The following is a 144,179-nucleotide window of genomic DNA, read 5'->3' as shown; positions in this document are numbered from 1 at the left end:
CTGATAGATCCTGCCCTTTTCATGCACGATCTCAAAGTCAAGCGACTCCCCAAACTGTATCTCTGGGCCAAGTCCCTCCTCTGACCTCAGGATCTGTATTTATAACTTCCTAGGGGGACGTCGAGACAAACCTGGGCAAAACGGCGCTGTGTCCGGATGGTGATATGCAGAACACACAGGGCTGGTGGGAGGAATCAACTGTCTGACCATTTTCTACAGAAAAGCCACACAGAGTAAACCCGCTCAGCATGAGTCCAGGAAGAAGCTTCTGGGCCTTTTCTCTAAAGGCAGAAACCACTGATCTGTCACAGGAGACTTTCTTCACACAAAATCCATAGTTGTTTTCATTTTATCTGTTTTTGTTTTGGTTCGAGCCCTCTGTTACATTTGCATTATTAAAATTCCCTCCTTGGGCTGACACTTGTCTCTTCAGTCTGTCTTTTGTGGTCTTCCCTGACCCCAGCAGGTGACGGAACATGTGGACAATGGCACTGAGGTAGGAAGGTATTCAGGTGGGTTCGGGAATATCTCCAATGGCCTGCTCCTCAGTGGGGTGACCAGCGTGTCCCAGTGTGCCCTGAACTTCCCCGGGGTTAGAACTAAAAGCCCTGTGCCCTGGGAAACCCCCAGTGTGGGGCAAACCAGGATGGTTGGTCTCCCCATCTTACCGGAAGGAGAATTTTAAAAGGGCGTGGCTGTGGCCTACATGTAAATTGATGTAAAAAGCCAAGAGGCCTTTGCCTCGAGTTCCTTTACTTTAAAACGAGGAGACCTTCTATAGCCCAGAACCCCCTGGAGGGTGTGTGCAACACACAGATGCTGAGCCCACCCAGAGTTGGCGATTCAGTAGGCCTGCGTTCCTCACTGGTTCCCGGTGATGCTGACGCTCTGGTCCCGGGACCACTCTTTGAGAACCGCTGCCCCACAGTCAGTGGGCCTCGTCTGCAGAGAGTGCAGGATCCCTTCAACTGTGATGATGCCGGAACCATCTTGCCACTAAGCCTGACCTTGTACATGCCCATTGAGCTTTTTCATTTTTGCTAAAGTCTTTATTGTTCAGAGAGAGAGGGAGTGAGTGATAGCCCGGCGACCCGGCCACCATTGATTAATGAGCCCCCTGCTGCCCCGGTGCCTTCGGGACACTCTGGCATGCAGCTTTTGCCCTCAGCGCCCTGCACTGGGGAGACAGAAATAAGAGGTCTCTTTAGAAAGCCTGGAAGGGCCGAGGCTGGAGAGGTTGAGCAGAGCTACAGATCACTGCAGAAATACCAACCTGACCCTCTCCAACCCACAACAAAACCTTTTCTTGAGTGATTAGCCCCAGAGAAAGGTGATTTGTTAAAACCCTGGGTTCATGCTTTTGTGTCCTGGGCCTAGGACATCTGGCAGAAGCCAGAGAGCTCTCTGATACCGGGCTTGAGCCGGCATTCTCATCCACTGGACTGTGCATCATTGAAACACTGGCTACTCATTCTCATGCTAATCCGTGAACTCAGAGAGCAGATGTGAAACATTTGGTTCTGTTCTTGCTCACTTGTAAAGAACTAATGCAACTTTTTTAAAGGGAAGGGCAGAATTGGGCTGGGAGAGGGGTGAAGGTGAAGGGGGGAGGGAGAAAAGGAGGAAAATGGGGTGAATTCCAGAAAGAAATAGAAGTTTACTTGAATGACTTCCTCTCTTGGTGGGCCAAAGCACAGCAGTTTGTGTGAACTTCATCCAAACCAATATAAGGCAGGAAATGCAAATTAATACTAGAGGAGTAGCGGGCTACGTTCGACTTGCAATACAGGCAGTATTCATGTAATGCAAAGATGGAAAGACATAGAAGGTTCTCTCCAGTGAAGTCCCATGAGTCTTTTGCCCTTTGCTCTGTGCAAAGGCTTTGTCTCTGGAGGTGAGAAAACTTTATTCTAACCCCCTAGGACTTGCTTGACAAGTTCATGGCACATTTTAATTATTTTATATTCAGAATGCCATTCCAAAATCGAGAATAGTTTAAGTGGAAGCTGGTAGTTGCTCAAAGAAATATATCTATTTTTCTCTTTGTGTTTCTTTTTTCTTATTGATAGAAAACTATGTATAAGTTTATAGACAGGAACAGATAAATGACTTCTAATGCTGTCAGACATTTAATACTGTCATTCCTGTGTGGTTCATCTGATTAAAGTGCCTATATCATTGATGAAATTGTAAATCTGTTAATGACAACATTGATTCAGTGGAATATCTACATATGTTTCCCCCACTGTCATCAGGAAAATTCTTAGGGAGGGAGACTTATGATACATTTGCTGATGGCATACTGTCCCTCTTGCCCAGGATTTGTGGTCTATTTAATGCATGCCACAGATACAGGCTGACATCTGCAGAGCATGCCTACTTGAAATTGTTTACAACTCTCACCCGAATGTCCTCTGTGTTCCTCTGTGTTCCAGCTAGCATCACTCACTTTAACAGTTCTGCTGTGTCAATAACCTCTGCATGCTAAGTGGACACACTGTCACCTTCCATCCTTGCTCTTTTCCAGAAGCCTCTTAAATGAGCTCTACCCAAGCTTCCCTAGTGATAAGAATGACCTGGGGTGCTTGCTAAACATACAACTTCCTGGGCTCTCCCCTAGAGACTCTTATTCAATAGATATGGGCGGCAGTGGTTCCAGCATCCCTATCAAATATCCCAGGTGAGTTTGATCAACAACTGCAAAAAATCTAGGTCACATTGACCAAAAGAGTGTGCCTGTGTAGCCTATGGGGCAACGGGATGTAATATAGACACCCAGCGGCATGCCCTCTGCTCCAGCCATTTCTCCAGCTGCCGTCCATCTACCTTTGCAGGCCAGGTGTTTGGGAGGCCACCCCTGACCTTTGGTACACTGGGATGCCTGCTCTCACATTGCTGCCATTGCCTGCAGTATTTGGCTGTGTGTCTCCAGATAGCTAGCACACACTGCTCTCTCCTGTAAGTGCTTCCTCCTTATCTCCATTCCTTGCTTGGGAGGAGAGGCTTGGGGACATTTAGTGACTGCCTACCAATCCTCTAGGGGAAAGTGCTCCCCGAACAGTGTCTTGGCATTCTGGTAAAATTGTTGCTTTTCATTTTGCCACCCAGAGACCCTGAAGAAAGGGTGGTTTAATCTCAACATGGCACTGCCCTGGCAGCCACCGTCCCATGACTGCTCATGTGGAGCTCACACTTGAGTCCTTCTTCCTTCACGGTGACTTTCTCTCAGTAGCCTTTCTCCCGCCCATACCTGTAAACTAGATAAACACACACACACACACACACACACACAAACGTGTGTACACACAACATGCAAAACTAGATATACGAACACATGAACATGTACACACATGTGCACATATGCACATACACATGACCTTGTATGGAAAATGTTGCGACTCTGTTAGCTGCCTATGTGCGTGAAGCCTTAACTTCCCCACTTTGGAATGCTGAGCCATTCTTTTGGAGTCTGTGTTATCTGGCTGGCTGTCCTCAAGCTTTATGCTCAGATAAACTCTATACATAATCATACTTTCCAAATCTAATTACTCAAGGTTGACAATATAAATATAAAATACTTTCTTGGTTTCTAAAAAAATATAAAATCTTTACATAGCTTATCTGTGAGAAAAAAAGAGCTTTATTAGCTATATAACACTTTATTTAAAATAGTTTTCCTTGAGACTTTACAGATATTGCTCCACTGTCTGTGAGCATTTATGGTGGTGGGCAGTCTGAGGCTGATTTTTCATCATGTTTAGATAGCCTTTCCTTTCTACCTGATTCTTCCAGGTACTCTCTTTTTATCAATTTTGTCTGGTACCTGTTTACTCCTTTTAATCTGAATCAATGTGCTTTGGTGTTTTTTTTTTTTTTTTTTTTTTTTGCCTTGTTCAGCTCAAGAAAGTTCTCCTGTGTTCTCAATCTATTCTTGTCTTGGTTACATTTGTTCAGGAGGAGACCTCAAGAGCACCAAAGATTTGCATATTCAGTCTTCATTCTCTGCTCTCCATTTCTATCATCTTCTTTCTCATGTTTTTAATTATCTTTCTTTTTCTTGCCATCCTGGAACAATTTCTCTAATTCACTCTTCATTTTCTAACTCTATCTTCTTGAGAATAAATTTTGCTTTTCCTGTTTCTAATACATTTTAATGTTATTATCACCTTTTTATTATCTCATCAAGCTTCTCATTTCATTTCTGTTTTGTCTTTCAAAGTCTCCCATTTAAATCCCTGTTTGTTATCTTGTCTTCTCATTCCTATCTCTTGTTTCAGAGAGCCAGTTATTTTATTTTATTTTGTTGAGAGCTAAGCAAATGTACTCTAAAATATACCAAAGAATACCATTTTGAAAATTTTACTTTCCTTCACGTATAATGTCCGTAAATTTATATTTCCTTTTACTCATCCATGCATGATGATTCTTCTATCTAGAAATTATATTTGATTTTCAATAGATTGTGTTGGTTCTTCTTGAATTCCTTTGAGTTTTACCTGTATGCTTGATTAGTTTCAATGACACATCATCCTCATAAGCAATAAATATGAAGAGTATAAAGAGATCTTGTAACATAAAGAGAAAAAAGATAAACAAAACAGATTTAAACTTAGTTTTCTTATCTATTTAAAGGAGATAACAGCACTTAGGTTACATGAAATGTTGGAAGATTAGACGCCTAAGATGTTTGACGTACTACCTGGGAAATACTTAACAAACATAGCTCTTGTTATTATCAATAGGGAATCTAGTCTTTGTCCAGAATATTAAACTGGTGTGGAAAAAGTATGTGGCTATTGATATCTTATATATGTAAGAACAGCATTCGTGGATAGAACCCCACTTCCTATCACATCGCTGTACAAGTACAGACACAGCCAGAGAATCCTTCATTTTTGTTTTTCACCTTGAAAAAGGTCTGGACAACCGAACTCCCAATTACTTCCTTTAAAAAAACTCCTTAATTTCCTCTAAATCTTATGCTTCTGGACAGGAATTGTGTTGATTCAGCCGAAGTTAGGCAAGTGCTAGCAAGTCAATGGTGACAACCGGGCTGAATAAAAACGTCCCGTTCACTTGAGGAGACCAGAGGGCCGTCTCTGCCTTCTCCTGGCAGACAGGCTCACCAGGCATCTTCACTGTTTGCCTTGTCTGAATCCCAGTCATTTGTACAGATTATTTTTCCATATCAATATCATTTCACTTAGAGAAGACTATATTTTATTGTTTTCTGAGTCTTTAGCATTTCAAAAATATTTTTAAAGTTTCTATTTCAAAAAATTGTACACATAGACACATTGATAATTTTTTCTCTCTCTTTCTCTTTCTCTCCAAACTAATATTTTAGAAATTCACAGCTTCTCTATGCTTCCCAGATATAACTTTCTCTTCATACTTTCTTCACCATAAGAATCTGCTCCTCCTTTTTTTAAGGGTCCAGCATATTGACTTTGAATTATCTTTTCTCTCCAAATATGTGTAGAAAATGTCATTGCAAAGGATAGAAAGATCTCTAAATTTCCAAGGCATTTTTTATGAAAAACCTTTTCAGCTTAGCAATATTATAATTTGTCCCTAATTATTCCTTTCCTTATTTGAAGACGGGCACACACAAGTAAAACAGGAAGTAGAAAGAAAAGGAAGATAGAGTAAAAAACTAACCAAGTTGAGTCATTCCAACATTAATTATTACTTTTTTGCAGGCTTGTAGTAGCAGTATAGAAATATGAAGTGCTTAGGGGCATGCGGGGTTCAAATCCTGACCAACCACCACATAACTTAATCTCCTTGTGCCTCAGTTTCCTCATCTTAAGATAGGAATGATAATTATTTTATAGGGCTGTTAACAAATATCCAAAAGGTTGATATGTGTAAAGAAATTAGAACAGCATTGTATAAATGTTAGCTACTCTTTTTATTTAACCCCTCAGTTCCCTATCTGTAAAGTGGGGATGTTAGATTAGATCTAATATATCCAAGTTTATTTGTCCAATGGACATATGATCAGGATTTCATCTGTGTAAAAGTTCCAAGGTTTTTCTAAATGACAACTTTACCAAATTAAGAGTGTCTACACTTAGTGATGGAGTATTAGATTATGACTCAACCATGATTCAAATGTACATGGAGGTATAATTTATACCTATTTCCTTCTGTCCATAATCTTTCATTATGTCAATTTGGTGATATAAATTTAAGGAATTAAACTTCAGCAGCTCAAAATTGTGTGAGTAATGACATCACACTCCAATTATAATTGCTACTTGATCCAAGCATTCTAACAGGACACCGTTAAGCAACAGAAGCTGTGGGCTGGTGGCAAACGCTTGCTGCCCCGTGAAGACGTGTGTAGGAGCCAAAATGATCAAGAACATTTGCTAAAAAATCTTCTGGGCTACACCTTTGGCTCTTGGACAGCTGCAAGTGCAGTAGAGTGAAAAGAGTGCAGACAAGAAGCCTGAGACATCTGAACCCAGTCCAGCGTTTCTAAGGTCCTGAGGCAGGCTGAAAGATTTAGAGTTGGTGCAGATAAAGCAACCAGCACATAGCTAATGTAATAGACATTTTAGGTTACATTACGTTAGTGGTAGTGGTATGGGTTAAAGTTAACATGTGACAGTGGATAATAATGAATAACAATGCAAGGCAGAAATCATGAAGATCTGGGCTTTTGAGTTAGACAACCTTACATATGTATTCACTGTTGCCATTTTCTGGGTGGCTGACTTTCGAAAAGTTAATTTAAATATCTAACGCTCAGTTTTATCTTCTGCAAATTAGGAATAATACTTAGAGGGATTATGGTGGAAAAAGTATTAGAAATAACACATATAGTATGATTAGCTGAATGTGTGACACAGTAAATGCTCAACAGAAGGAGATGGCCCTTCCCTGGTTATTCTAGTTTATGTTTTTTCTTCCCCTCAATCCCCTGCATATTAAATGTCCATTTATTTTCTTCATAGTGTTCATTCAACATTTGAACTTATTTATTTCTTGTCTTGTTTTATATCTTTCTTCAGACCACCTCTTTGGTGGCAGCCAGAATTGTCCCTCTTGTTCTTAACTCTGTTCTCAGCATCTTGCACATGGAAGGAATATAATAGGATGTTGGCTAAATAAACAAAAAATTTATCATTATTATTATTGATTTGGATACCTGGGCCTAAAAGAATCTCTTCTGCTTTTCATATATTTTAATTATTTTTCACATTAAAATGATTTTTCAACATTTCCACAAAGATTCTTGTCCTAAGTATGTTACTCTCTAGCAAAATGTTTACATGCCCTTTTGCCAAAGGTTTGACAATTCAAAACTCATATATTATGCTGCAATGAGGTCTTATTAGCATAACATAGGTCTTGACCTTCTTACGCATCTGCACTTTAGTAAGAGTGATCTGCACGTAATAACTGCGTACTGATGAGAAAGGGATTCATGCAAATGGAGTTAATCATGGTGAGAGCTAGATTAGGGATCAAATAGATAAGCATTGTTTCCAAGAGAGTATTAGCCCAATCATTATAAGAACCAAGAATTTTAAGGGAAAGGCTTCCTAAAAGTCTCCTGACCTCTCCTGACTTCACTGCACTCAACAGGAGGGAAGAAGATCAGGGGAAGTAGAAAATGAGGACCAGAAAGAAATGGAAGAGATTCCAACTTTAAATTTGTTCCCTGAGAAATGAAACAAAACTATTCATTTCTGATTATGTTATGCTCCATATTTCTATAACATCACATTAAGTTTGGTGATATGTGTTGCCATGTTTTTAAAGTTTATAATTAGAATAATAATTACTAACAGACTCTGCTTAAAGTGGTTTATGTAAATTATCTTCTTTGGCATTATTAATAAGATGTCCATTTTAGAGGGGAGGAGGCTCATCATCACACGCTCAGGGTCTCACAGGCACTGCATGAGCCTGCTGTGATTTGAACACAGGTGAGCCCACAGGTGTAACTACTACTGCAGGGGGTCTCAAGCTGTGGTCCAGCAGGCCTGGCCAACACTTGTTAGGAACGCAAATTCTCTGCCTCTCCTTAGACTTCCTGAGTTTGCCACTCTGGGGCAGGGGCAGCAATTTGTATTTTATGTGATTCTAAGGCAGACTGACCTTTGAGAACCACTGTGATGTTGTCCTCTCCTTTGAATGGTTGTAATTAAAATGTATCTTTGCTAATTATTCACCAATAACTTGAATTTCTTTTACTATGCTCTCAAATCAGTGTCCACATTTGAATCAAACTCAGCCCAGTATGTATAAATCACTGAGTTAATATCTTTGGCATGTTAAAAAATAAAGTATTCCGGTATTAGTAACAACATATGTAAAGAAAAGTAGTATTTCCCCTCATTAGTGGCAATTAGGCTCTCAATAGAATTCCTAGAAAGATGTTGGAATTGGAATTGTATGGATTTTAATGGCATAGCTCAGGCAAATATTTAACTGTGATACTGGAAATGGGAAATTAAGCCTTCAATTATGCATGAAAATAGACAAAGATGCAATTATACAGATTCCCAGATTGGCTTACATAGTCTAGGCACACAACCAGCTTAGCGATTTTTCTCTGGAGGGCAGGGCAGGCCCATCTCTGTCTTAAGTAGAAAATATTTGAGTTAAACAGAAACCAGGATCCAGAAATCACTATCAGGTATTTAATAAGATACATGAAAACACATATCCATACAAAGTCTTGTACGTGAATGTTCATAGCAACCTATTTGCCCCAAACTGGGAACAACCTAAATGTCCATAGCAGGTGCATGGATAAACAAACTGTAGTGTATCCACACAATGGAATTCAGCTCAGCAATGAAAACAAGCAAACTATTGATACACACAACAAATCTGAAAGGAATTATGCTGAAACAAATCAGACTATAGAGGTCACATAATGTATCATTCTATTTACACAACATTCTAGATAGTGCAAAGTAGTGTATAGAGATAGAATGCAGATCATGCCTAGGGACCAGGTGGGACATCTTGATTGTGATTATGGATGCACATACTGTGTGTGTGTGTTTGTGTGTGTGTATATATGTGTGTGTGTGTGTGTGTGTGAAAAGCTATCAACTGTACATTTTAAATATGTACATTTTATTGAATGTCAATCATACCTCAATAAAGCTTATAAAAATTTCCATTTAAATAGCCACATGTGCATAGTGGCTACAGCCTGGATAGAAGAAAATGATGACTCACATTTAGTTGTGGTGACTTACAACACCCACGTAGATGATTCATCTCAAATCCTGGTTTCTCTGTTGTTTGACCTCCTCATTTCTAACAACTCTTTCCTTCCCCCATCTCTGCCACCCACCTCCACACTCATACCTAGACTAGTGCTTTACAAACTGCAAGCCACAACTCATGAATATGGCTTGAATTTAATATAGTAAGTTGCAACCCACAATTTTTAATAAAACAGAATAGACTAGAAAATTCCAGAGTATGTGTGATATCATCTTGGTATATCTCAGTAGTAAGGATCAGTACTGTTTTGTGAAATTTAATCAATTATGTGTGTACATGTATATATGTGTATGTGTGTATATCTATATATAGACCGAGAGAGAGAGATGCATGTATACATGTATTAGATTACAAAATAAGATTTCATTGTACTGTAGGTCAAGGTCAAAAAGTTTTAAGCTTACCGCCTTAGATCTTATCATTACCCTTAACTGCACTATATCCAAAAGCGTAATCAACATATCCTATTTTATAGTCACTGATCTCATACAAGAACATCAGGTTTTCCATTTTTCACTGTTGGATACCCACTAGTGCCTTCTCTTTGCTCCCACTCAGCTTAGATTCCATAGTCTTTCATCAATATCTCCCTTGCATCCTCCTTAAACTCTCTTTTTTTCTTTCACTTCATAGTATTTGTTTAAAAATATTCTACCTTAGGTGGTCCCAAATCTTGATCAATTTCAGCCTACGCTGAGACATCTGAACACAGCTCAAGAAATGCAATGGTGATGATTCATTGTACTTAAAAGTTCATGACCACAAATACCAGGTGGGTTGTCTGCACTATATTTGCTGGTAAATTCACTCTGACTGTATTACAGAACACAATTTCACACCTTCTCTCCCTGCCCCCAAGCCGCCTCACCAATCCCATCACGCTGCTGTGAAAAAACAGAAATGAGCAGTGAAACATTGGCATGGAAAAAGGGCACTGAAGATCCTGATGAGATACTGAGGCAGGATAGCTCAGTGGGCATGAACAATAGAAGGTGTGGATGGTAAAAATGTGAGGTACCTGAAAGAATTCCATACCTCATCCTGCTACCACCAAATGTCACAGATTCCCCTGTACCTGTGCCCACGTGCTTTTGCCTTAACTTCTGCTTATGCCCAAGCCCCTTTTCTCCAGCTGAGTCCCAGAGCTTCTTACTTCTCACCAACCCAAGGACTTAGTTCCTGTGATTATCTCTCTCCCTTATGGACTGAGTCATTCTCATCAACATAAAATATATTTCACTTTTCAGAAAATCTCCCCCACCTTCCCCTCCAGTTCCCAGCCCATTTTCTCTGCTCTCCCTTGTTTGCCAAACCCTTCTCAGAGGTCACCTAAATGATTTTCCTCTCAGTTAGATCATTTCTGTGCTATACGTGTATGTTTCCCATCTGAAGAAGATGAAACCCTCTCCACCTAGACCTTGCCAATCTAATGGCACTGTTCTTGTCAAGCTCAAGAATAAACTGCATCTTGCCAAACTCCGGCCAATTTTCACTTCTAATTCTACTTGGTCAACAGCACCATTTGACCCAGCTGACATAATTGAACCTTCTTGATCAATTCTTCCCCCACCTCCAACCAAGCTTATTATTCTCCAACCCCACCGTCCTCTTCTTCTTGTTTCTTTCCTGGCTCCATGCTGTGGTTCGAATGTGTCCCCTCTAAAATTCAGGTGTTGCCAATGTGATAGAATAAGAGGTGGCCCTTTAAGAGGTAATTAGGCCATAAGGGCTCCCCCCTCATAAATGCGGTTAAGACTCCTATAAAAGAGACTTAGCACAGACCTTGGCTTGCCCGATTGCTCCTCTCACCTTCTGTCACCTGAGAACACAGTGTTCTTCCCCTTTGGAAGCTGCAGGATTCAAGGCACCATTGTGAGAGCAAAGACCAGACCCTCACCATACCCTGAAGTGCCTTTATCTTGGTCGTCCCAGACTCCAGAATTATGAGAAAATAAATTTTCATTCTTTATAAAATACCCAGTATCTGGTATTTTGCTATAGCAGCACAGACAGACTAGGACACTTCTCTTTCATTTCGTAATTGCTATGTGGGAATATCCCAGGTCGCAGACCTTGTTCCTCTCCACTTTTCTATTTATAGTCTCTTATACTCTCTCCTCAGGACAAGACTAAATTTATTTTCTATGGTTTAAAATGCATTCAGTAAACTGGTGGGTCCCACACTTATAGCTCTAATCCAGTATCTCCTCTGAGCTCCAGATTTACATATGGCTATTTGACATCTCCACCTGAATGTCTAATAAGCATCTCAAACTACATATGACCAAATCTCTAGGTTTGATTCCTGCTCCGGAGCCATTCTACTCTGAACCGTCCATCCATTAGCCATTCTGAGCCATCTGCATTCCCCTAAATATTCATGCAAATGGCACAATCATTCTCTGACTGTTTAGGCCAAAGATCTAGGAGCCATTCTCAATTCCTACCTTTCTCTTATGCCCCATATTGACTCCATCAGCAGGTGGATGATGGAGTCATTCACTGTCTCTACCTCTAAAATACATTGCAAATATCCCTCTTATTGGCACTTTTGTCAATAACAGCCTAGTTCAAGAGAGCATTTCTCTCCTGGAAAACTGCAGTAGTCTCTCCACTGCTATTTTTTTGTATTTTGTTCCTCTATAGTTTATTCTCCATACATCACTAATCTCTTGAATAAATAAATCATATTACCTTACTCTTATTCAAAATTCCTCAGGGTTTTCCCATCTCAACTAGAAAGATGTCTATACTTCTTTCTCTCTCTTAAATGACCCTAAATGATCTAGCCCATATCTCTCCAATGTCATAAGTGTTCAATGAATAAATGAATGAGTGAAGTGATAAATAAATGAACAGATAAGTAAACAAAAAACAAATAATAAATAAAGGCAACAGAGTTTAATAATTGTGAGCATAGGTTCTGGTATTAGATTATATGTGGTCATATTTTTGAATTCATTAATGAATGGTATGGGATCTGGCGGATTTAACTCTCTAGGGAATGTTTTGATTCTAAGTGATAGAAAATCATCTCAACTATCCTCAACCAAAAGAGAGAATTTGCTGGTCTATGTTACCAGGAAATTCAAGGGATGATTCTGGCTTCAGGTACATTTTGTTGTAGATGCTCAGATGGCATCATTAGAAATTTATCTTATTTTCTCCATAAATCACCTCAGGTACCCCTGTGTTTTTCCTCAGTCCCAGACAAACTCTATCCACAATGAGGCAAAGATCTCTCTGTTTCCATTTTGTTTTATAGCTAATGATTCCATGAGAAAAAGTATCTTTTTTTCTGAGAGTTCTAGCAAAACCCTAATGGAGGACTTAAATTGACTGGGTTTGGGTCACTTGCCTAGTCCCAAACCCATCACTGTGACCAACGAATGTCCTCCTACTCAGGCTGGATCCGTGCTGCCCAGACCCCATGGACTAAGAATGGAGGCATGCTTCCCAAAGGGATACTTAAGCACCCTTACATGTAAAATGGAACAAAAAACTTTCTACTCCTTAGGGTGTAGATGATGATGAAATGGGATACTGTGTATAATAAGTTTCATAGCACAATTCCTGGCACATAGCAAGCAATCTGTTAGTTAGATACAAACAGCACACAGAAAAACATTTGGATGTGGAAAAAGTCTACTCAAATACAAACTTACAGTTCTAAACACTTTGAGGTTTCTTGTAGGAGCAAAGTGGCTGACCAGAGACACTAGCTGCCAGAGTGTCTCAGTAAGAAGGAGAAGTTTTAGATGAAAGAGAAAAAAATGAACAAACAGACAAACTGAAATCAGGTATGGGTCTGAGGGAAGGGTATCAGAACCTTCAGGAGACTCCATGGGAAGAAGCTGCAGAGCAGAACAGGAAGGAGCAAGGTATCAGCAGAGATCAAGCCCTGAGAGGCTTGGAGTCCAGTGACAAGGGTAGGTGGAGCAGTTTGTTTCTCCCTCCCTTGCATCTCTGACAGTTGACAGGTTCCTGAGCTGCTGAAGAGACTTTCTGCCCACATGAGCCCAGAGGCTACTGCCACCAATGAGCTGGGAGCTTCTTGTGGACAGAGCACCAGGCTCCCAGGCCCCCTGGGGTACCTCCTGTCTCCACAGACCCGAGCTGGGATGGCAGGCACCATGTTGCTTGTCTACACACCATGTGCCTATGTCCTCCCCAGGGGGATTCAACTCCTCGGGTTTCATCTTGCTTGCTCTCACACAGACATTTCCCAACTCTGTCCCTGCAGGAACCACAGGGATCCAGTGAGTCCCGGGTGATCTGTGTGACTCCATTTCCAGGACATTCTGGGCTGGCGGCCTCCAAGAGTGAGGGATAGACATAACCAGAGAGATTTCCTCCATCCAGACTGTTTTCCTCCCTTTCCCTTCCCCTACCCGCGACCGCTGAGAGAGACAATTGAGCCATCACACCAAAGCTTCCACAGAGAGTGGGGCTCAGACCCTTCCTCTTGGAGTCCAGCAGCAGATTGAGGGATGCTTGGACCATGAGCTCCCTGCCCACCAGCCCTCCCTGGTGCTGCTTGCTCAGCACCTCCATCAAACAGGGCATGCCTCGAGGCGGAGAGACATCAAACCAGCTTGGGCACCCTATGGGCAACTTAGGATCAGCACGCTTCTCCATGGCATGGTTAGGGATTAATCTTCAGTGACCTGGGGATGGACCCCCAGGCCAGATCCTGTACCCCAAGGTCTCCATCACGTACCTCATGGCAAGGAGGGGAGACTTGTGAATTCATCTTGGAAGGCAAGGGAGCAAGGAAGCCAGCATGGGCAGATTGGGGGGAGAGTGCTGAGGGGGTGCTAGCTACAGCATGCTCACACCCCTTCCCCAACAGGAGACCTGCACTCTAAGTTCGGGCTGGGATCCTGGGCAGAGAACCTCCTGGCCCACATCACAGTCATGAGGGAGCTCGGTTGGCTTGAACTCCTGCCTACTAGCAGATGCTGAGAGGGAAACCATGGAACAGAGGAGGGCAGAGAGGAGTGAGGCCCCCTCCTGACTGCTGGATTGTGAATCTCAGATGGCCCTGCCTCCACAAACAGACTTGCTGGTTGTGTGAGGCCTCTTCAGCCCCTCCCTGGTAGCTTTACCCAGAAGCTGCCAGCAGACCTTTAACCCTTGCTGAAACAGATCCCTTGCCAGCTTTTGTGAAGCCTGAGGGCAAGCTCACCCAACCCAGCCCTGCCCGGCCTTACTCTCCCACCTGTCTCTGCTGTGGCAGAGAATAAGGATTCACCTGAAGTTCTAGGGCCCCACTGACCACCTGAGGAATTTAAATGCTTCTCCTCAGGGACTGGAGCCAGTCATAGAACCCCAAAACAACACTGTAGCTTGTTCCTTCTGGTAAGTGACTCCTACTGACAGGAAGGTCAATTTGTAAACCCTTTACAGCATTTACTGACTCAATCATACAGGGTGTGGTTGAGCCTCATCCACAAGTACCACCAGTTGTCTCAGAGATTATGCTGGGCATGCCATTACAACTCACACTGTTAAGAAGACCACAGGGCTAGGGAAAGAGAAAGTATTTCAAAGACCTCTATCCTCCATCAAAGAGAAACAGGGAATCTGCCCACTGATATAGCTCACCACTCCTATAGCCTACAAACAACTAGCAACTGAGAAAACCACTACATTAAGGATATCTATAACCAAGGCATCCATACAGAACCTAGATTGCCACCACAGCACCCACAAGCAAAGTCAAAGGTTCTTATGCAACATACGCTACAAACACACCAATATGAGTGAGGCAAGAGGAAAAAGCCCTATCTAAACAAAAGTAAATCCAAAAATAAGAAGCAACAACTGCTCCAGATGAGACGGAATCAGCAAAAGAACTCCAGAAGTATGAAGAATCAGAGCAAAAGGTCACCCACAAAGGGAACACTGGCTCTCTAGCAATGGAAATCAACCAAAATCAGAATATTGAAATGACAAAGAATTGAAAATATGGATTATAAGTAAAGTTAATGAAATACAAGAGAAAATGGAAAACCAACAAAAAGAAACTACCAAAAAAATAAGAAATGAATGAAAAACTCACTAAAGAAATTGAATTATTAAAAAAAATCAAATTGAACTTCTGGAAAGGAAAAATTCATTCAAGGAAATACAAAACACAGTGGAAAAGTCTTAAGACTAGAGTAGACCAAGCATAAGAAAAAAATCTCAGAGCTTGAAGACAATGCCTTCAGATTAAACAATCAGTCAAGGATAAAGGACAGAGAATAAAGAGGAAGGAATGAAGCCTACAAGAAATATGGGATTATGTAAAGAGGCGAAACATAGGAACTGTAGGCATCCCTGAAGATGAAGAAGGAAACAGACAAGGATTGGAAAACCTATCTGAGGGATTAATTGAGGAAAACTTCCCTGGTCTTGCTAGAAATTTAGATACCCAAGTATAAGAAGCTCAACAAACACCTCAGAAATTCATCACAAAGAAGCAAACACCATGGCACACAGTCATCAGACTAGCCAAAGTTAATACTAAGGAGGAACTCCTGTGATCCCTAAGGCAAAAACATCAGGTAACTTACAAATGAAAATGCATCAGGCTAACTGCAGACTACTCAACTGAGACTTTACAAGCCAGAAGGGTTTGGGGGCCCATCTTTAGTCTTCTTAAACAGAATAATTGCCAGCCTAGAATTTTGTATCCTGCAAAACTAAGTTTCTTATATAAGGGAGAAATAAAGACTTTTTCAGACAAGCAAACAATGAGGAAATTTGTCAAGAACAGACCTACTATGCAGGAAGTAATCAGATCTGCATTACACATTGACCAGCATAATAGAAACCCATGAGTGTAAAATCACCCAAAAGCTAAAGTTCAGAGCCCATATAAAATAATGGCTCAAGAGGTAAAACAAAGCAATGTGGTTCTACCCAACAGCATGAACAGAAATTCATCTCACTTATCAATTCTTAAAATAAATGTGAATGTCTTGATTTCCTCACTCAAGAGACGTAGGCTGGCTCAATGGATAAAGAAATACAAGACAAGACATGCTGTATCCAGGAAACATATATAACTCACAAGGATTCATTCAGACACAAGGTGAAGGGATAGAAAAAAATATTCCATGCAAATAGAAATCAAAAGAAAGAAGGTATAGCTATTCTCATATCGGATATCATAGACTTCAAATCAACAATAGTAAAAAAAGACAAAGATTGTCATTACATAATGTAAAGGGAGCAATTCATCAAGAAGACATAAAAATCCTAAATATTTATGTACCCAACACAAGTATGCCCAGATTAATAAAGCAAACCCTACTAGATCTTAACAAAGTGATAAACAGCAACATCATAATTGCTGGGAACTACAAAACCCCACAGACAGAACTGGACAGATTCTCCAAGCAGAAAATAAACAAAAGAAACACTTAAATGGGACTCTACAGCAAATGCGCCTACAAGATATTTACAGAACATTGTACCCAAAAACTACTGAATATACTTTCTTCTCATCAGCACATGGAACATTCTTTAAGATTGATCACATCTTAGGCCACAAAACATACCTCAACAATTAAAAAAAAATAGAAATTGTACCATGTATTTTCTTGGACCATAGTGGAATAAAATAAAAAATCAACTCCAACAGAAACACTCAATTCTACCAAAATCATGGAAATTAAACAATCCATGCTGAATGATTGTTGGATCAAGGAGGAAATTAAGGTAGAAATCAAAAGATTCCTTGAACTAGATGACAAAGGGACACAAATTATGAAAACCTGTGGGATTCAGCAAAAGCAGCCCTAGGGGGAAAATTGATACCCTTAAATGCCTACATCAAAAAGATAGAAAGATCACAAATCAACAATCTAATGAATTGTCTCAAGGAACTAGAAAAGAAAGAGCAAACTAATCCCAAACCCAACAGAAGAAAATAAATAACTAAGGTAAGAGCATAACTAAATGAAATTGAAAGCAAACAAACAAAAATACAGAAGACTAATGACACAAAGAGTTGGTTCTTTGACAAGATAAACAAAATTGATAGACCTCTCACGAGATTAACCAGAAATAGAAAAAAGGACCAAAATAAGTTCAATCAAAAATGAAAAAGGAGACATTGCAACTGATACCACAGAAATACAAAATATCATTGGTGAGAACTATAAAAGTCTCTATGCACATAAACTTGAAAACTGAGGAAATAGACAAATTCCCAGAAACACACAACCTCCCAAGGCTCAATCAGGAAGATATAGAACTCCTGAAGAGACCAATTATGACTGAGAAAACTGAAGCAGCAAAATATCTTCCAACAAAAAAATGTCCTGGACCAGACGGTTTAACAGCTGAATTTTTCAGACCTACAAAGAATAATTGGTACCTACACTGCATAAATTATCTCATAACATTGAGAAGGAGGGAACCCTCCCCAACTCATTCTGTGAAGCCAGTATCACCTTGATACCAAAGCCAGGAAAGGGCACAACAAAAGAAGAATACTATAGATCAATATCCCTTATGAATATAGATGTGAAAATCCTTAGTAAAATTCTAGCAAACAGAATTCAGCAGCACATCAAAAAAATAATCCACCCTGACAAAGTAGGCTTCATTCCAGGGATGCAAGGATGGTTCAACATACGTAAATCCATTAATGTGATTCATCACATAGACCAAAGCAAAAACAAAGATCATATGAATATCTCAATAAATGCAGAAAAAGCATTTTAAAAAATTTAGGATGCTTTTATGATAAAAACGCTTAACAAAATAAGGACACATGGAATATACCTCAAAATTATAGAAGCCATATATGACAAACCCACAGGCAACATCATTCTAAATGGGGAAAAGTTGAAAGCATTCCCACTCAGAACTGGAACAATAAAAGAATCCCCACTGTCACCACTTCTGTTCAACATGGTGCTGGAAGTCCTAGCCAGAGCGATCAGGCAAGATAAAGAAATTAATAGTATCCAAATGGGGAAAGAGAAGGTCAAACTATTACTCTTTGCTTATGATATAATGATATATCTAGAAAATCCCACAGATTCCACAGATTCTGCCAAGAGCCTCCTGGAACTGATAAATAAATTCAATAAAGTTTCAGACTACCAAATTAATGTACACAAATCAGTAGCATTCCTACACACCAAAAATAGTCAATCTGAGAATCAGATCAAAGATGCAATACCTTTGAAAATAGCTACAAAGACAATAAAATACCTAGGAATATATTTAACCACAGTTCTCTCTACAAAGAGAACTGTGAATCACTGAGGAAGGAAATTGCAGATCCTGTAAACAAATGGAAAAACATATCATGCTCATGGATTGGCAGTATCAACATTGTTAAAATGTCCATACTACCCAAAGTGATTTATAGATTCAATGCAATCCCCATCAAAATACTACTGTCATTTTTTTTACAGATCTAGAAAAAAATCATTCTATGCTTCATCTGGAACCAGAAAAGAGCCAGAATAGCCAAAGCAACCTTAAGCAAAATGAACAAATCTGGAGGCATCACTTCACCAGACTTTAAGCTATACTGCAAGGCTATATTAATAAAAACAACATGTTACTGGCACAGAAATAGAGACATAGACCAATGGAACAGAACAAAGAACCCAAATATAAAACCATCCACATATTGCCATCTGATCTTTGACAAAGTAGACAGCAATATAACTGGGGAAAAGAATCCCTACTCAATAAATGGTGTTGGAAAAATTGGGTAGCCACATGTGGAAGATTGAAACAGGATCAAATATCTCACCACTCACAAAAATTAGCTCAAGAAGGATGACACTCTTAAACCTAAGACATGAAATCGTAAGAATTCTAGAAGAAAATGTAGGAAAAATTCTTATAGATATTGGCCCAGACAAAGAATTTATTAAGAAGACTCAAAGGGCAATCACAAAAATAACAATAATAAATAAATGGGACTTGAATAAATTAAAAAGCTTCTGTACAGCCAAGGAAACAATCAAACAGTACAAGTAAACAACCTACAGAATGGGAGAAAATATTTGCACGCTATACATCCGATAAAGGGCTAATAACCCGAATCTACAAAGAACTCGAAGAAATCAGCAAGAAAATATCAAACAGCACCAGTAAAAAGTGGGCAAAAGCCATGAACAGAAACTTTTCAAAAGAAGATAGACTAATAGGCCAATAAACATATGAAAAAATGCTCAACATCTCTAATCATCAGGGAAATGCAAATCAAAACCACAATAAGGTATCATCTAACTCCAGTGAGAATGGCCTTTATCAAAAGTCCCAAAACAATAGATGCTGGCATGGATGCAGAGAGAAAGGAACATTTATATATACCCTGTTGGTGGGACTGCAAACTAGTACAACCTCTATGGAAAATAGTATGGCGATTTCTCAAAGAACTAAAAGTAGACCTACCATTTGATCCAGTAATCCCACTACTGGGTATTTACCTAAAGGGAAAAAAAAAGTCATTTTATCAAAAAGACACTTGCACTCGAATGTTTACTGTAGCAGGAATCACAATTTAAAAAGTGTGGAATCAACCTACCTGCCCATCAGTTCACAAGTAGATTAATAAATGTGATATCTGTACGTCATGGAGTACTATTCAACCATAAAAACTGAATGAATACTTTTTGCAGCAATCTGGATGTAACTGGAAACCATCCTCCTAAGTAAACTATCACAAGAATGGAAAAGCAAACACTACATGTACTCACTATTAAACTGGAACTAACTGATCAGCATTCATGTGCACAAATGGAAGTAAAACTCAATGGAAATTATGCAGGTGGGAGGAGGAAGGAGTGGATGGGAGAAATCGTACCTAACAGGTACAATGTACCGTGGGGAGTTAGCTACGCTCCCAGCAAGGAATCGGGTCCCTCAGGCAGGGGTTGTCACAAAGGATAAGGAAATAAGAGAAAATAGAAATAAAACAATACACAGAGACCAAAGTACAGTTTATAAAGTATAGATTTACTAAAAGAGAAAAAAGGGGGTATTCAGGGGTCCCCACAATATTCCCATAAATTATGTGGGCCAGGAATGAAGTTTCACATCAGTATTTACAGGTATAGTCATCAGTTTCCAGGGGTAACAGGTTTACATAATAACAGGTAGTTTGCTTTAGGTTAAAAGGCTTCTATAGATCCCTTAGTTAACTCTATCTATGTGAGCAAACAGTTACAAAATCTTTCTAAGACAAACTTTAAAGTTCTAAGATAAAGCAATCACTTAGCAGAAAAGTTAAACAGAGATGTAGTGGCTCCATATTTCTTTATCTAGTTATTATGGATTGAGACAGGCAGTCAGGAGTCAAGCAAGAGCTGTCCCTTGGGCTAATTGTTTTTAGCCACAGGTGTCTGCCTCTAGGGCGGGCACTCTTTGATCAGCTCCCATCCCATGGCTCCATGCAAACCTGCTTTGTCGTTCAAAACAGGTGAAAGTCACAGGTTTGAGACTGCAGTGTCACCTTGGAAAGCAGCTGCCACTGACCTGTGAGACGCCTTCCTGAGGCGAGGCAGCTTTTGATAGGTGAACTAACATGTTCACATATTCCTTCAGGGCAAAGCCCTGCAAAACTCCTGAGATCATTTCTGTCTCTAATATAGCCATATTAACCTATGGAGCAACAATGTACACTCTCTGGGTGATGGGCACACTTATAACTTTGACTCAAGCAATACAAAAGCAATCCATGTTACCAAAACATTTGCACCCCCATAATATTCTGAGATTAAAAAAAAGAAAAAATAATAAATATAAATAAATGCAAATAATCCTAAACATTTCCATCACTGAATAAGAAAAAAAGAAAATAAATAAAATATGATCTCTATTCTTGCTCAAGATCAAAACAGCACAATAAAATACATTTAAGGAAAGACAAAAAAAAGAAAAAAGTTACAAGCAAAAATATCAATGTATTGGAAAGTATGAAATGATAATTATATTTTTAAGTTGCTTATTTGAACAAAAATAAATAAATATGCATAATTCTAGCAAGCTTTATAAAAAAGGTAAAAAAACAAATGTACTAAATAAGAATTGGAATAATGATATAAAGAGATACAATATTTTAAAAACTATAATTGAATATCATATACTACTTGATGAATGTACTGATTTCAGGATGCTTTTAATGTTTATTAAATAATCATTACACAAATGAAATATTACTATATTCTCTTAGAAAGAAGTCAAACAATTAAGTATAGCAAAACAAGAACACTGCCTTTCCAATATCTTTTCCCTCCTCCTCTCCCTGTTAAACATAATCAATGTTGGGAGTGGTTGATCATTTGTTTTCCTAATTCATGTGTTTACATGTGTATTTTTGTCTTCCATGTCATATGTGAGAAATCTGCGTGTAAAATTATTCTTTGTATACTACTCTGGAACTAGCTTTTTCACTTAAGCAATTGAATTGATGATAAACCCAGTGATGACATATGGGTCTAACTTATCCAACTTTACACCTGCAGAGTGTGCCCCAGTAAGGTTGCCTTTTAAATTATTTAATCACTTCTCTATTGATGGATATTTAAGATGTCAGCAATTTTGCTATTGCAAACAACGTGGAAATTGAGCATCTCCATATAGACATCTTTGAACACAAGTGCAAGTATTTCTTTAGCATAAATTCCTGGAAGAATTTATTATTTCTATTTTGATAGAGGGTAGAAAATTGCCTTCCTGAAAGTCAACACAAATATACTTTATCCGTAACTTTTAGATGTTCTATTTTCTACTTGTTTTTGAAAACATTTTCTATCACCTATGTTTGTATTCTGCCAGTTTGGAGGGCCACCCAGTAATTCATTTTATATACTTTATTGTCCCCAGCAGCAACTTCTACTACTCCCTGGCCAGAAGAGTCAAAAGATAAAGATGCTCCTTTAGTTTTTCTCTCTCCACACTTTAAGATATTAGTAAAGATTCTTAGGATTATGTTAATTCCCCAGAACAGTTTCTGGGGCCTGAAGGCAGGCACAGGAGTGGAATCAACCCTTATCCCCCGATCTAGTCTAATTAAGACAGGTTTCCACTCTCTTCATTTTAATTGATGGATTTTTGAATGGGAGTGAGATAAATTGTTTTTTCATGGTCACTCATTTATTCATTGGGAAAGAGAACTTCTGTGAATAAATCCCAGTCTTAAGGCTGTTGTTTACATGATTCTTTTCTAGGAATGCAATATTCTCTTGATCCTCACTGATATTAATTTCCCTTATTGAAAGTGGTTTTGCTACCCTTATTCCCTCTGTTAGCTATTTCATCTCCAGGTGTTATTTCTTCTTTTAATCCAATTATGTACTGACCTTTTTTGGTGGTCCAAATTAGGTGGAACCAAATATTTACTGATGTTTAACTGTTTCCTAGCCCACAAAACCCAGCAACTTCATACGGTTCAGCCTAATGTTTGGCGAATCTCATAAGAATCCTGTTTTCCTGCCTATGCTTTTTTTATGTGGTTTGGTCACTGTGGTAGGGGGCTGGATTTCTTGCCAGGTTGATCCCATGTGGACCAGGTCCTCTGAGGGCTTGTCCACTACCGGGCCACACAAATGAGCAGCGAGGTGGGAGGGGCCAGGAGAGCTAGAGCATCATTTCCCATTTCATCCCCCTCATCAATGGCCCCTGCACTTTTTGAACCAATCTGTTGACTACAGTGTTGGAACCACATGGCCCACCCTCATATCTGAAATGGTTTTCTCCTACATTATTTAGGTGGAAGTTGGCTCCATATACCTAATCTATTCTTCCTTCTGGCTTTGATGCATTCTGCAATGTTTCTAGCCCACTTGTTACTATTTTTCCTTCTTTTCCCCATAAGGTAATAGACTCACTTTGAGTGAAGGACTGTGCTCAGTTTACCATCTTGTTCTGACTTCTCATCAATGATTATTAAGGAATAATTACTGATTTAAGAAATGGTAGAAAATACAAATAAAACAACCATGAAAAAAAATTTTAATTATCAATGAGTATCCTCCCTCATTTAAGGCTTTAGACCTTAACTGATTTGTGGATAATTTTTATATTACCCTCAAGAAATATATAATTCCTAAGTGATTTATATCCCTCCATGGAAAACAGAAAAAATATAACAACAAGAGAAACAGAAAAAAAATCAGAAAATTTTCATGTCATTTTAGAAATCTGGCTTAATCATTATAACATACTTGACAAAACATTGAATACAGCAAAAAGCCTGGCCCTTTGAATGAATATACATGCATGCACACCAAATAAAATACAAACAACAATAAAATAAAATAAGAATAGTACCCATTACCAAGTGGGTGAACACTGAGTATACTTCAACATTAAAGCAAATTGACATATCAAAATGTTACTATAATAGATTGCAGAAAACAAAAAAGCAAGCATCTCAGTAGTTGTAAAGGGCATTAAACAAAATCCAACAAGTATTTATAATAAACATGTATTTTTTAATATTAGAAATAAAGTTATCCAATTCCTTAATAAGATGAAGAATCCACAGTGGAAAAAGAACAAATGTCATACTTAAAGGTCAAACTATGGAAGCATCTCCATTAGTAGCATTAAATAAGAATGATATGTATTATTTTACTATGACTTTGTATTATTCTTATAATTCTAACCAAGGAAACATGGCAAGAAAATGAATGATTTAGACTTTTTGGAAGAATATTTAAAATTTTCATCATCTATGGATTAGATGATTGTCTACTAAAAATCATAAACTAATAAAGTACCTGGTAAAGATGGCAGTTATAGAATATATACAAAAATCATGAAAAATATCATGGGGGAAAAGATTCATTCACAAAGCAGTCATATATCTAAACCATTTTGGAATAACTATAGCAAGCAATGCAAGGATTTTATGAAAATAAATTTTTTCTCTGTGATGAAATAGAGTGTAACTGAATAAGGATAAAATGGCATACCATGTTCTTGGAAGGGATTATATTATATTATATTATAAATATTTGAGCTATCCCTAGTCAAGCAACCTATAAATATAATGAAAATTCAACAAAAATGTAAATAGCATGTTTTAGGGGTGATTGATCTCATAAACCTAAAATTTCTGGGAAAACAAATATCTGAGAATTGTCAAGACATTTTGAAATGATGGTATCATAGTTCAGGCTTAAATAACAAACATTTATTTCTCACAGTTCTGGAGGTTGGAATTCTGAGATCAGGGTGCTAGCATGGTTGGGGTCTGGTGAGGGCTCCCTTCCTTGTTTACAGATGGCCTCCTTCTTGCCGTGTCTTCACATTTGTGGAGACAAAGATCATCTCTCTCAGTTCTCTTCTGATAAAGGCACTAATCCCATTTGTGAGGCCTCTACCCTTATGACCTCCCAAGGACCCCACCTCCAAATACCAACACATTGGGGATTAGAGCTTCAACATATGAGTGTTGGGGAGACACATTCAGTCCACAGCAAGTGGTTCAGGGTTTGAAGTCATAAGGTGACCGTGTTTAAAACTATGATAATAATATGTGCTTCTGATGGAAGTGACAGATTAATGGAACAAAATGAAATGTCTCAGGCATGTGTCAAATTAAATATAAGATAAACATATCATTTTAAGTCAGCAAGGAAAGAATAGGTATTAGAAAAATTAATTCATTATTTGGGAAAAAAAAAAAGATTGTCACCCTATAACAAATAGAGAAATTGATTAGTTAAAAACAAATCGAATTGATTAGTTAAAAACAAATCAGAATCTCTCTTTCTCAGTAACTCTCTCTAATCCCACTCTTTTTCTTAGGATATTTAGCACATTAGTTTGAATTTCCCTATCTATGAACAAAACCTAATCATATACAAGCAAAGTAGGAATTATTTTTTGCGAAACAACATAGCCATGTCTAAAAATGTTATTTTGTCCCATGTAAATGGGTCTTAAAAAGTCACATTCTTATACAGGCTAAGGTTTGAGGTATTCTAATTTCTTTAAAAGAGTGAGGCCTGTGTCAGAGGTCAAGCTATAAAAAGCTTAGAGGTGAGCTCAGGCTTTTAGTGTTTAATTAGTAAAGTTAAGCATTGTCTTTGCAGCCCCACTGATATTATTCCAACAGTTAAAGGGCAGGACACTAAAAAGAAGAGGCGATCAAGTGGATTAAAGGATAAAATGCTCCTTTTTATTGGAAATAAAAGATACCTTCAGAGAAGTAACACTGGAAAAATCAATTTCTCTCTCCAAGAATTATGAGTCTGCAAGAAAATCAACTACAGGTTTTTCCTAGGAAATGACAAAAGTTAGAATGAGCAGAAGCTCCAAGAGAAGAAAGCTTTTTGGGAGTTTTAACATCTCAAGATGTTTCTATTAGTTCTACAAGTATGAACAATGTTTCTATTAGTCCTACAAGTATGAACAAGATAGAACAAGGAACTGCAGATTAAGTCTGGAAAGTGTGCTTTACTGAAGTATGAGATAAAGTAAGAGAACTTTTTAAGAATAAGTTGTGTAACTCGGAGATGCCCAGCCTAATGGTTAAGATCACTGGCTTTGGAGTCAGAGGTGCATGAGAGCCTGGTCGTGCCACTTACTAGCTGTGCAACTTTGGCCATGTTAACTCATCTTCCTTGAGCCTCAATGTCTGCATCTATCAAATGGGCGTAATAAAACCTACTCTCGGGGATCCATGTGAGAACTGAGTGAGATAATATTAAATAGTTGCAACGTACTCAACTGTGTGGTACATAAGAAGAGCTCAAAAATATTAGCTGTTATTATTAAGCTAATTGCGTCAATACACATATGTAGCAGGTTGAATTGTGTCCTCCTAAAAGATATGGTCAAGTCCTATGCATTGTTAGTACCTGTGGATATAATCTTATTTGGAAATAGAGTCTTTGCAAATTTAGATGTCCATTAAGATGAGGTCATACTGGATTAAGATGAGCCCTAAATCCAATCACTGGTGTCCTTATGAGAAGATACAGACACAGACACACACACAGGGAGGATGACCATATGCAGAAATTGGAGAGATGCATCTCTGAGCCAAGGAACATTAAGGGATGCCAGCAGCCACCAGAAGCTAGGCAGCTAGGAAGCAGCAATGAAAGAGCCTTCCCTAGAGCCTTCGGTGGGAGCGTGGCCCTGTCAACACCTCGATTGCTAACTTTTAGCCTCCAGAACTATGTGAAAATAAATTTCTGTTGTTTTTAGCCACCCAGCTTGTGGTAATTTGTTACGGCAGCCCTAGGAAACAAATGCAGTACTTAATCTTGCACTTTTAGCTGCTTAATATTTAATAATATGCCTGAAACAACTATATTATTGAATAGAAAGTAATAATTAGAACTAAAAATGTGCGTTTATTTTACTGCTGTACTGCATGTGTGCACAGAGGGGAGTGAAACTCAGTGGAAATCAAGCAGGGGGAGGGGGAGGAGGGAGGTCAAAAACCTACTTAAGGGTACAATGAACACTATTTGGGGGATGGGCACACCCATATTGGGGACTCAAGCATTACAAAAGCGATCCATGTAATCTAAAATATATGTATCCCCTTAATATTTTGAAATAAAAAAAAAAGAAAACTGAAAATGCCAAAAAAATCCACAGTAGAAAAAAATATCATTTTCAAATCAAGTTAAACTTTCGTTAAAATTAAGTGAGGAAAAGGAAAACAAATAAACCAATGCAATCATTCTGAACCAGAAGTCCTAGTACAGGTTTAAAAGAACTGGTAGACAACGAAAGAGAGGAGATGGGCACCAGTTCCTTGGGGTTGACAGGGTTTGGATCAGCGCAAGAGGAAGCAGAGAAAGGGGATGTTGCAAATAACACCATAGGAGCCCGAGCCCACGTCTGACCTGGAATAGAAACCCTGTGAGGGACAGAAAACAAAAGTTTTCCTCTTGGTAGCCACTGTCTACTTCCTTTCCAGTTACCCAGCTGTGCACCAAAGGTTTTTGTGATTTTGCAGGTAATGCAACATTTTCCATCATCTCTAAAATTTTATTTATTTTCTACCATGTGCTTTATGCGCCTTATGAACTAACTTGCTCAAGGATAGATTTGCTGAAGCGGAATATTGAATAACCTGGAGGAGCACCTGCAGTGATCATTCTAATTCCAGTTAATACTCATGCTCAGCTGTATTTGCCATTTTTTCCTACTTAAAGAAAATCAATTACCAGCAGGGAAAATGAGATGGCCCTAAGAGGACAATCAATTCAAATCTCTTGCAGTAAATATGAAGCTATTTGTGTCGATGTGTATCTGTGCACACCGTGTGATGTGTTGATGCCTTCACTAGACATTATGGAGAACAATGAAAGGGAGATTATTTTGGTGTAGAAAAGATCTCTCATCTTGAAAGCACCTCAATTCTTAAAAGCCTTGTGAATATTTAATAACTTGGTTAAATAAAAACTGTTTAGACTGTCAGAGATCAAACCATCCAAACTTTAAAACCATATTTAATTTTGACCTAGTCAATAATGCATTAAAAAACTAGCAGTAATTAGTCTTTTACTTTTATTGCTTAAACATATGACTGAAAAATCTATATGGTTGTGTAGGAAATAATAATTAGAACTAAAAAGAAAAATAAAAATCATTTGTTGAAAGAGGTGGTATCAATGGGTGTTTTAAGGCATGCCTTCTAAGTTCTCATTAGTAAACTCAGTTAGGAAACCACTTCGGTGAGTGCCACAGACAAAATCTGAGGCTGGGCAATGGGGTGTGCAAAAAATAACTTACTTGTGATTTTTGAAAACCAAACTGAATTTTCATTTTGCATGCCCATTTTTTTTGGTCCATTCTGGATAATCTCAGAGTCTGTGCCCCCCACTCCCCCATCATGGCTTTTATCAATTCCTCAATTCCTACCCCTAAGACAATGCCAAGACATCGTAGGGAATCTGGCCTTTGGCCACTGTCATCCATCCACAGGCATCTTGGGTCCCTGGTCACCAGTCTGTACTGGTCACAGCTATGCTGGCTACAGACCTGGTTTCTGCAGACCAGACTACTTCTCAGTTTTTTCTGTGCCTTCTTCCACGCCTTTGAAGCTTCCAGGAACCCCTGGAAAGTTGATGCAGGTGCTTCCTGCTGAGGATCACTGCAGCTGTTCTCTTTTTCTGCTCTCATGCCACTGGGGTGGGAGATCTCCTTGAGGCTTGCCCCTTCCCTGACCCTCCCTGGGGGTCAAAGCACAGAACTCTCAGATTCCCTTAGGCTATCTAGGGGTCCCTGTCCTTCCTCCAGCACCTGCTACACTTGTGGCTTAGGAGTGGTTCCTGCTCAGAAATCAGCAACATTTCACTCTCTTATTTTCTCCCTAACTTACCTACCTCTCCTACAACACAGGGATTTTCTTTGTTCTATTATTTCTCAAGGGGTCCACCTTACCCAAGGGATAACATTTTAACTAAGGTCCTGAGAAATGGTAATTTTCATAAATTATTGATTTTCATGAATTATTGATTTCGCCAAAAATAAGTCTCCTCTAGAGACGGGGAACCCAGGAAACTTACTCAGACTCCTCATACTTTTCAGATCTAATTTATATGCCCCACATTTTTCTAAAGTTCACCTACAAATTCTACTTAATTTTTTTTTATCTTCTATGGAAAGCATATGACACCTTTAAAATTAAAAAAAAAAGACCAATATGGTAATAAATAAAATTATAGATTCAGTTTCTTTTCAGAAAACGAACTGAGAAGAGAACAAATAAAATAAGCACATCATGCTCATTGAATCAACTTTCAGCACTACATTACAGTATTTAAAAATGTCACATTTTCCAAGTAAGAGTTCTTCCAATTTTAAAACCCTGGATGGTCTATTTAAAAATGTCTCTTGAGTCTTTTGCATGTTCATTCATTTCTGGATAAGGTGTATTTTAAAACCTACACCCATTTTTTACAGATGTCACAGGATATGAAAGAATTCACTCAAGATGGAAGCAAGAAGCATGAGGATATTTCAGTGTAATTATCAACCTTTTCAATTATTTTTGGCCAAATCAATAGACAAGGCCTGTCTGGAAAGTATCCAGCCATTGTTAATAGGTAATTTTCATATTACGTGGCTGGATACTTTCTGGACAGCCTTTGTATTTATGAAAATTACCATTTGTCAGGATCTTAGTGAAGACCCTAAGTCTTGGGAAGAGTGAGCCCCTTGAGAAATAATAGAACAAAAAGGATCCCAGATACTTGGTGAAATATGTCCCCAACCTGGTCTCAAAGAAAACCAGGTTCTCCCTGCCTGCCGTGAGTTCAGAGGACTTTCATGCTCTGAGGCTCCCGACGGCAGCAAGCCTCGCCAAGCTTAGGGTTGTGTTTCCTGACGTGTGCTCCCCAGAACAATGCCTGCTACCAGGCAGGACCTGGGCAAAAGGAGTCTGGGATCCTGAAAGCTTGGAAAACATCAAATTGCGCAAAATTTAACTAACATCTTTATTGCAATGAACTGTAATATGCTAATATTGATCTAGAGTGTTCAAGAGGAAATATGGTTTCCCAAATTTATTTAATCACAGGATACTTTTTTGTGGAACATTTCCCAGGATGAAGGTTATACCTGTCATTTCCTATATTGGAAATGACAAGAAAAATCTGAGCATCCTCTCAGAGAAAGGCCTGCTGGGAAAATCCCTGATGCTCGCTGCAATGCCCAGCCTTCGGTGACTATCACTCCCTGTGCAGTCTTCCTTCCTCACCATCCTTACTGTCCAAATTGCAATTGCTCACTAATATTGATAAGAACATTTCATATAATTGTCTTGTAATAAATTTCATATTTGTTCATTTTGTGTGTCAATCTTGAACAAGCACATTGATCTTCTCCATCTGCAAAAATCTTACTCCTACAAGGAAGGCCCTTCTTAAATTTCACTTCCACTGGGAACTTTTGGTGATCTTTATTTTATTGGAACTCCCAATAACTCAATGTTTAGCATTTTTAACCATCATCTCACCTAAGATTGAGAAAACAATTCTGCCCCAACATCATGAGATTAGTAAGAATTGTAGGTAATTTATAAAGCAATCAAAATAGTCACTGTGACTTCATGCAAGGCCTGTTTTATCCCTTAGTGAGAGGGGACTTGTGACAAAAATTGTAGCTTCGATTCTGAAAGAGACTTGACCCAGCCTCTGTCCCTCCTTGGCCTCTTGTTTGCTGCCCACTCAAGTCCACTGTCCTGTAATACCCCCGAGTCAGTTGAGAGCAGGGTACCAGCACGCCAGACTGCAGACAGACAGACGGTAAAACCACCCCGCACACAAACACAAGGCCAGTGGTGGAAAGACCGATTGAACGGCAGTGCTTGGAATGGCTTTCAGCTTTTGCCTTTCTTTCACCTGCTTTATCTACCCCATCACAGAGTTTTATGTTTCTTTCTTTGGAAGATATTTTAGATATTTTTGTTTCTATTTGTACCCTCTGCTGACGTCCTAGTTTGGGCTGGTATGAGTTCATGGCTGGCACCTAACTATGGCTTCTCCACTGGGTTGTCAGTTGTAAGGCTTTCCAACCTATCCAGCATACAGTTCTTAAAGTAATTTTCTAAAATGCTGTCTTCATTATTCCTGGGACTGAGAAAAAGAAATCAGGTACTTGAATTTGAAGTTTAAAGGTCCTGGGCCCTAATCTTTTTGTTTGGTCTCTTTATTTTTGTTTCTTTTGATTTCAAATAAATCCCAGTTTTTGGGACCAGGTAGCTTTCTATCCCAAGCAGGGATGAATCATTCTGCTATTTTCCTAATATTGCTGTGATTGAAATATTAGGAAGAGAAATATCAGAGAAGCAAATGGCTTCCACTCCTGAATAATAAAGCTTTTAAAAACTACATTGGAATGATGTGCATGTATGATCCAAAGTAAGAGGTGTATTTGTTGTATATGAGTAATCAATTAGATGTCAAAAGCAAACACTCCTGTTTTATAGTCAATACTTTAGTAATGTGTTAAACTCCTTATAAGGTAGATAAAAAGACAGTTTCAATGTCAGAATTAGCTAACTCTGTATGAGCTAGGCCCTCTGGAGCCAGGCTAGGGAGACCCAGTTCAGGCCTGGCTGTTGTGCTGCGGGCAGGAGAACAGGTGCAGTCAGATAGGTGAGAGCAGGTGGCTCGTGGTTCAGTGTCAGCTGGTGAGCAGAAGCAGCGCAGGCTGGGGTCGTTAATAACATTGCTGGTGGGGATGTCTGGCCAGGCCATCAAGGAAGCTTGTAGGGTGGAATGGAAAACCAAATCTCATGAATAGAGAGGGAGCATGATACTGGAACATCCCAATGAATGCTGAAAACAATAACGGCACAACAGAATTTATCAGTGCATGTAAATATAAGCTCCAGGGCAGAAACGAAGCCAGGGTCTCAGACCAAATTTCTCAGAATCTCTCTCTCTCCCTTGCTGGCCTCTGCATTCCTGTGTTGATTCTATCACAGAGGACAGCACAGCCACCAGCAGCTCACGCTTCTATCCTGCCCGCCTGGTAAGCCCAGGGAAAAGGACACATCTTTTCTAGTAGTGGAAGCAAAGTCCTGGAATTGAACCTTTGGGCCTGGCTAGATTTAGTTGCATCTTCTAAACCAAACTCTGTGGACAGGAAGATGGGCTACTTTGAGGTGTAAATCCAAGGGATAAGGCTGCTTTTATTGAGATTTTGTGGCTTGAGTCTAGGGAGGAGCGTTTGCCCAGAGGAAGATCTGGTTGCTATTATTGTTAGAGGAAGGGCGAAGATTAGAGACCTGCTGTGTCCTGGCTCCCTGTTTCTAGTCTGCCTCTCAACGCACACAGCTGAAAGCACCTCTTCCCCTGGCCTTGCACACAGGGGTGGACTCCATCAGGAGAGCGTGAGAGCCCCTGTGAGTCCCCTGGACACCACTGTGCAAGTTAGATCAAGGTGCTGCATCTTCAAAACGGTTTACTGCCATCCAACAGAACATCGCCATCTAAGTTACAAATCTGCAATGACTACCGCATGAAGGACTTCCCTGGGATTAATTACGGTGGGCACAGCCTGCACAACCTAACTGTGGCCCTGAGTTTGGTACTACTGTGTTCCCTGCATGCCAGGTGAACAGGAGCGATTTTGCAAGTCTCCTCAGTCATTTCTTGACTGCAGTCTTTCTTCTTTTGGCTGGGGCGCGGGGGTCTTCAGTACGGTTTCTGGCAGCAAAATCCTGATATGAGTTTTAAGAGAGAGAACAGAGGGAAGCAGAAATGTTGGGTGAGAATGCTCCAAGAAAAGGAACATGACTTCTCACCTGGTAACCTCATTCTCAGGAATGGGGTGTAAACCACAGAAAACACAAGGAGTGTGCAGGTCAGGAAACAAGAGACTACAGTGTAGTGCAGACGCCCCGGGCAGGCCCCCGAGGCTGCAAAAACCAAACATCTGCTTCTGCTAAGTTAACAGATAAAGGAAACACTTTCTCAGAGTTAAAATAAGATTACATGAAAATTTGGTTATAGTTAATCATTCAACAAATATTTACTGACTGCCTCTTGGGATTGCCACACTGGTATTTATCCCCATGACTCAAAATATCATGTCCTCCCCAATTCCTCAAGACCCATTTTGCAAACTACTACTTCCACCAGATCTCCCTCCTGATTTGTAGCTAATAATCGATTGCGACCTTTGCTATTCTAATAGGAATTGTTCACTCGGCTGAATCCTGCTCTCCTGCCCTGACACTGTGTCGGAGAAAGCTCCCTAAAAAACGCCATGTGGCCTTCTCAGTCTCACAGATGTCCCACAACAGTTCAGACTCTCAAGAAAATCATACAAGGTCCTCAGATCCAACTCCTGATTTCTTCTCTATCCTTATTTTCCTGCCACTTCCAGCTCCTTTCAGTGCCTCCCCCAGGCCAATCACATGCTTCATTCCCACTGAAACACAAGTCCTTTACAGCGCAACACGCCCCTCCAGTCCCTCAGCCTTTCTACACCATGCACTCTCCAGCTGGTCTGTAATCCCCAGCTCTCTCCCCGAATTTTTAGTTCACTGAAGACATCTTTGCTGGGCATCTCCTTGCGTCGGGTACTATGCTACACGTTCCAGGTGTGCTGATGAGCAATGGTGCTGGGCCCTGGGAGTGCCTGTGTCGGAACCACACATCTGTATAACGAGGAACTCTCAGTCTGTAAGGAAAAGCGCTGGGTACTCAGAGACTCTGTACCAGAAGACTCTGTCAAACCAGAGGCAGGAGATGGACGGGGAGACATCCTTGAGGATAAGCATCTTATCGAGCTGATGGGGGGATGGGGGAATACTGTATTCTTGGTAGAAACACTAAGTGCCTTGAGCCAGGAAGGAGCAGACAAATCTGGGAACTGAAAATGAGTCTGATGAGTGTGGAGCATGAAGTCTGGTAGTTTACTGAATAAAATGCGATTTAAGGGATGTATGCGTGTTCCATCTCACTGAGATCATAAATTCCTACACTTGATGTTTCCCTACATGTGGGGCATACTCTCTTTGCTCTCCCAGGTCCATTTTACCTCCTGCTCCTGCCAGAGGGGGTGGAGGGCTGGCCTGGATTTATATTTATCAGTGGGCTCCCAAGCTATCTGGCTGGTGTGCTTAGTGGGGTCTCCTGGCAGGAGACGGAGGCAGGGAGGAGACTGAGGGGCAGACAGGAAAGGAATGGGGAAGGGGAGAGCCATGATGGCGCTTCTCAGATGTGCTGGCCTTCTGGGGAAGGGGAGGTAACATATCTCCAGTGAAGCACTCTGAATTTTTTGAGGAGGACTATCCCTGAGTCCACACACATCACTTATGCTCATTAGCACAGGTGGCCAAAGGATGGTCTCCATAATCTCCACACTGCTAGAAAGACCCAGTCTTCTTTCTAAAGAATCTATCTCTACATCTATCTATTCATCTATCACTCTCTTATATAGCTATATCCACACACACCCATATATATATAATGTAAATATACATATTAATATTATATAAACTTAAAGGAAACTAACCAGTATATTAATCATGGTTATCTCTGGGCAATGAAATTTTGAGTGTGATTTGTTTTATTCTTTATACATTACTGTCCATCAAGATTTTTTGGAAATGAGCATGATTTATTAAAACTTGGGCAGGTGGGATGAAGTCATCTTTAAAAATATACCTTACTTTAAAATATGACAAAGCAGACAAAAACATACACTGGGGAAAAGAATCCTTATTCAATAAATGGCGCTGGGAAAACTGGATAGCCATATGTAGAAGACTGAAATAGGACCCCAGTTTTCACCTCTCACAAAAATCAAATCACAGTGGATAACAGACTTAAACCTATGGCATGAAACTATAAGAATTCTAGAAGAAAATGTTGGAAAAACTCTTACAGACATGGGCCTAAGCAAAGAATTTGTGAAGAAGACCCAAAAGGTAATCACAGCTACAACAAAAATAAATAAATAGGACCTGATCAAATTATAAAGCTTCTGTAGAGCCAGGGAAACTATCATGAGAACAAACAGACAACCTACAGAATGGGAGAAAATATTCACATGCTACACATTGATAAAGGGGCTAATAACTAGAATCTATATAGAACTCAGGAAAATCAGCAAGAGAAAAATCAAACAACCCCATTAAAAAGTGGGCAAAGGACATGAACAGAAATTTTTCCAAAGAAGACAGACTAATGGCCAACAAACAAATGAAAAAATGCTCAGCATCTCTAATCATAAGGGAAATGCAAATCAAAACCACAATGAGATATCATTTAACTCCAGTGAGAATGGCCTTTATCAAAAAGTCCCAAAACAACAAATGTTGGCATGGATGTGGAGAGATAGGAACACTCACAAACTGCTGATGCGACTGCAAACTAGTGCAACCTCTGTGGAAAGCAATATGGAGATAGCTCAAAGAGCTACAAGTAGAACTACCATTTGATCCAGCAATCCCATTACTGGGCATCTACCCAAAGAAAAAAAAACACATTCTATAAAAAAGACATCTGCAGTAGAATGTTCATAGCAGCACAATTCACAATTGCAAAGATGTGGACACACCCCAAGTGCCCATCAATACATGAGTGGGTTAACAAAACGTGGTATATGTATACCATGGAGTTCTACTCAGCCACAAAAAACAATGGTGATATAGCACCTTTCGTATTATCCTGGATGGAGCTGGAGCCCATTCTACTAAGTGAAGTATCACAAGAATAGAAAAACAAGCACTACATATACTCGCCATCAAATTGGTGTGAACTGATCAATAATTAAGTGCACATATAATAGTAACATTCATCAGGTATTTGGCAGGTGGGGGGCAGAGAAGAGGATGGATATATACACCCCTAACGGCTGTGGTGCGCACCGTCTGGGGGATGGACACATTTGAAGCTCTGATTCCAGTGGGACAAAGGCAATATTGCTAACCTAAACATTTGTATCCCCGTAATACATCGAAATTAAAAAAATTTAAAAAATATATAAAACCTCTGTGGTAGGGTATGAGAGAAGAAAAGCAATCCTGTGTGTAGTACAGTAACAGGTTTCTAAGGTCCAGGACTGGGAAGGAGTGGACAGCCAGATGCCTAGAGGACACGGTGGCATCTCAAGCCTGGACACCACACTAAGGAGTGAGAAGGGTGCAGAGAGGGAAGCTGACAGTCACTGAACTTAGACCTCGGCCATTTTACCAGTGAGCTCAAGACCAGCTTCTGGGATAGCAAGGAGAAAGCCTGGAGCTTTTCCAAGGCAGAGCCTGGCTGTTTCTAAGAAGTGGATATATGCTTTAACATGGCATGACAGTTCATTTTAGGTGTCAACTTGACTGGATTAGGGAGTACCTAGAGAAAGCGTTATTTTGGGTTGTATTTGTGAGGGTGTTTCCAGAGGAGATTAGTGGGTGGGTTTGAGTGGACTAAGGAGAGAAGATCCGCCCTCAATGTGGGCTGGGACCATCCAGTCTGCTGGGGCCTGTATAGAACAAAAACAGAGGAAAGGTGCATGTGCCTTCGCTATCTCCTGGAGCTGGGATACTTTCTCCTTCTTCTGTCCTTGGACACAACAACTCCAGGCTCTCTGGATTTTGGACTCTAAGGACTTATATCGGTGCCCTGGGTTCTGAGGGCTTTGGACTCTGGCTCAGCCACACTGCCAACATCCCAGAGCTTCCAGCTTCCACACGGCCTGTCCTGGGACTTCTCAGGCCCCATAGTTGTGTGAGCCACTTCCCCTAATCAATCTCCTGCCATCTATCTATCTATCTATATATCTATCTTATCGGTTCTCTCTCTCTCTGGAGAGCCCTGCCTAATACAGGTGGAATGACAAACAGAAAGGGAATAACAAGAAGAAACTGTGCAATAAGATCTACCGTGCTTTCTGGTATGTACTGTTTTCCTTCAAATTGCCATAATAATTATTAGCTCCAACTTGTTTCTGTTCTAATGAATGTGTCTGAATGGATGAGGAAAAGCATTTTCTAAGAGGTCGTGTAGTATGACTGAACCTAATGTTATCATGAGACTTTGATCATTCTTCCTGATTTTTGTCATGATTAGACATAATGCCACATGGAACATTTCTGTCCCTGACTTCTTCCCTAAGAGGTTGGCTGGGGCAGGCTGTGTCTCACCACTCAAGCTGCTTCTCTCCAGGGCCGCTTTTCTGTGACCTTTTCCTGCTAGGTTTTAATAACCTCTCCTTTCCCTCATTCTTTCAGACGCAAGGTGGCAACAGCTCCAATGTTACCAGCTCAGGGTCATGGCGCTACATTTGGCTTTTGTCTATCTTACTCCTTTAGAAACAGGTCTTTTTAAAATAAATCCTTCATGAATTATCCTAATTTGAATGCGCCAATTCCTGCTGAGACCCTGACAGATACGTCCTTCTCATCAAAACACCATCCCAGTGTGCTGTGAAGTATGGTAACCACTAGGCCACATGTGGGCATTGAACATTGGACATGTGGCTCCAAAAGACTTGGTATGAAAAGAAAGAACATAAATGACCTCAACCATTTTTATATTGACTACATGTTAAAATCACATTTTACATGTATTATGAAAAAATAATTTTACCTGTTTCTTTTTACCTTTTTTCAAGGTACTGAAACTTGCTAGAAATTTAAAATTACTATGTGGCTTGTACTGGTGGCTTACATTTTCCTTCTAATGTGCAGAGCTGCCCTAGCTAGATATTGTGTGATTGTGAGCACCACGTCTCCTACAAAGCATGAGTCTTTAATACCCACGTTAAAGGAAATACCTATGTCCAGAATGTGAATGAACAAACACACGTTATGTGGAACTAGAAGGGAACTTGGAGCCCATCATTTTCCAGTTGAGGAAATCGAGGCATGTTTGCAAGCATTTGTGGGACAGCAGGCTTTCAGAATAACTTTAAAAAGGTCTTTGTTTCGTTTTCCTTCTGCAAAATCAGACCGAATACTTAGAGAAAAGTTTTAAAAGACATTAAAGCTTAAGTGAGTATTAAACCTCAACTGGTTTGTCAATATCCAATTTTAGGACACAAAGGAACTTTAAAGCTTGGCAGGACTTGCTGTTTATCCTTGTAAAAGTCCAGTGCTTTATGGCATCAGAAGCTAAAAAGCTCTTCACTGGTTGTAGAATCAGTTGGGATGGTAGTTCATAAACATAAAACCAAATGCAGCAGTGAGTATTCATCCAGGAGGGTACAAATTCAGCAGTTCCATGCAAGTACAGAGTTAGAACCATGAGGTCCCCTTTGGAAGCTGAGAGAGTACCTCACTCACTTCGACTTCCAGGGTCAAAGCGCAGGAAGGCAGGCGGGTGGAAAGCTGAAGTCCCACCGCGGGGCAGCAGGAACTCCTGGTGAGTTTCCTGCAACATGGACATTATGGCCCCGTGGGATCTTGTCAGCACCCACAGTGGGCCCTTCAGAAAGCTGCCTCCACAACTTGCTGGGGTTGGTAGGAAGCAGCCAGGCGACCAACCACAGTACACGGCGTCCTGGGGAGGCCAGGAAGCCAAGAAATAAGGAACAAATAGGACTGGAACAAAAAACCACCTCATGCAGGTTCCACGGGCCACCTCCCTCCATTAAACAGCAGGGCTGCTTGTATCCCTTCCTGACCCGCTCCCCCGGGGAGCGCGCCAAGAGGATATAGGGTCAGGGGAGGCAAGAGAAGGAGGAAATCGCTGTTTGTGAAAGGACATTTAACCCCTTTGCGAGCGCGAGCACATACACACACACACACATACACACACAACATTAAGAAAAAAGACACTTCATCAAAAACTGGACATAGGGACTTCGACTCGGAGCTGATTTTTTTTTTAATCCTAATTTCGGCCTTTGATTTATTTATTGGCTCTTTTCCTAGGGGATTGTTCCTTTCTAGGCCCCGGGGGACTCTGGATCATCCTTAAACAAATCCAAGGGAAAACAACTAAAAGAAAAAAAACTACTGATGGAGGGAGGAAGGGCTTTGGTCGAGGGCTTGCAGCGGGCAGCTGAGTAGGTAGAAGCGCGAGCTGCCGCAGAGGAATTCGGTTTGCTCCACACAAATGGGGGCGTGGCGTGCAGCGCCGTGCTGGGAACTGCTGCAAACAAAACTTCCAAAGGTTCGGGGACGAGGAGGAGGTTCAAAGCCGTGGAAAGGGGTGGGGTGGGGTGGGATGTGGCAGCAGTGGCGGGAGGGACGCAGAGCGTGGGGAACCTGGAGAGGGTCAGGCCTGCGAAGGGGTGGCTGCGTTGGAGAGGTTTGGGGGCCCCCAATCGAGCGAGTTGCTTGTAGGGTGGAAGTCAGGCCCCCAGGGATCCGGCCGGCCTTGGCTGTCAGTCAGGCAACCCCCGAGCGGCCGCAGGCCCCTGCTCCGCTCTAAGGGGGCGAGGCTGCCTGGAGGGAGGGAGAACAGTGGGGAAGGGGCGTCGCCCCTGGCGCCCCCGCCCTCTCCAGTGCCACTGAGCCGCCTCTGCGGAGCCCGCGCCACCTTTTCTCCATCCCACCCCGCCCGCTGGCCCGGCCCCTGCGCCGCGGGTCCGCGCCCCGCCGCGCTCGTCCGGGGGCTGGTCCGGCCCGGGGCCGTTGACGTCACCGCCAAGTTTGCTGCCCTCCGCACCCCACGTGTGGCGGCGGCGGCGGCGGCCCGGGCGGCAGCGGGGGAGCGCCCGCGAGCACAGTGGCCGCGGCCGCTGACAGGTCCCGCGCAGCCCGGCCGCGCCACGCCGCTCACAGGTGGGGTCCAAGAGCGGGTTGGAGCAGCCGGGCGCGCGGAAAGGGCGGACGGCTCGGCGCCGGCCTTCTGGTTCCCGCTTGGGCAGAGGGACTCGGGGGGATCTCGCTCCGGGGCCAAAAGGACCTGAGCCCGCGCCGAGAGGGAGCGTCCAGGCAGGCAAGGGGACCAGAGGAAGCTGGGGCTGGAGTGCACTGTCGCTCGCCACTGTCTGGAGCGCCCGGAGCTCAGCGGCCCCGCAGCCGCGCGTCCCCTGAGCTGGCCCGAGCGAGGGATGCACGATCGCACGGCGGAGATCCGCGCCTAGAGGCCGCTCGGAGCCGGGGCTAAGACGCACGCCTTCGCCGCCGCCGCCAGGACCCCCATTCCGGCAACACTCGGGGAACCGGGGCGCCGAGCAATGCCCCAAGCCTCAGGACTTGGGCGCGTCTAAGACGATGGTTTCTTAAGCACGGCACCGCGTCCCCCTTCCCGCCCCCTTGACTGGAGCAGAGACCTTGAGCGGGGCTCCCGGGGCTCCGTCCCCGCGAGGAGCCCCGGCCGCCTTCTCCAGGGGCAGCTCGCACGGCGGCACGGGCGCACGGGCGATGTGGTCTCCGGGCAGCGCGCAGGCCCGCCTGGGGGATATTATGGCACCTGGCGGAGTCCCAGCCTAGCATGGCCCGCGTTCTGCCCGACGTCGCCTCCGGCTAGGATGGCCCCTCCGGGCCCGGCCGGCGCCCACCCCACCTCGGCCGAGCCGCTGTCCCGCAACATCTTCCGGAAGTTCCTGCTGATGCTCTGCTCCCTGCTCACCTCCCTTTACGTCTTCTACTGCCTGGCCGAGCGCTGCCAGACCCTGTCGGGCCCCGTCGTGGGGCTGTCCGGCAGCGGCGACGAGGCGGGGGCCCCAGGTCGCGGCGTCCTGGCCGGAGGCCCGCGGGAGCTCGCCGTGTGGCCCGCGCCGGCACAGGGAAAGCGCCTCCTGCAACCGCAGCAGTGGCGGAGGCGCCGGCCGCCCGCGCCGCGCGACGACGGCGACGAAGCGGCCTGGGAAGAGGAGACCCCTGGCCTGGCCGGGGGTCCCGGTGGCTCCGGGGCCGGAAGCAGCGTGGCCGAGGCCCCGCCAGGGACCCTGGCGCTGCTCCTGGACGAAGGCAGCAAGCAGCTGCCGCAGGCCATCATCATCGGCGTGAAGAAGGGCGGCACGCGGGCGCTGCTGGAGTTCCTGCGCGTGCACCCCGACGTGCGCGCCGTGGGCGCGGAGCCCCACTTCTTCGACCGCAGCTACGACAAGGGCCTCGCCTGGTACCGGTGAGCAGGCGCGGGCCGGGCGCGGTCAGGGAGAGCGCGGGGTGCTGGGGCGGGGGAGGGGGAGACCCGGGGGAGCCCTTGTTGACCCCCAGTTGGCCTCCCTCCCCACTTCATGCGGAAGGCAAAGGGTCATCCGTAGCTGTCCTTAATTAAGTTCAGTGGTCTCTTTCTCCACTGTGTCTTCTCCTTCCCGAGGGAAGGGGTGTTAAGGGAGGGAGTTGGAGGGAAATTTTGGCCTTAATGATTTTTTTTTAGTTCTTGGGATTCTCTTTCCACTCAATAGCCAGTCTCATCTCTTTCTCCTGCTCTGCGAAAGTACTCATGTATTTAGCTAAAGAAGAAAGAAAAGTTTCTCCTAAATTAGAAACCTGTTCATCAATTAGTAGAAGGCTTCCCAAGGAAACTTGTTTTTATTTATTCTTTGTCTTTAGGGCAGTTCCTTGTGGCTAACACAGTCTTTGCTATTACCTTGATCCTTTGCCAGATAGTTGTCCTAGGTGGGAAGTAACAGAGAGACTTAGTAAAAGTGTCAAGAACCAGGGAGTCTATGTAGTTTGGGAAATACATGCCCAGCAAGGGCCAGTAACCGTGTTTTAAAGAACGCTTCCTTGGTAATAAATTTTGTTTAGGGCGAGGTATGAGTTTTGTAGAGTGCTTTTAATATTTATAGGGAAAAGTAACTTTTGTTTCTGGACTGGCCGAAACCTTTCTAAAGATCTTCAAACAATTCTCTTTACAAATATGGTAGCCAATTAAAAAAAAAGAAAAAGGAAAAAAATACATTGTGAAAATCCTGTGAATACACTTTAGGAAACAAGTCTTGTTTAGGACTTAATCTTAAATTTGCCAGTCTCCTCAAATTCAGACCACCTTTAATAATAGAATCAGATAAACTAATAAGCCCTAGTGCCACTTGGATTTTGTTTGCCATAAAATATTGGCTTTTCTTCTTTCCTCCAAGTACAAGGAAAAACCATGTTGCTAGAATTTTCCATTTTATTGAGTTTATCTTGTTCATAAAATATGCATTCTCCCTGTTATTTTAACTGAAACAATGTTACAAAAGTTACAGCACAATTTAGATATATTTCAAAAGCCCACTAAATTAGCCATTTATCCCCAAAACAGAAATGGACATGACTTGACAAGCTTATTTACTTGAGGGGTGAAGCTCACCCTTAGATTGATTTCAGGAGCCGAATTTACAGTAAATCAACTCATGAGAAAAGGTTTGGTCCTAAAAATCACATTCAAACATTAAACACTTTTAAAACAGTAACTTTCCATTTGTTGGAAAGAAAAACAAACAACCTTCCCTTAATATAGATTATATATCATTTAAAATCATCAGCCACTTAAAATATCCCCTTGTGTTTCTGTCATTTATGTTGTATCCTCTGGGAAGTTCTTATAAAAATGACCTGTTGAATCTGGAAACAACAGGTCCTTCTTTTTAGTACAAAGGCAGCTCTGTTTTTTCCATCAAGGACATAAGAAAGAAGTGATTAAAGACCCCTAAAACTCTTATCTATAGCAGTTTGCATTGAATTCAGCCTCGTACCGTGCTATAAGCGAACACATTTCAAACTGACTGTCTGAAACATCTAAGACTGTGTTGGGCTCTGAGGTGCTATTAAATATGGTGAAATATTTAGTACTAAAACCCTTTATTTTCCTTTTGCCATACAAACTTTACTTCCACAAAGTAGGATTGTTTTTTCTTATTCCAGAAATGAGTATTTGAGGGCACAAGTATATCTACAGACCTGGATCTTATTTTCCATGGACCTTTCTGAACTCCTGTTAGAGAAGGAAGGTTTCAAGGTAACTAGAAACATGAGTATTAAAAAAGAAAAGAAAAGAAAAAAGAGCCATAAAGTTTTAGGCCACTCTCCTTTGGAACTGGGTGCATGCTGTAAAGTAAATCTATCCTGGGATTGTTTACTCCAGCAGAAGAGTTCTGTAAAGCAATTTATGGTGGTTACAAAAATAACTGCACAGTTGACTTCATGGTTTGGTGAATTTAATTTTCTAAGTGTTGGAGCAATGTCTTTGTTTTACCGTTTGCCATGGTTTTTTATTGGATGCATAAATTTAAGTTTAACTCAATTACATAGAAAACTTATTTAAAAAAATCCAACCTATAGAGCCTGGATTATGTGATTATTTAGTGAAATTTCCGCATAAGTTCTCTTTCATCTTGGCTCTAAACTTAGAGTTTGATGTTTGTGAAAAAGATTGAAGACTTAACTATGAAAAAAGAAAATGTCCCACACAGGATGCCACTTAACTAGTAAGTGCATTTCAGCTACTTACATTTAACTAATATTTTAGAACAGGGGATTTGGTTAGACCTTTCTGAGTCAGCCCAAACTTTGCAATATAGGATTTCTGTCATATACTTACGACCACACAAGCATACACACACACACACACACACACACATACACACACACACACACACGCGCACACTCAAACAAATAACATTCCAATATTTGGACCCTGAAGTGAATTATAGAAGAGACAAATCTGTGTAATATTTTTAGATGCACATTTATGGGAGAATCCTGAGATGTCTAGCCTAGTTTTTTGCCAGTGAAATCTGTTAGCCCTAATAGTTTACTGTGGTACTGCCCCCTACTGTTGTCACAAAGGGAGAAATCTGTTGCTATTAAGAAGTTTGAAGACCTCTTGGAGAATGAGTTTGTGAGCTAGAAACGCCTGTTGCTGAGATGTTTTGAGAAACTTCTCTCACTGGGAAGAAAAAAAATATGTTATAAAATGCGTCCCAAGGGTAAAGTAATAAACACTTTCTCGGAACAAATTTGTAGTAAAGGCTAAGAAAATGAATTTGTTATTCCAAATCTCTAAAAAGGAAATTATTTGTATTGATTTAAAATGTTCTGATGGGCTTCCTCTAAAATAAATGAAAGGCAATTTTTTATATGCCAAGAGAGGTTTCTTAAAGATAATTTTGGACACTTCAGTGGAGTTTTTTGCATATGAAACTCCACCCTGATGGAGTTTAAAAAACATTCCTCATTACTTAATTTAGCAGACATGGTATCAGTACAACAAATGTCTGTGGCTCGCGTGTCACGGGGAAGCAATCCTTCGCAATGAGTCGTGTCCATTTCCATTGTATGTGTGGTAGGTTCATAAAAGAGAGTGGAAAACAGTGTCATTAGCTTCAAAATGTTGAGATCTTTACCTGAAGTCAAACCCAAATGTCTCTACTATAGCTCAAGAGCAGGTGAGCTCAGAATTTAATAAGAGGGCCCTCCTCTCTGCTCATTTATATTTGCAAGAACAAAAAGTTATGTCTTTTTTTTTCTCCTAACACAAAAGGTATCTATTTATAAAGTATTTACAGATATGTATACATATACACATATATAGTATGTATGTATATAAATGTTTGGTTTCTGTAACACTTTAGTCTCTCATTTTGGCACAAGATAGGAAATACTTATTAGCGTGTCTATTTCTATATTTTAATTCGTTTTTTTTAACAAGTCTGGACAATTTCAGCAAAGAAGAATATTGCTAGAATCATTTCACTCTGTAGATCAAAAGATGACTCATCTCAGAATTTAGGAGTTAGTGCTCCCCTGACTTCATCAAAATTTCAAATTTTCTGGCCTCTAATGATCATGGTCTTGTTTTTCAAGTCCACCAGAGAGGCAGTCTGAACAGAGGCCCTTTCGGGTCCTATGAGGAGAAATCGGCATTTGGGAGCAGCTGGGAGCAGCTGCAGAGTACCTCCATGTGCAGTTTCCCACCCTCCTGTGCTGCTCGAGCCCCTTCTGCATGAAGAGTTTGAAATGAAATTTGAGCCAAGGGAGCTGCAGAGTTTGGCCACCCATGCAAGGTCATCTGGACTGGAGGCCAAAGGCTCTCTGTCCTTAGGGCGAAGCAAAGAGCACTGAGAAGGGATGAGGGGCAGGAGGAGAATGGGAAGATGTTGCTTTGGGCTCTGAGTCTAGAGTACATGTCTACAAGGGGAGAGGGTATAACTTCTTTCATCATATAGTTCCCAGGAGCTCTCAGTGCCTGGACACTCCCCACCTAGTGAGAGGTTGGGAGCCCCAAATGCTGTCATTCTGTCTGCTGAATATCTGAACTCTGGGCCCGCCCCTGGTAGACAACACCAGCAATGCAAGTCAGCCAGCCCAGGCCCTGTGTGCATGTGTGTGTGTGTCCTCAGACATATGCATGTGTGTGCAAGAGCCGACACCCAGTAGGTGGGGAAAGTGATGGAATTTAAAAGAGGAAGGTTATTAAGTGGTTGGAGAACTTCTGAGCAATGTTGGACATTTTGGGTATAGAACAGGCTTTGGGACTATTGAGATCATAGTCCAGTCATTAAACATCAGCAACAACACTTTTGATAGAGCCTGGAATTGGAATGCCTTGTGTGAGTGAGTATTCCATTATAGGGATGAGATTTATCATGTGCTGATATACTTCGTGTGAAATGCATACACATTGGGTGAAAATCCATCACAACATTGTAATCTCCTGCCCTCCCCTTAAAATGCAAGCACTCCGGCCAAGATATTTGTCTCATATAAATAAGTCTGTTGATCGGCCAGGAAAGAAGAAGTGCCAAATCTGTGTTTTGGAGGGGTCATGGGAATGAAGTAAGCCTGTGCAGTTAATGACCACAGGGGCTGACCTTACATAGACCAGATGCTCACGTCAGGAGGAGAGGGTTGCAGAGAAAACAAATCTCCCTGATATAAACAAGAACAACAAAAGGCCTTGTATCTCTACAGCTGCTGTCCCAAATCCCCGGTCCAGGGACCAGTACCACTCTGTGGCCTGTTACGAACTGGGCCACAAAGCAGGAGGTGAACAGTGGGTGAGCAAGAAAAGCTTCATCTGTATTTACAGCTGCTCCCCATCACTCGCATCACTGCCTGAGCTCCACCTCCTGCCAGATCAGCGGTGGCATTAGATTCTCGTGGGAGCGAGAACCCTACTATAAACTGCATGTGCAAAGGATCTAGGTTGCTCCCTCCTTATGAGAATCTAATGCCTGATGATCTCAGGTGGAGCCGAGGCAATGATGCTAGTGCTGGGGAGTGGCTGCAAATACAGATTATCATTAGCAGAGAGGCTTGCATAATTATTTCATTATATAGTACAATGTAATAATAATAGAAATAAAGTTCACAATAAATGTAGTGCACTTGAATCATCCCAAAACCACCTCCCCCTGCCCCGCCCCCTGCCAGTCCATGGAAGAATTGTTTTCCATGAAAGTGGTCCCTGGTGCCAAAAAGGTTGGGGACTGTTGCTCTACAGGACACATTTGAACAATTGCAAATGCAATGACCACCAGTCAAATTGCTGGGCCCAGTGGGGAACTTGATATTCTTAGCTCTTTTCCTTAGGGAGAGATCGTCCTTCACCAAGTAATAGTAACTTGGCTGTTAAAAAGCTTCATTTCTTAGTATATGTTTTTTAATGATATTAGACCACAAGCTTTTAGGAAATTTGTTTCTGCATTAAGTGATGAGTTACAATTGTGAAAATAAGATTTCTTTTTAAATATATGCCTTTAATATGTAATCAGAGGAAGTTGCACCAAGGTACTATTTTTGTTCCCTAGTCTTTGCATTTATAAGGATGTCTTAAAAATTCTTATCAGCACTTTAAAACCTTTGCTAATTTGATACAGTTTAAAAATCTCTATGGGGGATACTGATACAGTTAATAAATAAACTTACATGAAGCCAATATTTAGAAATTAAAGCAATGCTGAGTTCACTGAATGGAAGCATCTCTCTAATTTCTTGCCTCCAATGATGCAACCCTCGGATTTTTGTATTACTCATGTGGTCATGACTACTTGTGTACCTAAAAATTAAATTTATCCTAAGATTACTTCAGGGTTGTATTGCAGAAGTTCAGATTTAGCATGTTCTAGAAGTTCTCTGATGACAGTAAATGTGCAAAGGGAAAGGGAAAATATTTATTAAGAATGAAGCTTAGTACTTGCCGTTAGAAATGAGAGAGACATTCTTGCAAAGGTTTCAACACAAAATTCTATTCATTGACTGTTGAGAGCAGCCCACTTTGACTGCGACATGTAGCGCCACCTAGTGGGAGGAGGAGTCAGCAAGGAACCCCAAAGGGAGAACTTTGAAAACCTTATCATGATCAGGGCATATTTGCAGTCTCAGTTACAAAAAGAAACAACAGCAGCAACAAAAACTCGTGTTTAGGTAGCACTTACAGCAAGTGTGATCTGCCTAGCACAGAGGAGCTGCACTTTGCCTCTTTTAGGCAGGAATATTTCACTTCTTTTAGGCAAAAAGAGCTTACTCTTTGGAGAGAAATAAAAGAGACTTGACTTCACAATAAACCTGAAAACCGAGATATATATGATTAGGGGATTTATATTAGAAATGCTTATGACTGAAGGGAATACCATATGCCCCAGATTACTTTTGTTAGTGTGTTTTGCCTCCGTTTTTGAAAGCCAGCTTCAAATAAATACTTCCAGATGATTTTATTTCAACATCAGTAATGCAGCCTCATTCGTCCCTCTGTGTGGTGCAGGCTCTGGAGGAGGGTCCTGCGATGCCTCCCAGGCAGCACACAGAAGCCTGCTTAACCCTTCCGGCACATGAGACACTCTGTTGAAGATCCTGCCCACGGCACAAGGGACAGCTTTGCAGGAAAGTGTTTTCAGAGTTCTAACAGGAGAGGCATTTCTGCGACTGGGGACTAGAGCTGGAGGGCGGGGTGGTGGTCAGGCTAAAAGGAAGTCAGGAAGACAGGGAGGGACAAATGGGAACGTTATAGTGGAGAAACTCGGCAGGCACTGCCTTTAACCGAGTGATCAAGGTTAACATCCCCTTGTTATCACGTTGAGATCGTGTTTCCCTGATGAAATGCAGTGAGGATGACTTCACATCTTCCTAAATCCGTAACCCCAGTCTGACCATGAGAAAACATTGGACAAACCCCAGTGAGGGACATTCTGCAAAATACCTGACCCGTATCCTTCAACAGTGTCAAGATCACACAAAACCAAGTAAGACTGATAAACTGTCCCACATGGCAGGAGACAAAGATGAGTCATTACTAATGAGTAAATACGAGGGTGCACTTGATTGGTTCCTGGGACAAGAAAAGGGCATTTCTGGGAAAACTGGAAAAATGGGAATAATGTGTGTAGGTTAGTTAATAGCATTTTACCGAGGCTGATTTCCTGGTTTTGATCATTGTACCATGCTACGGTTAAGTAAGATGATAACCTTAGAGGAGTCTTGGTGAAGGGTGTATGGGAATTCTTTGTACTATTTTGTTTTGCAATATTTAAAATTATTCTAAAACCAAAAGTAAAAACGAAGAAGGCAGGAGGAGCCTAACAGGGGTCAAAGGATGAGGGCTCCAACTGAAACATTCCATCCGCGCCAATTCCCTTTTATTCCATGTTTCTTCTTTCCTTTCCTTTGGAAGGCCCCCGGATGGGCCTGCCAGCCTTCCCTGCCCGGCCAGCACCTGTTGCTTCCTGACATACTGATCTTTCCCCCAGCTTGTTTCATAACAACGTTGGCTCACGGCTCCCTCCTACTCTCTTGGTCCTGAACCAAGCACAGAGACAGTTTTGTTTTTCTTTCTTTCTCTTTTCTATGGCTGGTAAACATAAAGTGAACAAGGTGTAAAAGGTCCCCACCGCTGACTTAATCCTTCTGGTGGTAGACAGCAAAAACTTCGATGTAAATGATGAGCCTTTGAGAACACAAAGAACTGAAGTAGGGGTCAGGGAAAATCAGACTTGGCCATATGTGTTGTTTTGATTTGTTTTTGCCACAGACATAGGAGGAGCAGGTGTCAGAGGTGGGAAAGCTGCTTATAGGGTAAAGAGATGGTGCCAGGGCTGTGGACGCTCCTTATGGTTAAGATGACAATGCAGCCCTTATTTTCCAGGCCAGCTTAAATATTCTATCTTCTCACTTGACCTGGGGCTTTAACCTATGATTGACACATGGTGGCTTATGAGACCAGTGCAGGAGCAGACCTGGAACAGTCACTGCATTCCAGGAGGAGGAAGGAGGAGAGAAAGTCCAACCCCCAGAGCCCTCAAGGGCAGTGACGGGGGCCATTCCCTCACTGTGGGCTTATCCTGCTGGGACTGGTCGTCCTGGACTGCTGGTGTCACCAGATTCAGAGTTCCCGCTTAGGTGGCATGCTGTCATTTTCTGCTGTTTTGAAACACACAGTTGTGTATCTGGGCTTCTGGTTGAGCAGGGTAATGAAAGTCTCCCTCAAAACATTTCCTTTGATATTTTTAACAACTGTAAAAATAATTTTGTCCACATTACATTCTTATTTAAGCAAAACAAAACAACATGCTCCATCTAGAAACTCCAAGAGGCTAACAATATTTCCTTTTAATCATTAATTCATTTATCTTTATTGGATCTGTTTAATACACTTTTTTCACAAGGGACAGGCTGCGAATACTTATGTAGATTAAAAAGATTTCTGTGACTTAATACCATCCTTTACTGTTGTTCAGCATTTTTCCATTTTAGCAGATATACACTTTGCTTCATGCATTTTGAACCCTCTTAAAAGTAGCAAAATATTTGTGCCCTACAACGTATCTTTGCTGAAATCTGTCATCTCAGACGTAAGGTGATATTAGCTAAATTTGTTGAGCCCTCTGCTGCACGTCCTCTCAATGATGTTATCAATATGATTAATATTTTTAAGCAGTTCCTATCATTTTCTTCATTTTATAGATCAGGAAACAGAGGCTCAGAACGAGGAAGTAACTGGCCCCAGGTCACAGAGTAGAACTGTTGCTGAACCCAGGTTCAACCCCCAGCGTGCCAGCGTGTCACTGCCGGGGTGTTCTGGGTCCTCTCTGACAGCATTGCCCAGTGTGGTTCCCGTGTACGGAGAGCCATTAGTGTCGCAAAGGCGGTGGGGACCGAAAGACTGCCCCACGTGGTGGAGTGACTTGGACATGTTTGCTTCTGATCCTGAACTTTTTGTTAGAAAATCGGGCAACACATCAAAATATGGTTAAAAAAGCGAATTTTTAAAAGTATTTAAATATCCATGTTAGTCTGTTGGCCTGTGACGGAATACCTAAAGCCATCTGTGTTTTGTCGAGAAGAAATCTCATCACATAACTCATCCTATGGAGCATATCAGAAATCTTGGGCCATTCAATTGATTTTTTTTCCTCCACTTATTAAAAAATAACAATAACCACTAAAAACACTTTTAAGTAGACCAAATAAGCAACTTTCCTCCTTCTAAACTCTGTTGCTTGAGGAAGCCAAAATATTGTCAGCAATGTAATCGGAAAGCTGCTTGCTGCTCCTGGAATTGGGTCAAGGTGAGTGGGTGGCTACTGTCCAGCCCTCTGCACCTAGGGACCCCCAGTTGGGCACTCTGCTGGCACCTTGCTGAGTCACTGCCTGAGTCTCTTTTTCACTCTTTTCTATATTTTCACCTTTGGAACCACACATTTTTTTATTCCTTAGATATGTTAATATCTCCAGTCAGAGCACAGCAGGGCATGGTTGCCCCCAGCACTATTCTATCTTCATTATTATTGTTATTAATCATGTTCATCCAATCGATTTCCTGCCAGCTGGTCATTGTTAGCACCAAGCCCTTACTGCAGTGGTCAGGCCATTAGCCACATGAGACATGACTGTTGATTTGAACTTCCTTTAGCTCCAGTGAAATAAAAACATAGAGGATGTTGGAGGAGGTAGAAGGTATATTAAAGACAGAGATTGTCTTTTGCATAGGAAGAAATGGATGTGCCTTGCCAAGGGTAAACTAAAAGAGAAGAACTCGAGGCTTCTAGTTCAAGGGGTACAATTCTGAAGAATGCAATTGGGAAGCAGTTGCATGCCCCAAAATACATTGCAACAATGACAAAAATATTCCTTGAATAGAACCAGTTACAGCATTATTATTTTTTTCTCCTCTCAGAGCTGGTGAATTAAAGCACTGAATTGAGTTGAATCAGTGGTCAACTCATCTTTAAATTTCTGTTTTTCATCTCAGATGTTTTCCCCAATATTGTGATGCTTATAGATTTGGGGACACAGCTAGCATGATGGGTCTTTGGATCCTCCAGAGTAATTTGTGTTTTATGGTCGTTGCCTGCTTGTAAAAGATTAGTAGGAGAAATCCGAGTACAGACAGGAAAAAGTTTGCTTTTTCTCTCTTGAGTGTTCAGAGTAGGAAGTAATCAATCAAATTATGGGAATAAAATTCCTTTTCCTTTTTTCAGAGTTCTTACTTGGATTAGATCTCTCCTTTCACTAGGAAATATCAAAGTTGCCAAGCTAGTTTGAATGACAAAGTCAAAAATGATGTGTTTGTTACGGTCATAAATCTTTGCAGATTCTCATTAAGTTCAGGTATTTAACAAACAGAACTGGATTAAGCTGCAACTAAAGTTACATTCCCAGAGCTAACCGCTCCCTTCATCCCCTTCCTTAACTGAAGCCATGTTTGCTCTAACTGGATGTTTCGAAAAGTTCTGGCGGGAGGGAAATGTACGGAGGTGCAGCAATTTCATTTCACAAACAAAGCTTTTCACAAAGTAAACAAAAACTTGCATCTGTTTTTTTTATTTTTAAATTTCCTGGTGGACTCTAATTATACTTGTAGCTTCTTTTATCCAAAATGTTGTGGGTTTGCTTTTTTTTTTTTTTTTAAGAAATAAAGGCCACTTGTTTTCTTACTAATGAGGTCCTACTCTTTCTTCTTGGTGTAGGAGGCTGTAGGATGACAACAGTATCTGTTTAAAAAGAAAAGAAAGCTCTCTCCAAGGCCAGAGGGTCTACTAGAATGCCCTGCCAGGGTTTAATGGTGGAAAGAAAACAAACTGGATCTGTTTTATATTTATATGGAGGGGGGTCACGGGGAGCTAACACTTTGCGGTGAAAATTCTTGGGATTTTCAGGTGCATTTGCCCTGTGGCAAAGGGTGGCCAGTTTGAGGGCAAGACTTGGAGAAACTACTTCAATTGTTAATAGAAGTAGGAGAGTGGACTCTTATTGCCATGTCGTCTGCCTTTTTTCAAAAGAAACTTGAAATATTGATTTGCTTCAACATGTTGGAAAATAATTCACATATTAAAAAGCAAAACCCAAATGAAAACAAAACAAAATTCCTCATGGATGGAGCAAATTAGTCTCACCTGAAGTGAATGGCAGCTGGTCCACACCTATGGGGTCGGGTGAAGACCAGAGTTAGACAATAAATGGCTGGCATGGACCAAGGGTTTTTCAAACTGTGAATCATGAGACCTGAATGTATGATAAAATCAATCATTTTTAAAAATGGAACTATACATAAAATGGACTATAATAGGATAAAATGGGAGTGGATCACATGTAGTAAACAAGACAAGTACTATCTTGACAGACTCGGTTCTCTTTGTTATTTGCATATATAGATGAGTGTGTGCAGGAAGGGTTGGATATAAAATGTATTTGTTATAGTGGATCTTAAGAGAAAAAAAGTTTGGAAAACACTGACAAGTGTACATGGAAGTCCTGTTTGAAAAGATTAAAATCAGTGTGTTTCAGGGTCTCTTGAGAAACTAAGTATGAGCATTCTGTGCTACGGATTCTAAACTTTAGTCCTTCTACCCTTATATGCCCAGGGTCAGAACTGCACTTACCTAGTACATAGTAGATTCACTATGAGTTTAATACAAAAAAAATTAAGTATCCTTTAGGCCAGAAGTCACAATTTTTTTCTGGAAAGGGACAGATAGTAAATAATTTAGCTTTTATGGGCTGTAGGATCTCTGCCACAACTTCCAGTGCTGCTTTTGTGGCAGGGAAGTGACATAGACGACATGGAAATGATGGGTGTGGCTGTGTTCCAATAAACGTTTGTTGACCAAAACTACAAAACTGTAGTTTGCAGACTTCTGGGCTGAACTAAAGGATTCAAATATCTCATGTGCTCTTCCATTATTTACTTCTTACTCTCAGTTGAGCACACACAACCAACATTTATGGGAATGTGAGGAAGGCATAATGTATGTAGGTGATTAACTTCCCATTCAAGATCCAGCTGAGAAATGACAGACGTCCCCGTGGCTGGGTGAGAAACAGGTCAGGATCACCCATCTTGGGACTGCATGGCAGGGACCTATAGTTTTGAAATACATAGAGTTGTTCAGGATAATGACATTTTTCTAGAAATGTAATTATTTGCTCAACTACAAACATTATATGTTTTTTTCTTTCTTTTCTTTTCCTTTCCTTTTTTTTCTTTCTTTTCTTTCTTTCTTTCTTTCTCTCTTTCTTTCTCTCTTTCTTTCTCTCTTTTTCCTTCCTTCCTTCCTTCCTTCCTTCCTTCCTTCCTTCCTTCCTTCCTTCCTTCCTTCCTCTCTCTCTCTCTCTCTCTCTCTCTCTCTCTCTCTCTCTCTCTTCCTTCCTTCCTTTCTTTCTTTCTTTCTTTCTTTCTTTCTTTCTTTCTTTCTTTCTTTCTTTCTTTCTTTCTTTCTTTCTTTGTCTTTCTTGTCTTTCTTTCTTTCTCTTTCCTTTCTTGACACAGTCTCACTCTGTTGTCCAGGCTAGAGTGCCGTGGCATCAGCCGAGCTCACAGCAACCTCAAACTCCTGGGCTCAAGCAATCCTCCTGCCTCAGCCTCCCAAGTAGCTAGGACTGCAGGTGCATGCCACCATGCCTGGCTAATTTTTTTTCTATTTTTAGTAGAGACGGGAGTCTCACTTTGCTCAGGCTGGTCATCTCCTGACCTCAAGCGATCCTCCTGCCTCGGCCTTCCAGAATGGTAGGATTACAGGCATGAGCCACTACAAACGGTCTCAACTACAAACATTATATGTTGAAAGACATGTCATATCACCAATCAAAGTAGTGCTCAGCTAATTTTTTTTAAAGCTTAATAATCTGTTTTGATGTTTCCTTGACTTTCAATTTGAGTGCATTTAGTTTATAAATCTTCCCCTGCTTTCCCTTTTCCCTGTTGGATGCCAGGGCATTCCATGAAGCATTTGGAAGTAGTAGGGACACAGTGAGGTCATACTCACTGTCACCTGACCTTTGGATGGGGAAACCATCCTACAGTGTGGTTCCATCCAACATTCTGTCTGTGCGAGTGAGGAGTGAGACATCAAGTTGGGAACAAAGGTTGGGGAAACATTTTTGAAGATTACCAAATGGCATGTGTAAGGAGTTTGGACTCTATTCTAGGTCAGCACAGAAATGTAATGGGAACCATATATGTAATTTTCAACTTTCTATTATGTTATTAAGTATGAAATGTCTAATTTCCTTAAGTTTTAAGTTTGACAGTTGATATCTCTGACATTTCACTTTGACACTTCTTGTTTTATTTTTATTGTGAAGGTGCATCCTCAGTCTTGCAAATGCATGTTTTGGCTTGTGATTATCTTTCCAATTATTTTTAGAGCAATTGTTGTGAAACCATGGATAAGTCAAAAAGTCATGTTATTTTTGTATGTGAGTTCCATCGTGGAACCAGTGCAGTGCAGACAGCTCAAAATATCAGCGAAGTATTTGGGAAGGATGTGGCTAATGAATGCACAGTCCATCCATGGTTTGAGAAATTCTGTTCTGATGATTTTAATCTTGAAAATGAGCCACGTGGGCAACGTCAGACCAAGATGGATAATGATGAGCTGAAAGCTATAATGGAAGCGAATCCATCTCAACCTACACATGAATTAGCGGCAAGGTTTGACGTTACTATTCCAACAATGCTGGACCATTTGAAACAAATGGGCAAGGTAAAGAAGCTGGGTGGAGGGTTCTGCATGACTTAAACGAGCATCTGAAGAGAAATTGTCTTGAAGCTTGCCTTTCTTTGCTGTCACGACATAAAGGGGAACCATTTCTACACTGTACTGTTATGTGTGATGGAAAATGGATTCTTTTTGACAATCACAAGTGTTCAGCACAATGGTTGAATAAAGAGGAAGTGCCAAAACATGGTCCAAAACTGAATATTCATCAAAAAGAGCTAATGGTGTGTGTTTGGTGGTCCCGCACTGGTATTATCCTCTTCAGCTTAATGAAAACTGGTCATTTGATACAGTGGGTGTCTACTGCAACCAGTTGGATGAAATGATGAGGAAGCTTGCAATTAAGCAGCCAAGATTGGTCAACAGAGACAGGCCAGTCCTCTTGCAAGACAATGCTCAACCACATGTTGCACAAACAATGCTGCTCAAACTACAGAGGCTGGACTTGGAAACGCTCTGTCATCTACTGTATTCATCAGACCTTGCACCAACTGACTACCACTTCTTCCAGGCTTTGGACCACTTCTCACAAGGAAAAATATTCAATTCTCAACAAGCTGTGGGAAACTCCTTTCACGATTTCATGGCCACTCGCTCTCCAGGCTAGTTTGTTGCTGACATAAGCAACTTAAGATGGCAAAGCTGTGTTGATGGTTTAGGTGCATACTTTGATTAATTGTACTGCTTCTTGTTTGAGATATAATAAACTATGCATTTCATTTGAAATCAGACATTTCATATTTAATGACCTAAGTTAAAAACATAAAAATAAAGAGGCTAAATTAATTTTAATGATCTTACAATTTAAGCCAATGTATCTAAAATATTATAATTTCACCATGTAACCAAAGTAAAGCATTATTCATGAGACAGCTTGCATTTTTCATACTAAGTCTTCAAAATCTAGTATGCATTTCACTTATAGCACATCTCAGTTTGGATTAGCTACATTTCAGGAACTCAGTTGCCTGTGAGGCCGGTGGCTACCCTGTTGGCCACCTGCAGCTCTTGAGGCAGGATTGAAGGAGCGGGTATTGAAGGCTTTCCATGGAGGGCTGGTTTCAGAGACTTCCTCTGATTCCACTTTAGAAGCCTAATCCTGGGTGGCATGTGGATGCATACTCAGTAGAAGTCTGTTGAAGAATCTTGGGGACAGATGATGGAAGCTTGAACTAGATCAGTGCAGTGTACATGGGAAGAGGGGGAAGATTTGCTGGACATTTTGGTAGTAGGAATTATAACACTGTTTCGAATGCTAGGGGTGAGGGAAGGGGGAGAAATTGGAAAATATTTTAGTAACTCTACCTGTGATAAGGAACACAGGAGGAGGAATAACAGGTGTCAAGGGGAACAACTTTGTTTTAGGCATGTAGAGTGGAAAGTGCTCTGGGTAAGTTGGAGCATACAAGTAAGGTCAGACTTGAGAGCCATCCCTGGGATGTGATTGTTGAGGCTGTGCCAGTCGTTAGCATAACTGAGACGGAGAGAGTTTCTGTGGCCCATGCCATGCATGCAGAAGTGTTTAGAAGGAACTGAACTGATGTCTACAATTTACTTTGAAATGCATTACAAAGAAGATGGATTAATGGATGGATGGATAGAAGGATAGATAGATGGATAGATATGTGACAATGAAAGTATAGGAAGATGTATAGTCAAAAGATAGCTGGTGGGGTAAATGGGTGTTTGTTGTACAGTTCTTTCAAACTTTTGCTATATTTAAAATTTTCATAATATTTTTAAAATGTTGGTAGTGGGAGACAGGGTGCTTTCAAGGTCAGTGGTATCAAATGCCATGGGAAGGTTGAATAAAGGTTTGAGAGTGTTTGCTTTATCAATTAAGAAGTCACTGGTGACCTTGAGACCAGGTGGGCTTTTGTGGTGTGACAGAAGCCAGACAGCATGGGTTTGCGAGTAAGCGGATATGCGTCAGAAGGCACAAGAAGTGTGATGAACTTCCCCATGTGTCTGTCTCATGCTGCCGCCCTTTCTTGCCTGCACTGGAGTCGACCGGTGGGGTCTTCACACTGGCTTTGTGATCATTGTGGCCAGCCATCCGTGTGAATACACCTTCACAAGATGAAAGGAGGGTTTTAGACTGTGTTTAGTGTGTTTCTGTCCTGGTTACAGCACTTGTGTCCTGGTTTCTGTGCCGATGTGGGTCCTTATGCACAGCGACTTGATCGACAGCTTCTTCATAGGAGGGTTTTAGCCAGGTCAGTTGGCCTTCTGTCCTTCCTTCCTTCCTTCCTTCCGTCCTTCCTTCTGTCCTCTGTCCTTCCTTCCTTACTCCTTTATTTATTCATTTATTTATTTTTGAAATTGCAGATTATGCTTTTTGGATGGATGCTTGTGGTTTCAAGCATTAATTATGAAACACACGTAGTCATGTTGCATCTGATATGCCAATTTAATTTCCTTGAACATTTTGGTAAAAGCGTGGTGGCTTTTTTTCAAGGCAGTACTGTATGTACCAGGCTCTTCTAAACACCATGCAAGTGTGAAAAGAAAGACAAACTTACTGTAAGAATCTCCATCTTTTTGAACACTCACTTGAAAGTTCTATGAGAGAATGAAGAAATGTCAATACTTTATGTTTTCTCTCACCAACATTGAAATTCTTTTAAAAAGTTTTAACCATTGGCTATTCTTCCATCAGTGACGTATTCTTATTTCTTTGCTGGGAATACCAGACATCAGATACAGTTCAGACATTTCTTGCCATGCTCCTGATACTTTCTCTTCTCCAGAAATTTTAGTGATGGTGAGAAAGCATGAAAAACAAAACAAAATCCCTGAGAATGGAGAAACCAAAGTAATTTATTCCTTCATTCTCCGACTCACAAGTTTATTGCTCATGGCAAAAAACTAAAACACTGTTGTAGTGTTCAATTTCTCATTTAGTTAACGGCAACTATTTCTCTTCAACTCATAGAGGCTCATTGAGAAAGGTCTTGGAGGACATACCAAGCAGAATGTTGCTTAAAATAAGTGGAGTTGCTGTATGTAAAGTTCAGCAACTGTCTTCATGGCATTTCTTTAAACTTAATATTGGACTGTTGCAAATAATTAATTCGTTAATTCTTTCCAGTCATCTCAAAAATCTAAGGGGGGGCCTTTGGCAGCATGGTGACAGGTTAAGAAGGATTTATCTGGAGAGGATGAGGGAGAAGGGAAGAGGGGTGAGTATGGGAAGCCCAGAAAACTGAAGAACCAAAAAAACTAGGGGCTTAAGTTTAAACCAGTAAGTGCATGAAATCTTTACTTTTCTAATATTCTGATTAAAATAAAGCCAGCTTCCACGTGACTGTCTGCATACATGTGACAGAATTGTAGAATATTTCATTGCATGACCAGAAGTTCCACATAATTGCAGCAGAGGAGAAAGTAGAAAACTATTAATAGAAGGGGATGAGAAAAGAGAAAGTACCATTGATCAAAGGCTCCAGAGACCCACCAATAAAAGGGCAAAGAGGCTGACATGAAGGGGAGTGTGATTTGAAAGCAGTTTCAGATTTTCTTAGTGGTCAACCTGGATATTTTCAAGGGATAGCTTTGGAGACTTACTTCTGAGTCCTGAAATTCACAGATGCTGAAATGTGTGTGCCTGCTTCTCGGAGTCTGTGGCTCTCTATGGCAGTGGATTTCCAGTGAATTTCCTCATCCTCTCAACTTACTGCCTTTGCACTTTCCATCATAATTTTGTTCCTGTGGCCTTCTTTTGCAAAGATGCATTTTTGCCTATTTCTGGAGAATGAATGGCTATACCATCTTCACAGGAATTCAAACGATCTGTCTCTGGAAAATTGACTAATGACTGAATCTCTTGAACTGTGCCAGCTACTTACATATTGTCAAAGCGCAAGTATGAACCTGTGCATGTCAGAGGTTGCTCTATATGACAGCATTAGCTCAAAAATAAGCATTCGGAAAGACATGACAGTAGTTCAAATATGTTTTCTAATAGATTATTGATTTCTCAAGGGAAGAAAGCATGACAGTCATTAATCAAGTAATATAATGAATGAGAAAGCAGCACTACGCAAATGTAAAAAGGTGATTATTATGAAATGCTTAGACAATGGACATTAAATATTTCATTCCATGTGCAACTCCTTGGTTGTTTAGCCAACTACATCAATGGACAGATTATGTTTTGGCTCTATTCTTACAGGCATGTTTCCCCTTCATTTATAAAAAAACAAATAAAAACAGTTCATTCAAACAGCTATCTGCATATATTGATTTGGACATCTGACTTATGTATACCTATTATCATGGTATGCTAGCATGGTTGTAAAGCTTTGGGAAAAATCATTGCCCTTCAAAACAGGAAGTTCTTAAAAATCAAATAGTAATTGGATATTTAAGCAGCTTCAGTACATTGATTTGGACATCTGACTTTTATGTATGTCTATGATCAGGATATTGTAGAATATGCTAGCTCAGTTTTGAAAGCTCAGGCAAAATCATTTTCCTTGAAAACAGAAAGTTCTTTTTCTTCCTCCCTAAGGCCTCTAAAAATTTGAACTGTTGAACTCAGGTTTGAGTGATGATATACTACACTTTGCCAAACCAGTTGTTTCCCCTTTTACAACATCCATCAGAAAAAAAAACGGAAGGACACTTCCTTTCATTTGTTCATTTGGACAAACTGTTTCCCAGGAAATCCCTTTTTGTGTGTGTCTGTTTATTTAAGTCAAGGTAATTTTAAAATGAGAAGAAAACTTCACACTGTTCTCAGGTGACATTTAGGAAATAAAAAGATATGTATCTGTGGGTTATATTCCATTGGCACGGAAATGCCCAGACTGTAGCTAAAATAAATAGATGCCTTCCATAATCATAAGGAAGTAATTTAACAACGTATGTTCATATAAAAATGGTAGAAACGAGAGATGTTTCACATGTTTTCAGGGTTTTTTAGAGAGAACCACAGCAAAATATAAAGTGTGTTTTAAACATTTCTTTGAAAATTTGGAATATTTAGACTCAGAGTAGTGTGACTGAATTTACTTTTAATATATTCAGTTCCTTTTGAAATTCATGGAGTTTGTACTAAATCTTGATCTTCTGGGAACTGAGCTTATTTACCCTTATCTAAAAATAAAATGCTTTATTATTAAGAAAAAAGTACACTATCATAAAATCTCATTATTAGCATAGGAAATGACCTTGGGGTCATTTAGCCCAATACTTATCTGATAGACCAAAGTTTATTAAAACAGTTCCATAGCAATTTTAGTCATCAAATGATGTTTTTAAAATAAGTTCTCAAAATACTGATATAACAGAACTTATTCAAATAGTAAAATATTTGGTCTATTTCTTGTTTTACCTGCTTGTTGCCGAGCAGATTCACACCTACTTATTCTTCATGTGTATGACTGATTATTTAAGACAGTGTAGAGTATGTAGACAGCTTTAGAAATATTGTTTTATTAGCACATATTAAAGTTTATTAGGAAGGCTCTGCTGTTATGTATATGTCTCATATATAAATATATATGATGTACATATAAATTCAGTCAGTTCTGCTATAACACTCATAGTGAAACATGAATTTGTTCCGATGAGAGTAATATATTGGGAAACCACTTGAACATAATGTGAATTTTGCATTTGCTTATGTGCGTTTTCTTCCACAAGGAACGCTAGACGAATACAGAAAACTGCTCCCAGCCGCACCTCGCAGGAATACACAGGCCCACACGTGCACGTGCGGCAGCCGCCCACCGGCCCTCGGCTCGCTGTGTGCTCTTGGTCACACCCATCTCCCTCTGTGTGGTACAATGTGATGGTTTGATGATCCACTTTTAGAAAACCTTCTACTCCCCACTTCCCAGTAATTCATGAGCTGCAACCTGCCGCTGCCCACTGCCACGAGAAAGTCGGAGGGCTTTTGCACAGTAAAATGTCATTTGATTGTGCTATTTCTAGATTTCTTAACCATTTAACATGTGTAAAACTGTGCTGTCGTTGTTAGGTTCTTACTTTTTTTTTCAGTGTGCCGCTGACGTTTGTGGGTGCTGTGACCTAACCCCATTTCCCCCAGGCCCTGTGGCTTTTTTACCTGTGCAGTTTTATGTGGCATAGTGATTTTACTACTGCGTGTGTTGCATTATAGCGCAACACTCTGTATATGCTCTCCTATTACAGAAAATGTAGCAAATGCAAAAAAAAAAAAAAAAAGACAAGCCTTGCAACAAGTTTGCTGTGTTTCCTGCCAGGCATTTTATTATGTATCACAAATTTGTTTTGTTTTGTTTTTATCCTCATTAGGATCACACCATATGTATAATTTCTTATGATTTAGGAGTGCAGCCTAAACATTTTTAAACCATATTTTAGGCCTTTTATAAATATTGTAATGATTTTTTCTAATTCCTCTTCTGTGACTATATCATAATTTACTTATGTCACCTTTAGTTACTTTTCTTTTAGGGGCTTTTATAAATGGTACTTTTGATGGAAATCTTTGTAATGCTGTTTCTAATACTGAACATGAGTTGCTTAGAATGTATTTCCAGAAATAGAATCATAAGGTCAGATGGCTACACACATTTGATACAGATTGCCAAACCGATTTACAGAATGGCTGTGTGCGTTTACACTCTCAGCAGTACATACAGGTAGAACTGGGAGAGAGATTCCATGTCTTTATGGTGCTGAAACAACAAAGATGAGGAATTTCATTTGAATGGAAAAATGTGTCGTATTATAAGAATGTTTAGACTTCTTTAAAAAAAAAGAGATACACAGTGCTAGGCATCTGAAAAACATATAACTGTGTGATATGGTCAAAAATATTCAGTTTATCTAATAATAAGATGTTTTTCTTGGTATTTTGATATCAGACAGGTACACATTGCTTGTATATTTTGTGTATTTAATGACAATGACAAATTTGAATATCTTTAATAGTGAAAAATCAATTTCTATTTTTAATATATGAAATAATTCAAATTCAAATAATTGTCATATTTGAAAATAATTGTTTGTACTGACATGGTTTCCATAATTCCTCTTACTCTGGTAGAACTTTATTATCAGGGTGCATCTGGTGTCACACTAAGAACCTAATTGCCATTCATTCATTTCCTCACTGAGTGGAGTGTTACCTAGCCCCCTTCCTGCGTCAAGCCCTGTGCTAGGTACTGGGTGTGCACAGGAGGAGAGACCAGCCCAGGCCTGGGTTGGCTTGAACACATCTTCAAATACCACTGTGGAAACCCTGACTTTCAAAAAGATTTCGTTTGAAGAGTGCATGGGGTTCTGTTATCTTGATGTGCCATAAGTCACTTAAGCCATCTTCATTGTTCAGTGTTTAACTCGATTCCAGTATTTCACTGTGACAAATAAAACTGCAGTGGACTCCTTGTAACTAAATCTGTAGTGCTCATCCATGATTATTTTCTTAGGATAACTTCTCAGAAGAAAACCAGTTGAGTAAAATGGTATTTACAGTTTTTAAGGATTTTGACAACTATTGCAAAATCACCCTTTGGAAAAGTTGTATCAAATACTCCCTCTAGTAGTGTAACACTTTGATTGGATTCTGGGTTAACAGCTATTCTAAGAAGCCTTTTACCATATACCTCTCCCCCCGCACAAAACAAAAGCTGTTATCAGAATTTCTTGGCTTCCTTAAAATAGTCATGAGACATAACAGCTGGTGCCTCAACTTTATGCAAATGGTAGTCGTGTTGATTTGGCAAGAAAGTACTTTCTAGTAGGGATAGTCCTGGCTTTTTCATTAGCTAATGAACTTATACAAGGCACTTGATCTCTCTGCCACTGAGTTATTTTCATCTCCTAGATACAAAATGTGAAATTGAGTGATTTCTATCCATTCCCTCTAAGCCTAGTTGTACTGTTCTCTATGTATTATTCTGTCCTGGGCTATCTAAATGCTGACTAAGGAAAGTGTGTAGACATTCCTGTCATTAAGAATGTCTTGGATCTCTTAGTCTTCCTCTGAGCCAGGAGGGGGCAGTTAGCTTTGCTGGTTTCCTCACTAGACCTAAATGCTTTTCAGAGGGGAAGACACTGGGGAAGGCAGAGAAAGCAACCCCATGGACACACTGGAAACTGAGAACCATCCAGGCCAGGCACAACCAAGGGGGAGAAACCTTAGTTCCACGAATTAACAGCATGCTGGCTGGGCCGTCCTACCAAACAAATGCCTGTCCTGCTGTCCAGTGCTAGACATTAAAATTGTCATTAATTGCACCAACTAGGCATGGATGCGGAGAGACAGGAACACTCATACACTGCTGGTGGGACTGAAAACTAGTGCAACCTCTGTGGAAAGCAATATGGAGATACCTTAAACAGATACGGGTAGACCTACCATTTGATCCAGCAATCCCATTTTTAAGCATCTACCCAAAAGAACAAAAGACATTCTATAAAAAAGACATCAACAGCACAATTCACAATTGCAAAGATGTGGAAACAACCCAAGTGCCCATCAGTACATGAGTGGATTGATAAGATCTGGTATATGTGTACCATGGAGTACTACTCAGCTATAAGAAATAATGGAGATATAGAATCTCTTATGTTCTCCTGGATAGAGTTGGAACCCGTTCTACTAAGTGAAGTATCCCAAGAATGAAAAAATAAGCACCACATGTACTCACCATCAAATTGGTTTCACTGATCGTCACCTAAGAGCACATTCAGGAATAACATTAATCAGGTGTCGGGCAGATATGGGAGGGGAGAGGATGGGTGTATACATACATAATGAGTGCAATGCGCACTGTCTAGGGGATGGACACGCTTGAAGCTCTGACTCGGGGCGGGGGGGAAGGGCAATATACATAACCTAAACTTTTGTACCCCCACAATATGCTGAAATAATAAATAAATAAATAAATAAATAAATAAAATTGCACCAACTAGTTTAATAGTTGGCAAAAAACCCATTAAGATAGTTGCTCACTCTAGGAATAATGAACTAATTCTTAGGATCTCTCAAGCTGGGGAGATGTTAATTAAAATTGGCTGCCTCAGATGTTAGGTGCTACTAAAAGTTTTTAGATATCCTCAGTACTGCTGCGGTGGTTTTAGAGATATGTTCACAAATTCTTTGATGTTCTTTCCTTCAAGAGATGGAGCTTAATTCTTTTCTTGAGTGTGGGCTAGGAGCTAGTCACTCTTGCAACAAATAGAAAATAGAGGAAGTGATGGACTGTACCCTCCAGGCTTGGCTTATAAAGAGACTGTGCATTCCTTCTTGGGTGTGCTCTCTGTCTTGGGTGACTTGAAATGGGGACATTAGCTGCCATGTTCGTGAGCAGCCCCGTGGAGAGGCCCACCCGGCAAGGAACTGGAGTCTCCTCCAGTGGCCATGCGAGGTAGCCTGAAATGGCTCTACCAGCCGAGTCAGGCATCCGTCTGCCTACAGCTCCAGCTGATGACTGTGACCTCAAGAAAATCGTGGGGCCAGAACCACCTATTTCAGCAGCTCCAGGGGTTCTGATCCTCAGCAACTTTGCGAGATAATAAATGTTTATTATTTTAAGTTATTAAAGTCTCGACTCACTTGCTATGCAGCAACTGTTCACACAGCCTCCATGACCATTTACCAAGGCAGAGCTTCTCAAATCTAACAGTGCATCGGGATCTCATGAAGAGCTTATTAAAACACAAATTCTGGGCCTCAGCCTCAGAAATGGTGATTCAGTAGGGTCATTGTAGGGCCTGAGCATTTGCATATCTAACAAGCTTCCCAGTGATGCTGCTGCTGCCGGCTTGGGGACCATCCTTGGAGTGGTAAGGCCTTTATCTGCCTCCTGGAAAACCTTGCTGTGAAAATGCCATCCACAGCAGGGTAGAGATTTTCCATGGCACTGTCCTGGGACATTTTTACTGCTTTCCCACTCTAACTGGAGCCTCTGTTTTCTCCCTAGCACCGAAGGGAATGAAGCTGAATACCTAACAGTGGATACTTTCAAGGCTTCTCAACCTGCTGGGCTTTTGGTAGGAGTTCTAGCAACTAGTCCACTTTCAGTTCATGTTCTGCCAATACCGTTTCCCTCTCTTCTCAGCTTCTGTTGGCAGACACCTTGCTAACCTTTGGCATGGTCCTGTGCTGTCTGGGAGTCTCTTAGACAAATGTAGAGGGAGCTAATAATCCTGAATGACCCTTAGAATAAGCTATAAGCTGAAATGGTTTTCCATTCTTCCCTGACACAAGTCACCACAATTAGAAGAGACAGAGGGCAAAAACTTCCTGGTTAGGACTAGGAATTGACTGGCTGTAGATCCACGCACTGTGGTTTCTTCATCATATATGCCTCCTCCTTCATCTGACCAGTGTGCTTCATGTATGATGAATTATGAATTTGGCAAATTATGAAATAAAAATGGAGGCTGAGAGTTTCATTCCTTACTGGCTTCAAGCATCCATTACCCAACTTTTTTGAACCTTTAAAATATATGTTTTCTCCCTTTAATGCAAGAGTGTACAATTTGATGGAGGCATCAGGAAGGAATCTCAGTGCAGGGTTTCATGTGTAATGCCAGGTGAGGGGTGTAGATGGTAAACATCAGCAAATTTCAGAACTGAGGGAAAAGAAGGGGTCTTCATGTGCTGGGCCTTTGCGGGAGCCTCCTGAAGGAGATGGGATTACGCACAATGGAGAGGAATTAGGTAAACAGAGGGACATGGGGGAAATTCCAGGCTGGGGCAACTGGGAAGTAGTGGGGGGGCATATTTGGGTGCTATTACAGGTGGTGGTAAGAGGATTAATTGACTGGAGCAGATGTTTTGTCTACAAGCGGTAATTCAAGATAAGATCAGAAAGAAAAGTCAGAACCTTATGGTTGGGGACCCTGGAAGTCAGTTTAAAAGTTTTAGAATTATTTTCTATGGACATAGGGAAAGTTTTTGAGCAGGGTGATGATTCATCATGTTTTAGAAAGATTGATAGGACCCTGGGTATAGACTGAATTAATTAGGGAGATGTTGGGTGTGGGGGCAGAGAGTGCTGGAGATGAGAACTGCACCATCTCCTTGTGTCCTCCTGTGGCAGAGAAAACAGAGAAGGAAGCACAGTCTCTTGTGTCCCCGAAAGGGCACTAATCCCATCGTAGGGGCTTCACCCTCATGACCTCATCTAAACCTACTCACCTCTCAAAGGCCCCACCTCCTAATTCCATCACACTGGGGACTTGAGTTTCAACGTATGAATTTGGCAGGGGGACACAGGCACTTGGGGACATGCTGGGTTCAAGGGTAGTGGGTACTGGAGGTGGGAACTCCACCAAGGAGACCTCTGGGCTGGAGGTGATGAAGACCTGGACCAGGAAGGATTGGAGAGGAAGAGTCATCAGATTTTGGTGGCTGGTTGGTTTGGGAGAATAAAAAGGAACCAAAATGACTCTTCCCAAGTTTTCAGCATGGTGGCTTGGAAATAGGAAACATTGAGGGAGTATGGCTAAGGGGTGTGGTTCTAGGTGGACACAGAGGTCAGGCAGGGAGTCTTTGAGTTCTAGGTAAACCCTCCTGACAGAGATGTGACCCTGCAAATGCAGACTAAGTGTTCTGCTTAAAAGTGAGAGGAGAAACAGTGGATGGCTTGAGGTAAGAGACGGAAGGCAGGAAGCCTGGGAAGAAGCCTTCCTGGGGGCACCAGACTATAGAAGGAGACTTTAAAATGCATTCAGGGAGGATGGGTGAGACACAAGGCCACTGCGATGCATGGAGGTCAGGGCAGTGGTCTTCTTAAATGTCTACAGGAGGGAGGCTAGGGAGAACCAAGAACACCAAAAATTAAACAGGTTTGGCAATTAGGAGATCAGGATGAGCATCCGATGGGTGTTAAGTATTTTGAGTAAAATCAATGCATAAGGGGAAAAACTTTAGTGGAGTTGGTCGTAACCTTTATCCGAGCCCTTGTGAACTACAGGACTGCACGTGAAAATCCCTTTCTGCCGGTGGGGACCAGGTTGTTAAATAAGCAGGGTCTTATGGTGGAAAAGGGCCTTCATTTTTCTCCTATTCAATAGTACGGTTTTCACTTATTCTTTTTATGTCTCCCATATCCCTAACAGGATGGTTAGTGCCTTGAGTCTGTGTTTGCTCAATTTTTTATTTTCCTGTGGTTTCTGGCACAGTGCCTTGCACATGGTAAGAAACTCAGAAAATAGCTGTTGAATTCCCTGTCTCCTTAATCCTGTAAAATAAGTATGTGGGTCTGAAGATCGGGCAGGTGAAATGACCGCAGCAAATTAAAACACAGCCAGGACCTCCCCTCCAGGGAGCCCGGCCTCTGTGAACAGAAGCCGGAGGTTTAGTGACAGCCAATTGAATGGTGAGCCCTGTATCGACCTCAGGATCGAATCCGGATATCAGCTCTCACATCCCCTCTGCTAGCTTCCCTGATGCCTTTCTTCAGGGGTATCCTTAGCACCCCAGCTTTTTCTAGGCCTCCATTTAAAATTTCTGAATGCATTGGCTTCCTAGGCCTTCTAGGAAGGTCTCACAGAAAGTGGGTCCAAGTGGTCATTTCCTGGGAAGGAAAGGACTTGGGACGCTGTGGTCTGGGGAGGCAGAGGACCTACTTCTGCTCCCGAACCTGCCATGCGATGACTCAATTTGGAATAAGTCAGTTCCCCTCCTTATGACTCAGTTTTGTCTTCTTGAAAATGGGTTTGACTCAGTGCTTTCTGACCATATTTGGTCATCGTTAGAGAAATGTTCCTAAGCAATTCATAGAGGTCAAAAAGACATGGTAAGGGGTGAGATGAAGAGAAATGGGAAACAAAATCCTCCATCCAACAGCATTTTGTTGCTTAGAAAACTGTTTTCCTGTGGAGTCTCTCTCTCTCTGTTGTTTTGTTAAACATTATTTTATTACAAAAAATTTCAATATATAGCAAAGCTAAAATAATTTTACACATCTATCTCCTGCCTAGATTCTATTCTTAACTTTTCACTGTGCTTGTTTTATCACATATCTTTCTGTCTACTTATCCTCTATCCAGTGCAGATTCTCTTTTGTTTTTCTGACCCCTCTGGGCACATGACTGTCCTCAGACACCAGAGGCCTGTAGGGAAGTCAGGGAAAGTTGTCACTCAGCCATCGGGGCAGAGTGGAGTTGGCCAGCTGGTAACCCATGCCATCTAGGATGCCCCGGAGTGAGATGTTCTTCCTGCACCCTTCAGACAGGAGAGCATTTGCTAAAATAATGTATCAACTGAATGACATAAAATGTTAAAACAGGAAGACTGAGTTAAAAAAAAAAAAATACACACAGAAGCTGTAGTTCCAAATAAGCGATGTCCACAAAGCAGTCTCCAGCAGCAGTTATATTCCAGCATTGCCATCACACAAAGTATTTTGGGGGGATTTTTCTTTTGGAATTCCCCTGGGAATTGTACAGCTCACAAGAGCACACTGGCTTCATTGCTTCTGGGGAGGCCATGCACTGATTAGACTCATTATCACCACTTCTCAGAGATTTCTTCCTGCCTTTAACTCCAGCTGTGGCTCCAGTTCTCACTACCCAGGACCTTGTGTGGGCTGAAGTAGCAAATGTGAATTCCTTGGGTTGACAGACCCCTGAGAACACAGGCTGTGGTAACAGCAGCTTCTCCTGCCTCTCTGACACCGAGCAATGCACTGTCAAATGCATGTGTCTTAGCTTCCTTTTCTGCAAAATACAGCCAACCATCTTTCCCTTGCTCGAGTCGGAGGGTTGTTGTCATGAAAAATAAAAATAGGAGATGCACAAGAACCTAACCCCCCTGCCAAATATAAGAAAAATACATGGGTATTACAATTTTAACTATATTTAAATAGAAGTTGTGAGGCAAAAAAAAAATATTCAAAAGAAATACGTTCACATTCTAGCAATGCTAGAATTATGGATGAGTGATTATTTCTTCTTCCTGTTTCCAAAATTGTTTACAATGTGATATTATCTTTATCATGAAAAAGTGTATTGGAACAAAGCATCCAATGTTCTTATCACATTAGGACAAAAGATATGAAATAATTTTTGTTGTTTTTAGTCGGGGAAGGAAACAACCAATCATTTGGGAGAGAAATTGAACTATCATAAAGATGAGCCTTCTTTGTCTAATAGTAGCACTGACTGCTGAGTTATATCTTCCACGTCCTAAGATCATTTCTCTACTTTGCACCCCTGAGTAACAGCTGGAATCTCTCAAATGTGGTGAGAATATTCGAATGTCAATAATTCTAGAAGATTTTTATCACTTTTGAGTTACAAAAGGATGTCGAGAGGTTAGAATAACTGTTTGTTAACCTGCTGGCTCCTGTCTTCTGCACAATGCCACTTTCCAAGAGGGATTAATGGAAACTCCCAGAATAGAATTTCCAGCCTTCTCATCTAGGACACAGCTTATGCGAGCAGGAAGGTGGGAGGAGTGTGGAATGGTCAAAGACACATTCTAGATGGAGATGAGCAGAGAATGTGAAAACCGAGGAGGTTGCAGCCAGAGCTGATGATAAGTGAGCTCCACAGAGGAGGTAGCATTGAGATTCTTTGGGTGGGCTTTTCAGTTCTGTTTTACCTTCTGTTTCACTGCCTTCCCCCAGAAACTGAATTTATATCAGAATTTTACTTCCAGCCTAGGTCTTCTGCATTAAAGTTTCAGCAGTTGATGGTCGTAAAAAACGAAAATCTTAAGGATAATTCCTGATGGTATAAAGAGACAGAAATGGAAGGAGCTGGCAGGGCATGGCCTGGGGACACCAGCAGTGAGTCATGTGATTCGTGCGGGCTTTGCGTCCTGGAGAGCAGTCAGAGCCGTCCCCGGCGGGGGCTCTGGCTGGTGTGTGTGTCTGCTGTGTCTCTCAGCCATGCACGTGGATGTCGGATGCTTGGACTCGCTGCTCATGTGATCTGGTACCAATATAGCCTCATAATTAAAATCTTTAATTATCTTAGGAACATTCCAGCAATGAGATGGACTGAGCTAAGGAAAGAAATGATCTGCATCCCTCCTCCCTCCACCCACTGGCAATAAACACATAAGAATGCTGTGTAAAATAGAACCACCACAACAAAAACAATGATACCCAGCCCAAGTTCAAAGACAGGAAATCTTGCCAGGAAAGTAAGTGGGGGCTGAGGCTGCAGGAGCCTGCAGAGGGTGGGCAGGAGAAAAGACCTGGGCTGAAGGCTGGGGTCCAAGCACATGGCCACAGCCTGCCTTTGCCCCTGCAGACGCAAGTGTGCCCCTGTGTGAAGCCAAGGGCTTTGACAAACCCCATGTTCCTTGACCTCATGGATTAGAAAACCTCACTTCCGATGCTCAGAAAAAGTGTTAGGAAGCTTGCCTTCTCTGTAGACTTTTGGGCAAAACAAAAAAGTCACCCACAAGGAATTAAAACCACAGGTCTGAGCTCTGAGTTTATACTTCCCGTGAAGTGTGAGAACCACAAGCTGAGAAATCAACAAAAGAACTGTCTCAGGACCACTGAAGCCCTGGTGTCTCTGGCAGAAGAAAAACTGAAGCTGCTCGGGATGATTTTTCACAGCTTGGTTCCCAGGAGACCTGTGCACAATGGACAACCACAACTGAGGACAAGAAACACAATTAGAAATTTCAATCACTTGAGGAAAGAAACCAACCATGGGGAAGAGGCAATGCACCCAAATACCCCAAGACTGACCTCAAAAATATAATGCTCTGAAAGATGCTTGCATGCTTGTTTCAGATTATTAAAGATATAAAAGAAAATATTAAAAATTATAATGAAAAATCAGGATAAAGTTAAAAATATTTTAAAAAGAACCAAATAGAATGTGAGATAAAAAATATAGAATGCTGAAGTTAAAAACTCAATGGATAGGGTAACCTGCAGATTAAAATAGCAGAAAAGGAGTCCAGGCGCACCTCAGAGATATTGCAGGTTCTGTTTCAGACCATTATAATAAAACAACTATCAGAATAAAGCAAAATTCCTTGGTTTCCCAGTGCATGTAATAAGTTATGCTTAAACTGTAGTCTATATGTGTGCCATATCACTACATCTGAAAAAAATCTACATACCTTAATTACAAACTACTGTATTGCTAAAAAATGCTAATGGTCATCTGAGCCTTTAGCAAGTCATAATCCGTTCGCTGGTGGGGGGTCTTCCTCAATGTTTGTGGCCGATAACTGATCAGGGTGGTTGCTGAAGGTTGAGGTGGCTGTAGCAATTTCTTAAAATAAGACAGCAGTGAAGTTTGCTGAATCAATTGACTCTGTCTTTCACAAAAGGTTTCTCTGCCTCATGCAGTACTGTTTAATAGCATTTTACCCACAGTAGAACTTGTTTCAAAATTGGAGTCATTCCTCAAACCCTTGAGTGGTCATGGAATTTGGTATCTGTGGGGTTCCTGAAACCACTTGCCTAGGGATACTGAGGAACAACTGTAATGAAAATAAATGTAAATGGATTAAAATCAAATGTTAAAGGATTCTCAGATTGGATAACTTTCCCAGAACAAAATAAATCTCAGCCAAAAAGAACCTGAACCTTTTGAGAAATCTCTACTACCTTTAATCTTCTATAAGACACTTCACTTCTGTTATCTCCTACACCATGGGATAAAAATTCATGTTGCTGTGCTCAGGCAGAAGACAGCTCGGTGTGTAGAAAAAATACCATTAACACACGTCACGAGGTGCTGCTGATGGAGACAAAATTGCTGTCTTGGTTTTAACAGTAAAAACTTCCTAAAACCAATCTAAGCTCTTTAGCTTCCTAAAGAGCAATGGTAATTTAGGTTTTTGGTCCATGGGACGAGTCCAAATGTTTTATTGTGTAATAGTAGATTGGCCCATTCATTCAACAATAATTAATTAAGAAAAACAGTATGCTTGGCACTGGTGCTTATAGTTGCAATGTTGTGATTTTAAGTTGCCCTTTCACAGTTAATTAGTAGCGTTTAAAAAGTGCAGAAACCATACATTCAGGAAAGGAAGGAGCTGTAGCCGAGTTCTCCAGGGACAAATTCCCATAGCCAGAGAGAGAGAGAACAGCAGCCTTCTGTCCGGCATTGGGAAGGCTGTTTCCTGACACTGTGCTGGGCTACAACCCTCTACCCACTTAGTGATTCCTATAGTCAGAGAGTGTTGGAGCTGAAAGAACCTTCCGGATTTCCAACCATCAAGCTGCTAAAAAGATGAGAACACTAAATCCCCCACCCCCACCCTCAGCTGGGTCATCACTGCAGGGCAGCTGGACATCTCTGACATTTTCTTCCTTTATCTACGTTCCCACTCCTGAATTGCCTGCAGAAGTCCTGTCCCAGTTCCCCTGGCCCCAGGTGACATAGGTCCTTGTCCATAATGATTTGAGTGAAAAGAAACATTGGTTGTGACCAACGCATGGACCCTACAGTTAACAGAAAGAGCAAAGAGTTTGTCCAGCTCCCCTTCTGCAGCAGGTAGTTCCCTGGTAAATCTCCCCACTCCCTTGTGCACCGGCTTCACTTTCTTTCAATGTCGTGACCAACCTGAAGACATGCTGTGATTCTGCCCTTCCCGGGCTCTGGTGCAGCATGTGGAGCCTCGTCACCTCCCTCCGCCCAGTGAGATCCAGGCATCCCTGGAGGAAGCGGGTCTGGGGAGGTTGGATTAAACAGGCCCCTTCTCCCTGCTCCCCACCTGCAGCACACAGGATAACAGGTTCCTACGTGCCCCTCTCGCAGTGGACCCCTGAATCTCGTTTAGGGCGCTTTGGGTCCCACTCGATTCCTTCACCCCCGCAGAGTGAGCAAACAACAGCTGGCTGACTTAGGTTTTCAGGCTCCTGATACACAATCCCCTTGTAAAAGAAGCTAGGGCCTTTCAGGCAACTCAAGTTAGGCAAAAATCATCTTTTTATGAACTCAAATACTGTCCTGTCATAGTAAATATAAGATGGTTTACGGTCGCAGGGCACATCGATTGGCTTCATAAAGCCTGAGTCCCCGCGCTCAGCTGGGTGCCTTGATATTTGACTCTTTGGATGGAGCTGGGCCGGTGGAAACGTTCGCCAGTGATTTCCATCAGTGTAGGAAAGCAGGACTTGCAGCCCATAAATTCTCTGCCTGGCCAGGGGTGGGGGTGGGGGTAGGTAGGGCAGGGCCTGGGGGAAGGGCCTGAAGACAGAGGGTGGAGGATGTTAAGGGACTTCCACCGGGGTAATGTTTCTTCAGTTTTTGAATCTGTCTTTCACGCTGGACATTTTTATAGGGCCATTCAATCCCAGGATGTAATGGAGATCAGAGCGGGCGGGAGGCGGCTGCGATGTCAGGAATCGGATAGGATTACTGTCCCCCTGCCCTCTGTCCCTCCTGTGTGCCCTGGCGGCCACACTGGTGACAGGATGTGAAATGTCTGCAGGGTGGCCCGGGGTGTCTGTCCGTGGCAGACACGTCTGTCCCTGCCTCTCGCAGAATGTCCTGGGCTCCTCCGGGCCAAGGCTGCGTCTGACTCATCTCCTGGCTCCTGGCGGGCCTCAGTCAGCTCTTGCCGGCTGCTGGCCCCGTTTCCCCAGAGTCGGAGCCAAAGTTACAGCTCGCCCATTCCAGAACAGGCAGGGTGGCCAGGGCAGGGGGGCAAAGGGAGGAACAGAGTGGAGTCAAGTCTGTCATTGGTCCTGCTTTCAGGTATTTTGAGGTGGCACAAACACTGGTCTTTGTTGGAGGATCCAACTGGCTGTAAGGGACATTTGCAGTGTAACTCTGGCAGCTGTGGGCTTCTCCTGCCCCTGGCACAATGGGAGCCCACGGCCACTGAGACCTTCACCCGGCCGAGCATCCCACAGAGCCGTCTTGCCCTTTGTTTCTCTTCTCTGCGCCCCTGGGATTGGGACATTGGCAACAGCAAAATTCCCAGCTGTGTCCTTTTGCTGCTTGTGTGCCTGAAATGCCTGCCCTTGGGTGCGGTGTCTGTCTCCTGCTGGAGTTCCCCAGAGCCTCCCTGGAGGAGGGAGAGAGAGTGTGGCCAGTGCATTCAGGAGTTGTTCCGGCCTGGCGGGTTCTCGGGGTGAATGCTTGCGAGTAATCAGCAGCAGAGCCGAAGGAAACTGCAGCACAGCGTTACCTCCTCAGACAAGAGACTTAGCGTTTGGTGGTGGTGGATAAAAATACACAGCTGCACCCAAAGTCTGAACCTCCCTTCCTCTAGGGCAGTGGGTCTCAGTGCTGGCTGCGGATTAGAATCACCTGGGAGCTTGTAAATACCGGTGTCCTGGTTCTGTTCCTAAGGACTTCTATTTCATTGGTCTCAGATGGGCTGCAGCGCATCTGTGCATCTTTTAAAAGCCCCCAAGACGACTCTAACGTGCATGGAGGAATGGGGACCTCGCCTGAGTCGTGCTATGAACAGAAATGAGGGAAGTGGCAGCAACTTGTTTCTGGTCTCAGTGGATCTTCCATGCTCACGTCCTCCACAGGCTCAGAGTTTGAAGGATTTGTGCTTTGCTGGACAGTGTTGCTGGAATTTAAGTTTGAATTTCAACAACCTTTCCTCAGCGTGTAAACTTGTGGAATGTCACTTTAATCTCCCACACTTAGGTTTCCCTATCTTTTAAAAGAAGAAAACACTCAAAAAGATTTTCCTGAAGTACTAAGCACTTTAGTTTAAAACCAGATTCTCTGTCAAGCATCTGTGTTGTAGTTGTACTGTGAACAAAATGGAATTTTAATTATTTAGAGATATTTATCCATGATATTTAGTAATGGAGCAATATTGTTTTGCCCTGAGAGAGGTCAGCTCACTTTATCATCGACATGATCAGCAAGAGTACCCAGACTAATGGAAACCCTATATTCTAAACCCAAAGTCCAGACACATGTTGTAACAAAAAAATTTTTGTCTCAATGTCAAATATCCTGAGTGTGATAATTATATTATGATTACTTAGGAGAAAGTTTTTGCTCTTAGGTAATACAGGTGGAAGCATTTAGGGGTGAGATGTCATGATGCCTAACTCTACCATGGTTCAGCAAAAGAATATGTATTTCACATATACACATGCATACACACATACACGCACATACACATGCACACACATACACGTGGATACCCACATACGCCCACAGACACACATACACGTGCACAGACACACACACACACATACAGACACATGCACACACAGACACATGCACACACATATGTGCGCACACATACACGCATGCACACATGCACACACATACACGTGCATACCCACATACGCCCACAGACACACATACACATGCACACACATGCACACACATATGTGTGCACACACACTGGCACACATGCACACACATGCACACACATACACGCACACGGAGGCAACTGTGGCAAGATAATAAAATTGGTGATTCCAGGTGAAGAGTATATGGGTAATACACTCTTAATCTTGGACCTTTCCTATAACTTCAAAAATTTTCAAAATACAAATTTATAGAATCAAAGAATTGATACGAAAAAAGTTGGTGGCCCAACTGTAAAAACACAAAAACAAACTGTTTGAAAAATGAATGCTGTTAATTTCATAACCTAAACAAACAAAGAAAAACTCACTATGTGTGTGCTTGCATGTTGTTTGTCAGTCTCCTCGGTCACTTCGAGGACAGTGTGTGCTTCCGTTCCTTGCCAGGACGTGAAGAAGAAAACGCTAGTTGCTGTCAGCCATTCACTGAAGCTGTGACCATGTGTTCACTCCTAGAATTTTACAAGTGGAAGGATACTGTAAGGATAATAAGTTGCCTAAGACCTTAATAATAAATGAATTAGATAAAAATTAAATATACATAAATAAAAATTAAAATTATATAATATGTTAAAATTATATAACATAAAATTATATATAATGTCATTAAAGTTGTATGTTTTATATAACAAAATCTTATATGAGATATAAAATATATGTGTATAAATTAAATATATTCATATATTATAAAAATATATAATTTTTTTTAATTTAACTTTTAGTTATAATTATAGTGTAGAACTAAAGTTTGAGGACATAAATGTTTGAATTCTTACATGTTTTGGGAGCTGTTGTCCAGTAACATGAAATAGCCTGCTCCAAGTTTGCCCTGGGTGGCTGCCCCAAGTTGAGGGGAGACTGAAACCACCCCCAGAGCTCCACCCTTTCCCATTTTTTTGTTGTGATAATAATACCAACAGCTAATACTCATAGTGCCGGGCTCCAGGCTGATGGGTACTCATTGTTTTACATGATTGTGTTCTAGGTTTGTATTTATTGTCTTACATAATTGCTACTATTTCTCCACGAGGTTGGTATCATCCTTAGCCCTTGTACGAGGAGGTAACTGCAATTCAAAGAGGTATTGTCACTTGCCTGAAGTCACACGACCATTAAGCGTTAGAGTCAGAATCTGAACACATACCAGTGCTATTCCTGAGCTCAAGCCTTCAACCATTATGGTATATATACTATATACTACACACACACACACACACACACACACACACACACACACACACACACACACCTGGCACTTCAGCATTACTTTTCAATAACATTGTGGTTTTCTTCATGGGCTATTTTTGACATAGGCAATCTGTAAACATTTTTATTTAGACTTTTTATGTTTATAGCTTATTTGATGATCAAACCTTTCATTTTCTGATCTCCTCATTAATTAGTTCTTTAAAACAATGCACAATATATCAAGCATACAGATGATACAGATAACCTCTCATGCACCAGATGTGGTATTTTGCCATGTTCACTTCAGACATAGATAGAGGTAGATGTAGCTATTTCAAAAAGAAAGTGGTATAGTTTTAGGTAAGCTTCCTTGTGCCCCTCATAGATTCTATAATCTTCCGTCTCTTGAGATAACCACCATCTTCAAACCTATTTTTTTATCATTTGCTTGCATACTTTATATTTTTACTACTTACGTATAGCATAAATAAATACTATTGTTTTTTATTTTTTAATTGTTCAGGATATTTGAAATTTTAATTTTATCTATGTACTCATGATAATACTTTAATACTTTTAGCATTTACTTAAGATCCTTTTTTGTTTGTTTATTTTGTCAGAGACACGGCCTCCCTGTGTTGCCAGGCTGGCGAGCTGTGGCCGCTCACAGGTGCAGTTAGGGCACTACAGCCTCCAACGCCTGGGGCCGCGTGATCTCCTCACCTCCGCCTCCCGAGCAGCTGGGACTGCAGGCTGGAGCCACCACACCTGGCTTTTGATTTTTTTTTTTTAAATCTCCTCTTATAAATGAAATCTTGGTGGAATATAGCTTTCCAAGTATTGATATTATATTTTCCCTCAAATTCCTGCAGACTCTGATTCCTGGCCTTATGATATTTAATGTTGTGAATTCAAGGCCTTAGACCACTTCTTTTAGCTTTCTTTTAGGTAACTCGTAGGGTTCTGTCCTTATTCTTAAAATTCAAAACATTCACCAGGGCTCATCGAATGTTGGTCACTTTTCAGTAATTTTGTAAATGGGGAACGTTTTTCATCTGCAGGTTCAAGGTCTTGAGATCTCTTTTCCAAGCGCCAGGCCACCTGCATCGTGATCCACGTCCTCCCTGACTCCTCTCCTCCCTCCTGTGCTCATCTCCCGGCAGCTTTTCTCTGCAGCCTGAGAGGACATGACTTCAAGTTTGGCTTCCATGATGATAATTAGCCTTTCTACTTTGTAGTTTTAGATTCTTTGAATGATTTCGCCTGCCCTTTTTTCATTTCTGCCCACCTCTTAAGGGGCTGCCTCTTGGGCTGTCTTGATTCTTAGCATTTCCAATTTCATCTTTGTTTTTGTAAAGTCCATATTGAGGTTTCATGAGAGTATTGAGCAGCTATCACTTAAAACATACCTCAGGTTTTGTCTGTTATAAATCTTTCTTTTTGTTCCTCTAAAATGTACCTTTTTTTGTCTCTTGCTATTTAGAGCTTGTCTATTTCCTTTAATTCTGTGGCTTCTCCTTCTAGAAACGATGTTGGTTGTTATCTGTTGATTCATGCTTAAACATTCAAGGGTTTTATTCAGGCCTTTAATTTGCTCAAAAAGCAGAGTGCTGATTCACCCCAGATAAACAGGAGGTCTGGATGATGAGAAATCCATTCTAATTAAGTGATTCAGCAACTGTGAAGAGGGGGAGAGAGGTGGAATCCCAGGGCACCCATCAGGGAAACATTTCTAGGGTGTCCTCTGACCCTGCTCATTTTTGTGCATCTGCTGGGCTAGATGTCTGCTTTCTCCATGTGTTTCTGTTGGTTGGGAGTTTGTTATTTTTGTTTGTTTTAATGTGCTCTAGCAGCTGTGCCCTCTCTGGGGGTGCAGATCTGACTGTGTCTGACCCGCTGCCGGTGCTGCCACCTGCCCTTGCAGGGGAACGCTTTGCTGTCCCAAGGGTTTTCTGCTGGGCGCAAGCATTGCTGCCACTGAGTTTCTGAGAGGTTCTCTGATCCTTCTGATTTCTCTTTGCTTTCTCACTTTCCATAAATCCAGGGAGATGGAAGTTTTTCTGGTTTAGGCCCACAGCACACCACATGACGGTTTTAGGAAAGGTACCTATATACCGTGGCCCTGGGTACCCTCCCTTAGTTAGATTCCGTCTGTGTTATGTCCGCAGAAGAACCTGGAAGCTGAAGGTGGATGTTGCCATTCACTAGGGTTCAGAACTGAAGGAAGATTTCCCAGATATTTATCTTCCTTTGGTCACTTTGCATAAGATTGGAGGAAGGATGTGAGAAGGAGGATATTTAATGAAGCCAAAGATATTATGTCTTTTACTTCATAATTTGTGCCTTTGCTTTTATTCTTAGAAAACACTTCTCCAGGAATGACTGCATGTCCGACTGTGTCTTCAAGTCCTTATACTGTGTATGACATATTCTCAGACACATCTGACACCTAACACACCTGGAATTGGTGTTTGAGTGTGGTTTGAGGTGCTGCTGGCGCTTCATTTCTACCTCAGATAGTTAAATGATCGTCCCAGAACCTTCTGTTAAATACAAGTCACTTTCTGGTTGTTATTCTTTCATGACAAGGCACCATAGTTGTGTCATAGGGGCATGACATCTGGTTTTTGGTGTTCATCTTAAACGCCACAAGTAAGCAAGTTCTTATCTAGTCAGACATGGATGTGGGAAACTCTGTAATCGAGTCTCGGGTGTCCTGAGGCCAGGTGCTTCCCCTCTGAGAGGCCCTGAGGGATTTACGGCCTTTGCAGGAGACAGGTGAGTCTCAGCACCTTTCTGACCTCCCGGGGCACGTGCTCCCAGGGAACTCCAGGCTGAACCGCCTGCACCATCGCACCTGTGCCCTTTCCCGCGGTGGCCACGTTGAATGTAAGTGAAGTGGGTCTAATGTTGAATGTGACACCTGACAGCCAAGGGCAAGTCACACTTCTCGCTTTGCCTGTTCTCAGTTCCACACAGCAGGAACCGCGTGGTGGGTTTATAAGAACAAGGATTTGGGGAAGGCTCCCGGGAACGGAATGCAAACACTTCAGGCAGACAGGGGGCCCACTCGGCAAGGAGGCGTGAGGTTCGGTCTGTACTTGGGGAGCCATGGGTGTTCTGGACCAATGCGGGCCACCAGCTGGGAGGAGTGGGTGGTAGCCGGAGAGGTAAGTAGTGCGAGACTGATGGGGCAGGGTGGTGAATTCCAGACTGAAATGTTTGTGCATCGTTTGCATATCAGCCGGGTGCCATGGAATGATTTTAAGTAACCCCATTCTCGGGGGCTTTGAGAAATAGTAATTTGGCACAAGATGGGATGACAGGGCTGCGGGGAGCAGTCTGCCTTCAGGGAGATAACTTACAAAGATTGCCGTAGTCCAGTTTTAGTAGAATAAGGTGCTCGAGTAGTTGTGGGGGGCACGGTGAAGGGAAGTGGCATCTGTTAAAACCTCAGTGATGGCATCTTATCCCAACCCTTCAGGTTTTGAAACTCTGGACGGATATTTCCTCTTCCTGCTTGAGAGACAAAACCTTTGCCTTATTTCCCTTTGGAAAGGAGGTAGAGCATGCTGCTAACTAGATTGCCCTGGTAGGTTTGGGGACTTGGCAGTTCCTAAGTGAGCACCCCTCAGCGAGGAAGGCAGTAAACAGTTGCGTGCCCCTCGGCGCTTTGCACTGAGCCACCCTGGGCTCCTGGCCGCTGTCGGCATCACAGAGCTATCAGCTCCACACAGGGCTTGGCAGCTGTCAGATGTCAGCTCTGGTAATGACTGTATCTTGTAAAACTTCGTGAATTTGCCATTCCCCTTGTGAGCACTTTTATTTCTCATTTTTATTTTTTAATAAGCTTGATACATTATACATTCCTCATTTGCTACTAAAATTGGAACCAGTAGAGCAATAACTGGCAATTACCTCCTGAGCGCTGTGAATTTCCCTGCTACTTTTCTGGAATCCGTGGAAGACTCAGAGCTGCTCAAACCACCAGACTTCGGCCTTGAACTTTGCAGACAGACCAGTAGACTTGCTGCACCTTTGTCCTGCCTACGAGGCAGTCTAGCCACTCAGTAGAAACCCTTAGGGAAAAACATTCATTCTGCAATCAAATAGTCACAAGACATCTTGTTTATGAGACAGGAAACTTCCAAGAACGTTCTTTTTTCCTTTTGAATCTGCAATTTTCCTTTGCACCTCTGGCCCTCGTACATCCTGGTCATGGTGTCAGCGGTGCCGCTTTCGTATCTCGGTGTGTAATTTTCCTTGCAGACTCCCGCCTAGAGTTTTTATAGGACAATTATAAGATCATCTATTGCTCAAAGCCCCTATCTGTGCAGGGTACCAAAGGAACAAAATTCCTTCTGGATGTCATTTTAAGGGAAGTTTGATGAAGATGTGGATAGTTAGGTCGGGAGCCTACTTACAGTTTTAACGGAAAGTGCATGAGAGGAGAGAATGTGTGAGAGAAGGGGAGTTAAGTGTGATGTGCTAAAAAAGATATTTTGAGAAATTACTCCTATTTCCCGGGTCTAGGAAGGGAGTAAACTAGCTCGCCAGGCACCTCAGAAGAAAGGCCTTCAAAGCAACAGGTGATGTGGACAGATGTTTGATTGGTGAAGGATCAAATCAAAGATATTGAAGGGGTATGAACCGCTGTTTAGAATTTTGGGATACGGATTTTTTTATTTAGAGTGTAATTTGATCTGGACAGGTCTGAGGACCCCAAATGAACCAAGGGTAGAGAAGATCTTAGATTTAGCTGTGCCTCAGTTTACCTTTGAAAAAGTTCTCCAGACTTGCCTAAAATAGTCAGTCATTTTTGGTTAAGCACTGTCCCTTCCAGCCGGTCGGCAGGGTTCTGGAGAAAGGCACATTTCAGTGTAGATGGGGACTGTCCTTATAAATAAGTTTCCAAAGCCAGAGCCAGCCACCTGCGAGAGGCAGAAGGAGCCTCCCCAGAAGCCACCTTTGACCTTGCCCTTGAGAACGTTTTCGTGGGAAGCTGTCGGGATCATGCTGCAGTCGTACTATGCCCGGCACGCCAGCTGCTCAGGTCGTAAGGGCCATGGTCAGCCCAGGGAAAATTAAAGTGCTCAAGCACCAAATGTAGCAATTGCCAGACAGACAGAAAGCGCCTCTCTTTGGCTTCTCCATATGTGGGGATAAAAAGAGGATTAGACAGGGTTCTCACTTTTACAAAGCGTGCACTTTGGCTGGCCAGATAGATTCAGATCTGAAAAGTTAAATGGAAATTCTTGAGTTAAAGAATATCAGAAAAACATAAAAGAGAAAAAGGAAATGCCACAAGGAAGTACCAAATGTGTGTAGGGTAGATCATTATGGTAAGTTGAAGGAAGGTCACAGGACCTGGGCCGACACACTGAGCCGGGTTTGGTGTGATCAAGGTGCGCACATACCAGGTGTGGTGTGATGAAGATCAAGAATGAAATCTGGGAATGGGAAGCTGTTTAGGCACAAGCATGAAGACAGAAGTGAATATGATTTATTCAAAAGAATGTAAAAAAAATAACCAATTTTTTTCTCAGGGAATGAAATGTATTTAAGCAGAGGAAATAGTTGGAGGCTGAAAGTGAAGGGCTCTGGCTGAGCAGTTCGGGGTTACCGAGTAGCCCCTCCCAACATGGTGGGATCTGACTGGAGTGGCAGGACAGCTCGTCTACAGTCGTGTGCACGGTGGAAGCCTCTGTCAGTGTGGGGATGGCTGCTGCAGCAAATAAATGGGGACCCTGTACTTATTTACAATACCGGTAGTTTGTTCATGATGGACTTTTTGGCATTGATTTGAATTTTTAGAAAATTCATTGCATCTTATTTATCTTCATGCATGTTTTTGGTGCTCCCTGTAAATGTCGCTCCCATGGCAAGTCCCCCACTGGCATTATCCTAGTCCTGGCCCTAAATAAACCCCCAAATTTGAGTGTCTGCCCGATACAAACTTACTTTTCACTCATAAAACTGACAATGCAGGTGTTCTTGGTCAGGTGACTCTGCTCCCGGTGGTGACTCAGGGGCCCGAGTTCCTCAGTAACACGTGCCTCTGAGGTTGCCCGGGACTCCTCCCCACCCCGGGAGCCAGAAGCAGGAAGGAACGCAGAGGGTGTCTGTGGAGGGGACGTTTTCAGAGACCAGACTGGGAAGTGACGTGCATCGTCTCTGCTCTCCTGCCCTTGGCTGGGGGTCATCCACACCCCGTACGCTACTGGAAGGGAGGTTGGCAAGTGAGGTGTAGTAGCTGTGTTCTCAGGAATAAGAGGAAACAGGCTGGGTGAACAGTCAGCAAACCCTCGTGTCATGAGTTCTGAAAAGAAAATTTAAACTATGGTCATTCAAAGTTTGGTCCATGTGCTCTAAAATATATTTTTTAAATGCTATTCTTACTAGTACGACTAAGTAGATTCAGTTATCAAATAAACTTGTAAACGGCTGCATGTTGTTGCACCTTCTAGCAGGGTCATGATGCCTACTAGCATTTTAAAGCTCTGAGAATAAATGAAACAAGTTTATCTGAATTTAACCTTTTAAGCCCCCAAAATGCATATGATCATGGGCCCTTCTTGTCATAGACATCTTTTACTATCCCGTGGGCATTTTGGGAGCTGGTGGGCCCACAGGAAAGGGAAGTTTCAAGGTAATCAATACGAAATGAATAAAGGGGCCTCAGAGTACTGCTAACAGTTCAGTTATATAAATTGGCAATTCCTTATGCTAAACTGTCATAGGTTAGTTTTGTGACTCTTCCCAGTAACTTTCCCAGAGGCTAGACTGGAATACATATATGGCAGAGGAGTTCCATGTGTGACGTTGGTACGGCTAAATGCTAGGTCATGGTGGTTGAGGGGCTCGTGTTAGGTAGTGTCCGACAGTCCAGTTTTGGAGACCACCAGAGCAATGACTGTCAGAAGAGGATGAATGGATTTAGTTCACTGGAAGGGATCAGCACTACAGAAATTGCCCTGAGGTCAGAGCATTATAGAACAGAGGTGGGACAGAAGGAACGTGGCAAGAGAAAACGCTCACATAGAAGGCAGGAGGAATCGGACAGCTCAGAGGTGAACAGTGCCATGCAGGACCGACTGAGTCTGTGCCTTTGCTTGAGAGGGACAGATGTGGAGGGGAGACTGTCGGTGAAGTCTAGAACACGGTGGACTAGAGGTCAAGGTTATAGATGGTTTGTTAACCTGAATATTATCCAGGGTGCGAAGAAACATAGTAGATACGTACTATGGACTAAATGTCTGTGTTCCCCCAAAATGCGTATGCTGAAGCCCTAGTCGCCGATGTGATGGTATTTGGAGGTAGGGCCTTTGGGAGGGGATTAGGTTTCGGTGAGGTCTTGAGGGTGGGGGGTCCCATGAAGGGATAATGCCCTTGTACAAAGAGAGAGGCCAGAGCTCTCTTTTTCTCATGTATGCAAGGACTCCACGAGAACACTGAGAACCCCGCCATTGGCAACCGGGAAGAGGGCCCACGATAGATGCTGAATTTGCCCACACCTTGATCTTGGACCTCTCGGTCTCCAGAATCGTGATAAATGTGTTTGTTGTTCATACCATCCCATCTGTGCTGTTTCGTTACAGCAGCCCAAACTCACTACAGCCATATGTAAAAGTCATACAGATACAAAGTCATGAAAGACAATGAAAATGCTTACTGGAAAGCATAAGAGTATGAGAGTGAAAATTTGGACTTTGTAATATTATTAACTAACGGGGACTTCTATGCTGTGTTTACCAACACTGTATCTGACACCAGATGTGTGGTTTTTTTCTCACACCAACCAATTCTCCAACTTTCGCAGACGCCAACTGGGAGTCCACCGATTCAGTTCAACTCTGACACTGTCTGCCTGGAGTTAGCGTCGCATCCCTTGGGTGAAGGCTCAGTCCATCCCACTAGTCTGCTCCACTTCAGATACCGTGGCTCTAAGTCAGGGGTTCCCACAACTCCCTTCTCAGGTTCAAGAATGTGATAGAACAACTCACAGAACTCAGGAAAGCACTGTGCTTGCTATCACCAGCTTACTCTAAAGGGTACAACTCAGGAACCACCAAATGGAAGAGATGCTTAGGGCAGGGTATGTGGGCAGGGGCGCGGATCTTCTGTTCCGTCTCGGGGTGCCCCATCCTGCCAGCACCCTGATGAGTTCACCAGCCTGAAAGCTCTCTGAAGTCTGGTTGTTTAGAGGTTTCGACAGAATTCTCATTACCTAGGCATGATTGATTGAATCACTGGGCGTTGTTGATTGACTCAGTTTCTAGCCTCTCTCCCTTCCCTGGAGGTTGGAGTGTGGGGCTGAAATTTCCAACCCTCTAACCCTGCCGAGTTCTGCCTGGTGACCAGCCTCCATCCTGAAGCTGCCTAGGGGACGCCAGCCACCAGTCATCTCATTAACTTACAAAAGACACTTACCACTCCCAACAGTCCGAGGGCTTTAGGAGCTGTGTGCCAGGGACTGGGGACAAAGACCAAATATTTATTTTTTTTTTTATGATCACAGTACTTTAAAAAGCAAGACATAGTGTTAGATGCTGGGAAGAGGGGAAGGAAAAGCTTGAAGACTCCTTTTCTTCTCTTGAGATGGAGGAGAGTGAGGGGTGGGTCTCTGTGTTAAGAGACAGGGCCATGGCATTTAATAGCCAGAAGGAAATTTGGTAACCATTAAGTTTAATGTGTGTTCTGTGAGGGGTTCCTAGGCAACCTGCAAAACATGAATTCCATGGTTAAATAAGTCTGCTAAAAGTTGTGTACCATATGATCTTGAAGTTTCATGCTGTTTATTAGCACATAAGAGGGTCTGAAAAGTTTTAGAGTAAAGATTAAACAGATTTTTCTCAGCTCTCCCTAAACTTGTTTGTCTCCGGAATCCATTTTTCCATGGTACACGTATTTACATTCATTCCACAAATATTTATTGAACATCTGCTACTTGGCCCTGTGCTGTGAAAGGTGGGTGTTCTAGAGGACACGGTTTAAGAAATGATGATCTTGTCCAACCTCTGCATTTTTTCTCAGACGAGGCAATTAAGCCTATGAATAATCAGGTTTCAGTAAAGGGAAGAGGTTCAAGAGAGAGGCTGAAAAGGGGGTGCAATTTCCACAGGGAAGTCAGTGGGGAAAATCTACTCCAGGGTAATGGAAATTGATAAGAGTGGTGTAATGAAGTTTGGGAGGCAGGTCTGTTTTTTTCCTAGAGTGGCAGGTGAAGATAAAGGACTAGACAAGATTGAAGTGTATACATCTTAGTGGCAAGGAGAGAGTCTACCTGGAAGATAGTCAAACTTATGAAGTTGCAGAGGGGGAACTGGTGGAAATTAAGCAGAGAAACTCACACACATGCTCCTATACTCAAGCAAGCCCCAGAGCTGGCAAAAGGCTGAAGATAAAGATTCACCTCATGCTCTTTTAGAATTGTGCTGGGTGCTTTGGGTGATGCAGACATGCATGGCAGAGGTTTCTTCCATGGCTCTATGGAGGAGGTGATGCAGCCTCAGCTCCAGGACCAACGATCATTCATGTCCCCAAGAGTAGTGGGGTTATTTCAGAAGTCATACGATCACAACGTCTGCGGCAAGGCAGAATATGACACAAGATATGTAACAAAAACCTTTTCCATGCAGAGAGACGCTCAGCTCTGCATTATAGCTAGGGAGAGGGAAGAAAGGTATCTCAGTGGGGGAGGGCAAGCCAATGGAAGAGAAAAGGCCAGACATAAAAGCTCCGCCGTGAAGATGAGTGAACTCTGGAGGAGTTCTTCGGGGAAGTGCTCCCCTGTGCAGCGAGCGTTGATGTCGATGTCTCCATTTGTTGTGCAGGACCCTCTCACACCACTTTCATTACTTGAACACTATCTGGTGCCATTAAGATATCAATTTTATTTAGGTATATCTGCATTGGCAGTTTAATTATGTCTGGGCAAGGCTCAGTATTTATTCATGGGTGATCTTGGGTAGTTGTCAGACAGCAGCCCCGAGATAAAGGCGCAGCGCCTGAGGAATGCTAATGTCCCTCACTTGCCGTCTGACAAACACTCATGCCAGTTATTGCCAAACTGATTATTTCAATCATTAACAGCACATACATCAGCCTCCTTCACCCGAGATTGCCACGTGCATTCATCTTTTCATAAACAATTATCTGACAAGGGCGCTGAGAATTGATGTTCTGGGGGGAATTGCCAAACTCCGGCCAGCCCTGGATGCAGCAAGCTGCACACCCCTGTTAGCATCATTATTTCATTAATCAGATTAGGACAATAACCATGGAGTGAGCACCATGTTCGTAAACAATCACCAATCGGGGTTCCTTTTTGTTGCCTATGGTGGCGGCTGCAGTTGTTTTGTTTTCTTTGCCCTAGAGGATGCGGCTTTTGCAGGTCCCCTTGGAAAACCTGGATCTTTGCTCATCCCGTCACCCGCCCCATTTATAATAATTACTCTTGTTCCGAGGAGCAGGGCGCGGGGAGAGGCTCTGTGTTTGTGGAGGCACCATCTGCTTCCTCTTGCTCACCTGAGTCACAGCCTCCTGACATCACTGCTCCACAGCAACGAGGGACAAGCACTGCACACAAAGAGGCCGGGGCTTGCCAGACGGTGCAGGGCCTGCACAGTGATGAATGAAAGAAATGGGAAACAGCACAACTGCTCCCAGGCAGAGAGCCGTCCTTCAGAGGGTGACTCACTGAAAAGGCCTTCGTCAGAAAGTTTGTCCCAGACCCTTGCAGCCGAGGACTAGCGCTTGTTTCTCTGCCTTGCACCCATTTGGGAAAAGAGAACACTGTTCAGTTTCGCTTAGTCTTTTTGTTGTTCTTCCTCTGATGGAATGCAAACTTCCAGAGTTCGGGTTTTTTAATGATGCTTTATGATCACCTTTTCAATAGACACACTGTTATTAATATTTTTTAAAACAAAACCAAAGTAAGAAAAAAAAGTATGTATTTCTATTATATGAATGAAAAGCATTCAAAGAATGGTTTTCTGCCTCTCCTTGGAATATTTTCATTTGATGGCACATACAGCACGGTGATGATGATGGTTTCCATTCCCATAATGCTTCACTAATACACTCATTTTTGATTTTCACAAATATTGAAGTTTCTTTAAAAAAAGATTTTGGAAATTGAGATTAGGAGACTTTCTGCAGCTCCCCCAAGACAATGAGCAGGTTAGTGGTGAGCCCCAAGGAGTGAGGTCCTTAATCTTACATTTACCACTGTGAAATCACCATAGAGTCACAGCATCCCAACACTCTACGTGATGCGTCGACATCCAGACCAATGGCTATTTGTGAAGGAGTCTCATCTTCTTTTTGGTGTGTAGCTCATTCTCATTCTTCTTTTGAATGGCTGTAATGGTTAAAAATTCTTTTTTCGTTATTGAGCCAAAATATTTATTTTTAAAAATTTCCAACCAGGTCTAGATTTCCTTCTAGGTTGCACAGAGAACAAATCTGATTCTCCATGGAGGAGCCCCCATCTTCAGATATTTAAAGACAGACATAATGTCTCCTGGAAACTTCTCTTCTTCAGACTAATTCCAAATATTGAAGCTGGGTGGTGCTATATTGGGCTGTATTAGAGGAAAAAGCAGTTTTTTTCTCTACTCTCACACACCGCTCAATGTGACACTTTCTGACACTAGATTCTCCAGCAGACACCGGCTGGGTGTCTTCTTATTCCATTCAGTTCTGACACTGGCAGCCTGGAGACAGCGTCACACGGCTGCCCCGTTCTAGGTGCCCGTCTCGAGTAGTAGGTGGTCACCTCTACTTCAGATCGACTGGCCATAAATCAGGGGTTCTCGTGACCCTCTCCTCGAGTTGGATTAATTTGCTGGAGTGGCTCACAGAACTCAGGGAAACACTTTACTTACATTTGCCCATTTATTATAAAGGCTATTACAAAGGGTGCAGACGAACAGCCGGCTGGAAGAGATGTATAGGGTGAAATCTGAGGCGAGGGGCACAGGGCTCCCCTGACCTCCCTGGGTGGGTGCGCTGCCCTTCAGGAACCTCCATGTGTTCAGCTATCCGGAAACCCTTAGAACCCTGTCCTGTTGGGTTTTGATAGAGGCCTCATTACATAGGTGTGATAGACCACTGGCCGTTGGTGATCACCTCAACCCTTAGCCCTTCTGCCCTCTGTGTGTGGGGGAAGTGGTTGGTTACTCTGGCAGCCAACCCCCATCCTGAGGCTGTCCAGGGGTCCCCAGCCACCAGTCACCTCACTAGCAGACACAAAGACACTTACACTTAAGAGATTCCAAGGGTTTTAGGAGCTGTGAGCCAGGAAACAGGAAAAAGACCAAATGTGTATTTCAGAATATCACAGGCTGATGTACAGATTGCCACAGACTGGGCGGCTGTAACGGTAGAAATTTATTGTCTCACAGTTCTGGAGGCTGGATGTCCAAGACCAAGGTGTGGGCAGGGTGTGTCTCTCCTGACGCCTCTCTCGTTGTCTTGCAGATGCCACCTTCTTACTGTGCCTTTCCCCTGTGCAGGTGTGCTCCTGGCATCTGCTCCTCTTCTTAGAAGGACACCAGTTCTGTCAGATCAGGGCCCCATCCTTACAACCTCATGTAACCCAAATTACCCTCTTTCAGGCCCTGGCTTCAAATGCAGTCGCAGTGGGAGTTAGGGCTTCAATATGCCAATTCTGGGGAGGCACCACTGAGTCCATGACAGGTGCCAATGAAGTCAAGGCCTCCATTTCTTCAACATGCTCTATCATGTGTACAGAAACCCGAGGAAGCCAGCACGATTCGCCGTTGGAAGAGGTTTCTAGAGGTGTATGAAGAACCTGACTTCCATCTCCTTTCTTCAAGGAACTTTCAGGATTCGTGTCCACGGAACGAATGCTGTGTAAATAGGCAGCAGATGACCATCTGGCCAAGACGTTTCAAAGTTCAACCTGAAACAACATCAAAAATTATCAAGACTATGGCAAAGGATATGATTCCACTAAAGAAAGAGCTTCCTTAAGGGGCATAAGTCTCTTGGAACTTACTGTTCTGCAGCACAGCATATAAAATTGGAATAACCTCCCTCTCAGGTCTCAGAGAAACGGGAGTCTGGGCTTATTTTCTTAGGCGGTGTTTGGGAAGGTGGAGAGGGTGATTATATAAACTGGCCTTTCCATTCCTAACATGTATACCAAGAGCGAGTGAGACAGTGATGAATTACCCAGGATGAGGTTAGAATAATTTAATAAAAAGGGGTGGAAATGGGGTCTTTAATTCCTAACCTTTTGAGCTGTGGCTAAAATCCATTAATAGAACATGGATTAAGAGTCCAAAGTAAGATTACTCAGCATCACCCGCCAGTGAATCACTCTGGCACTTGGGTCAGAATTAACATCTGAGAATTCTTTGAAAGTTTATGGCTGGAATTTTTCTTTCCCCCTGGCTTGGCTTCTTTTGTAGTCTTAGCCTCTTTAGCTGAGGAGATAGGAAATCTTTGGCATCCATTCAAAAACTCATTCAAACCACAGGGTAGAACTTTAAAGGAGGCCTTTGGGAATATATGAGGTCAGTCTGAATAGTTTATATCATAGCTTTCAGTTAAAGAAATTCTTTTATGGCATCAGTAGGGAGAATTATATCACAATATATAAATAGATTTAGCAGGATTTACAAATCCACATGTGTTCCCTTAAGCAGTAGTTTTCAAATATTTGATGACCTTAGAACTCTTAGTTCAAGTGAAATTTTACACTGAAGTAAAAATGAACCAAACTGATAAAAAGGGAGTTCTCTGCTTAAATAAGGATGTGAGGTCCCAGAGACCACCTGCCTCTCCCCTTTGCTCTCTTGGGCAGCCCTTAAGGGGAACAAATGCCAAGATCTTCCAAGAAGATAGATTGAATGTTTTTCCCCTAGAAGACTCTCATTCTGCTATGAATTTCTCTCAAAGAACCACAGAAATGTGTGAGCGAAAGCTGATCATTAAGTAGTAAGTCAAACCTCTCCTTAAGTTTTGAAAAATATTTTGAAAATGATATGTGGTCTTCCAACATAAATGTAGAGATGAAAGGAAACAGATTTTTCCCCACAGCAGGAGCACTTAAAACCCTTTGACTGTTTAAAGTAAACTTCTGGAAAAAGGTGCATTTTATTAATTGCACATGCATTTTTAATTCATCAAATCATACAATGTTGAAGATTGAATGGATCTAGATTTTGAAATCAAGTAAGGTAATTACAGAAAAGTGCTTTGGAACCTATAAAACATTTTGCAAGAACAAATGATGATGGTGATGTTCAACCCCTTCCATTAACTAGAGCTTTGATGTGCCTTTAATGTTCAGCCTCCAGCCCCTTAACAAGAACTTGGGAAAAATACCCTGCCCAGTGTCAAGCAGCCAGTCAGTGACACAGATAACACCAGAACATTATAGATTGCTGCTTGAGGACATTGTGATCAGTTGTAAAAGCCTAGTAATCAGAGGTCAATCAGAAATTAGAAAGAAACCAGCCAGGTGCGGTAGCTCCTATCTGTAATCCTAGCACTTTGGAGGCAGAGGCGGGAGGATCACTTGAGCCCAGGAGGCTAAGACCAGCCTGGGCAACATAGCAAGACCCTGTCTCCACCAAAAAAAAAGAAAAGAAAAGAAAATATACAATAAATTGTTATTAATTTTAAAAAAAAAAACAAAATTAGAAAGGAACCATTTACTTTCTCTTGTATAAAAATGTTTCATTTATACCTGAGATGGAGCCCAAGGAACTACTTTTTGTTGGAACACAAAAGATAAGTCTATGAGTCTGGATCTACAAGTCCAAAACATGTTCTATGGTGGGAATTAGGCTTATTCACTAACAAAGCCAAAACTGGGGTACATGGGGACACCCTTTCTTCAAAGCTCTACAGTGACAAGCTTGGGACATATGGATGGAATCTCATCTTACATGTTTGAGGGTGAGCTTCTAAAATCAGTATAGAAGGTAAAGATCAGAATTACCTCTGAGATCCTTCAGACTCGGAGAAGCTCAGGGACAAATCACATATTGTCTTGTCTATGGAAATCTTGCCAGCATGTTCCTTTTCCTGTGATATTGGAAAGCCAGGTCTCTTTTGAATTGAGGAAGGCAGCACACATAACAGAGTGTTTTGTTCTCTTGGTGGCTGATTGGTTGTTGAGGAATTGCACGTGATCTGATTCTTGTGCATGTTTCCTGTGTTACCCACAGATGGACTCGCAGTGAAAGAATTGACTGAAACTCAAATTAATTTGAAATGAGGCTATAATAACAACTGTGCAGTGATGTTCAAGGAAAGAGGTGTTTTTTTGGCAATGCCTCTCACCTGTGAAGTGAAATTAGGGAGGGTGAGCACTAACTCCCTCAACCGACCATCAGTGCCCTCATCTGTGCTAGGATCTGGGTTAAGAAGAACATTGGGAGTTGATATGGTTGATTATTTCCATTGTTCTGCCGGCAATTCTTCCCGTCCGTATTGGTGCATTCCACCTCTCCCTTCAAGACACGGAAACTAATTATGTCCACTTGCCTTGGAGCTGAGCTGGGCTTGTGACTTGCATTGGCCAGCAGAATGTGGCAGCAGTGATGTGCCAGTTCTAGGCTTAGGCACTTAGAGTTCTGAGGGCTTCTGCTTTGGCTTACTTGGAGCCCTGAGCCGCCATTTAAGGAGCCCAACAACCTAGCCAACCCCTGGCTCTTCAGCCACTGCAGCTGAGGCCCCAGATGTGTGAGTGAAGCCGTCTCTACTGTGCTAGCCTCAGCTGAGCTCCCAGCCAAATAAAGCTGAATGACTCCAGCCGGTATCACACAAAGCAGATGAACCACTTGGCTAAGCTCTTCCTAAATTTCACAGTCATAAGCACATGAATGTTTGTATTGTTTTAAGCATTACGTTTTGGGGTCCTTTGTTATACAGCCATGGATACCAGACAGTTCATTGGCCAAGACACTTGTGACAGATTTTGTTTTGTGGACTCTTCTTTGACCCCTTTCCTTCCTCCAGATAGACTCTTCTGCTTTGGTGCCCCCTGATGTTGTCCATATTCTCGGTGAAAAAAAGCAAAAGCAAAACACCTGGGTCTTCCTCAGTGGTGGACCCTGGGTAGTCTTCCCTTCTGCTCAAATGATGGGGCTGGAGGGTATGGCCTGAGCCTCTTGATGTTCTCACCTTCTAGGAGTGGTCAGAAATGCCAGCCATAGTTTCATGAATGTCACATTTCATGCAGTTATACTGACACTTGGTTTTCAATTCCCATCTCTAAGGAAGACAGTGACAGGGGGACCACAAATACTTTCTGAAGGATTGAAAGCCTCAGGGAGAAGGGGGTAGTGCTAAGGATCAGAAATGGGAAATGAGACAATTATGAGGTGAGTAGGATAAAGGGAGTGAATTTCTAAGGAAAGAAAGTGCTACTGTGACAATAGCAAGAGGCAACTGTGACAGCTTGCAAAATGGGGAGTCCGCTTCCCTGTGGCCAATCTGCATGGCCTGGAGTTGGTCAGTAAATGAGCCATTTCTGTCAACTGTCAAAGAAATTTGTTTGAAAAAATGTTGGATTGCCATCTGTAAACACAAAGGGTATCTTATCTATCCAACCACCGTGAACTTCATTCTGTGCAACTCAGTTGCTAGATGTTTGGCCATGAAATAGTAAGACACATCACTTCTGTTGAATCAAAAAACACCGTAAAAGTAATATGTCATTTAAAATACACAAATGTAGTACTGACGGACCAATTAGATGTCTCTTGATAGAAAGCACCTTTTAAACCCTGGCAGGGCAAGTCAATCTGCTTAAGGATGTTTATTGCATTAGTTGAAAACTCAGTTAAATTCAATGTTGTCACTTAAGAAATCACCAAAGCCTAGATTTTCACTTTGCGGGAATATCGATGGAATAAAGTGGAGGCTGATGAAATAAAGAATTCTTATTACTTTTATTACCTTGGAATAACCTTCTACCTGTGAACTCTAAGAACATGCTTTGCCAGTGCCATCTCCTGCCCTCCAGGGTAGCTCTACTCTCAGTTGATAAGTGTCTGGTAGAAATTTTATAAGAGTTTTCAGTGAGGCATCAGTTGTCTTTAATACTTGAAAGAAAATTGAATGGAAGGATTCAATTACTCATGTGAAAAATGAGCCTTCTACCCAAGGTTTGGCCACTGCGGGCATGCTTGTTTTAAAACTGAATTATAGATGCAATACATTTGCCAGAGACACAGGCATTAATTATTCTCAAACCATTCAAGATTGGGAGGACAGAATAGGAGGGAGTAGAGAGAAAATAAGATAATAAGAGCTTCCCGTTGATTTATTCACCTTTGTGCAAAGTAATGGTGACAAGAGGGAGACTGCCCCAGGAGCCCGGAACAGAGACAGAGGATCTGCAGAGGGAAGGACTGCAGGGCAGCCTGCCAAACAGAAAGTCAGATTGTTGTTCTTAGATGATATAAGCTTGCTTTATTTCTCTAGCTGCTTATAAAAATACATATGCATAAAATATGGCACATGATGCAGCTGGAGTGAACGAAGGCCACTCTGTTTATCCAGGAAGGGGTTGTATTCCTAGCCTGCCTGTCTGTTAGCTCATTCCTTTAATAAAGATAAACTGGCCCTGTGCACAGCAGAGCTGAGGCTGTGATTCCAGTGTGTCTGATTCTGGTGGTGCGTGAGAGATTCGCGCACAGCTCGCCCTGGGCAGATGGATGGATTCTCCGAGGCACGAAGTTGATGCTACACAGAAGTCTGTGTATGTGAGCTATCAAAGTTCCAAGGCAGGTCCTGTCCCTCCAAGATCTGATGTCAGGACACATAGTGCATGTAGGTGGAAGAAGCACTGGACCAGAAGTCTGTGCAATCCTGTCTCAGCCACTAACTAGCTCCATGCAGGACCAGGTTCATAATTCTCAGGGCCCAGTGCAATAAGAAAATGTAAGGGCCCTTGCTAAAAAAATCATTAGGAATTTTAAGACTGTGATGCCAGAGCATTGAACCACGGGGAGAGCCCTTCGAAGCATGGAGCCCTTTTGAGTGTGGGCTCTGTGGGACTGCACAGGTCACGTGCCCACAAATCCCACCCTGGCTCTGTGATTTTGTGATGAGAAGCTTCTCGTTTGGGGCTGTCAGTTTCCATGTGTTAGAATAAGTCACTTGGAAGGGATCAGCCGCTTTCACCCCAGGGGTGTTAAACATGGGTGGGGGCGGTGAGCGACCTTATTGGTGCAGTTGGATCTTCTCTGTGTTATGGAATTTGAGTCTTAATTCCCCTTCCTGTTCTTGGAACCGTGCGTCTGTGCAGAGAGGAGTATACAGCCTCTTGGGTACCCAGGAGGCAGGCTGCCTATGGCCATTGTCCCATGGAACAAAAGGAAACATATTAACAAAGAGTGAGCAGATTCTCTCCTACCCATAGAAATCAAGTCCATTCAGTGTATTAAAAACTAGTCCTTGCCCTTCTTCTAAAACAACTTAAATCTCTTTTTGCCCCAAACAGAAATTTTTAAAACTAGCATAAGCTCATTTATCTTGGAACTGACATTGTAGGCAAAGCTGGCAGGTTTATCTGTTTGAAAAGAGACCTTGAGACCTAAATGCCTTCTTTAAAGCCTGGGCTCTGAAGTTGAACTTCTGGGAGATGACAAATGAGAATGGGATGGAGTATAACTTTTCTTGCTTTAACCATGCAAGTGTCACTAAATCCCAGCGTAGAGCTTTGGCTAGGGAGTTCTGAGAAGTACTGCTCTGTGTCCAGCAGCTGCAAAAGGAGTAGCCCTGTGGTTTCTCTCTGTCATTTAGGGAAGGCCCTGGAGTCACCAGAAAAATTGGTTGATATTTTGGTTTCTGGCCTTAATGAGAGAATCTTGTATAATTCTGTGGATTGACTCTTTCTCCTCTTTTCATGCCCCAGAGTGTAGCCAGTGGGTCAGTAAAGCCTCAGAAACCATTCATTAGCATAGGGAAAGCCATTTCATATCAACTTACCATTTTGCACAGAACAAGTGTGTTTCTGACTTTCAGATACTTTGGCTTTTTTTTTTTTTTAAAAGGGGGACAGTTGATTTGGGAGAACAGACATCCCAACACATTTGGCCTATTTTCACAGGTTTTTAATTTCATTGTCTTACATGCGTTGAACAAATGCAGTTGATCCTCTTCATTCACAAATTTGTGACTGTGAATTTTTCTACCTGCTAAAATGTGTTTGTAACAGCAGAATGAGTACTTGCAGTGCCTTCCCAGTCAACCGTGCACGTGCTCAGAGCTGCAGGCCATGTGAGTTGCTCGAGGTTTGCAGCTGAGGTTGAACAAAGGGATCTTCTAACTTCTTGTCTGAACTCTCATACTGCTGTCTTTTTTGCAATCTATTTGGTGATACATTTTTCACATTTTTATGGTTTTATTGGTGATTTCACTGTTCAAAATGGCCCTCACATGTAGTGCTGAATTGCTGTTTAGTGTTCCTAAGTGCAAGAAGGCTCTGATGTGCCTTATAGAGAAAACGTGTGTTAGACAAGCTTCCTTCAGGCATGAAGTATAGCACTGTGGGCCATGAGTTCAATTTTAAATGAGTCAAGAATATATGTTAAATAAGACGTCTTTAAATAGAAACACATAGAACAATGTTATGAACTGAGCAGTTGACAAAATGCAGTGACCAGAAACTCACAGGAACCTAATCCTATGTTTCCCCTAGGAGCAATGGTTCGGTATTCCCTAGTTAATGTTTGGGATGACTTCATAGAACATAATTACTGAGAAAAACAAGAACCAATCATATGTGTTGAGAGTCCACGCTGTCCAAATGCCCTGAAGGATGCGAAGTGCAACAGAATGAGTCCTACCCTCAAGGACTATTTCTAATAGCAATAGCTGTCATCTTTGAGTACTTATTCCAAGCACCTTAAATACCGTATCTGCTTTAATCCTGTCAACAATGCTGTAAGTTAGACATTAACCTCATGTATAGAAACAAAGACTCGAGTTATCACAGCTACTGAGTGGCACAGCCGGGACTTGGACCCTGGTCCCTGACCCCCATGTCACGCATTCACCCTCCCATGTTCCATCTACCTAGTCAAGGAGAAGACGACTTGCAAGTTGTTGGTTCGTAACAAGACTCCAACACATATGATTGCTTTGAGGTTTATGGAATTGAGAAAAAAGAAACTAACAAAATAGATATTTCTAGCTAGTTTTCTCAAAAACAACAAATTCACCCTAATTTCTTTCCCTAGCTCGCTTTGAGGCTTCTGTGAAAATGCTCTCAGAGAAATTCTCATAGGTTAAGTCCTTTCTCTTTCAATTTCTTGCATGAAATATGAGGCAGGAATTTTAAACAAGAAAAGAACTTTATAAACTAAACTATGATACTTGACTATAATAAATATCACTTAATTTTTTTTTTTTTTTTTTTGGTTATTGTTATCCTGTGTGATCAATTTGTAGACCCTAACTAAAGCTTTAGGAAGTTGTTTCCATGAAAGTAATATCTTTCTATTCTGATACAATCAGATTTCTCCTATTTTTAATTATTTTGATTTAAATTTTTTTAATTTTTAATTTTTTTGATTTTAATTATTTTGATTTATTTTGAATATAACCAATCTCAAATGACAGATACATCCAGAATTGCCTTTAAAAACTAATGATATTTTAGATTATGAAAATACTTTGTGTATTATTATTATTATTATTATTATTATTTGTTTCTCATTAAAAGTCTGAGAACTCAGTGAAGCTGGGTCTGTATCTAGCCCTTTCCTCTTCCAAACAAGACTTAGGAAAATGGTATTTGCTTTTTCTCTTCCTTCAAGGTTGCTGTGAGGATAAAATAAGAAAACCTATAAAGATCACCTTAAGTAGTATGTGGATCACAGCAGATAGTTATTAAATATCAGTTTTTTCTTATTCCCTTTATTAAGCAATTTAATTTCCTTTTAGCAGTTGAGGTTATTTATGAGACTAGTGTGTAAATGAGAAAACATAACCTGCGTAGGTATAACTATGTATAATAACCTTACACATGTAGAATTCTTTACAGGTTGCAAAGTTCCCTCACCCCCCCCCCAACCTGGACATATTTTATTCAATTTAATTCTTACAGCAACCCTGTGAAAAGACTGGAGCAGGTGCTATTGCCTTTTTTGGTAAGATGGTGAGACTGAGGTCCAGAGTAGGTGAGATTACTCAGGATAACATTCAGATGACACTGAAAATAACCTGTTAGATTTCCTCCATTTTCATTTTGAGTCAAAGTATGCATATATATATTAATATGTGTGTGTGTGTGTGTGTATGACCACATTGCTTACTACTTGCAAATATGTCTTGGAAATATTCAACAGAGATGATAAAAGCCGCCAGGACCTGGCTCCTGCATGCGTCTATCTTCTGCCTCCCAGATGTCCCTCATTTCAGACTTTTGTCTGATGGAACTATGGAAAACGGTTGTCTTTCCCCATCTCAGTTCCTTTCAACAGATACTGAAGAACTGCTTTACTCTCTTATAAACTCTTAATATCCAGATTTCTTTTCTGCATTGATCTCTACTTTGCTTCACTCTCAGTCTGACCCCCTCCGGCCCTGGACTCTCTTGGAAAACTCATTGCCTCACCATAATGCCTCGATCTCCTTGTTGGCAGGTCTTCAGCTTGCTCCTGAAGTGCTAGGCTTTGTTTCCTGATGTCTGAAACTTGAACTTCTGTGGAATTTGCTTCTGACCACTGACGGCCTTAGGGCTGCTTGTTTGCTAGTTCGAACTCTGAGCATCCCCCTGGTCAGGTCCCGGTCTTCCCTGTGATCTTTTGTTGACTAGGATGCCTTGACCTGTGGTCCCCCTGTGTTGTATGACGACAGTCAGATCCTTTGCAAATGCGATTATAAACGAACACGGGTGCGGCCAGCACCAGGGAGGGCAGGGAGAGCTCTCTGCAGGGGACTCTGCCTTCCAGTTCGCAGCCCCGTCTCCAGCTGCAACAGAATTGCCAGAGAAGTCACTGGTGAGCTAAGTCCGTGCCTCTCCCCCTCAAAGTGGGCTATTTCAACTCATCTGGCTGCTGGTGCCTGCAAAGAGGCTTGATTTTCAACTCTAATTACCAGCCACTAATTCAAGCCTGGCCTTCTGATCATTCATCTTTCAAGTGTTCAGCTTCTGAATCCCATTTGGTTCCCTGTCCCCTCTCTCTTTCCTACCACCTCCCCTTGATGTGGCCAGAATAGTTAACTCAGACAATTAGTAAATGCTGAATCATTGAGTCAGTGAATGAAGCAAGTGTCTGTGTGAGGTATACAACTTCCTGAGTGGGTTTAATGGAAGCCTAAAGAGATTTTTCACAGATTCATGGGTTTTCAAAGGAGAAATTTGCATATTAATAAGAAGCTGTTCAGACTGATTCGCTTAATGTGTTTGGAGTAAGTATAATTAAATGTCAAGGGAGATATATCATGAAGTAATGAAGCTGAAGCCAATTTATCAAAAATAAGGTCTGGAGAGAGACATTTCAAATAATAAACAGTTCTCTAACCTTCCTTTTTAAGGTGATTTGCTTAGTCTGGGCCAAGATTTACATGTTTTTTGAGACTCGGTTCAAACAAAGATGCTGGGAGCTGGGTGGGGGTGGGGAAGGAGAATGGACATTTCCCTATTCAAGTTTATAACATGCAGGGAGATCTTTCCTGTCTGAACCACTTTTAAAGGGGACAAAACCTATTTAGTTTTCCTCTCTTAGATATTGGGATGTGGGTACGATTGGCACCCTACCCCACCCCCCCACACACTGCTGCCATTTGCAAATCCACGTTCTGAAGAAAGGGAAAATAATATGCAAGGGTAGTGAGCTAATCAGGAGTTGTAACTATAAGAAACATTGACAAAAATCCAACCCTGGGTTCTCAATTTTGAAGAGTGAGCTATTTACTAATGAATATGTCTAAAGAGTTGACCATTCTTTGGACAAAGTCAGTCCATGCTTTGTTTTAAATTCACTTAGGAGGGAGGTCATGATAGAATTACACAGCCATCTTTTTATGACTTACTCCCTAAATATTGTACTGAATTATGAAGAAATCCAGGCCCACATAATAGGTGGATTCTCTTGAATTCAGATGACACTGAAGTGACTTCCGGTGTAGTTGCCTGATCCAATCAAATGGCAACATTCAATAGCATTTTGATTCTGTTTATCAGAATGTGAAAGCCATTGGGTTCATTTCTAGCCACAGTAAAGGCATCAAGAACCTCACTGCCCCACCTCAAAGAGGTCTCAGGGGAAGAGGGGAGGGACTCAAGTTGATCCTGTAAACCAGGGGCTGGAAGAGAAACCATGGCTGCCTTGAACTCACTGGTCACATTAAAAAAGTGAGAAGCCACATATGCAAAACTGAGAGATAGAGTTGTTCACGCTTGCACCGACTGGGCATTGTGCTGACTGTGGCCTCGGGCAGGGTAAAACAGAGAAAGGCCATGATTCGGAAATATAAGCTTTGGAAGCACCATTTATTTTGGGTGGTGGCAGGTTCCCCCAGGTCCTACAAAGGGAGCTAACCTTGAGAAGCATTGAGAAGAATCTATTTTGTTTCATATCGAGATTGTTTATGTACGTTTTTTAAAAGTTAGTGGGACCCACTGCCTTTGTAACAGTGCTGCCTTTGAAATCCGCCTGTTTTAAGTTCGAGTCCTCCAACTCCTCCTTATCGTTTGGGTAGCTTCGGACAAGTAACCGATCCTCTCGCACTTTAGTGTGGTCTTTGGGGGCAGTGGGGATAATAACATCTGCCGTGCTGGGCCTTTGTCGGGATTAGAGATTGTGTGTGTGAACTACCTTGCTGCTATTGTTGTGATTGTCATTCAGCCCATGACCTTGAAGCCATCTTTTTTGGATTTACCATTTGTAGACATTCTTTACACTTAAAATGATTGGAGACATGAGCCTTTCAATTTCTTCTGAACTTCATTCGAAGCTGAAAATCAGAACTGTATTTTAGGTGGATTGTGTATATCTGAGCAGGAGAGTCCCTTGGGAACTGTGTGTTACATCTGTTCAGAGCAATGAAGAGAAGGGTATTTCCCTTCTCTGAGATAAAGCCCCTGGTCACTCCCCACTTCCTAATGGCTGATTTATCCATTCCCCCAAACCCACCCGTGTGTGTGTGTGTGTGTGTGTGTGTGTGTGTGTGTGTGTGTTAGACTGACTGATTACAGTTGTGGTTTCAAATTTTTGTACCACTAGAACTCATTCTTCTGCAAAAAAAATCTGTTGCCAACTCTTAATATATAATACAATCCATGCTGATTGAATGGGGGTGGGGAGTTCTAGACTCCACCTACGTAGCCACCCTCTCACTTCATGGGGTGACCCTAAATCATTTCCAACGAACCTCTTTTGTTGTGTGCAGCAAATTTTGATGTGAAATGCTCTGAATTCCTCAAACTCAACCTACAAAATGTTTTCTCTGTAGTGTTACTTCTATTGTGTTGGGAGTTATGAAGTTAGAAGGATTTTGTGATCAAATACAAATGGGAAATGAATTCAACAAATACAAATGGATTTTTTACTGTGGACTTTTAAGGGCTGAACCTTCTAAGGTTCACCGTGAAAAGTCAAATGGGATTTGTAATGCATAGTGCTTCCCATGTTACAATGACCATGGAAAGCATCTATTAATATTATGAAAAACCAATAGGACTATGGGTTCCTTGGAGCACCATTTGGGAAATACTGTGTTTTTTAATTAAAGCAAATTATGATTTATAAAATAAAAACTTTTTCAGGATGGATAGTCTTCCTTGTGAGAATTTGATGATAGTCTAAAGGAAGTTATTTTAGGACTCCAGAAGCAGGTCCTTTTCTTTTCCTGAACAAGTAGTCGGCAAGAGGAATATTAACTGCCATTTTCTTTCCTGAAAATGGGGGCCTAGCAAATGGATCTCACATGATAGATTGGTGTTATGATGTGATTGATTATACTGTACCGTGGGACAAGCAATTCATACTCTCCCTAACAAATAGCAGGTGCTATTCGTTCAAGGAAACCACCTACATAGAAGTAAAATATCTTTTTTAGGGCTGTCAAAATCCTATGCTATGTAATTCTCCATATTTTATTGCTTTGTGCAGCTTATTATTCTCCCAAGGCTGCCATTTCCCTTTATCAGAGTCGAGAAACCAATAAGACCACGTATGGGGGGCATTTGTAAAAGGTGTTTATCTTGGATCCCGTATTTCCCAGCTCTATCTCCCCTGCCCACTCCCTACCCCACCTCCCCTCCGCACACATCCACACTCTGTCTCCACACATTACCCATGGCCCCACATCCTGCTTCTTTATATCATGGTGCCTTTGTGTGTGTGTCCGTCCCTCTGCTTGCAACGCCCATTTTCATCTTTTATACTCCTTTTTCGAAGGTCAGCTCAAATCCCATTTCCCTCTTGGCTTTGCTCTCCTCGGTTCCTCCACTGGTTGGCTTCATCACACCCTCTTGAGTCACATGTCCCCATTTGGGTTCCCCAGGAAGCATATCCTGAGATGTGGTTAGAAGTACAAAAGGTGTTTTAGGGAGGGACACCTGTAAAGGAAAAGGGAAGGAAGACCGAAACGCAGACCTGACAATCTCCCCAGCCCAGTGGGGAACTCTGTCTGGAGCAATGCTCGCTCACCATGGGAGTCCCAGTGCCACCACCTTGTCCCATCCTGACCAAGATCCACCCTGGGCAAAGCATGTGCCCCCAGAGCTGAGATGGACCCTAATGGCCATGACAGCTGGAACCTGTCGGCTCACCACACTTCACGCAGTGGGATAGCAAGTTTTTCTTGAAGGGGGATCTCAGTAGCACATCTCTGTGCCTGCCACAGTCTCCATCCTTTCTGATGCTTGTCAGAGTTTCTGTTCCTTGACCCGTATACCTGGAATGTTAGAGGCAGGTGGGATTTTAGAGGCCGTGCAGAATGGTGTCCATATTCTATAGATGAGGAAATGGAGATATATGTTACTCCCACTGGATTATGATTTTCTTGATCGTATGATCCGTACTGAATTGAATCCCAAATCAGAATCTAGTAGATCAATGCAATCATTCCCATTTCTACTCCCTCATTCCAGTGGTGCATCAGTACCCATTTTCTGGCCAGCCCAGGAGGCACTGCGTCTTCCTGGGGCCCACAGGAGTGAACGTCAATTGACAGATGTCAGGTAGAACAGTGAGAACATTATTAGTGATGTCCACACGAGGCCATTGTACTTCAATGAAACATTTCCAAAAACAAAAGAAAAACAACCAACAGTATTGACACTTTAAACAGTAGGTTTTTGTGACTTGAAGTCCCTAGACGATTACAGATAACAAAAGGGAACTTAAATCTACAAAGCTCCATCTGCTGCAGACATCGCTGGGAGTCCATGAACAAATTTTTGTTTGTAAAAAGAAGAAAAATCAATGAGCAGAATGGGAATAAATTGCAGCAGAGTTTGTTTCCCTTTTTGTTGATCAATTCCCCTTCGTGGAAGCTGCTTGGCTGCGAGCTTATCTTAGATGCATTTCCAAAGACCCTGCTCTCTCTGGCTCTTGGTGCTTCCTGGTGAGTGATCTTTGTGCTGGCAACCAGGGGCCTCAGTTCTCCCACGGGGTCTGCCCCACCCCCGGGTGACTGATAATGCCTTAATTACCAAATCCAGAGCAGGTGATGTCTGTCTCCTTGGTCCTGAGGGCTCTGGACTACTTAACTCCCTCCCTAAAAGGAAACACTTTCCACATCAATAATTAAACAGAGCAATTAGGGGGATTTAAAAAGTATAATTAGACAGAATCAACTCTGTATCTCTGGAGTATTCTCTTTTTCTTTTTCATGCTCCATTCCTACCCTCCCCTGTCTCTGAAGTATCGTTTTGTGGACCTAACAGACAGGAACATCGTCCGTGCCTTTAAAGCCCAGGCAGGAGAGGAAAAAAAAATGTCAATGTAAAGGAATGAACGAGAAGAGTGGAGTGTCAGCGCAGGCCTGGACTGTCTGGTTTCAGTCCTGGGACTTGCCATTTCTTACATACACACAGCCAACCTCAGCTGTTGGGGCTTGAGGAACAAAAAGAGGGTAGGTATTTTAGGATGGCACATGCAGTTGTGCAGGAAGTCTCTGGAAATGGGGTTCCCAGTCCCTGGCACAGTGCCCAGCCAGCAGCGCAGTGTGCAGTGGCCCGGAAGGGGCACCCGTAGGAAATGGCCTCTTTGAGTGACTTTCACTTCACTCTGATCTGTCTAGTGTCCTCAGGAGAGGAGAATCCAGTTTTGTTTTCTTCACCTCAAGGAATGAAAACCAATCACAGGCCAACCAGATAATATTTTAAAAATGTGAAAATTAAAGAGGCATCCAAGGTCAACATAGTAATATGAACTTTTTCATGTAAATATTTGCTTCTCCTAAATCCCCAGTGACACGGCCAAAGAAATAGTAGCAATGAGGAAAAAGCACTGTCAGTAATGGAATGAGAACAGTTGCCATCCACACACCAAGAATTCATAAACTCTCTACGAGACAATGCAAGGGAGTCAGGATTGAGGAGAGGACAACTGAGCCAGGAGCCATGGAAGGGAAGCTTGTCCAGGGAAGGATGAGGATGAAACCATCAGGAAATCTAAGAGCTCCGACACAGGGCTGAGGGAGGTCATGCTGCGATGCAGGGACTGGGGGCAGATCCTGAGGCTACCCTGGGGTGATGCTGAGGGCCAGGGGTGAACAAGCTTGACTCAGGCCTGCAGACTGCAAGGCTGGGGCCTGGAGCACCGATCTCCGATTCTCCAAGGACATCACATCAGGCCCAGCTGGGGGCTCAGCACAGCGACCTCAGAACACAGCTCCGGCTTGCTAGTTCCTGTGCTCACTCCCTACCTCCTCCTCACGGGATATTTATTTGACTTTTAATTTAACAAAGTAAATCACAGAAAAAAGGTAACATTTCTCTTCTCCCTTCCTCTGGCCCTAACAGATTTCAACAGGAACTCAGAAAAACAGAAGCTGTTTCAGCCCTAAATATAGACAAATATAGATTCACCTCCGGCTCCCTGTAAGGTCAGCAGACAGAAACATGATCAAACATAAACTCAGCAATTTAAAAGAACAGAACCAATTGAAAGAATCAGAATGAATGTCCTCCTTTCCTGCCCTTCTATGATAGAGAGTTTCAGTGTGAACTGGGAGAAACCTTGAGAAAATCTCTAATTTGTTTTCTCAAGATTTTAGTCTGCAATTTGAAAAGGTTAACTGAATACTATGCAAAAATAATGAAAATGGCCTAAATGTGTCTTGATTCCAAAGAGGAAAGTTGAATCAAAGGACAAAGGGAAAACAACAAACAAAAAAACCCTACAATCGTCTAGATGACAAAAACAGCGTGCCCACAGAAAGAAAAATAATGTTGGTGTAAGATGTGTTCCTCAAAATATATTTCAGAAAGCATTACCCTAATATTATAGTTTTAAGGAAAAAAGATTATGAAAAGAATTTTGAACCATCCAAATTACCTAAAATGGTTAAGGTAAAGAAAGTTAAGGCAACAAGTTTCACAATAAAAATGAATGAACTAAAATTATATAGTAAAAAAGAATTAAAAATCTGTGACTGTTATTTCTTATTTCCAAGAGACATACTTAAACAACAAGAAACAATGTTTAAAAATATAAGGATGGTCAAAACTGACCAGATTCGTGGACGTGCACACACATGCACACACACACAGAGAGAGAAAAAAAAGAAAACAAAAGTAATCAAGCTGGGGGTAACAATTAACATCATATAATGTAAAACTCAAGGTAAAAGACTTTAAATGAAACTATATATACATATATATATTATTCAGAATGTTATGGGGGTACAAATGTTTTGGTTACAAGGATTGCTTTTGTACTGCTTAAGTGAAAGTTACAAGTGTGCCCATCACCCAAATAGTGTGCACTATACCTATTAAGTATGATTTCACCCGTATCTCCCCTCCAACCTGCTTGATTTCAGCTGACTTTTACTTCCATTTATGCACATGAGTGATGATCAGTTAGTTCCAATATATATATATTTTTTTGAGACAGAGTCTGTCTGGTTGCTTCCACTTTAATAGTGAGTATGTGTGGTGTTTGTTTTTTTCATTCTTGCAATACTTCACTTAGGAGAATGGTCTCCAGTTCCAATCAGATTGTTGCAAAAGATATTAATTCATTTTTTATGGCTGAGTAGTGCTCCATGGTATACATATACCGCATTTTATTAACCCACTCATGCGTTGATGGACACTTGGGTTGATTCCACATCTTTGGGATTGTGAATTCTGCTGCAATAAACATTCACGTGCAAGTGCCTTTTTTATAAAATGTCTTTTTTCCTTTGGGTAAATACTCAGTAGTGGGATTGCTAGATCAAATGGTAGGTCTACTTTTAGTTCTTGGAGGAATCTCCATACTATTTTCCACAGAGGTTGTACTAGTTTGCAGTCACACCAACAGTGTACATGTGTTCCTTTCTCTTTGCATCCACACCAACATCTATTGTTTTGTGACTTTTGGAAAAGTCATTTTCACTGGGGTTAGGTGATATCTCATTGGGATTTTGATTTGCATTTCCCTGATGATTAGTGATGTTAAGCATTTTTCATATGTTTATTGGCTGTTAATCTATTTTTTTTTGAAAATCCTCTCTCATGTCTTTTACCAACTTTTTAATGGGGTTGCTTGATTTTTTCTTGCTGATTTGCTTGAGTTCTTTGTAGATTCTGGTTATTAGTATTTTATTGGATGTATAGCATGTGAATATTTTCTCTCATTCTGTAGGTTGTCTGTTCTCTCCATTGATTGTTTCCTTGGCTGTGCAGAAGCTTTTTAATTTAATCAAGTATCATTTATCAATTTTTATTGTTGCTGTGATTGCCTTTGGGGTCTTTTTTATAAATTCTTTGCCTAGGACAATATCTAGAAGATTTTCTCCAATATTTTCTTCTAGAATTCTTATGGTTTCATGTCTTAGGTTTAAGTCTGTTATCCATCTTGAATTAATTTTTGTGAGTGGTAAGAGATTTGGATCCTATTTCAGTCTTTTACATGTGGCTACCCAATTTTTCCAGTACCACTTATTGAAAAGGGACTCTTTCCCCCATTGTATATTGTTCTCTGCTTTATCAAAGGTCAGATGGCCATATATGGATGGTGTTATATATGGGTTCTTTATCCTGTTCCATTGGTCTATGTCTCTATTTTCATGCCAGTACCATGCTGTTTTGATTACTATAGCCTCGTAGTATAGCTCAAAGTCTGGTAAAGTGATTCCTCCAGATTTGTTCCTTTGCTTAATGTTGCTTTGGCTCTTCTGGCTCTTTTCTGGTCCCAAACAAAGCATAGAATTATTTTTTTCTAGATCAAACAAAATAATTCTATGCTCATTTGGATCTAGAAAAATATATATTTTTTAATAATAAAGGGTACAGTTGATAGCTTAATATTCATGAACCTTTATGTGCTAGATGACATAACCACTTACCATCAAAGTATATGAAATGAAAGCTGTTAGAAATGCAAGGAAATATTTCTTGATGTTTTTGTTTTTTTACTTTTTGTTTTGAAATAATTATAGATTTACAGCATTGTAAATAAATTTACAGAAAGTTGCTGTGTACCCCTCACCCCCTCAGTGTTACCGTCTTGTATAACTGCAGTACAATATGAAAGACAGGAAATTGATATTGATACAATCCACAGAACAAGCAGGTATTTTTAAAATACCACAATACTGGTGGAATATTCTAATACACCCATTTGAATCTCTCCAGAGCAATTGGAAAAATGAGAATAGACATGAAAAATCTCAAAAATATACTTAATTTTTATTTACTAAATAGCTATCAGAAGAGTACCTATTCTAAAAACAGAAAATAGTCTTTTCAAAAGTCTGTGAAACACTTATAAAATGTTTATATACTTGGCCACAAAAACCATAATAAATTTCTTGACTGTTTAAATATTAATAATATCATACTCACACTTTGACTATAAGTGAAAAGTAATAACAAAGGAAAAATAAAATTAATAAAATCAATACAAGGTTAAAACCATTTTCTTTAAAATCCTAGAATAAAAGAGGAACTCAAGTATGCAGTTAAAGGCCATTTATGTAAGAGCCAAATGATAACATTACATACATATCGTATTTGTACAGTCAGTGATGTAAGTAGAATTAATTCATATCCTTATATATTTTAATATTAAGATAGAAAGAATGAAAATGAGTAAAGTAAGCTTTCAAATCCAAAACCTAGAAAAAGAACAAAAAATATTAAAACAATGAGGCCAGATATGGTCAAAAATATCAAAGAAACTCGAAGACATAAACTATATAACTCTATAATAATGAATTTTAAATGTATCTGAAATAAATTCTCTATAGAAAGACACAAATCACCAAAACTCTCTGTAGGAAACAAAGGGGACTTCAGTCATTGAAAGATAATCCAAATTAAAAACAACCAAACAAAAGCAGGCAAAGACTTACCGAGAGGAAACCACTAGAGATTTCTGCATGTAAAACTAACTCTCACCTATTACCTGTAGCATCAAGAAAACCTGCATGAACTTTAGGAAAACTACTCTTTCCAGGGGCAACAGCCGGCTACCATGTTGCCAAGTCTGCCATCCCTCAACATCTACACTCTCATCATTGCAGCATTTGATATTGACATTGCTGATCACAAGCACTTCTTAAAATGATTTCCTATGTCCCCTCGGTTTCCTCTGCTGTAGGAAACTACCTTCTTTCTTCCTATTTTTACCCCGTACATGGGCTCCCAAAGATCCAGGCTTTGTCCTACTCACTGTCATGTCCTTTGTCCCAGTTAACTGATCTAGTTTCCTGCTCAAGAAATTAACTAGACCAGCCACATTCTTGGTCTTTTCCTTATTATGTCACCCACCATTCACGCAACTACGTGGCCAAATCTTCCATTCACTTTTTTTTCCTAGGAAGTAAATATGTCAGAAGAAAACAGACAAAACTTCACTTGGTCTTTGACTTGATTCTAGAGTCTCAGATACTGGACTCCTGAGATCTAATTTCTCCTCTCTTTTGTGAACTTCCTAGTTTGTATAATTTTTCACTTTTGACCGTATCTCCTGCCTCTGATTCCTATCTTGACCCATCTCTGTGTTTTTCTGAGTATTCACATTTCACACTCCCCTTGGCTGTCTATTGTAGCTTGAGCACCTGCTCTACCCCTGGCTATAAAGCTCTACCTCCACAGTCTATGATTCCCACAGTCTCAATGCAACAGAATTTTGGCCAAAATTGAGAAGGTTGTCTTCTTCAGTACTTGTTTTTTCTTTTAGTCTATGAAGCTTGACTTAAAACAGCTTTGGTATTGTTTTTATTGTTAAACATTATTTTACTATTAATATTATATATTTGTTTGAGTTTTTATGTGTTCATGTCATACGTTCCCAACTGACTGCAGATGCCATTTTTTGTGTGACTTGACTTGATATTAACCATCTCACCCTGTGTCTTCTGGCTATAAAGGGAGACTTAAATAGGCATGTTTAAAAGATTGTCTCCTGAAATAGATGATAAACCTGAGATGGCAGGACACATTTTTCCTATGACCCTCATCACATAGTAAAGACTCACTAATCTCCTGGATGACCCAAGATGTTCTGCTTTGATAATTTTGTGTTGTCTAAGGTAGACATAAATAACCAAACTTGTCTTAATAGGGTAGAAAACAAAGTGCCCATTCACTGAAAGAAAACCATATAAAATTTAAAACAACCAAACAAAACCGTATAATACATTATTGAGGACAAATAGAGATTTCTAAGTGGGAGACGAAAACCCATCTCTTAGCAGTAGCACAGGTAAATATTTCATAATTAGCTTTCTGAGAATCAAGATAACCTACTAGTATTTTGAACTTTTTTTACCACGATCTACATTATTTATATGTATATATACATACAAACAAATAAATATGAAATACATGTTCACAAAATAATATTTTCTCTTACCTTATGCTATGTTGTCTGATATTTTCTATCCTATCCTATCCTATTTTATTCTGTTCTTTTTTTAAAAAATGTTAGTTGCAATTTTCTAAAGCACTGGTTCTCAACAGGGGGCAATTTTGTCCCCCAGGAGGCATTGGGCTGCATCTGGAGATGCTTCTGGTTGTTGTCAAGCCCTGGAGGGGGCGTGGAGGGGAGGGAAGATGCTACTGGCATCATTGGATAAGTCCAGGGAGTTCAAATCCTGTAGCTCACAGAACAGCCCCGCAACAGGGAATTATCCATCCTGAAATGTCCATAGTGTTGGGGTTGAAAAACCCATCTCTAAAGGATTGTGTACACAGATCTAAAACCACGTCCCTTAATGCTGGGGTTACCAAGAAGGAAGGAACATTGCCTGTGATAATATGCCAAGGTTCCTCCAAGAGAGATAATAAGAGCGATTTTTGTCTCTATGAGGAACCCACAAGGTAGGCCCACTTTCTCCTATTCAAGTGCTTGGTGTACTCTTCACGTTTATGCCAACTTGTGAGACCTAGGTCCTCGAGGCCACACAGGGCACTCTGAGGTGAAAACGTTAATGAATGCCTCTGTAAGTGTCCACGAAAGCTGATTCATCACTCAGGGTGATTAGCAGTGTTGGGTTAGAACTAATGAGCTTCCAGTGCCAGTGGTTGCTATGTGAGCTTCGTGGGGCATTGAGATTCAACAGCACTCAACTTCTCTCTGACCTGCGGGCCTCTGTTCCCTCAGAACCCAGTAAGCAAGAAAACCGCTGAAACGGCAGTTTACTCCCCATCAGGCTAATTACTTCTTTTCCCAAGATCAAGCCTACATTTTGGAAGGGCTGAGACATCTGAAAGCAGAGAGCTGCCTACTGGGGCAGGGAAGCTCGGGCAGTTTTTGTGCCCCTCAAAAGAAATAGGTAGTTAACAAAGAATCTGAGAGCAGAACACAAAGTAGGGGGCGTCTAATGTGGCCTGCAGGCCAGCCCGGCCAACGGGCAGATTGGGACTAAAACCTAGAAGCTGAGTTTGGGAGGTACGACCCTGCAGACAGCTGCTGCCGTGTGGAAGGAAGGGTGGCAGGGGAACCGGAGAAGCCCAACAGAATCCTTGTAAACAGACAACTTGGAATGAAGCACACGACATTGCTTTTGTTTGGAAGGTTTGAGGTTGTCAGAAAAAACTCTCATCAAACTCAATATATAGGGATGTAGTTCTAATTTTCTTACGAATAAGCAATGTATTTATAAAACTCTAAATGGAAGTATTTGCATATTCTTCAGCATTGTTAGTTATAACGGTCATGGATTGGATTTATAGACGTACACTGGATGGGAAATATTTTAGAGGTTGCTCTGGCCTGGAGAGTAGAGCCCTAGATTTGTGTTCCTATTTGGTTGGTATGACATTGGGCAAGTTACTTTACATCTCCTGATCAGGATCTTATAATATTTAAATGTGTGGTAGGACTGATATAATTTATAAAGGCTTGTTTCCCCTCTAACATACTAAAGACTTAAGAGGATTGGATGATAATGGAACCATCCTGAATAAAGTACGTCAGACCTTGTTTTACACCACCACTTAAGCAGACAATAAAAGCGTATGAGGAATGGGAAATTAATGAGTCAAAACTTTCTGGTTATGAGAGACGTGGAGAGTGCCACTAGCAATAGCATTCCAGTTCTTCATCGATCCTTTGCCAGGCTTTGTCCTAATGTGAGGGTTGATGTGGTGGCAAATGACAGAATTTAATATCTATAACCAGGGTACCTTCATTATATCCATTCAGTGGATGAGGAAACTGAGACAGAGAAATTAAGAAACTTACAGGCCACAGAATTCTTAGGAGATGGAACCCCAGGTACTTTTAATCCTCAAACTTGGCATATTTTTATGCTATTTAACATTCTACTACCTCTAATAAGTTCTGCACTTCACACAGAGGGGATCCTCTGATTTTTTTTGGCTGTCTATAGTTATTTTAAATGTCTTCCCATCAGTTAAGACTATTTGGAATTGAAGCTTAACATGGGGTGAGCAACCCAACCAAATGAATAATAACTTGGAATTGTTTTTTTTTTCTAGATTTGGTAGAGGTTAAAACAATCACCATATCTTCTAGACAGTTGGCATGAATGAATGAAATAACTACACACGTCAGTATCCACTTATGTATAAAATAACTCAGCTATTGTGATCATGTGAAAGGTCAAACTAGATCAACCTCAGGGGGTTTAATAGATTCTTTAGCAGTCAGCTCTTATTGTAGCTAAAAATAAACACATCATCATCATCATCATCATCGCTATCCTAAGCACTTTCAGCTTATAGTACATTTGTACAGCACTTCTGGTACTTTTTAAGTTTCTTACTATGGCCTTTCCTATTCACAGAAGACACAGTCATTGTCTCAATGGCCCTAAGCCCCACCAGGAGCCACTTGCATCTTTGTAAAAGAAAAACGGGTTGAAATAGAGGTTAAGTTTCTCATTGCCTGATGTTCAGCCTATCAGTGGTGTGGACAAGAACAAAAGCCAACTATTCTAAAACTTCTGACGCATGATGTCTGTGCTGTAACCATTTAGACTTAACCTTAAGGCTCTAGGCAGCACCCAGGATTAAGACCTATTTTCTAATCTATTTTTAGGCATTTTAGGAGCAAGTAAAGGAAAGAAAACAGAGCAAAGCAGGAGTAGCAATCTATTTCTTAGAAAGTTCATCAATCCACAGCCATACCATCCTGAATGCACCCGATCTCATCTGAGCTCAGAAGCTTAGCAGGGTCGGCCCTGGTTAGTACTTGGATGGGCGAAGACACATCAGCACTTTCAGTGTGTGGAAGTATAATGTTGACCAACAATTCCATTCCTTCTAGGTAACCAGTGTTAATAGTTTGTTATGCATCTGTCCAGATGGTTGGTAAGCTTGCATTATATACAAATGCAGCCTATCAGTTATGTTTGGCTAAAATAATGCTTCATAACGTTACCACAAAACCTCAGAGATGTGCAGTAACAGTTATTTATTTTACTCATCTGCAAAGTTGCAAAGGCTGATCCAGGCTAACCTGGGATCTCAGCTGGCCTTGCTTATGTGTCTGTGGTCAGCTGTGGGTCGACCAGATGGCTCTGCTGATCTTGGCTTGTTCACACATCTGGAGGATTGGCTGGCTGAAGGCTGACCTAGGGAAGCCTTTGCTGGGATAACTGGGGTGACTCGACTGTGCTCCACTGGTCTTTCATCCTTCGGAAGGCTAGGCCAGACGTGTCCTCACCGTGATGGAGGTTTTTCAAGCGTTTTCTTGTAGCACAACTGCTAATGTTCCATTGGCCAAAGCAAGTCACACAGATGAACTGAGTATCATGGAAGGGGGAAACAGATTCCACTCAAGATGAAAAGACTGCAAAGTCTGTGGCAAATTGCAGGGATAAAGAGAGGGGTGAGAACTTGGGCTGGTCGACACACTAGACCTAATCCTCATTGAAGCACATTCTAATACACAGACTTTTTTATTGTCTGTTTTTATAAATATGAGATAATATCTTATCATTTATGGCTTATTTCATAAGCTAAAACTATTTGTAGATCTTTCTAAATCACTGAAAAAGGATGTAACTCTATATTTCTTAACATTGCAAAATGTTACATTACATGGATGTACCAGAAATTTTTAACCAGTTCCCTAAGGATGGATTAAGTTAATAATGATTGTTTCCTGTTTTGAAAACTTAATTAACAGTGCTACCCCATTTCACATAGTGTATTTATGCTGGTATTGTATTTCTATAAATTAAATTTGTATCAGTAGGATTGTGGAAACTTTTATACTTGACCCTCCAGCAAGACTGAGCCACTTGTAGTTCCCTGAATATGCCACAATCTCCTACACCTCCATGTTTTCAAACACTGTTTCTTCTAGAATCCTCCTTCCTCTCCCACTTGATCACGATAATCTATAATGAAACCCCATGATAAAATGAATTTACATATAACATAACTGGTGACTGTCTCTCATTCTCCTTATCTGACCACTGTGCAGTATAACTCCAGCTTAAGTGCATGCATCAGACCTTTGCAAGGCCACTCAATAGCTCTACTCTCTTCACCATTCTAGTTTTCACTCAAGCACTACTGTGTTGGTGAAGCCTTCTCTAAATTCCTTAGGCAGGCTCAGTGTGCCTTCTCTGGACATAACAACACTCCCATTGTAGTGATTCTCCTGCTGAATTACATTTGTGGTTATGTCTGTCTGCCCACTAGATGGTCAGCTCTTTGAGGGCAGGAACATTGTCTTTTTATCCACATAGCTCCACTTTCTGATACAATGCTTGGCCAAGAGAGGCATTCAATAAATGTCTGTTAAATAAAACTCGCACATGAGATCAAACGTGATGTCAGCTATATAATAATCATTCATTCAATAAATAATTATTGAATATGTTCAGTGAGCAAGATATGTTTGGAATGAGAGCGTGGGTAGAATGTGCATGTGCCTTATTGGAAAAGGATGGTCTTTTCAGAGTATCTGATGAAATTTCACACTTTTTCCTCAGAAAAATGCACATATACTCATTTTCACATACACTTCTTAAGAATTCACTGCTTTCTGGTACTCATTCTTGGAACTCAGGTTAAGAAACTCTGCCTTAAAGTGGATAAGAAAAGGGCCCAATGTCAGACTTAGCTACACTAAAAACTAATTTGGGGAACTTGAGGTTAGACCATCTGCCATGACTCACCCATTGTAATACTTCATTCTTACCTTATAATAGGTGTACAAGTGGCAAAAATATAGATTCTGTCCTGTCTATATCTTCATCTACATTTTAGATACCTTGCCTACCCTCTAAAATATTTTTGGACTCACATATTATTTTGGGCTACTGAGATATATACAAATGAAAACATCTACCACAAAGATGTCTCATGACTTACCCATAATTCTATGTAAATACATAGATCTGTTTGATTTACTGAAAGAAAGAGTTTTAAAAATCACTAGATAGGAAATATAATTTCTGCATCTTAAAAAACATTTTAAGGCCAGATGCAGTGGCTCACGCCTGTAATCCCAGCACTTTGGGAGCCTGAGTAGGAAGACTGCTTGAAGCTAGGAGTTTGAGACCAGCTTGGACAACATGATGAGACCCTGTCTCCACAAAAAAAAAAAAAAAAAAAAAAAAAAAATTTCAATTATCAGGTTATGGTGGCACATACCTCTAGTCCTAGCTGCTCAGGAATGTGAGGTGGAAGGATCACTGGAGCCCAGGAGTTGGAGGCTGCAGTGAGCTATGATCACGCTGCCACACTCCAGCCTGGGTGACAGAGTGAGACCTCATCCCCCAAAAAATTGTTTTAAGGTATATTTAGATAAAATGAAACATAAAGATCTCACTCAAAATAGCAGCAAAATTAAAAAAATATTTTGGAATAATCTGAACAAGAAGTGTGCATGATTTGCCTGTAAAAAGCTCATGGGGTTTCCTGAGCAGGGGCAAGGCAATGTGCTCTTACACATGTGCTAGCATAACACATGAAATAAACTGATAAACTGGACTTCATTAAAGCTAAAACTTTTGCTCAGCCAAAGCCACTATTAAAAGAATGAAAAGACAAACTACAAACTGGGAAAATATTTCCAAATGTTTTCCAACAAAGGACTTTTATTTCAGATATAAAAAAACAACTTTGAAAACTCAACAGTAAGAAAATAAACAGCCCCATTTTAAAATAGGCAAAAGACTTTAATAAATATTTCAAGAAAGAGGTAATTAAACACACGAAAAGATGTTTAACATCATTAGTCATTAGGAAAATGTAAATTAAAACCACTATGTGATACCACTACATAACTATTAGAATGGCTAAAATTAAAAAAGAAACCTGACAATATCAAGTGCCGACAAGGATGTGGAGCAAATGGAACCCTCATACATTGCTTTTGGGAATGAAAAACGGTATAGCCACCTTAAAAACAGTTTGTTGGTTTCTTATAAAGTTATACATATACTTGTCAAATGATCCAGCAATCCTTTCTTGATATTTAGCTAGAAGAAAATCTTACATTCACACAAAACCTCTGCCAAATGTTAACAACAGCTCTATCCGTAATTGTTGAAAACTGGAACCAACCTAAACGTCCCCCAGTAGGTGAATGGATAAACAAACTAGTGCATCCCTACAACAGAATCCTACTCAGCAATAAAAAGGAGCAATATATTGACGGGGGAACCCCTCATACTTTATCCTCCAGCAAGACTGAGCCAGCTTGAATTGATCTCAGAAACGTTGTGCTGAGTGAAAGAAGCCAGTCTCCAAAGGTCATATATTATATAATCCTATTTACATGACATTCTTAAAAAGACAAAACTGTAGTGACAGAGAACAGATCGGTGCTTGCCAGGGGTGAGGAGAGGGTAAGACTACAAAGTAATAGCATGATATTGAAGTGATGAAACTTTTGTGTTCTGATAGTGGTGGTGGTTACACAAATCTATAAAAATATTGGATTTCACAGAGTTGTACTCCAAAAAAGTCAATTTTACTATATGTTAATTTAAATATAAAATAAAAGCTTCACTGAGAAACGTAAATGAAATTTGTATAAGCAAAAGCTGTATCATTTTCTTAGATTGATGAACTCAGTACAGTAAAAATGTCATTTCTTCCTAAATTAGGCCTTACATTTTATGAAATACAAATTCCAATGGAAGTGAGGAGAGAAAGGGGACTTGCTAAAAATATTCTATAATTCTTCAGTACATTTGGAAAAAATACATATTCACTAAAAGATATTGAAGAGTAGAACAGATAGGAAATTTATGTTAGATTTCATACATATAAAATTACATTATTAAAAGTCTTCCAGCTGGGCGCGGTGGCTCATGCCTGTAATCCTAGCACTCTGGGAGGCCGAGGTGGGCGGCCTGAGCAAGAGCGAGACCTCGCCTCTACTAAAAATAGAAAGAAATTGTATGGACAGCTAAAAAAAAAAAAAATATATATATATAAATTAGCTGGGCATGGTGGTACATGTCTGTAGTCCCAGCTACTCGGGAGGCTGAGGCAGGAGGATTGCTTGAGCCCAGGAGTTTGAGGTTGCTGTGAGCTAGGCTGACACCATGGCACTCTAGCCTGGGCAACAGAGTGAGATTCTGTCTCAAAAAAAAAAAAAAAAGTCTTCCAATAATGCAAGAATAAACATAGAACACCATAGAAAAACTTCAAATGCAAAATGAAGGTTATATAGCAATTTAGTATATGATATAGGTGGCATATCAGTACTGGATAGATGGACGGTTACCTGTTCATTATTTAAAAAAAAAGAAGTATTTAGAATTAGAACTTGACATAATTTAAAGTGAGTTCCAAAAGGAATAAAATTGAAATCAAAGATGGATATTTATTTATTTAGTATTAAGGGTAAGAAAAACCTTATTTAGAAGATATCATAAAGCAAAAGGAAAAGTCATAAAGAAAAGGACTGATAGACTTTAAAACATTTAAAAAATATGAAAAACACCATAAAGGAAATGTGCATGGATAAACTGGAACATTTGCTACATAAAAGACAAGGGATAAATATCATTAATATAAAGAAAATGTTTAAGATCTAAGAAAAAAGTCATCCCAGTATAAAATAATAGGCAAAAAGTACATTCACAGGAAATGTCTTTTAAAAATCATATTTGTAATAAATATCTAGGAAAATGCTCACTGGTATTAAAATATTGAAGAATTTATTTCCCTACGTCATTGGCAGCAATTACAACATCATAATGCACAGTATGAATGGTTATGCAAGAAAACATGTACTTTAATATACTGAAACAGAACTAAAGTATTTTAAATACTATATTAAGATTCAAACACAAAATATAAATACCTTCATAGAAGTTTTGCAGTATGGTTCAGAAACTTTTTAAAACATACATGTCTTCATTTCTACTTTGAGGAAATAATTAAACATGTGAATAAAATGTTGGACTTGGGAAACAACCTAAGTATCCAGCCACAGGGGAGTCACTAAACACTTGATGGCTGTGGTCCCCAACCCCTGGGCTGTGGACAGGGACTGGCTCATGGTCTGTTGGGAACCGGCCGTACAGCAGGAGGTGAGTGAGCAAAGCTTCATCTGTGTTTACAGCCGCTCCGCCTCACTCGTGACGCTGCCTGAGCTCCTCGTCCTGTCACATCAGCAGCAGCGCTAGAGTCGCATAGAAGGGAGAGCCCTACTGTAAACCACGCATGCGAGGGATCTAGGCTGTGGCTCCTTATGAGAATCTAATGCCTGATGATCTGAGGTGGAGCTGAGGCAGTGATGCTAGTGCTGGGGAGCGGCTGCAAGTACAGATTGTCATTAGCAGAGAAGTTTGACTGCATTATAAATGTAATGCACTTGAATTATCCTGAAACCACCCCCACACACACCCCCTGCCCCATCTGTGGAAAAATTGTCTTCCATGAAACTGGTCCCTGATGCCAGAAAGGTTGGGGACTGCCACTTTATGGCATTTCATATAATGGTATCCTCACAGCCATTGAAAATGAAGTAGATATATATTTAATGATAAGAACGGTGTTTCCTATTTATTCATAAGTGCAAAAAGCAGTTTAAAATAGTGTATGGACAATATAATTTTATTTTATAAATAAGTTGTAAAGATCTGCATAGAATGAGGTCTGGATGGATGCATTTTAAAATGCGCATCTGAGTGGTGGGTGGATGATTTTACTTTTTAGAATTTTTGTGCTCTGAATTTTCTAAGTTTTCTATAATGAACCTTTTTGACCTGTGTAATTTGAATTTTTTTAAATTTAATTTTTAAAAAGCCCGTTTGGAAAGCAGGTCTTTTCTCCATGGTCTCACTCAAGAGTCTATGTTATTCTGTTTTCCTGTGCTGAAAGAAGAGGGATTTCTGTTCAGTCACACAGATGTGAGACACTGGTGACATCTCCTCTGTGTTAGAACCACCATGTGAATTGCTTCATTTGGAAAGTTCAGTTCCTGACGGCCCTCGGGCTGATTTGGAACAGAGAGCCTTGTCTGTCTGCCTTGTTTTTCTTTGTGAGGATTTCTCTGCGTGCTGGTGCAATTCTTCAGGCCCGCCCTTCACATCTGAGGTCCCTGGACAAGAGTACAAATGAAGACCCCCATACCATATGTCTAAACATTTAAAAAGTTATAAATCAAGCTAATAAGCTGTTAAATGAAATACATTCTATTCTCCTATTTTGATAAATATTCTTTCCTAACAACGAAACAGAAAAATATGCTCGAATTCTATTGTTTTTATATGTCTGAAAGTTGGCAAATTACCAAAGATGACTCAATTTAATTATTTTTGCTCATTTGTGTAGTCTAGTGATGGGCCAGCAATGCTGGGATGAGTAATAGACTGAAGACATACACAGATCACGAACTGTTATTAATACATACATAAGCAGCACAATTTCTTTTTCATCCTTTAATTTCAGCAAAATACTAATTATGTTACAATCGAGATTTTCATACTAATTTTATTCTATTGACAGTAATGGTCTAGAGCAGGGGTGACAAATGTTTTCTGAAAAGGTCTGGATAGCGAATATTCTGCAGCCGTGTCATCTCTGTCACAAGTACTCGAGCCTGCTGTTGGAGCCCAAAACCAGAGGAGGACAAAACGCAGCAAATGGGCATGGCCAGGTTTCAATAAAACTTTACTTATAAAAACAGCTCATCATTACCACTATCTAATTCCAGAACATTTTCGTCACCTCAAAAGGAAGCAACTACCTATTAAGCAGTCACTCCCTCTCCCCTGCCCTCCCCCTCAGCCCTTGGCAACAACTCATCTGCTTTCTGTCACTGTAGGTTTGTTTATTTTGAATCATAAAATTAAAAAAAAGTTATATTTGGCCCATGGGCCGTAGTTTGGTGACCCTTGATCTAAAGGATTTTTGAAATACAGGTGTGTAAATCGGAATATATTTCGATCTAAATGTAAATTAAAGGAAATGCTAAATTTAAGAAATTCGTTATTTTCATATGTTTTAGAAGTTATTTTTCTTCTAAAGTATTCCAAGTTGTTTATCAAAACCCAAGGGCAAAATGCAAATTGTCATTAATAATTAAAGTAATTTGAAATAGTACTTAAATGGACTTTTGATTAGTTTTTAAATTGTAATTAAATCTTAACCATTTTGATAGGATCAGAACTGTCCTCTAGTCTGGCTGTCAACACCTGTGTAGCTGCTAATAAAGAGTCAGTACCGTGCTGCACCTGTCTCAGCCAGACCCGTGTGTGTGCAAGTCTCAGGGCAGTGCCACTTGCTTCATGATGCAAAAGGCCCCTCTGCCCCCACGTGCAGCTCTTGTGCGTGGCACGATGCGTGAGTACCTCTAGGACCATGAATGGGAATAGGAGAAGCAAAGGAATGAGCTCTCGGCAACACTAGAAAATGATACTTTTACATCAAGAAGCTTCTTGCTATCTGATTACGAAACATTTGGTAAGTTATTTAATTTGGTTTTTTTCTTAGCTAACGACGTCCCTCACTCAGATCCTTCCTGAAACTGGAAGCAATGTCCATCTCCAGTGCTGGCAGCAACACAAGCCGTGTGTGCTCTCAGCATTTGGACTTTTTGTTCTGAAGACACAGGGCAAGAGTTTTGGAAAAGCATTTCCCTGGGGCCTGAACACTATTAGCCATGAGAGTGGATGTTTAGGGTTACCACTTACACTAGGCTAATGCTAGAGTGACACTTTCTGTAACAAATTTGTACGTATGTGATTTGTGGGACCCGCTAAATTGTGGGACTTAAAGTGAGAGCGCTTCTTTTCTGTGTCCCGACCGGATCTGTGGTTTTGCTCTTTCACAGTGGTGCATAATAAAGCTACCCTGGTAGACCGTGTAAAAGGTACACTCACGGATTGCTTCCCTGAAGTTTGTTTTGTCTGCATGTCTCATGTCATGATGATGTCATTATTTTGGAGGTTTATTTTATATCATAAGAGTGATTAATAAAAGGTTATTTTGGAAGTTCTGTTTTGATCTTAGTGAGACAAAGTGTGTATCATTTTCTGCTGTTCAAAGTCAAGCTGAGATATTTACACAGGGCACCTGTGGCCGATTTTAGAAAGAATATCCAGGCAGCTTCACGCCGCGTTTTCTATTTATACTTAAAAGATGTGTTGATTTAGCACCTACTCTGTGTCCAGAACCTAACAAACAGGATAAAACAAACAAGACAAAAGGGATGAGCAAACACAAACCCCACCGTGGCCAACATGTAACAAAGAACCTTCCTAAAATCTCAGACTCATCCTCCTCATGGTCCCTCTCTTTGGCTTCCTCGCTCTCCTTAGATTGCTGATTTCCAAGCAAGGAAAGCTCGCTTCCCCCTTATCTCCAGCCGACATATGCAAAGCCCTGATAATTCCAGACTGATGAGGGAGCTCGGTTAGGAAGCAGAGTAGCGCAAACACTGATAGCACAGCTGTCAAACTAACCATTTATAAGCTCTTGTCAGGAGCCCAGAGGAGCCCAGATGCGGGCTTGCTGTGGCAGTCGCCCCAGAACTGGGAGAGGACCCTGCCCTCGGCCGAGGCTTTCCCCACTTGGTTTAAGAATCCATTCGCCCCTTCTAGATCACCGCCCTTATAGCTGCGTGGCTATGAGAACCAGAGAGGCTGAAGAAAAGCCAATTCTCCTTTTGACTGAGACTCACATTTAATATAACTTTCCCAGTCCAGAAACACTACAAGGGACTTTCCTCTCTGCACATGAATTTTATTTTTCAGGGACTTAAAATGTCAAGATCATGAAGCACTGGACACATCATACTTCTAGAATTGAGGCAGAATGATATAACATAGAAAGAACAGTGAACCCAGGGTCAGGGGACCCAGAACCTAAGCCAGCTTTGTGTCCACTTGGCTGCCCTTCTCAGACCTTCTCCACATCTGTGTCATGCAGCTGCCAGGTGGGGGATTTCTAAGGTTCTTCCCAGTCTCAAGGTTCTGTGGCGCTCACGGCTTAGGACAATGCCATCCTCACACTCTCCTGCCTCTGGCAACGTCTTCTCTTTTTTCCTCCTGCTTTCTATCTTCTTTTCTGTCTCCCTGTAATCAATTTCTCTCTCTCTCTCTCTCTCTCTCTCTCTCTTTCTGTCACACACACACACACACACACACACACACACACACAAACACACACACTTCTAAGGGCTTATAAATATTCATCAGGCTTTAGATTCTAACTAATTTAGTTATATTTTATTTCTGCTTATGTATTTGTGGTCATTTTATAGCTACATTGTCATTATTTTTGGGGGGGGGACAGAGTCTCACTCTGTCACCCCGGATAGAGTGTAATGGGATCATGGTAGTTCACAGCAACCTCAAACTCCTGGGCTAAAGTGATCCTCCTGTCTCAGCCTCCCGAGTAACTGGGACTACAGGTGTATGCCACTGCGCCCAGCTAATTTTTCTAGGTTTAGTAGAGATGGGGTCTCGCTGTTGCTCAGGCTGGTCTCAAACTCCTGACCTCAAGCGATCCTCCTGCCTCAGCCTCCCAAAGTACTAGGATTGCAGGCGTGTGCCACCGCACCCAGCTAATTTTTCTATTTTTAGTAGAAACGGAGTCTCACTCTTGCTCAGGCTGGTCTTGAACTCCTGACCTCAAGCAATCCTCCTGCCTCGGACTCCCGGAATGCTAGGATTACAGGCGTGAGCCACCATACCCAGCCAAGAATAATTCTTTAAGACTTCTTTTCTGATTTTAGATGTCCTCTCCTTTTATTTAAATACACCAACTTTTTTTTTGCCTTTAATTTTGCTCTATCTATATATAGTTCAGTTGAAATGAACCTTGAAGTTTGCTTGTTTCCTCCCAAGGTTACATGGGTTTTAAGTTTTTTGAACCACTGAGTATTTCAAAATGTTATTTTGATACAACTTCAAGTGAAATAAAACTTAGCCAAGTATAAAGGTCTTTTTCCCTTTAAACTTTTCCTACCTTTGGACACTTATTACGGACGTGTAGGCCAAGCTTCCCTCCACCCTCTGCATTTCTCACAGCCTAGTCATTGTGCCATTTTGTTTGTCTTTCTGTACAGGATAGCTATGGAATACTTTCTTTATTCTCAAACTCCAAAAAATTTGCTAGTGTTTTTCAAATTGTGGATATCTGCCAGGGCCGGGACTAGAGTGAGGCAAGAATAGCACCTAGGATAAAAAAAAAAAAAATAAGGAGGTGCTTACTCTCAGTGCAGTGAATGTTCCTTTTTGCTTGGTACACAACAAATGTCTGAAGTCCAGAGAGGGCCCCATGTGGAGAGGTGTGACGTGTCCCTGGCGTTTTCAGATGGTTTCTTAGGTCTGACTGTCTTGCAGACTCTGACATCATTAGGTTGTCTGTGAATTTCAGTTTTCAAGGTTGTGAGGTCATTTTTCTGGATATTCTTCAATATTTTGATAGGACATTGGGTGAAAGACATCAGCTCACGAGAGACAGACACCACTTGAGAACAGAGTTTGGGACAACGTCTACAGGGTTAGAAATGATATTTTAAATCCTATGAATACATGAGTTCCCTCAATGAACTAAACTTAGAAAGGGATGATCAGGAAGTGAAGCCATGAGCCTTGTAAGATATGGGTCGATTTTTAGTGTTTCTAAGAGTCAACAAATGAGATGAGGTGTGGAGCTGCTTGGGAAACTCTAAGGCCCGACACACACATAAAGGATTATTACTGGAATTTACCGTCCAAGATAACTCTCGCCCCTTCCCTGTCAGGACGACCTGACCACAGGTGTATTGTCTGTCCCTCTGTGAGGTTCCCCACCATTAGCAACCAAGAATCCTTGACTTTTCTCTCCCTGAAGTCCAAGGAATGTCGTGCTGTTTTCTTGAAATATGCTTTGGTGTATGTCATGTCATAAAGCCTGGTGAGAGAAAGAGCATTTTTGTGTCTTTCTTGACTTGATGGGTCAGAGTTTGAGAAAGAATCTACCATCAACAGCCCCGGAAAGCATTCAGCCCCCAAGTCTGACGTTTCACTTATCTTGATGTCCGTCTGAGTCGTAGAACTGCACATCCACATTCAGTCAGTGTGGGAGCTGGTTCAAAAACATAAGTCTTCCTCCTCCACAGAAGCCAATTCAAACAACAACTAAAGGGAGTTTTCTTTCCAGCCTTATAAGTCACGTTTTGAGTGGGGTCCCCCAGAACAGCAGCAGGAAAAGAAATACTGATGTGAGCGGGGCTTGGCCCTGAGGGGCAGGCTGACAGCATGGACAGCTTGCAGCAGTTTCCCCCCCCCACCCCCGCTCCCAGGGCGCACGCCCTCCGGGACTCACAGGAATTACCCTCTCGCCACAGCCATGAAAAGAGCGTGCTTTTCCCAGTATTTTCTGCTGCTGGAGGCTTCCAGAAAGACGATCTGTTTGATTGCATAGGCTTAAAAAAAAAGTACATCTACATGGCCCAGATTTATTTATTTCTCAATAAATTACAACACAGGACTTCCCTTGCAACATGTTCTTACCTCGCAGAACATAGCCTGTGAAAAACATGTTAGGTGTATTACTTGTGTGCAAGATTTTAGAAAGGGTGATTTGTACTCTGAGATGAATAGGAAAGGAATGCATTGAATACTCCTATGTTTTGGCAGAATATCACCCACCCCCAGTAACATCAACTGAATGAAACTGTCATGTTTCCTGGGTATTTGGGTAGGGTGAAAGAATTTGCACTTGAGAGCTAGATGGACTTGGATTTTCATTCTATCCCTGTTGATAGCCATGTGTCTTTGGACAAGTCACGTTATCTCTCTGAGCCTGTTTCCTCATTTGTGAAATGAGGATAATAATTCTAGCTCTTGTTGTGAAATTCAAGAAATAATACATCATCAGATCTTGGTGTATGGTAAATGCTTAATACGTGTTTATTTGCTTCTGTCTTCCTCATGTTCTTCCTTAGGACCCTGAACTTGACTTTATGGCTGGCCCACATCTGCTATGTTTAACGTAGCCCTGTCCATGAACTTCGTCTTCTAGGGCTGACATCTTATTTTGATGTTTCAGGCACAAAGGGAGCACAAGATAGATACGGATCTCCCTCATCACATACTTGCCTGATGAAATACAATGAGACCACTCAGCACATGGACTTCCTGGTCTTTCTGCTGCCCCCAAGCACTAGGGAAATGCCAAGTTAGCCTTCATTTGAACTAACCTCAGCACTTTCTCTTGGCATCAGTTATTTGAACTGCGTTCTTTCAGACCTCATTGATTTTGAAGTCAATTCTCTTGATGCAGAATTGCCTTGCCTAATTATTTATACAAATCTCTCGATTTGACTGGTGGAGCCACACTTCAGAACGGAGCAGCATGAAACTGTGCAGAACTTTAAACTCGACAAGTTAACAATGAATGAAAGTCCCTTGCCATACATGAAATCTTAAAGGTGGAAAATCCTGGAGACATTGAGGACAATAAACTTATTTTGCTTATGAAGAAGTCGAGGCCTAGGGAGCTAAAGGGATTTGCCCAAGATCACATCGCTGATTAATAGCAAAATCAGGACAGAAATCCAATTCCTATTCCCAGGTTTGCGTTTCCTGTAAAACTTTGTCGCCCTCGTGGAGGAATGTGATCCATCTGTGCCACGTTTCAGAGGAAAATGGATAATATTGTGTCTCCATGAGAGTCTTTAGGAAGAAATCCAAACTTTTTTTTTTAAAGTAGATCCAACTCTACTGAAAGAGAAACTAAATTTCTTTTTCTGTTTTTGGAGAAAGAGGAAGCTACTTCCTTCTTCAAAATATATTTGTTTTAGTACAATCAGCCTCATCAGTTCTCCCCTAAATATTTCTCTTGTTCTCACCCACCCCTGCCTCTTCCACTGTCAGCACCCTAGTCCAGGTCTGAGGCTCCTCAGGTTTAGGGTACATCAGAGGAGCCTCCTACAGTATTCAAACACCTGCATTCTTTTGCCCTGCTCCGTTCTGACCTGAGCACTGCCTCAGACTCATGCACCACTGACATTCATCATACCATCGTCTTTTCAGTGTCATTTCATGCAGCTCCCCTATTCAGGCAGACACCAATTCCTTCATCTCACCTGCACTCGATTCAGAAGTTGGGTCTTCCAGGATCTTTGCAGCTACCTTCTGGGTCACTCTCCCAGGTTCTCCTGCTCTCTGTCTGTTGAACTGGCTCCATCCAAGCCACTGTCTGTATGTTCTTTTCCTAATCCTCTCTGGCTGCTGATTTTCTCCTGTCTGATGCCATGGAAAGAACCCAACACGAGCACTGCGAGGCCCACCCACCACCTTCCATACACTGACTGTGAGGACTTGAGCGTGCCGCTTGGCCTCGCTGAATCTCAGCTTCCCTGTCTGAAAAATTGGGGATCATAGTTGCCCACCTCATCTCTCTTATGGCTGTGTAAAGATTAAACGAGAAGGTCATTGCTAAAATGTCTTGCACACACAACTCATTCTTCAGTTATCCTTTTTGCATTCACACTCTTGAGACACATCCTCTATGACCGTGGTCTGCAACCCCCAGTACTGGTCCATGGCCTGTTAGGTACTAGACTGCACAGCAGGAGGTGAGCGGTGGGCAAGCGAAGCTTCATCTGTATTGACAGCGGCTCCCCATCGCTCACATCACTGTGTAAGCTCCGCCTCCTGTCAGATCAGTGGTGGCATTAGATTCTCATAGGAGCACGAACCTTACTGTAAACTGAGCGTGCGAGGGATCTAGGTTGTGTGCTCCTTATGAGAATCTGATACCTGGTGATCTGAGGTGGAGCTGAGGTTGTGATGCTAGCGCTGGGGAGCAGCTGCAAATACAGATTATCCTTAGCAGAGAGGTCTGACTTCACAGTAAATGTAATGTGCTTGAATCATCCCAAAACCATCCCTCCCCACCCTGCATCTGTGGAAAAATCGTCTTCCATGAAACCAGTCCCTGGTGCCAAAAACGTTGGGGACCGCTGCTCTATGATACGGTGCACACCACTGTGTTCATAGTGCCAGGAGAATGAGTGGCCCATGTGGGGCAGCTGCTGTTCTTATCATTTTTCTGGGGTGAGGGGAAGGTAGTCACAGAGAGGACCCCTGACTCCTCAGTATGTGAGAGCTTCACTTCTTTTCCTTTGCGATATGAATTCCAGATATAGTTGGTTTAGCAGATGCCCTTTAAGAAAAATGCATGCATTTCTTGGAGCATTATAGGAAATTGGTCCATTTATTTTTTATAAGCATAGTAAAATTTTTATTCAAGTTATAACATGGGTATAGAAAAGGACACAAATCCTGGGATACAGCTCAATGAATTTTCACAAAGCAGCTACACTTGTGTATCTAGCACCCAGATCACAACTTGGGATATTTCCATCAGTCTAGAAGCCCCTCTCAGGCCCCTTCCTAGTCACAAATTCCCCTAAAGGTAACCACTGTTTTGACATCAAATGGAATAGATGAGTTTGGCCTTTTTGTGCACATTTTATAAAGGAACTCATGCAGCATGTACACTTTGGCTGTTTGTTAACAGTGTGAGGCTCAGACTCAAGTTTAAGTCATTCATTCTGTTTGCTCTATAGGATCTCATTGTGTGTATATACACTTTTATCTTTGATGGACATGTAAAAAGCTTGAATTTGGAACTATCAGGATTATGTGTGAACATTAGTGAACATGTCTTCTGGTGAACATATGTATGATTTCTATTGAGTATAGTCCTGGGAGTTAAATTGCTGGGTCATAGTGTTTGCACATGTTCAGCTTTGGTAGAGAGTGCCAAACAGCTTTCTAAAGTCACTGTGCCAATTTACTCTCCAAGCGACAAAGGGCCAGTTCCACATCCTCACCCATACCCAGAATTCTCTGTTGTTCTTATTCTAGGCAATTAGGTAGATGTGTCATAGTATGGTATTGTATTTTAATTGACATTTCCCTGATGACTAATGAAGTTCAGCACATTTTCATGCATTTATTGACTATTTGGATACTACATTTTAATTAATTTATTTTCCCTTTTAATTTTAGTTGACATGCAATAATTGTACATATTTATGGGATACTGAGTGATATTTCGTTACCTGTATACAATGGGTAATCGTCAAATCGGGGTAGTTAGCATATCTATCACTTCGAACATTTATCATTTCTTTGAATTATGAACATTCAAAATCTTATTCTCTAGATTTTTGAAAATATATACCAAACTACTGTTAACCATATTCACTCGACAGTGCTACAGAACACTAGAACTTATTCCTCCTGTCTAGCTGTAGTTTTGTGTGTACTATGTTTTGTATGAAATGACTCTTCAAGTCTTGTGCCCATTTTTCTTTTATGCTGTCTAGTTTTTCAAAACTTATTGATTTATAGGAACTCTTTATATATTACAGATATGACTCTTTTGTCAGATTTTGGATTTTCCATATTTTCTCCCATTCTGAGTTTTAACTTTTTACTAGCTTAAAGGTATCATTTGAGAAACAAAAGTCCCTATTTTTAATATACTCCAAGTCATCTTTTTTTTAGTTATGGTTATTCCTTTAAGAAATTTTTAAAAATTTGCCTCCTTCAAAATCCTTAAGAAGTTTACCTAGGTTTCCTTTCAAAAGTTTCATTGGTTTACTATTTGTATTTATATCTGCAGGCAATCTGGAATTGATTTTTGTCAATAGCTAGAGGTAAAGGTCAAGATTTATTTTCCCATATGAATAACCAACTGACCAAACACCATTTATTAAAAATACAATGGGGAAGGGTAATAAGGTGGATTTTTTTAGAAAGAAATACTTCCAGTGAGGGCCTGTACAAATTTCAGAGGGAGGGTGGGGGAACAAAGAGACAACATGAGGGTAGCAGGAATTCATGAGAAATGTCCCAAATTGATCAGAAGGGGCAAAGTACATGAGGTGGCTTTTTTTCAAAGTGCTTTCTTGCACGTATTAGATACACGATGCATGTGTGTTAAGTGCCATGGGGGCTCCTCCTGGTGGTGCCCTGACCGCAGAGGTGCAGGCAGTGCTAGAGTCGGGCCTTGCCTCCTGGACCATGGGAGAGGGACAGCCATGGAGGCAGGTCTCTCTCCACAGGAAGGTGGCAGTGGGAAAGCGTTCTGGGTCATTTCAGTACCCCACTAACTACTGACGTGGCTTAGGGCTTGACTATAAAACAACAAACTATTTAGCACAACTGACCGTGTTCCTGCTTGGCCATGACGTTTCCCACACCGTAGATGGACAGCTGCTCAGCCAGCTCTGGGTCCTCAGAGACTGACCCAGGTGACAGATCAGATCCACAGTGAAATCCCCAGCTCAGCGGGTGGCATGGTGTCAGAATCAAATAGATGTGTTGCCAAGCAGTTGCCTTCTTGGCATAACTATACCCCAGGCCATGGAAGGAAAGGGAATTCCCTTAAAAACTGAGCTCATCTGTCTCACACCATAAGTAGGTCTCTGTCCTTCCAAAGAACTTGGCCCGCTCATGGCTTTCGAGTCAGGCATCCTCACCGTCTCAGCGTTAAATGGGCAAGTGTGTGGATGCCCCAGGAATACGTGAGAAAGGTCTACCTCTGATCTCCTCTGGACCCTTGTTAGCTGACCGAAATGCGGTTCTACTGGCAGTTGGGAATTCAGAACACCGGGCGTGACTTTCTCAATCAAGAGCAGTGCTTTGGTGCATTCCCCGTAGTAACGGTCAGGCTGACACTTCATTGCAGGGCAGGTTTCTGGACCCTTTGGCTTGCTGTTTCTGGTGAGGGGGATAAACTGAGCTTAGAGATGTTGAAATACTGGCTCATGAGCACCCAGCTGGCAGTGGGCACAGGCCATAAACCTCATTTTTTGATTTCAGATCAGCTCCACAATATCTCATAAATTATTATATTTCCCTTTTAGTTTAGCAAGAGGAAAGCAAAACTGGAGCCTCCTTCGGTGGTACCTTGGTTTAATGTTTAATTATCCATAAAGCCAGAAAGACTCTTTTGTCTAACTAAATTCTATCAATGCCATTGAAGTGCTTGTCCTAAGTTCTTTTTAAAAAAAATTGTGGTAAAATATACATAACATAAAATTTACCAACTCAACCATTTTTAAGTTCAGTCGTGTAAAGTGCACACATGTTATGCAGTCGGTCTCCAGAACTCTTTTAATCTTGCAAAACTAAGACTCTGCACCCATTAAGCAACAACTCCTTGTTCCTTCTCCCCACAACCCCTGGCAACCAACCTTCTGCTTTCTGTCTCTAAATTTGACTGCTCCAGATATATCATATAAGTGGAGTCATACAATATTTGTCCTTTTGTGACTGGCAGTATTTCACTTAGTACAATGTCCTGTCTTCAAGGTTCATCCATGTTGTAGCATGTATCAAAATTTCCTCCCCTTTTAAGACTGAATAATATTCCATTGTATCCATAAACCACGTTTTTTTAATCCATTTCTCCATTGATGGATACATGGGTTGCTTCCACCTTTTGGCTATTGTGAATTCTCTTTGAGTTCTTTGGAGAGAAAGAGCAAACATGTAGAAACCACCTTGTAATAATCCTTAATTTGCTTGTGAAATCCTTTCTCATCCTTGTCTTCCTCAGGACAAAACAAATAAGCTTCTCTAATTTTTCCTTATAATTTTGGTTTCTACCCATTTCCCCATCCCCATACCTACTATAAATGTCTCTAAATCCTGTTCACTATTTACAAGTGAAGTTGCAATAGTCTACTATGCTTAGCCTGGAAATTAAGTCCTGCTAAGATCTAACCCTCTTACCGTCCGGTTGAATTTCTCACTCCCCACTGTCAGCTGTCCTTTCTTCAGGCAAACCTCATGTGTCTTCTCATTGCACATACCTCTGGTATGTCTACAAACCTTTTATTATATAATCTGGCATAGATCTTTCACTACCTATTCTGAGCCCAAGCCGTTACACAGAGCAGAGTCCCAGCGTGTACCTTATGCTGGTAAGGAAGAGCAATTTCCAAGCTAGACACTTTGAAATGCAGCGTTCTAATTTACATGTACATTCTGTTTTATGTAGTAGATGAGCACTTTTTTGAACATGAAAACCCAAATTGCAATAAGAAAATGTATAAGGAAATTTAAAAGGAGATTGTAATTTAAGGAATCCTGTTGTGAGTCCTTTTGCAAAGCAACCATTCTCTACAACATAAGCTTCATTAAGATTTTCATTTGTCACTTCTGTCTTTTTGCGAAAAGTAGCTTTCAGGCAGCTTATAGTTAAACCTGACTCCCCACCCCCACCCCAGGCTATGTCAGTCACAGGTGACAGTCATTAATGTGTTCTTCTTTTGAAATCCTATTGTAGCTGTTTCCTCTTCAAACTCCTCTTCTTTGGGATAGTGCTCTTCCCTACTCTGTTAAGATTATTTAAAACATGGGATTTTTTTTTCCCCAGAGGCCTTAGCAGCGTTTCCTCTGGCCCAGCACAATCTGTAGCTTCAGCCTCTGAGAAAGGCCCAGAGACAGGCCAAGCAGAAGCTCCCACGTGAAATATGTTATCTCTATTTTATTAGCCAAAATTCAAGGAAAGGGAGTTAATAGTCCAAGATTATAGGAAAGGAAACAGGAATGCTGACTTTTTTTTTTAATCAACAAATACTTCTTATCACTTCAGTGTGTGTATTTGGTGTTTGCTTTCCCAGCTCAAAACTTTTCCACACATTTGATCAGATTTCGTTCACTGCGAAATCCCTACACTCTCTGGATAGACCTCCTGGCTCATCTTACCCAAGTATAACCCACTCTTCCAAATTAGGTTGGCCTGGCCAGCTTCTCTGTTCTGCGATAGGGGTCGCCCAGGGATGAGTTCTGTGGATTCATGTCACGCAGTGGCCTCGGCGTTGCCCGGGTGGCAGTGACAGTGTCTCCCTTGTGTCAGCACCAAACTCTCCGGTCTTCCCTTCCTCTTACCCAGACCTTCAGGTATATTTAAGGGATGGGGAATAAGGTACGTTAAAAGTTATTTTGAAAAAGGAATTGCAAATTTCTTTAAAAAATAAAAAAATCCAGCCGCAAAAGTCAAATGTCTACTTATCACTTTCCCTTCCACATAAAGCAACGATAACCTGAGTGAAATTACCAGAGAAAACAATAATAGGAGAAAACCCAACATCATTAAAACTAAGGGAGCCTCAGTGCCACCAGATTGCCACAAAGACTAAAGAATTTGTGCCAGATATACTGCAGATGGGAGCCGAATATTGACAAATCAATTTATATGATGTCTATAGCTGACTTTAAAATAATCTAGTTGGTCTGGCGGGGGAGTAGAAAGGGGCAGGTTTATGGATGGAATTTGCCATCAGTTATGCATTTTGGAAGCTGGATGTAAAGTACTTAAGATTCATTTTCCATTTTTTTCTACTTTTGTGTATGTTTGACTTTGTTCCCAATATATGTAGTCAGCAAATAGTGTAGGTGGGGTAGAACTGTAGGGAGTCAACAAAGGCAAATTCACAGTACACAAAGCCTGCCCTTTTATTACAAATGCAAAATAGAAACTAACCACAAAATCATGAACAAAAATAACAAATCAACATCATAATTAAAAATAAATACAACCCTAGATAATGCCTGGATCAAAAGGGAAATCAGAATTACAAAATGAAATTACTAAATGTCCACAAAGTTATGACAATGACAACAGTATGTGTCAAAACTTACAGAATTTGACCAGTCTATACTTAGAGGGAAAATAACAGCCTCAGAATGCTTTTACTACTGGAGAACAGCAGTTGAAAATAAATGAAGCAAGCACTCAGTGAAATCCGTTTGAAGGAGAACAACATAGCATAGCTAAAAAAATAAATAAGGGGGAGGACATTAAGAAAGCTAAAATGAAATCAATGAATTAGAAAAGACAATCTAACCAAAAGGCAGAAAGAAAGACAAAAACACAAAATTATAGGGATATAATTATAACTGTAGCTATTCACTGGATGATTTTTAGAAAAGTATTAATTGCCAAAATTGACATAAGACAAGGCAGAGGATTACACTAGACCAATACGAGTACAAGAAAGTGAAAAGATATTTGAAGATCACACATCACTTGCTACCCTCACTCCCAAAAGTGCCTGTATTGGATGGCTTTGAAGGTGATTCCCATCAAACTCTGAAGGAATAGAAAATTATATTTTTATTTAAATTTCTATAGGATACAGAAAAATATGAAACATTTCTCAACCCATTTTCTTCATGGAATTACTCATATTCTAACAATTTATTAAGCTATTGAACGAGAGAAAAACTACAGGAATGTCTCATTTATGAATATGGATGGAAACTCCAAAACAAAATAATGACTAATCAAGTTTAGCATGGTATATTAAAAGAATAATATGCCATCACCAAAAGGAGTTTATTCCAAGAATAAAAGTGAATCCAATATAAGAATATTTAGAAGTTTGATTCTTTTTATCCATAGATCAAAGGACAAAATACATTGTCATTGTAATAAAGTCTAAAAATACATTTACTTTAATATTGATCCAAGCCATATCTATTATATTTCTTACAAAATTTGGAATTAGAAAGATAATGCCTTAGTTCTGGAAAATGTATGTAATAAATAGTGCATTTAATGGCAGTCCGCTTAGGTTGGAAGAACAAATAGGTTTTCTCTCTCCTGCTCATACTTTAGCTTGAAGCCCATTAGTAGGAAAGCATGCTTGAACAGAGAAGCAATATCTGCTTTATCAAGATTCCAGTGGGATTGTTTTTAACACAACTAAATGATTTACCATTCATCAGGAAGAATAAACAGACAGGAATGGTCAAGAACAGGTTGAACAGTAGGGAGTCGGGATTTACTTTGGCATACATGAAAATACATTATAACATGATAATAACTTATAATTGGGCCAATGTAGAAAGGAACCAAAATATTTAGCCTATGATAATGATGGCATTTTAAATCATTAGATAAAAGGTGAATTATTTAATGTATTGTTTGTTACTGGAAAATTTATCAAGAATTATGAAGATAAGTATTTTGTGTATAATAATATGCTATGATAATATGTTAAATATAATTGCTTAGTTTATAAGAAAACTACAGGAAGGGCTCACCTTTAATGCTAGCTCATAGCAGTATAATTATGTTTATGACAATATTCTAATTCACCTAAAGAATTTGACCAAGGTAATTTTCTATCATTGTGGATTAATAATAATCAAAAAATTAAATGTTAACATAGTATTTATTGGGTGCTAGGCAGTTTTCTAAGCTGTTGAGGTACATTAACTCATTTAATCATCACAACAATCATATGAGATATAGGTAATATTATTATTCTCCATTCAATACACGAGGAACCTGAGGTGCAGAGCGGTTATGCGACTTTTCCACGGTCAGCAAGTGGGAGAGCTAAAATCGCAACTCAAGCAGTCTGGCTGCAGACTGTATGTTGCACGGCCTCTCCCTGGAATGAGCTCTCCAGGTAAATCGGAAAGTCGCTCATTCTTCAGGCTCTGACATGCCTTCTTGCTTTTCTCAGACACCCACAGGAGGATCTTAGAGAAACGCTCTTGCTCTTTCTGCCTTGCGTGAAGGTGCCTTCAAGTCTCGGGTGGAGGGCGTCCCCTCCAAACTGCAGCTGGGATGTTAACCCACCGCTCAGCTCTAGCATCCTGCTTGCCATTTTGCACGTGTCCGCGGCTGCTCGCAGGAGCAAGAGGGAGCCGGGATTAGAAGCGTCGACCTTGGGAGGTGCGGCCAAAAGGCGCGAGCGTCTGACCCGCTCTGGTCTGTTTGCTCTTCCCAGGGACCTGATGCCGAGGACCCTGGAGGGGCAGATCACCATGGAGAAGACGCCCAGCTACTTCGTGACGCGGGAGGCGCCCGCGCGCATCTCGGCCATGTCCAAGGACACCAAGCTCATCGTGGTGGTGCGGGACCCGGTGACCAGAGCCATCTCGGACTACACGCAGACGCTGTCCAAGCGGCCCGACATCCCCAGCTTCGAGAGCCTGACGTTCAGGAACAGGACGGCCGGCCTCATCGACACGTCGTGGAGCGCCATCCAGATCGGCATCTACGCCAAGCACCTGGAGCACTGGCTGCGCCACTTCCCGCTCGGCCAGATGCTCTTCGTGAGCGGCGAGCGGCTCATCAGCGACCCGGCCGGCGAGCTGGGCCGCGTGCAGGACTTCCTGGGCCTCAAGAGGATCATCACGGACAAGCACTTCTACTTCAACAAGACCAAGGGCTTCCCCTGCCTGAAGAAGGCCGAGGGCAGCAGCCGGCCGCACTGCCTGGGCAAGACCAAGGGCCGGACGCACCCGGCCATCGACGGCGAGGTGGTGCGCAGGCTGCGCGACTTCTACCGGCCGTTCAACCGCAAGTTCTACCAGATGACCGGGCACGACTTCGGCTGGGATGGCTAACGATATAATTTAAAGAGAAAAAATATCAAAATATAATATATTTTTTTACCAATCGGTAGAGAAAAGACAGTTTAATATTTGTGCTCAAAGTATTTGTTTCAGTATTTTTTTCAATGAATGTTAAGAGATCATTCTTGCCCCCCACCCGTCCCATCTTAATGTATAATCAATACCAAACATTTGGATAAACAGAAAAGAAAAACTTCACTCATCTAAAATACTTTCAATTTTCACTTTTTACTTTGTGTTCTATATACCCAGTCATAAAGTATAAGCATCAGTTGCCATTAAAACATTTTAAGAAAATCCTGAGGGTAAACATCTCTCTCTCTCTCTCTCTCTCTGTTTAAATACAAGGCCCTGATAAAACTGGTATCTACCCTTATGTTTTTCTCCTTTTTTTCCTGTGCCTTTTTCTTAAATCATTTCCCAGTTCATAATACGTAGGTACACTACTTCACAGTTTTCATAGTGCTTTCAAATACATTTTTTGATCCTTAAACTACTATGTGGTATAAGAGCATAGTAGGTAGAAATTATTATCCCCCTTTTACAGATAAGGAAAACTGAGTCTCAGGGAAATTAAATGACTTATTTTAAGGCCAGATGGCGGACCCTGGACAAAACTCCGTCTTCCACTTGTTTCCTCTTTCATGCCACTTTTTCCAGGAGAATGGGAAGTAAGACATCTGCACCTTTGGACATGGTTAGCAAGTTGTTAGATGATCTGAAAAGGGACAGAGAGAGTTTTCTATTGCTTTCTAAGTTCCAGGTTACCCCTGACGGCACACAGTCTCATTAGAGGGTGTTCAAGGAAACCAGGCAGACTTGGGCACCACCCAATCTTGGCTCTTGGCTGATTAAAGTACCCTGAGACAGGTAAATCTTGACTGATTGATGCTTGATTGAATCTGAGAGAAATTATTAGATTCTAGTATAAGGATAAGATAGGCAGCCACGCTAGGAATAGGGCAAGATAAGATACTCATATAAGTGTGAATCTCATTTTTCTTTAACTTTTTTCTAAGAAAATAAGTCTACCTTTTTTATATCTCACTTCTAACCTTGGAGCTAATACTAAAAAAAAAAAAATAAGTTTTTTTGATGGGTGGAGGACTGTCACTTTGTCACTTTACTTTTTCCCCATTTCCCATTCATACCAATTATAACCTAATGTTCATCAGTATTTGGAAAATATTCTGGGAAATGCAGATGTGAGTAAAATGGTGGCTTTTCCTCTTCTGCTGTCTGTTCCTTCCATCCCCTATTTAAATCGCTCAAATAAATCAATAGTTTATTAAGAGTATTTCTTTCCTCTCCGAGTGGGTATTAACAAGATTAGCATTAATGGGAATTAAATTGGTTTAGAGAGGATCACATATGCACAAAATATATAAAACATTTATAATTAGTCTGTCAGCAACATTTTATTACAGATTTATACCCAAGGGGAAAATGTCTCCTATTTCATGGAAGTTTTCTTTATCTGCCAAAATTTAAAAGACCAGACACTCTAAAATAATATTCTTTTTCATCTCCAATGTTGTCAATCAAAAGAAACTAAAGTTGCTCTAAAATATGCAGTACAATTTTGCATTTGTCATAGATGCTGCATCAGGTGATACAAATAATTCTCAAGAAGCCTAACACAGGATTAAAATGAAGGGAAAAAATCTTAAGTTTTTAGATATTTTGTCATTGCTCCAAACCTTTGGATTTATTTGTTAATATTGCATTTACAGAAGTTAAGTAAATCCAGGTTGCCTTTTTCCAGTTGATTTCCTTCAAGTCTGTGCCCTCAGTTTCCCAATGTTTTGTTCTACTTCAATCATCACTAGCTGCAACAAGATACTCATTTTAAATACTTCTCATCATTTCTCTTAACTCATTCTGTTTGTCCTTCTGATTCTTTTGTAAGTGTTTGCTTGGCAATATGCAAAAGTGGCTTGCACAAAGAAACAACTCCATTTAACAGCTGCATTCAGCAACCTTCATTTTTTGTGTGGAAGAAATAATAAAAGAACAGAATTGAGTATAAATAATCTCTTCTTACACATAGGTAGTTTTTTTCAAATTATTTAAAAAATTAATGACTACAGAAACACTCCAGGAAAACCTTCAAACTTCTACGACTTCCTAAGCGTGTTAGAAGTGAAATGTATAAAGATCTAGAGTCAGTATTCTTTAAGTTTCCCCCAGGACAGGAATATTCATTCATTTCTGCCCCTATGTGGTGCTCATTCTTGCTGTGCATGGACTTGGCTTCACATTTATTTTGTCCATTGAGCTACACCAAGCAACAGGCTTTGATCTTGAGTGGAACATCTTAGCCATCCTTCCTCTGAGCTGTCTGCTCCAAAGCCATGCCTACCAACCCCTTCACTTTTCTTATAAAGCGTTGTCTTTCAAACAGAATATCCAAAAAAGATCTACAGCTTCATTCTGAGCAGTTTGCTTCTGAGGTCACACCTACAGTGTATACATTCTCCAAATAACTTAGACACTTTTGGGGGAAGTTAATTTTATTCTAATAATTGGAGATTAATGAGCTTCTAGAGCATGGGTATTTATTATTCTAGAAGTATTCATCCCACTCTAATTTTCATATTTTCAAAGGATCTTCAAAGCTAGAATAAACCTTAATGGTAATTTGGATCACATCCCCATTTGGCACTCAAATCCTTTCTTTAGCTGGTTATACAGGGGTTTAAAACATTGGTGTGTCTGTGAATTCTTAACTCTTGATTTTACAGTTGAGAAACGGGATACATTTCTCCTAAACATTCTCATCACATTCTGCCAGCCGAGACCTGCTGAATCTCCTGTTCCCGATGAAGACATCTTAAGTCTAATGTATGAATAAACACATGTCTATAAAATAATAATGCTATATTCACCTGGACTACCCTTTCAAATGCATTATTTCACCTTAAACCAACAACAGCAGCTCTCTACTCTCCTTAGTTCCACTTTACAGATGAGGGAACTAAGGCTTAAGACGGTGGTTCTCAACAAAAGGTGACTTTGTGTCCCAGGGCTATGTCCGGAGACATTTTTGGTTGTCTCAAAGGTTGAGTAGTGTGGGGTGCTCCTGGCATCTCGTGCTAAACATTCTGGAATGCACGGGAGAGACCCCATAACACAGAATGGTTCCAACCAAGATGTCAGTCGTGCTGAGGTTCCTGGCTTAAGAGAAAGTGAATCAGTCACAGCTAGTGTGTGTCTCACCAGGTCTAAAAGCCAGATTCTAATTAATGCTGGGCTGATCATTCCGTTAGTCACCATTCTAGTTTTTCTCTTGCAAACCTTTCTTTCTCTCTCTAACGAGTGGCTGCATGATAATAAACAGATCAACATTTAATGTCGTGCTTTGCCAAGAGGAGTGCTAAAGGGAATTGAAGTGGTTTTTACAACAGAGATAAAGGAGCATCTTGTAACAAATGGATAATTGCATTTCTGAGAAGCGGCATCAGTCAGCTTCAGGTGGAAAAATAACATTCCAATAAAACATTTCTAAAGGCTCTTTCAAGTTCAAGTCTTGCAATTTCAATTTGCCTCCACAACAGGGCCGTGACAGTATTTCTTGTCACCTGACAAAACCAAAGTGCCTAGAGAGAAAAGTAAATGTCTCCATTTCTGTTAAACAGCTAAATTTAAATGGATATGCTATGGTTACAAATAGCCTTTAGTTGCTGAGTAATAGCAAAGGAAAGCACATTCCTAGTGCCACTTATCCTAGGAACCCCAGAACTTTGTGCATAATTTTCATAGAATCGGAGAAGAGCTTGTGGTTCCCAAACATAGGAAAAATGTTGCTGAGATTCAGTCCAATGCAAGCCTTGGTGTAGAAATAAAAAATCCTCCTTATTCAACTATTGTGTCCCATAATGACTGAAGAAAAGTGGCACTTTCAAAACCCAAACCTCAAGCCCTGTGGGGGAAGCATCAATGTTATCATAGAACTCATGGTCCTTGAAATATCTTCACCAACGTGCAAACGGGTTTGCACTGAGCCTCAATTATATGGAAGAAGAACGTGAACAGGAAAATTATAAACCTGTTTGTTACATAATGGAATGCTGGCATGACAGGCCTTCCCTTTAAAATTTGAAAAAGGCTGAATTTGGGAAAATTACAAGGCAGTGCAACATTATACACAAAGTAATAAAATAATGGATTTTAGTTATGCCAGGAGGAAATAAAACTGAAAGTTGAAATTACTTCTAATATATGGATCCATTGTGGGATATTAGGAAGGGTTAGTATGTTTCAGGCTATAACCCTGTTTTTTTTTTTTTTTTTAGTTCAATTTCCAACTGCTGGTTGTGTTCTGTTAATAGCTATACGCTCAGCAACGTACTCTCCTCTAGTTTGACTGTCAAAAGACGACAATAAATAGGGAACACACACTCTGTTGTGAGTCCTTTTCATCCCCAAATGTCTGCGTATGATATTTTAGGTGAATTTGGAGGATGGGATAGGGTGAGATACAGTGTCCTTCATTAGCTCTGCCTGGATGGTGCATGACTACGCTAGATTTCTAGCTTGGTGCTAATTTTGATTATTCCTAAGAGGGCTTTCGGCTCTCCACTTCACACATCAGCCAGCTATGGTCCGTGTGCTTCCAGGTGTCTTCCAAAGCCGCTTTATAGTAAACCTACGCTGTTTCCTACCCCTGGGGCTGGCCTTCATTGCAAATAGGAGTCATGTGTCTTCCCCCTCCCACCTTCCACCTCCATGCTTTCCTCACTTTTTGGTGCCTTCTGCCATGTCCTCCTGTGACCAGTGACCTTTGGTATCCCAGCCTCTGCTGTTCTAAGTTGTTTCCTCTCTTCAAGTGCACCATACTTGGTGATGTCCATTTCCTACCTCAGATTCCTGGGGAAAACCTTGCAGTTCACCTAGGGCTCTCAGCTTCAGGTCTAGGAGAAGCAGTCTGAATATCTGACGAGATACCTGGAGAGATGAAGGTCAAATTGGTTTAACTTTCCCCAAGAGTACTCACGTCAGGAAACAAGGGCCCAAAGGAAGATGGATGAAACCGAATGTGGAAGCACAGGGGCACGTCTGAGACAGGAGGCGGAGGTGTTGGTGCAAGGGCACTCACCTGGCTCCCCGTGCCTCACCCCTCCCCATCGACCTGGACGGCCAGGGGCAGCAACTTGGCCTTTCACATCTGAAAGGTCGTCGCCTCTGGTCTGGGCAATGGCATTTTTCTCCCACCTGTTTTCCCAGAAAGCCTTATCGAAGCTCAGATTTCTTTATTTCAAGCCAGCAACAGCTGGTCAGCCAGAGAACAGTAGGAAGCTAGGAAACTTTATAGTCATTTCACTGCGATTGTTCAGAGGGAACAAGAGTTTTTGATTAAGTACTATCAACTGATACCTTTATAGTCAAACCTAAGTTTTATTTCAAATTACTTGATCTTACTCTTAAATCCCAGATCAGTTGTTCTTCATTATAAAAAGTTCAGCTAATATTCTATAATAGTAATACCTACCTTTATGTAGAATGATTCAAAGCATATTTTAACCTACTTTAGATTCGAATAGCTTTCTTTTTCTTTCTTTGTAGATTAAAAAAATTTATATGGTCTGTTATAGCTCCTTCCTACTTCTAACAAACCCCACAGCTTCCCCGCGACTGAATCACTCACAAAAATCTCTTCAGCATTTTTCTTTCCATCCTTCTTGATTTTATTTCATTTCTCTTCTGAGTAAACATTTACCCTTTAATATTTTCCTGTATCAAAATCCTTATGTCAAACGTTATCTTACATCTTTTTTCATATTTCTTTCTTTTCAACAGAACCTCTAATTGTTATTTTTCCTTTTTTGTAACCATCTGTCCCCCAAATTATACCTTCTTTTTCATTTCAAAGTGCTTGGTCTTTATCCCACCTGCTTTGGCCTTCTTTGCCGTTTCTCAGATTGTGCCTTTCCACTTTAGGAAAAGTTCTCTTTTGAGAAAAATCACTTCCTCACTAGCCTCTGGGCACATGGCATTTGACACTTTCTGGTGGATGTAGCTTTCTTACCCCTTCCGCCTGCTGAAATGCAAAAATCCCACTCGGCACTGGCTTCCAGCTGTAAAGTGATTCCGTATTGAACACACCTAGCGCCTCTTCCCCCAGCCATAAATAATGGCTCTTTTTCAGACTCTTTGGCCCCTGCTATTTGATGAGGCCATTAATAAAAAGTTCTGTATCCACGGGATGATAAATTCTACTAGCCCAAGCCATATATAATGAACACAGGGGAGAATTGGAAGCAGATCTGTTTTGACCAGCCTCATCCTGTCTCCTAACTGAAGCTGCAAATCTCCCGCCTGGTAACCATGCCCATGGTGTGTTCCCTCACCGTTCCTTCGTGTCTGCCCCCGGCTTTCTCACCAGCCTGGCTCTCCTCATTCATTTCTGTTCATTCCTGTGGTGCCTTCACTGTTTAACGGACTCTTATTCCAGTTCCTCCAGCCTGATTTTCATCATCTTTCCTGTTGTGTCCCTTATTTATGCTATTGCCACGACGCCGTCTTCTAGGTGTCTAGACCTGTGCTGGGTCTGCCGTTCTCCCACGCTGTCACCTCCCGGAGCAGCTCTCCTGGTCTCCTTGCACTTCCTGTGTGAGTCTGGGGACACAGTCATGCTGGTAAATGACGCGATCGTGTAATCATCAGACTAACATGGCACTTCGTACTTACAGATGCCTTGAAGGGGACCGTGACTGTGAAACCCATCCTCGTCTTGATCCTACCTTTCCTTTATGATGTTCTTTAGATTCACTGGCTCTTCCTCTGCCCTGATGATGAACCCCGTGCTTGCGGGTAATCTCGTGAGCAGCTTTTATCTGGCCACGAATGATGAAGTCCTGCACAAATCACTCCATGCCACTGCACCTTAATTTTCTCATTTATTTAAACAAAAATGAAGAGGATCAACTGTTGTGTCAGGCTCATCCCAGCTGTGACATCTGGAAACATTTTATGGTTAAGGTTGTCACTACTAATTATTTTTCTTCTGTGTCTTAAGATGATTATCATTCAGTCAATCACTATACCTGCTTCCCATAGGCCACTGAATTACGGGGACCACAGTTTGCTTTCAGAACTAACACTCAGTGCTAGCTGACCACCAGGCCTTTCCTGCCAATACAACTTGATGACATTTACCAATGTTGGAAGAATGACAGCTGCCCTTGAATTGTGTGTTTCTTCATTACCATCCTTCCTAAATTCTAAGGCCATTATCTTTTCTGCCTTCTGAAATAGTTCTGTAAAAAAAAAAAAAAAAAAAAAAAAAAAAGCCCTTAATAGCAGTTTCTAAATTAGAAACTGCTATCCATTCATTTAATCCATTCATTTTGGGCCCATTCATTTTTGGCCCTTTAATTCACAGACGACCCCCGTCCCAGACTTGAACAGCAAAATGTAGCTATAAAGAAGCTGACTCATCCTTCTGTTAATCATTACTTTTATCATCACTTTGATCTGGTCAGACAGACTGTGTTTTTCCTTTGACATATGCTATTTTCTGTGAATTTTTATGTTCTTGTTTGTCCTACCTCCTGCATCATTCCCTGCTTTTGCAAAAGAAAGAAGTAAGAACCTTGCCTTTTGATTCTTTCTCCTGACAGCACATCGTTACAACCATTTGGAAATGGGGACCATGCCTCTTGCCTCCTGGTCAACCTTACAAATCCCTTCTGAGTCTATGGTTTGCCTGAAGAGTATCAAGTGACCAGAAAAGGCAGTATCGGTTACTTTGTTGTCCCGGCTTCTATCTTACAAGTAAACCTAATCAGCTTTGATTCTTTGGAATTTACTTAGCTTCTAGGGTGTTTTTTGAGCTCCCTTTTTATAAAAGGATCTTTTTTAAATTTTGTTAAAATATACACATAACATAAAATTTGCTATCTTAACCATTAAGTATATAATTCGCTGCATCAAGTACATTCACAATGTAGAACCATCACCAATATTCATTTCCATAATGTTTTTATCATCCCACACTGAAATTCTGTACCTGTTAAATACTAACCGTCTATCTCTTCCTCCTCCCAGCCCCTGGAAACCACCTTTCTACCTTTCTGTCTTGTCTTTAGGTACTTCATATAAGTGGAATCATGCAATATTTCACACGGAGTGCTTTCAAGGTACATCCACGTTGTAGTATGTGTCAGAATTTCTTTCCTTTTTAGGGCTGAATAATATTCCACTATCTGGGCAGACCACACTTTGTTTATGCGTTCCTCCATCAGTGAGCAGCTGGGTTGCTTCCACCTTTTGGCCATTGTGAATTGTGCTGCTATGAACACAGGTGAACAGATACCTGCTCGAGTCTCTGCTTTCAATTCTTCTGCCTACGAGCCTATATGACTATGAGTGGAATTTGCTGGATCATATGGTAATCCTATGCTTAGCTTTTTGAGGAACTGCCAAACTTCTGTACAAAGTGGCTGCTCCATTTTGCATTCCTACCAGCAGCATATGAGATTCCAGTTGTTTTACATCCATGCCAGCATTTGTTATTTTCTGTGTGTTATTTTTGGTTTTGCTTTTGTAATAGTCATCCTAATGGTAATGAAGAAAACATGTCTCTTTTTTCCTGCTCCTATTCCTTAACTCAAAATTTTTGTTCCTACCTGTTCCTTTTCTTGTAATTCTCCTAGGGGTCATTTTTTTTTTAATAATACACAAACGTGTTTCTCATTCTTCTTGCCCTTCGCCGTCCTCCTGCCCCTCTGCAAACTCTCAGATGAAGTCAGCATCCCCCTTTTCTTTCTACAGCAGGAACCAGCTACTCCTCCACCTTCATCCACTGCTTCCTTTGCTTTCTTTCAAAGATTTCATGCCTTAGAAACCCTCCTGAAAGCCGATAGTGGCTTCACCTGGCAGGTCCCTACTTGCCCAGCTTGTCTGGCCTTGCTATCCTGGACTCTGAGCCTGACCACCCATGACTTCTTCCTTCTCACACACTGGAATTTTCCAAATTCTAAAGCTCTCTAACAGTTCAGTAGAAATTGGAAGGAGAGAAGAGTGATTTAAACGCATTGTCTTAGTCTGTTCAGACTTCTATAACAGAATGCCATAAACTGGGTGGTTTACAAACAATAGAAATTTATTTTTCACAGTTCTGGAGGCTGGGAAGTCCAAGATCAAGATGCCAGGAGATTCAGTGTCTGCTGAGGATGACTTCTTCATTCGCGGACAGCCACTTCACTGTGTCTTTACATGGCAGAAGGGGCAAGGGTGCTCTCTGAGGTCCCTTTCATAAGGGCCCTAATCCCATTCATGAGTGCTCTGTCACCATGACCTAATTCACCTCACAGAGGTCCCGCCTCCAAATATGATGACATTGGGGATTAGGTTTTAATGCGTGAATTTGGCAAGGGGGCAGCAAGCACAAACATTCAGTTTGTAGGACTCATCAATGGAATCTGGTTTTCTCATTTTATACTTAAAGTCTCTCTATTTTGCAGAAGCAGACCACCTAGGCTTCCCAATTATAAGTCATCTAAAAGAAACAAAGCTTAGGGTTACTTAGTGGAGTGACCTAAAGGCCTCCCCACTGCAAGGCTATGAGGATCTGTGAGCACCAGCCCCTAACAGCCTCAGGACCTCGGGTTTTGCTCCTGCCTAACACTATCCTGTGACTTTGCATAAACCTTGGGGGTTCTCAGTGTCTCCATTTGCTCATCTTGGAGCAGATTAAATGATTTCAGAGGTTCCTACCAGTTCTACAATAAGTGTAAATGAAAGGTTCATCAAACAGCTCGGTGTATCCTAGTGAAGGCATATTTT

The 144,179-nt window shown here is 41.4% G+C and overlaps 1 protein-coding gene across 1 annotated transcript; it reads left to right on the top strand.

Annotated features, from left to right (window-relative positions):
- The first annotated feature begins 39,520 nt into the window (after positions 1-39,520).
- Positions 39,521-134,679, top strand: HS3ST3A1 (heparan sulfate-glucosamine 3-sulfotransferase 3A1). Its single transcript, XM_045525234.1, has 2 exons — positions 39,521-40,730; positions 133,760-134,679. Exons 1-2 carry the CDS (start codon positions 40,132-40,134, stop codon positions 134,379-134,381), a joined length of 1,221 nt encoding a protein of 406 aa, XP_045381190.1. The 5' UTR covers positions 39,521-40,131; the 3' UTR covers positions 134,382-134,679.
- Positions 134,680-144,179: the final 9,500 nt, after the last annotated feature.

This window comes from Lemur catta, chromosome 15 (genome assembly GCF_020740605.2).
Source record: "Lemur catta isolate mLemCat1 chromosome 15, mLemCat1.pri, whole genome shotgun sequence".
Lineage (NCBI taxonomy): Eukaryota > Metazoa > Chordata > Mammalia > Primates > Lemuridae > Lemur > Lemur catta.
This window is presented reverse-complemented; position numbering and strand designations above follow the sequence as displayed.

What these genes read in the sequence shown, in the direction of transcription:
- HS3ST3A1 (XM_045525234.1), top strand. Translation starts at nt 40,132, where the DNA reads ATGGCCCCTCCGGGCCCGGCCGGCGCCCACCCCACCTCGGCCGAGCCG. An exon ending in AAGGGCCTCGCCTGGTACCG is followed by an intron (nt 40,731 to 133,759) that starts GTGAGCAGGCGC and finishes TGCTCTTCCCAG; the next exon opens with GGACCTGATGCCGAGGACCC.